Source organism: Phyllostomus discolor, chromosome 14 (assembly GCF_004126475.2).
Source record: "Phyllostomus discolor isolate MPI-MPIP mPhyDis1 chromosome 14, mPhyDis1.pri.v3, whole genome shotgun sequence".
Classification (NCBI taxonomy): Eukaryota; Metazoa; Chordata; class Mammalia; order Chiroptera; family Phyllostomidae; genus Phyllostomus; species Phyllostomus discolor.
The window spans coordinates 35,472,396-35,590,740 of record NC_040916.2 but is presented as its reverse complement, the minus strand read 5'-3'; the positions used below and the strand labels follow the sequence as shown (position 1 = coordinate 35,590,740).

Below are 118,345 nucleotides of genomic sequence, written 5' to 3'. Positions count from 1 at the left end.
ACTTTAAATTATTAAATAGGCTATTTTATTTATTTCAGATGCGGTTGACTTGGTTTTAATTATTGAACTGTCTGTGCACCGTATGTAGCGAGCATTTCTAAGCTGTCTTACACAAGTGGAAAGGGTGATGGAAGTGTAGCTGTGCTATTATCTCAATAAAGACCTCTTGGTACCTTGAACTGCTCCTGTTCTCAGCGTCTGTGGCTCTCATTCAGAGGGCTAGTTTTTCCAGTTTCCTTGGAGGTAGCGTGGCCTGATGGATGAGCAGCCCCTCTCTTGTGTTTCTGTCAAAAGTTCCCCCACTAACTTAATTTTTACCCCTTGGCATCTGCACAACTTTTGTGTGTCTTCTACCTCTTTTATTCAAGATCTAGAGAACTTCCTGTCTTGCCTATCTTGTGAAAGCTGATTAATAAAACCTGGCAATATTTATAAATTCTAACCCAGACTACAAATGCATTGAGCACTCTTAAAAAGAAATACAATCGAATTGACTTGTGGGTGGGTAGTCAGTGGGTACACAGTTTTCTACCTCTGAGGCATGCAGAAGGGAACTGTGCTAAAAATAGACTACAGACACCTCTTTGCTTTTCTTTTTTTCTGTTTAAGCCCTTTATTTTTTTCCTATTGATTGAATTTGCTGGTGTGACATTGGTTGACAAAATTATGCAGGTTTCAGGAGCACAGTTCTGCAACACATCATCTGCACACTGTATTGTGTTCACCACCTCATCTTTCATTTACCTGCACGCTTAATTTCACACATTTTAGCTATTATAGCAGGTCGCTAGTGTTAAGATTGAAACTAGGAAAAAGGGCAATTTGTCGATACAGACCAGCGCAACCTCCTGGCAAAAATGTTCAAAAATTTAGGGTTCCACCTTTTCCACTCTGAAGTAGTAAACGTTGAAGATCCTCTTGCATGTGGGCTCTGGAGTCCATTCTGCAGTGCATGAGGTCATAAGCCCTGGAAGTGATCTTCCTGCAGTAAGTGTCTGGTTCTGTGTGTCCTTCTTCTTGTGTCGCCACACTGTCTTCTGCGTGGAGGTGAGCAGGTTCGGGGAGGTTCACGTCAGAGAGAGAACACGAGCACCAGAGTGTGTACGTTCTCTGGACCTTTCTCATTTGGGGGTGCTGGGAAGGACAGTGGGCATGGGAGGGTGGTGCAGAAGTTCTGAAGTCCTTGCCAGAAGCTTCAGGGGTCTGCTTCAGATTTTATTTGTGAAGTGTTTTAACTATTTTTTAAATTGTAGTAAGCCAGGGATATAGTCAACAGAGTGGGGGAACCCATGAAATGGGAGAAAATATTTGCAAAGCGTATATCTGATGGAGTTAATATCCAGAACAAAGAACTCCTGCACCTCAATAGCAATCCCTTTCCCCAAACTATCATCCTGATTTTAAATCGGGCAAAGGACTTGAATACACGTTTCTCCAAAGAAGACAGACAAATGGCCCATAAGCACATGCAAATATGCTGGACACCACTAATCATTAGGGAAATGAAAATGAAAATCATGAGGCCAGCTCACATCCATTAGAATGGCCGCTCTAAAAAACAGTGTTGGGAAGGATGTGAAGAAACTGGAACTCTTGTGCACTGTTGGTGAGAATAAAATGGTAGAGCCACTGTGGGAAACAGTATAGTGGTTCCCCAAAACGTTAAGAATGAAACTACCATATGATCCAGTGTACCCACTTCCCGGTGCATGCCAAAAAGAATTGGAAGCAGGGACTCGAAGAGAGATTTGTACACTCATATTCATAGCAGCATTACTCAAAAGAGCCAAAGAGGTGTAGGCAACCCGGGAGTCCATCAAGGGGTTAGTAGGTAAAGAAACTTTGGTATACAATATACAATGGAGTATTATTGAGCCTTAGAAGAGGAAGGAAATGTTGACATCCTACAGCATGGATGCTCCTTGAGAGTATTATGCTGAGTGGAATAAACCAGCCACAAAGAGACAAATACTACTTTCACTTATGGGAGGTCCCGAGTTGTCAAATTCATAGTGACACGAAGGGGAATGGTGGTGGGCAGGGCAGAAGTGATGAGTTGTTTAATAGATCCAGAATTTCAGTTTGTCAGGATGAAAGAGTTAAGGAGATGGGATGGCGGTGACGGTTGCACAACAATGTGAATGCATTTAATGACGATGAGTTACACACTTAGAAAGTGGTTAAGATGATATTTATGTCAGGTGTATTTTATTTTTTAAAAATTGCAATAAACATGTTCACTCAAGTACTACCTTATATATCAAATTTTAAGCCACTTTAAAATTTGTTGCCAATACCTTGTGTACGTCTTCCATCTCCTCCTGGTGTGTAAAACTCGCCTCTCTCTCTGGAGAGTTTCCTGAGATTGCAGGGCCAGCAGATAACACAAAGCAATCCCTCTGCCCTGTCCCATAAGACGATTGTTTCCCTTCCTTACACTCCATTTATAGTAGTGTGCTCAAAATAGGTTTCCGGGTGTTATGGTAAATATTACACATCCACAGTTGTAAGTCAAGACCAAAAAATACGCTGCTTATCTATTTTACCTACTTGGCTTCGGCGTGAGTCGTCATTTGCAGAGTTCTTCCAATGAAAAGCAAAGCCCTGGGCGGAAATCCAGCCCACAGGGGCCGGCCCCGCCCCCTCGGCGAGCCAATCAGCGGCGCGCCCGGGAGGACGCACAGCTGCGGGCGGAGCGAGTCGCCGAGCGCGCGCCGGGGGCTCGGCGTCTGTAGAAGCGGTCAGCGGTTCGTGCAGGTGTCTCACTACGGTCTCCGCCTTGCCCGACGCTGTCTGTCTTCTTGAAGAGGTCGGGGGGCGACCGCGGACGTAAGTGTCGCTGCGGCTGTGTGGCTGGCTGGCGGGCTGTGTTGGGGGCTTTGAGGTGGCCCGGCCTCGTTCCGCGGGCGGCCTGGAGGCCGCGGCGCTGTCCGCACGGTGAAGTCCGCGCGCTCCCGGGCTTCCGGGCAGTTCGAAGGCCGCGTTTCCCGGGACGGGCGAGCCACCGCCCCCTCGTCCCCCGGCCACCGGGCCGCCTCCTCTCCCGGACCTTCGCGGTCGCTGTTGCGCTTCGCTGTTCAACGAGCGGCCCGGGGAAGCGGGGCGGGCGAGTGCGTAGCGGACCCGGACGAACGTTGGTTGACTTGGTAGAGTTTGGTTATCTCCGAAAACTGTGCGAAGCGTTTGAACAATCACCGTTGTCAGAGATGCCTGGATTTTAGTGGTGGTGAATTTTGAAAAACTCCAAATAAATATGAATATGGAAAGTTCGAGATACATGTTTCCTGAGTGGTGAACAGTCAGGTGTTTCCGACAGCGCTGAGGAATGTGGGGCCCCGGGGCGGCCTCATCATCATCTTCACCTGGGAGCTGGTTAGGCTCGCGCTCCGGCGTAGGGGCCACGGTCCCAGGAAACAGCACGTGCGCACGCGCACTCAACTCAGAACTCGGACTTCCAGGCCGTGCCAGGTGAATGTGGAATTTGACCCCACTATCCATCTCAGCTTTGTCGTTCTCATTAAACGTGTACATTCATTGAAAAGAGATACTTTTCTTTTCTGCCTATTTCCACCTAGTAGCTGGCAGTCTCCCGGGAGATCTCAGCCCCCTTTTTTTTTTTTTTTGGTAACTCTTCAGTTGTTGCTCAGGCCCCACCCACTCTCAGCGTTTCCAGGCTTGTGGATCCAGCCTATCTCCCGTTTGCCCCTCTCCGGCTACTAGGGTCACGTCCGGGAGAGGCAGTGTCAGGTAGAGCCGGTCCGGGTCCAGTTTACCAGACGAGGACTGGGCCCAGAGCGGGCCTGCCTTGGTCCCGCCGGTAGTGGGTGTGTTCTTGAGTTCGTGTAGAATGTTTTCACAGCGCGCGTCCAGGTGATTTTGAGAGTAGGTTTACTAAACCTGGGGACAGTGAGACGAAGGGCTGACAGTGGAACAAGCCACCAGAGAAAGTAGAGACAGGTTCAGCGGGTAAGCCCTGGATAAGCTGCCGCTGCCCACTGCTCCCTGCCTTGCAGCCTCGTGGGGTGCCTTAGAGTTTAGGAGGAAGGCGGCAGAGAGAGGAGGGGAGGCTGGGCGAGCTCTAGAGAGAGCGCGCTTGCAGGCTCCTTTGCCCGAGGCTTTTTATCTTTCTTTGCCCAACGGAATCCTAGGGAGTTTGCTGGGAAAAGTCTTAACAGAATATTTGTTAGCTTTCCAGGCGTGTCCGTCACTGTGGTGATTCATCAAAGTGTGTGTATAGTGAGGTCAGGTTATTTTCTGATTAGTTTCATTTTTAAAGAAAGTCATTGAAGCCGGACCCGGACTTGGGCAGTTCTGTTCCCAGAACAGCCTGGGATGTGCAAACCACTTATTTGCTCCTAAGCGCCCTTGGTTAAGGAAGATAAAACCTTGGGAATCATTAGCTGACTGTAAATTGCCGAAATCGTTTGGTCTTGTATAATTATCTTGTTTCAGTTTCCCTTAATCCACGTGTCAAGGAATTACCCTAGCTTCTCACTGTCCTGCCTCACTGACACTTGCTAGCTGAGTGACCTTGGGCACCTTGTTTTCCTCATGTGTAAAATGGAGACAACAGCAGTAGTACTTGTGGAGGTTTTGGGAGGATTAAATGAATGAATGAACGTAGCAATGTTTGGCACATAGTACCCGAAGACTAGCTACTATTATGTATTATAATTTTGATATTGGTGTAAAGCCTGACGTGGATGAAAAATGATAAAAAATCAGCCTTGTCTGGTGTGGCTCACTGGATTGAACTCAGGCCTGCAAACCAAAGGATCCGGGTTTGATACCCAGTCAGGACACCAGTAGGGGGTGCTTGAGCAGTAGGGGGCTCTTGAGAGGCAACCACACATTGGTGTTTCTCTCCTCTTTCTCTCTCCCTTCCCCTCTCTCTTCCCCTCTCTAAAAATAAGTAAATAAAATGTTTTTAAAATAAAGAAAAAATGATAAAAGGTAGGAACTGGGGGAGAGAGACCATTACTAGCAAGTATTGGAATCACGGGTGCCACCATCGAGCTGAACCGGCATGGGTGGTTGGGTTACTCGTCCTTTTCACTTCCCAGAGCGCCGTCTGCGGGCCAGCATCTCTGCCAGCACCAGGAACTTGGGGAAACGCAGACTCTTGGGCCCACCTCAGACTTACTCAATCAGAATTGGTTTTTAACAAGGTCCCCACCAGGGATAGATGCAGCTTTGTTTGGAGGAAGCATGAAATCAGTTTCGCAGGAAGTTCCAGCCTTAAGTCATTGACCCTGGGGGTTTGCCAGGAGGACTTGAATTTGCAGCTGACTCCACTAATAGGCCTCACCCCGTTCTCCCGTCATTTCTGCTTTGCTCACCCTTGCCTGGTAGAGAGCTCTCCATCCCCTGTTGATCGGTGAGGATGTGGCGTGGTTGCCAGCAGCATGAGTTTGTGGGCGTTGCAGTCAAAAATCACATGTTTGAAAGGCTTTGAGTCACCTCCCTGGGATAACGCCCCTTCAGTGCTGTGTTTCCAGATCTCGAGCCTCGTTCCCACAGTGCACTGCTGGCCTCTGGTGTCTATTTCGCCGACTGCTCGAAGCCCCGTAGTAGCACTGTGACCTTGTCCGCTGCTCCTCTTGGTGCTCTACAGCCCTCGTTTCCATCCCTCCTCGCCTGCCTCTGTCTATGAAGTAGTTAAAACCTCACTGCCTGTGAAAAGCCTTTCCTGCTGCCCTGGTCCCAGACCCTGCCGTCTTTTCGAGCCCCTGCCAGGCTCAGACACTCCCCTTAGGTTTTTACTGCTTGGAAGACCTGCTGGTCTCGTGTTTTGGTACCCCTGTCACTTAAGATGGTGCCCTGTCCAGTATGTACTTAGTAAATGTTGGACAAATGACTGCTGAATTTATTCCCAAAACTAAATTCTTATTCTGAGTTTCTTTTTCTCTTTTTTAAACCTCACTTGAGGACATTGATTTTTTTTTTTTTTAGAGAGGGGTGGAGGGGGCCTATAGAAACATCAATACGAGAGAGAAACATCAATCTGTTGCTTCTCGGACACACTCTGACTGGGGACTGAACCCACAACCTAGGCATGTGCCCTGACTGGGAATCGAACCTGTGACCTTTTGGTTTATCAGATGCTCCGGCCAGGGCTCTTTTTTCCCTAAGTTAATGATATCCTGTTATTGCTGGTGGTGGCCCTAGAAATCCTGGAGTCACGTTTGTCATCGTGCTTTTCCTTTCCCTTTCCCCGAGCTCAGTCGCTGAGGCCTGCAGAATTCGTCTTCAGAATGGGTCACGTGTGTTCTTCCTGTCCTCCCTGGCCCCCTCTTTCTGGCCCACATCCTTTTTCTGCTTCAGTCTCCTGTTGGACTCTGAATCCGGTTTTCTCCACAGTCTGTACCCTCAGTGCTGGTGTCGTCTTCCAGCACGTAGCTCCCACCACCCTTGAAAGCAGCAGTCAGTCAGGCTTTTCACTGGGGCAGTGCCGTCCCAGCCTGTGTCTTCATGCCCTGTCCATCCTGCCTCCCCGGCATTTACTGACCATCTTCCATGTGCCAGCCGCTGAGTAGGTGTGGGGCTTGGAGACGTGTGGGGGCAAGGTGGGGACGTCATCGGGAAGGGGAATTCAGATTTGAGTAAGATGTCACCTTTGTCCTAACAGTTCACATCTCAGACCAGTGTCTTAACAGTTCACATCTCGGGCCAGTGGTTTGCTGCCTTCACTGCATGTTGGAGTCACCTGGAGAGCTTCCAGAATCCCAGTGCCTGGGTCCCACCCCCGAGGATTCTGATTTAATTGCACTGGGATGCAGCCAGAAGGGCGGGCATTTTAGAAGCTCCACAGGTGATTCTGCTGCACAGCCCAGCTTGGGAACCGCTGTGCTAACTCACAGGTGGCAAACACAAGGCCTGAAGGCTGAATCTGGCCCTCCACCTTGTTTTATCTAGCTGGGTGCCTTGTTTCTACCCAGCAGCAGTGCCAAGCTCTCGCTCAACTGTTAAGGAGTGGCTACATTTACACAGTCCCAAAATGACATTTGACCCTTTGAAAGCAACTGCAAGGCTGATGTGGCCCCCGGTGAAAATGAGTTTGACACCCCTATAAGAGACCAGTAAAGAGCTAATTGCACTGTTGTCTCAGGAATAAACACACCAGAAGTGCAGAGAAGGAGTTAAGGTTAGCCTGGAGTTGCTTTTATCCTTTTTTTCTTTTTAAGATTTATTTTTAGAGAGGTAGGAAGGGAGGATGAAAGAGAGGGAGAGAAACATCAGTGTGGTTGCCTCTCGTATGCCCCGTACTGGGGATCTGGCCTGCAACCCAGGCATGTGCCCTGACTGGGAATTGAACCGGCGACCCTTTGGTTCACACTACACTCAGTCCTCTGAGCTACACCAGCCAGGGCTTGGAGTTAATTCTATTCTTACAATTCTACTGTATGCCGTTATGGGGAGGACCCAAAGCTTTCTCATCTTGGAACTCCCTTACTGGATCCTCCTCCGGGATAGGGCTGCAGCAGGCTGCCCAACAGAAGATGCTGAAAACCTTCTGTATCTGCACTGTCCAGTGTGGTAGCCACTAGCCACGCGTGTGAAGGAGGAACTGAATGTTTTAGTTTACTTAGTTGGTTTAAAGGTAAATAGCCGCCTGGTCCGATGGCTGCTGTGTCGGACGGTGTTGAGTAGAGGGGGTAGTCCAGCGCTGAAACAGTTGGACAGTGTGTACAGAGAGGCTTAGGTGGAGCAGGTTACTTTTTTCTCAGCGGTGTGCGAGTACACTCGCCTCATTTGAATCTTAATTTTAAAATTTAAAAAGATTTTCTAATTCCAGTTGACACATATTATGTGTCAGGTGTACAAGATAGTGATTGGACATTTATATGTAACTTTCGAAGTGATCGCCCAGTGAAGTCTCCTGCCCACCTGGCACTGTACGTGGCCGTGACCCTGTTCTGGACTGTGTTCTCTCTGCCGCGCTGTGCGCCCTGGGGCCGTGTCCGTGCCGGTCAGTTTGTGCGTCTCAGCCCCTTCCTCTTGTCTCCTCCTTTCCCGGGCAGCACCACCAGTTCTCGGTAGCGGTGAGTTTGTTTCTGTTTGTTTATTATTTTAGATTCCAGATTTAAGAGAAATCCTTTGTATTTCTGTGATGTTGATTTCACCTCTTTCATTTCTGATTTTATTTATTTGGGTCCTCTATTTTTCTTGATGACTCTGGCTAAAGCTTTATAACGTTCAGTTTTTCAAAGAAGCAGCTCTTGGTTTCATTCCTTTTATACTTTTTTTTTTGGAGACTCTATTTCATTTACTTCTTGTCTGATCTTTATTATTTCCTTCTAATCACTTTGGATGTTGATTGTTCTTCATATCTAGTTCCCTTAGGTGGAAGGTTAGCTTGTATATTTAAATTTTTCCTTCTTTAAAAAAAAGATTTTATATATGTTTTAGAGAGAGGGGAAAGGAAGAAGGAGGATGGGGAGAGAAACATCAATGATAGGTTGCCTCTCGCAGGCCCCCAAATGGGGACCTGGCCCGCAACCCTGGTCTGTGCCCTGACTGGGAATCGAATCAGTGACCTTTTGGTTCACAGGCTGGCACTCAATCCACTGAGCCACACCATGCAGGGCTGAATTTTTGTTCTTTCTTGAGGTAGGTCTGTATTGCTCTAAAATTCCCTATGTAGAACTCCTTTGGTTGTGTCCCAAGGTTTGGGGTTACTATGTTTTCATCTTTACTTGTCTCAAGGTATCTTTCGATTCCTTCCTTGATCTTGTTAACCCATTCTTGTGTGGTAGCATGTTTTTCAGCCTCCACGTGTTTCTGTATTTTTTAGTGTTCTTGTAATCGATGTTACCATTTTGGTCAGGGAAGATGCTCGAAAGGATCTCAGTGTTCTTAAATTTATTGAAACTTGGCTTTGTGGCCTGTCGAGGTCTGTACTGCGAAATGTTGAATGTGCATTTGGAAAGAATGTCTGTTTTTGCTGCTTTTGGGTGATAGGTACTGAAAGTGTCAATGAACTCTGTGTGGTCTAATGTGTCGTTGAAGGCCACTGTTCCCTGGCTGGCGTTTTTCTGGTTGACCTGTGCACCGATGGGCAGTGGGTTTGTGAAGGCCCCTTCTGCTACTGTTGCTCTCCCCCTTTATATCTGTCAGCGTATGCTTCATGTACGTAGGGCTCCTGTGTTGGGTGTGTAGGTGTTTGCAGGAATTATATCCACTTGTCAGATTGATTTTTTTAATCATCGTGAATTACCCTTCTTTGTGTCTTGTCACAGCCCTTGTTGTAACATCTGTGTTATCTGATATAAGTATTTCTACCCCAGGTCTAGTTTTTTTTCTGTTTGCATGAGGTATGATTTCTATCACTTTTCTTTCTTTTCTTTTCTTTTTGTAGTTCTCTTTATAGACTCTGGTTTTAGGAGCAAGTTGCCTGTGGGCCACCACGTGGCAGGCGCTGGGTTATTTACAGGCCCACGGAGAGGGCTGTACCGTGGCACGGCCTCTGCTCATGCTCAGCCAGGACTTCTGTTAGAGCTGGCTGGAGGGGCTGAGTGGACAGGGTGGGGCAGGCAGGAGCTGTGCAGCGAGTTTGGGGGCGGGACCGAGATACTGTGGCTCAGGAAACAAGTTAGAGAGGCGAAAGAAGGGCCTTTGGAGAAAGAAAGCAAAGGTTTGAGGGAAGAACAGGAAGGGAAGGTGGGGGAGTGTGGGAGAGAGTTGATTCTTAATGATGGCAGCGCTCTGATTCGGTTGTGATCTCGATGTGATCCTGGGAGGAGGCGAGCAACTGCATTTACTTAGTCCGCCATCTTTACTGGGGTCTGGGTCTTCATTGTGCACCTTTCATGGTTCCCATTTGTTAGAAAGCAATGGGGGCGATTTGGTTAAAACACCTCTTTTTAAACAGTTTTACTGAGAAATGACTCACATACTATGTAGTTCATCCATTTAAAGTTGACATTTTGGTGGTGGGTTTTTTAAAAAAAAGATTTTATTTATTTTCAGAGAGGGGAAGGGAGGGAGGAAGAGAGAGAGAAACATCATTGTGTGGTTGCCTCTCACACGCCCCCCATTGGGGACGTGGCCCACAACCCAGGCATGTGCCTGAATGGGAATCGAACAGGGGTGATCCTTTGGTTTGCAGGCTAGCATTCAATCTAATGAGCCACACTGGCCAGGGCCATTTCAGGTTTTTAATATATTCACAAATGTATGCATCCATTGCCATGATTTTTTTTTTATTTTTTAGGGCCTTTGAGTTTTTACTGGATTATAATTGGATTGTAAAAGGGCGGGGGTGTTGCTGCTGTGTGGCCTCTGGGCTGCTGGGGGTGCTGCAACAGGAGGTTTCGGGTGGTTTTGCATAAGCTGCAGTTTGCTCTAGTGTCCTCTTTGGCCAGCGGTTGTGTAGAGTGCGAGGGGGCTGTTAGTCACAGTTTGCTCTTGCTTTTCTAGTCGTTTTCCAGGCCTGGAAGGACTGCCATGAATCCATGACCAAGCAAGGTAGCAGGCCATTTCCCCAAGGGGCTCTTACTGGCTTTGAAAGTGAACCTTAATTCCTTAAAGCTTTCTGGTGACATCCAGAGTCCAGGCATGACTCAGCCGCTGCTGTTGTAGGGGGCGAGGAGGAGGCTGCCTGGAGAGATGGAGAAGCATGAGCATCCCCTCTCCCCACCTCACAAAGCAGGGCTGGGGGTTAGCCCGGGCCGACCTTCCGCTGCCCACTGCTCCCCTGGTTGCAAGTCTCAGGAGGTGGAGGAGAGGGAGAAATAGAGAATGTCGCCATGTGGGCCACCAAAATGTTAGAGTGGTTGGTGACATGGGCTGTGAAAGAATTCACCAAAAGAAAAGGCAGAGAGCAAAGTTTTATTTACTTTCCAAGAGGGGAGTGGGACATGGGGTGGAGAGATACACCAGCCCATTGCTACAGTTTAGATCACTTTTCATCACCTCAGAAAGAACCCCTGTGCCATTTAACACATTTTTGTCCCTTATTACAGCCCCAGCCCTAAGTACCTACGAATCCACTCTGTCTCCAGATTTGCCTGTTATGGACATTTTATTATAAATGGAGTGATATAATACGGTTTATGGTGACTGACTTTTTCCCAAGGTCCTCCACATTGTAGCATATATCAATACTTCATTCCTAAAAATACATTTTTAATTCCTTTTAATAGCCTAATATTTCATTCTATGGACATACCACATTTTATTTGTCTATTCATCAGTTGAGGGACGCTTTTTTCTTACTTTGTGGCTATTGTGAATAATGTAGCTATAAATATTTGTGCACAAGTTTTTATGCACAAAAGAAAGCATTATCTTAGCACTAGAAAGTCATAGACAGTTATTACAATTTCTTGTAAAAGTAATTACATTTCACCATATTTATTGTAGATTATTCTTGGTCTCCATGCAGGATGCTCTGTTCTCGGCTGCTTTGTGCGTGTCTGTGGCTGGCAACCGGCTACGCACACGATGACGACTGGATCGACCCCACCGACATGCTCAACTATGACGCAGCCTCGGGAACGATGAGGAAACCTCAGGTATCAGCAGCCATGCGTGGGCGCGTGCGGCCTTGTCGGTGCCGTGACAGTGCCGTGACGGAGACGGTCTGTGCACGTGCGTGTTTGCTCAGCGCTCTGAGAGGCGTGTGGATACAGTGGTTAGCAGCCACACAGAACCGTTCATGACGCTCCCAGTCTAAGATCATTTCAGTTTTGAATTTGAGTGTAAAACCCATCAGCTAGCAAACTAATTTGATTTTAGTTCTTAGCTAGTATATGAATTTGAGATTCTTACTTTTTTTGGCGCTTCAGTACAGTTGAAGAATATAACAAGCAAAGTCATAAAATGACGAGGCTAAAATTTTAGTCTTCATTAACAATAGACTCTTTACAACTCAATGATAAAAAAATAAAATCTTCTTCTACTCTGTTTTAGGTGAACTATGGTCTGTCAGAGAGAAAAGAGGTTAGTCCTGACTTGTCATACGCTCAAGAATTGTCGGAATGTTACAGCAGACTTGATTCTGTAACTCATAAGGTGAGATTCTTTTTCATTCATGAATTGTACATCATTTATAATATGTTAAGTCACTCTGTTTTTTTGTTTGCTAACGTTATTTTTGTTTCTATATACTGTACAATTTGTGTACATTTGACCATTGAACAGGGTGGGATTTAGGAGTACCAACCCCCTACCCAGTTGAAAATTTTTGTATAATTTTTGACTCCCTAAAACATAACTATTAATAGCCTACTGTTGACTAGAAGCCTTGTGGATAACAGTCAATTTATACATATTTTGTATGCTATATGTATTATATATACTATACCTTTACAATAAAGTAAACTAGAGAAAAGAAACTGTTAAGACAATCCTAATGAAGAGAAAAATATGTTTACAATATAGAATGTATTTATTGGAAAAATCTGCATATAAATGGGCCTGAGGTGTTCAAAACCATGTTATTCAAGAGTCAACTGTATATTATTTCTTCTTTAGTTACTCTAGGCTTGGTTGCTCTTGTTATTCCAATCTTTTTAAAAAATAGTACTTTTATTTTCTTGTAATAACATTTATCTCACTGTGTTGTAATTATTTCTTTACCAGACTGAAAATTTATTGGGACAGGGACTATGCTTTGTTCATTCCTGATTCTTTCTCACCTGTTCCAGTGCTGGACGGTGTGTAGTAGACTCATGGCAAATGTAGCAAGTGAAGAAGGGGGCCTGTTACCAGTTCAGAAGCGTAAGGGTTACTCTTACAGATACAGGGGATTATTGCAAGAGGGGTCCCCCCTCAAAAAAAACCAGAATTATCTTCTGGAGGGTGGGCCCCTTGTAGTACAGGCTTTCCCTGCTAAGTGAGTGTTCCAGGAACACATCTGTATATGTGTACCAGCTGGTGGTGTTGTGAGAGGCTGCGTTTTGGCTTCAGTGAACATTTTTTTGAAGACTCTTTCAGTGCGTTTGCCCATTTCACGATGGGTGGTTTACCAGCACACCTGCCCATGCCGCGCTGAGTGAGGGAGGGAGGTTCCAGCTGGAGGGGCGGGAATGCTCATTCACTGAGACCCAGCCATGTCTCAATTCGAGATAATAAGCACCTGCTTGTGGTTCCTATCGGACGTGAATGTTGTCTCAGCCGTGTGCTAGCAAAGAAACTCGGGGATAGAGTGTGCCTCCATTTCTCTGCGCTTCATGGCGTAGTCAGTGGATGGCACCACAGCAGGAAACGCAGAAATGCCCTTTTATAGAAGTTTTTTATCCCATTATGTGTGGCTTTGGTTCAAACATTGTAAAAAACACGATGGGTAAAATGAAGTCTTGGTCCTTGTTAAAAAAAAAAAAACCAACAACATTGATTCTTCTAAAGAGAAACTGTAAAAATATAAAAGTTTGTAAACCGTGCCTGAAAGCAGAGGAAACGGCCGTGTGACTTCTCTCTCCAGTGTCGTGGTCTGAGCTTGTGCCTGTCATCATCCTGTGCGTCATCCGAGGCCCGTGTCCGTGCTGGGCTCAATTCATGGCCCACACTCAGTGAAAAAAATAAGAGCTGCTCACCCCAGGTTCTGGTGTCTGTAGAATACGCCCTGCCCTCACGCGGTGACTGGGCCGTGTGGTGTTTGTAGGGCCAAGTTCAGAGGATGTTCTCAGGCAGATTTATGTGCCGAGGGGTTGCCATGTGTAGTAGGACACTACGGCGAAGCCATGGTTCCTTGCTGCCCAAAGCATCCCGTGTAGTGGGGGGTGGTCAGTCGTAGACAGGAGAAGTTAATAACTGGCCAAAAGTAATACATACATTCATGAAATTCTTTGCTGTGTCCTCCTCCTCCTTACTTCTTTCTGTCTGTTTCTCTGTCTCTTTATATGTCTGTCCTCCCTTCCTTCCTCCCCTTCCTCATTGCAAAGAGATTGGTCCAGAGATTCTGCTGACCCACTTCGCTGCCCCCTTGCTTTATGATCTCAGCTTTCAAATTGCTCAGTCAGCAGAGAAACTGCCAGTCAGAGCTGGGTGCTGGGCCTGTGTTCCTCAGTCACTGCCTGCTTGCCCTTTGCAAAGAGAGCCCACAGACAGCAGGCAAACTCTCCATTTTAATGCAGACTCGATAGAGGTAGCTGGTGTCTCACCTTGGTCTTGATGGAGCCATTCGGTTAGAAACCTGACCCTTGCCTTAAACTTGATGCTAACAGTGGATTTTCTGTGTGCGTACGATTACAGATTGAAGAATGTGAAAGCAAAAAGAAGAAAGACTATGAAAGTCAAAGAAATCCTGTTTTGGGGAGATACTTAAATAAGATTTTAATTGAAGCCAGGAAGCTCGGACTTGTGAGTATTGGTAGGGTGATGCTAAGCAGTGTAGACGGTATTTTCGCTTATTAACACCCAGTTATGCAGAGCAGTGATAGAGCATCGTTTCCATTGGCTCTCGTGGAGAATTCCTGACGGACCCTTTTCCCAGAACCTGTGCGTGCAGGGTCCAAGGTGGCCGCCTGTCTGCTGAGGTTTGCTGGGAGGCGGTGCCGACCACTCTTCTCTTCCTCATGTTCATGGGGATTTACGTTTTCAGCCCCGTGCCGAACCACTTAATTGGGTTGGGGGTGGGTGTTGTTTTAAATTTGCTATTTGAACTTTACTAAACAGTTGGGAGATTGGGTCAGCTCCTGACTGGGGAAGGAAGCTCCATTCTGGCCCTCACTTGTTTTCTGGCACGTCACGCACTCTCACACGGATGGTGGAGGATCCTCGCGTGGGGGGGGGGGGGACATGTGTTTTAAGTAGTTTGTCCCCCAAGCCTTTTACTGTGGCAAGTGCTGCTCTTATAGAATTGGGTATCGTGTGCATATTGTTCATAATTAATGTGAAGATTCCACTTTTATAGTCATCGTTTTCACTTACGCAGTTAGAATGTCAAGAAAACTTCAGGGAAAGGAGTACTAGAGGAGTAATTAAGTGGTCCCCCTTATCCTGGAAGTGCAAGAGCACATGTCCTCGTGTGTGCACCCTGTCTCGCAGGTCTGAGTGTGTGCGAGGTGGGACGGAGCCTGTTCACCGGTAGATGAGGGAACAGCCAGAAAGTAACTGAGCTGGGGGTGCTGGGGTGTGTTATTTACATGGTGCCTGGTTTTTAAAAATGTTGATTAATGACTGCTTTTTTATGCTTAGTGATGATTTGTGATCTGACGTGACACTTTGGTTTTCTCACTTTATATTTACTTTTTAATATAAATAACAGTATTTACTCGTATAAAAGAGGAAAGAATTTTTTCTGTATTAACTGGTTAACGGACGTAGATGTTCACCGTGACTTTGCTAACCTGGACTCACACCAATACAGATGGTTACATGCATATATAGCGCGTGTTTACGGGAACTCAGAGTTTCTGCTGTGTGAGGCCCCGTTCGTTTCCCAGTCTGAGTCGCTGCACACGGAAAGCCGTAGACTGGGTCATGAGATAGTCGACCCTCGTTGCTGTGGGCTCCGTGTGTGCCCATCTGCCTAGTCACTGAACCTCACGGGCAGCCCCAGAGTCGGTGCTCATGGTCCTTTGGGGCCACTCTCGGACGTGCACAGGCCAGCGGGACGCCGAGTTGCCCGGCGCACTCGCTCCCAGCTGAGATCCAGCAAGGCCACGGTCTGCCGTCTCGTTTCAGCTCTTGGACGACAAACGTGTGCTTTTCCGTGCTGCATTTTCACACCTGGCGTGTGGGGGGTCACTTCGCTTTTAAGCAGCTCCGCGGCTCAGTGCTGTCCATGCCCCCGAACTCGGGGGGCTGTGAGGCGCCGCAGAGACCGGGCACGTGTGCCGGAGGAGCTCCGTTCAGGCGGGAGTGACAGAACTCTTGGCCCGCAGCTCAGTGTTCATGATTCAGCAGTGCACGTTAAATAAGGTGTCCTTGAGCAGAAAGTAGTGTTTAAAAAGGTTATCATTGACCGGCAGCTGATGAAAACGTGCTTGCAGGCACTTCCCCCTGTATTTCCTGTTGCAGGAACCATGGTTGGTTCAGTATGTGCTAATTAGTGTTAGGGGTGACTGTAGAATATACCTACAGCAGAAACCACCTGTATTTTAGTAAAATGTACATTCTTTGCGGAGTTTTATAATTTTTGAAGTTTTTGACATGTATTATCTTTTGTTTTTGTGTCGGCCTATGAGATAGATGGATGTTTTTATTTTATACTGGGCTGGCCAAAAAGTCCAGGTGTTTTTTTCCATAAAATAAAAGACACAGTTTTAATTTTCACCAATAACTTCACTGACTGGATATTCTGAGTATATTGTCTGTCTCCCACGTGGTATAACATTGACTGTTCTCAATTAATGTCTCAATTTGATCGCTATCAACTTCAGCTGGTCTCCCTGACTGGAAAATTGTCCAGCGAGAAACCCAGCTGGAAACTTCACAAACCACTTTTGACACGTTCGACCAGTCACAGCACCTTCTCCATATGCTGCACAGATCTTTTTTTGCATTTCAGTTGTATTTTTTCCTTTTTTGAAATAATGAAGCATAATATGCTGAAAATGTTGCTTGTTTTCTTGCATCTTCAATATTAAAATGGCTGCACAAAATTTCACCAATTTTGACTTGTTTTAATGCATGCGGACATGACAGCTGTCACATACAGTCTAACAAAATTGTTTCAAATGAAGTTAAAGACAACTAAGCACTTCTAGAGCCATCGTACAGAAAAAACAAACCTTTTGGCCAACTCAATATGTGTGAAATATTGTGATGTAATTATATGTTTAGTTCCAAGTTGACTTTTGTCTTGAAACATTTCACTGAGTAATAATAAAATTCTCTTTCCTATTTGTTTTTTGGGGGGCAAATTGAATTCAGCCGGACGAAAACAAAGGCAATATGCATTACGATGCTGAGATTATCCTTAATCGACAAACCTTGATAGAAATACAGAAGTTTCTCGACGGAGAAAACTGGAATCCAGGTGCCCTGGATGAAGCACTAAGTGATATTTTAATTAATTTTAAGTTTCATGATTTTGAAAAGTGGAAGTGGAGGTTTGAAGACTCCTTTGGCGTGGATCCGTATGACGTGTTTATGGTAAGCTGCGAGGAGGGGGCGTGGCTAACAGGGTTTATTGAAATACTGTCAGCTCTCCACCGTAATTATGTTAAGAACCTGTACTAGGTCACTCATACTGTACCGATGAATTTGGAGCAAATAGTTTTGTGCGTTTGAGTCTAGTCCTTTTGTTTTTGTTGACGGGTACGGTTTTGGCGGGAAGAGAGTCTGACAGTGACCCGCTGTCTCTGCTTCTTTCCATCTTCAAGGTGCTTCTGTGTCTGCTCTGCGTCGTGCTGTTAGTGGCTACGGAGCTGTGGACGTACGTGCGTTGGTCCACCCAGTTGAGGCGTTTTTTATTTGTCAGTTTTCTCATCAGTACGGCATGGAATTGGATGTATTTATACAAGGTATTAATTAGGTGGAAGGTTTTAAAATGTAAAAATGTTCTTTTACAATAAGAGAGAATCCATTTAGAGCTAGTATCTAACCTTGCATCAGGTGAGGGGTGGAGGCCGGGGTTGGAGATGGGGGTGTGTAATTGGCAGGTGCTCTAGGTGCCTGGCTTTTGGGTCCTTGACTAGTTAGTGAGGAAAAAAGTTCAGTTCTAATTGTCATAATCCAACTCTTGATGGGAGGCATCTGAAGAGCTAAACCAGAAGAGAGCTAGGTAGATACTTTAAAAAAAAAAAGATCTATTTATTTATTTATAGAGGGGGGAGAGAGGGAAAGAAACATCATTGTGTGGTTGCCTCTCATGCGCCCCCTACTGGGGACCCAGGCATGTGTACTGACTGGGAATTGAACTGGTGACCCTTTGATTCACAGGCCAGCACTCAGTCCACTGAGCCACACCAGCCAGAGCTAGGTAGACACATTTTAAAATCTCTTACTTAAGTGATTTGAGATATATTCTTTTATTCTTTGCTAGAAATGATATCAAAATATCGTGTGTGTTTTTTTAAGTTATTTCCTGATATGAATAACTTTGATATGAAAGTTATTTCCTGGTATATTCAAGGTAGAGAATTTAGAAAAGATAAATATAGGGAAATTTAATTGTTTTTAAGGTTTTGTTTATTTATTTTTAGAGAGGGGAAGGGAGGGAGAAAGAGAGAGAAACATCAATGTGTGGTTGCCTCTCACGTGGCTCCCACTAGGGATGTGGCCCACAACCTAGGCATGTGCTCTGACTGGGAATCGAACCTGCGATGCTTTGGTTGGGAAATTTAATTTTTAAATATCACCTGTAAATATGTGACCTAGAGATAATCACTATCAGTATTTTGACTTTACAGTCTTTTTTCTAAATTTTAATTCTTTCAAAATTGGAATCATGCTGAACCCTAACTCTAAACCTAAAAAAAAAAAGAAAAAAATTGGGGTAATGTGTGAAAGAAGCACTGCAATTCCTGTCCAAATAGCAGAATCATTGCAGGAAAATTTTAGATTTTTTTAGCAGGGTGAGTCAAATAGCCAGATAGTTTTAATGAATTCATCTGATTAAATCTTTGAGATTTTTTTAAAGACTTTTCTAAGTTCCTAGGCTTCCAGAACTGGTAAGTCTTTACAGATCAAAGGAAGGACGGTTGTGTGGTTGAGTAGTGCGCCTCACTGATTGCCCCTGGGGCTTCAGTTCATAAAAGGCGCATTACCCTTATGTGGGCCATTTGTGCTGAAGGACCATCCAGAGCAAAACCCCATTTCATCACGCAGTGAGGAGTAGTCATTTAACACATACAGACATGTTTTGGGGCGTGGTATAGACTAAATTTGAACTAATGTTTTAAAACTAGTGACAAGGTTTTCCTTCCTCGTCGCAGTTACTGACACAGAAGGCAGTTGTAGTTAGTTCTTCGTCCTCGCTTCTTGCGCTGACTCCTTGGTCGTGAGCTGAAAAGACCTGCTCTTTAGAAATCGTGGATGTATTTTTTTCTGTGAAGAATTTTTGAACAGTCTGGCCTCTGCACTGAGGTGTTTGGGGTGTGGAGGCGTGACCAGGGTTAGCAGCGGTTCAAGGCTCTCTCCGGGCTGTGTTGGGCAGGTGGCTTTCGCACAGCACCAGGCCGAAGTCGCCAAGATGGAGCCGCTGGGCGACGCGTGTGCGGAGAAGATGGACTGGTCTGGAAGTCTCTGGGGTAAGTAAGGCGCTGCTGGTTCACTCAGCCTTATTTTGAATAGAATTTCTGAGACTGAGAAAATACATTAGAAATGACAAAGAAATGATAAAATGCCAGAAGGAGGCTTTCCATGGCGGAGTCTTTCATTTGTTTTTGTGTACTGATTTTAGAGAGGAAAGGAGAGAAAAAGGAAAGAAAAACATAGATTTTTTGTCCCACTTATTCATTCATTGGTTGGTTCTTGTATGTGTCCTGACTGCGGATCGAACCCACAACCTATGCTTATTGGGAGGATGCTCTGACTGAGCTGCTCAGTCAGGGTCTGTGAAGAGCCTTTAATGTCAGAAGACCATGCGAGACAACTCCTAGGTTTCAAAGCTAAAGCAAAGCAAAGTCCAGGAGAAGAGACAGTCTTCTTCAGCCTCACACAAATACCTACTCTCAGCAAGTTTCCTGAAGAGTATTTTCAGTGTCATTCCCGAATTATAGATATAGTTATATATCAATTGTATATTTTTCAACCCATTGTTGTGACTTTTTTAGAGAGGGAAGGGAGGGAGTTAGAAACATCAATGTGCGGTTGCTGGGGGTCATGGCCTGCAACCCAGGCATGTACCCTGACTGGGAATCGAACCTGCGACACTTTGGTTCGCAGCCCGTGCTCAGTCCACTGAGCTACACCAGCCAGGATGACTTTGTTTTTTAATTAAGTTTATTGGGATGACATTTGTTACTGAAATTACGTAGATTTAAATTGTACAGTTCTATGAGATGTCATCTGTATATTGTACTGGTGTGTGTTTGCCATATCAAAATGACATCTTCAATTATGCCTTTAGAATATCCTAAATTATCAAAAAACATCGACTGTATTTGTGGATAAGTTTATGTGGATATGTAAACTTAATTCTCTTGATTATACCTGTGGCTTCCGTTCTCTACTGGTCTTTGATATACAGAGTGGGTAAAACGGTTGTGATGTAAATAAATAATACAATAATAATGCAAGAATAAATTCTGTTCTGTGTATTCATACCTGTAAACCTACTTTTGCCTGCCCCTGTATACTAGGGGGAACCCAAAAAAACTCTGGAATTTATTAATTTAAAATTGTGTGTTTTTTTTTAAAGATTTTGTTTATTTTTAGAGGGAGGGGAAGAGAGGGAGAGAAAGAGAAACATCAATGTGTGGTTGCCTCTCACGCCCCCTACTGGGGACCTGGCCCGCAACCCATGCATGTGCCCTGACTGGGAATCAAACTGGTGACCCTTTGGTTCTCAGCCTGGGCTCAATCCACTGAGCTACACCAGCCAGGGTGAAAAACAAAATGTGTATTCTTACATGTTTAAACCACAGCCACCTTCAGAGTACTCTCCATTTGATGGAGTATACCTATTGAGACATTTTTCTACTGCTCAAAACAGTTTTTGAACTACTGATTTTGATGTCTTTTAGTGCTTTTGCCATTTTTTGTTTCACCACTTCCATGTAAGCAAAGTGTTTCTCCTTGAGGGCTTTTTTCACCCAGGAAAACCAAAAACCAAAACCAAAAACAAACCACTTGGGATGACATTGGGTGAATTGGGAGGGTGGGACATGGCGGTCATTTCATTTTGGTCAAAAACTGCTGAACACTCAGCGTGGGTTGGGCAGGTGTGCCCTTAAATCAGCCATCAGGAAGTGGGCAAACACATTGAAAGCGTCTTAAAAAAAAAATTCACTGAAACCAAACGCAGCCTCTCACAATAGTGCCAGCTGGTGGGCCTCCTAGAACACTTAACCTAGCGGGGAAGCCTGCACTTCATGGGACCCGCCCACCAGAAGATAAGATTGGGGCTTTGGGGGCTCACCCTTATATTATGTATTTTAATATTATATTAAAATATTATATGTCTTTACTATATTTCCCTTATTTCATTTTTTGGATTGGTTGGGAAGGAAAGCAGAGGAGGGAGTTAGATAAATGAAAAGGGACATTTAGAGTTTTTTAATAAACCTATATTTATATTTTTATTAAATAACATTAGGAAAATATTACAAATTTTTGCCAGGGATTTGATTTATAAAGTCAGGCTAATAAGTAGCAATTAAAGTTTTTCATGTATCTGTATCTGTATATCTGTGTGAATATACATCTCTCTCCATAGATAGGCACACACGTGTCTTTGGTTTCAGACCGGTGAGTTTTGCGTTTGTGTGACGGACGGGGAAGGAGCAGACACTGACTCGCCGACTCTGACAGCAGAGTTTCCTCCGTCAGCCTGTGAAGGGCCCAGTGCTCGCTGTTCACCAGCCCAGTGTCTGGCACGTGCTGGTCGTCAACGTAGTATATTAAGTGAATCCGCATATATGAAGTAATAACCAATTAGGCTTTATCTCATTACACTGACTTACGAACTCATAGCTTTGCTATTTTTCTTTCTTTTTTTTTTTTTTTTACTAAGGAAAAATGTCTTCTTTTCTTACAGATTTTTACAATGTAAACAGTCTCAGTAACGTTGACTGCCTTTAGTCACTTGTGTCTAGTAAGGGGAATGGTTTAATGATCAGACACTGGATGACTAAATGCAAGTCCATGATGACAATGCAGGCAGAATCTCAGCAGACTCTGTAACCAGGTGTCCAGAGTTAATGCTCCTCAAAAGGCTGTGGGAGCGAAAGGAGCCCAGCCTCGCTTCCTGGCCTCAGGGACAACCACGTGCCTCCGCTGGCTGCGACGGGTGCTTGTGCAAGCCTGACGTGGGCAGCCTGGGAGGACTGACTGTTCAACTGAAATGTCATTGAGATTATTGTGGATTCACAGGGAGTTGTAGGAAATAGTCCGGAGAGGTCCCGTGTGCCCTTTCCCCACGGTCCCCAGTGGTGGCATCGTGCCCAGTGGCACAAGTCCAGTGTCACAGCCAGGACAGTGACGGGGACACAGTCCAGCAGGCTGGTCAGAGTTCCTCAGTTTTCAAATAGCTACCTTTTAGAAGTCTTTATAACAAAATATTTTATCTGCATAAGACTTGTACAATTTTAATGGATTTTTAAAATGAACATTGTGGACACAAGATGAAAAATTTTTTTAATTTTCATTACAGGGAGTCTGTAAAACAATGTAAAATTGGTGGTGGTGGGTGGGTAAAACCAAAATATTGTCTTATTTGGGAATGAAATGTAGCTGTTTAAAGAATGACTCAGTGTTTTGTCTGTTTCTTTAAATAGAATGGTTTAGAAGTTCCTGGACCTATAAGGATGACCCATGCCAAAAATACTATGAGCTCTTACTAGTCAACCCCGTTTTATTGGTTCCCCCAACAAAGGTATGGAATACATTCTGTAAAAATTACTTATACAAAGTCAGTCAATAACCCTTGCATGTATTAAAAATTGTGTTTACTATTTTATTTTTATTTAAAAAATTGTTTTATTGATTTTAGAGAGAGGAGGGAGAGGAGGGGGGAAAGGGAAACATCATTTTGTTGTTCACCTTAGCTGTGCATTCACTGGTTGAGTCTACATAAGCACTGACCGGGGATCGAACCCACAACCCTGGCATATTGGGACGACTCTCGAACCAACTGAGGTAGGGCAGAAATTGTTAGTGTGTTTCAGAGTCATTTTGCTAATAAACCTTTGTTCCAGGGGGGAAAAACTCTATCCCAGTGAGCTCCATATTTTTAAAAGCATGGGACAGCATTTGAATGTATGTAACACAGCTTTGGCCTCAGTGCCCAGTGAGGTTTGACCAGGAGCGTGTGCCGCAGGCCTGTGAGAAAAATGAAGTTGCTTTCACGTTTTTTAGGCAGTGGCGGTCACGTTCACCACCTTCGTCACGGAGCCGTTGAAGCACGTTGGAAAAGGGATCGGGGAGTTTGTTGGAGCGCTCATGAAAGAGACCCCAGTGCTCTACCAGCTCCCGCTGCTTGTCATCGTGGCCCTGGGCGTCCTGGTCAGTACAGAGCGCCGCGGACACCGGGGGTTACGGAACAAGCACTTCTGAGTTGTGAGCTTCAGCAAAGCGCCCGGTGGCAGGAGAAGGTGGTTTTTGGTGGTACAGCTTTAGTCATACCCCACGTGTGTTCTTCCTAAGCATGGCCATGGTGCTCAGCTTGGCTTGTAGATGCCATGACGGTGATTTAAAATACGGCCTTCTTTTAAATTGGTTGTTTGCGCTTGGTGAATTAATACAAAGTAAATTGTTTACATCCTCTTTGAGAAGATGGGCCTCCTTGTCCCAGTCCGAGTTTTTGCAGCGCTGAGCCGGAGCAGCCTGGGGTTGCACAGCATCAGGAAAGGGTGTGAGTGGAAGAAGGCACATGCACCGGCGGTCTGGGGACCAGGAGCAGGCGTTCCTGAGGGGGGAGATGTGCCTGGTCCCCTCCCCACGGTGTCTGGCTTTCCGTGCCGTTGGTTTTCAGCCCTGGCCCACATAGAGTGGCTGTCACGTAACACAAAACGTAAGGACCTCAGGTGTGCCTCTGAGTGTCTTCCCTCAGGACACAAATTCACCGCCACTTTGAGATGGTTCCCGCTGTGGGTTTTGTTTCCGTTTCTGGTTACAGGACGCGGTGGGTTGGGGGCGTGGGTTTGCTGGGTGACGTTAGGTGTGTGACACTGTAATTTCAGTCTCTGACACTGAAATTACGTGCAAAGCTCGTCACCTCTTGTCATTTTGTCCGCCTGAGGAGAAAGGCCTCGGCTGCTTCTGTCTTCACAAAGGAGCATCTCTAGTTTACAGAACATTTTGTGTCTGGGACCCTTGCATTCCCAAGAATTGGAGGCCACAAAGGCTCTTATTTATGGAGATTTTATTTATCGATACTTGACATAGTAAGAATTAAAACAGGAAATTTTGAAACACCAGTCTGTGCGAGCACACGGCCCGTGAACCACCAGCGAGGAAGTCCGCGAGGCCCGGAGACCCCACTTACGCTCGGGAGGGGAGGGAGGCTCCTGTCTGTGTGTCATGGGCAGTGTGGACCACCCAGGTCCTCTCGGGGCTCGCCGGCCCCCCTTGGAGAAGTGCTGCCGGGCGTTTCCATGGACCGTGACTCAAAGCCTGTTGGGTTGCAGCTGTGACGGAGGCCAAGTTTGTATGGCAGTAAACAGAAAAGAAAAATTAACCTGCAGGAGAATGTTGACATGATGATGTACAACTTTGAACAGTTTTCAGCATTTACCTCCTGTGATGGGTGTGAATGGAGAAAACATATGCTCAATTACGAGACAGCACCTTCCAGTGGAAATTTCTAGGCTTCAGCCCAACCACCATTGTTATAATGCGGTCAGAATGCATCTAGCTGATTGAAGTGTCTGCTTAATCCCGAGTGGTTTCTCATTTTCATTGGCTTCCCTGTAGTAGAAACCTCTAATGAAAAAAGTTAAATTAGCATGTTTGTATCCACAAATGCCACAAGTTAAATTACATAAAATTTGTTAGCACCCTGAATAAAAAGCCCCTGACAATGTCGTTGAAAGTTGACCATTAAGTACTCAGGAGCACGTGTGTCTTTTCCTTCTAGGGTTTCTGCTACGGTGCTGGGAACTCAGTTCTTCTGCTGAGACCTTTAGGTGGTCGAGGAACAGAGCCGCCCCAGGCCCTTCAGCCAGGTGACTGGCGACGGCAGCAGAGAATCGATTATAGACCCAGTGGTGGAGCAGGTGATGCAGACTCGTACTGTGGGGGCCAGATCGGCCCCTCTGAGCAAGGCCCTTACGACAGAACGTCTGAGGGTAAAAGACGTGTTTTGAGAGAGAGAGACGCTGACTTGAGAATTCACACTGGCCACTTGAACCCCGAAGTGCTCCGGGCATGTGACTTGCCAGACACACAGACGCGAGAGCACCCCGAGGTGGTGTCCAGTGTAAGTCAGCGACGGTTTGTTTTTTGTGCCTTTGCTCGAGGCCTCGGTGCTCCCTGTAGACCTGTGGTTAACTGACCTGCCCTGCTCTGTCACTGCGGTCAGGTCATCCACGCGCTGTCCTCCTTGCTGTGGTCAGGAGTTAGTCTGGCCTCCTCAGGGAACCGAGAGTGGATTTTCATGGTAGTTTGTTAGCACAGGTGGGAATTCGCAGGAGACCACCCAGTGAGCATTCAAGAGAGAGAGAAGGGAGCCCCGGGGGAGGCCGAGCCCCAGGGGAGCCCAGAGCAGAGCTGAGTCTCAGCTGGAAGAGGAGGCGGGGGACCAAGAACCTCGGCTTCCCAAATCGGTATCATTGTCCAGCCACACTGTGCTGCTGACCTGCAGGATGGTGAGGACTTCCCCCCACCATTTTGACTGTTTAAAGGGACATTCCCATTTCTGTGTGAGACAGGGATTTGTATTGTCCTTTGCGAAGTTTAAGTTGCACGTGTAAAAGCCTGAAAAGTAGCTATGAGCACAATAGAGCCGAGGGAATTAGACCCCGTTTCGATGGAGCTAGTATACGGACAGGTATCTGCGTGGGTCTGGAGAACGTGGAGGCGTCCTTCCAGCTCCTGTAGTGAACGTGGATCTGACAGCCATCTCAGGAGTCCTCCGGTGACGTCCCACTCCACTCAGACTGAACGCCAAATTGCCGTTTGGCCTGGGGCCTCCGCTGTCTGCCCGCACCCCACCTGTTCCTGCATGGCCCCTCCTCGCTTGCTCCACTCCTGACCAGTCCTTGAACTCGGAGCCTTGGCGCTGGCTGTTCATGACCTGGAGCCGTTCCCCTGGCATAGCCCACGGGCCCCACCGCCCCAGCCCACTTCTAGTGTGATGCTTTGTTTGTTAGTTTGTTGCCCAGGGTTCTCTCCCCGACCTGCATGTACGTCCCAGCAGGGCCGGGGTTTGTCTGGTCTGTTCCCGCGGTGTCCCCAGCACCCAGAACTCAGCATGTGTAGACAGTGTTTGTCAGTGGACTGTTCTCACCAGGCAGGAGGAGTTGGCAGTTCGGGTCCCGGTCCTGACCAGGGGGCTTGTCGTGTCCCACTCTGCCCAGCACGGTTCCATGAGGCTGAGTGTTTACACCTTTACAGTCCGGCACTCCGGATGAATTCAGCGTTGCATAGAAGCCAGTTAGACGTGATTAGTAGCCTTCCCAGTGTGTCACTTAAACAACTGAAACAAAATGTACTCTGTACTTTCCAGCCCAGAGGGACTGGTGGAGGCCCCGGAGGACACTCACCCTCGGAGAGCAGCGCTGCAGGCAGCCGGCCCCCTGAGCTCGCCTCTGGCCCGGAGGCCTCAGGGAGCGTGGACGGTTCGGCTGCAGCGGGGAAGGCCCAGCTCCAGACTGATGCCAAAGGCAGCCCCGAGGAGGGCAGCACCGCCAGCCCGGCAGGCCCGGCTGCCGGAGCCGCAGGAGCCGCAGGAGCCACAGGAGCCGCAGGTGGAGGGGACCCGCCCGGTGGCCCGAGTGTCTAGAGGAACTCGGACTCGAACCACAGCTTGGGGGTGGTCTTTTTGTGTTGGGATTTTGACATAAATTTTTCACAGCTATTTACTACAGATACTTCATACTACAAAGTGGCCAACATAAACATCAATATTTTTACTGACAATCAGAATTAACAAACACACGTTTCTTTTTTTTCTTTTTCCTTCCCTCTGTTTTATCTTCTGCTGGAGGTGAAGACACACCCCACGAAGTTTGAAGTGTGAATTTTGGAATAGCATCTCGTCAGTGACCCTGTGGCAGGCATCACTAAGTCTGGATAATTCAAGCCTTATGGAACTAGGGTCATTGAAAAAGCAGTTGAATGTTTACAGACACACGGGGGACCCAGGTCACCCCGAGTGTGTGTTGCCTGGGAGACGTCCTGGGGCAGCTGCTTCAGTTGGGCTGGTCTGTTAATTGCATGTGGCGTTGCGGAAGCAGCAGGTTCTTGCACACCATTTAGCCACGGTGACTCTGCGTGTCCTGCAGCGTCCTCAGAGCCGTGGAGTCTGCGTTAGCAGCACCCATGCCCTGTGCGGCTGCTCACGGGGCGGTGGGTCCGTGGTGTCGTGTTCTGCCCGCGTCTCTCGGCTCCCGGCTGTTACGGCGCCGCTTCCTTGCCCCCGTGACGTTTTCCTGAGTGGAGACAGGCTGAAGGCTGCCCCCGGGACCCCAGACAACACAGCTCGGTCGAGGTGGCGATCCAGCTGCCTGTGGTGAATGGAGGCCGAGGGTGGCTCTGCCCTTCCCCACCAGGAGCAGTGCCCGGGGGCTCTGGGAGACCCGAAGCCGAGACCGTCAGGTACCTCGGTACCTCGTTCGTGTGACAGCGAACCGCGCTGCTGGGGCCACAGCGAGTCCTCGTGTCTGGAGGTCTGGACCTAGGGGAGGAGCCGCGATGGGGACTGCAGAGCAGGGTGCTCTCCTTAGCTGTGGGCAGGCGACACGCTCAGCACGCCACCTTACTCTGGTTTCTGAGACTATTGCTCATTTTAAACTGAAAATTTTGTATAAATTAGGCTGGTACCTAGCTAGAAGGCAAATTTCACATACGTTTAGGTGTCCTCTGTTTTTAACCTTTTAGCACTAAAAGTTATGTCCAGCTGCTTACTAAGAGTAACAGACAGGAATATTCTTACAATTTTCCCTCAGGTATTTGTTTCAGAAAAAGACTTACTCAAAGCCTTCGCTTTCTGGTATGTTTTTTTCCAATTTTATTTTTCAGTTAGAGTTTTCACTTGGTACTATTTTCTGGTAGGTTCAGGTGGACAGCACAGTGGTCAGCCAGTCGTACGCCTTGTGGAGCGGCCCCCGAGGCTGCCAGCGCCCACCCGGCCCCGTGCACAGTCAGTGCAGCGGTGGTACTGACCTGCGTCCCCCGTGCCGTGCTGCTGGCGCGCTCTTCACAGGGAATGCAGAAAACCGCCTTTCCTTGGCTCCTCAAAGCATCACTTGGATGCCTTCAGTATTTTGTGTGTTAATACTATCCACTTGAATGTTGCAGAAATCTTTAGCGTTTCATCAGAGAGGTGGTCCTTTTTTCCAAAAAGTGCAAAAATTGTGTGTAAAAATTTATGGCACTAGGCCCATAACAAATGAGCTAATGACAGGAAGCCCGTGGTTTGGAATGGGTGTGTGGACACCAGTGAGTGTGACCTGATCCGCTGGGGGCTAGACCTCTGTACCGACAGGTGGTGCGGTCCTCCGGGCCGGGCCCGGTTCTGAAGGGGCGGGGCCTCAGCTGGTGGACCGTGACTGAGAGAAGGGACTGGTGCGGCCTGCGCTCCAGACTGCTGTCCGTCAGTCCCAAGTGAACCTGTCACAGACACGTTTCAGTCAACTTTGTCTCTGGATTCTCCACTACGGATGACCACTTGGTGAGCTCTGCGTTGACAGGTAGCAAGGCAGCGCGCCTGCTGTTGGGTGGGGACAGGGATCAGGAAGACTGACTAGGGCAAGTCGGACACGTCCAGGCCAGGTTACAGCTGGGAGAGCCTTGTTGATTTCCTGGCCAATGTGTATCGCTGAAGTGAGGGATTACGGTGACAAGCTTTGAGGGGAATCAGAATGGCACAGACTCTAAAGCAATCTTAAAGTGGAATAATGCTGAATGTTTACAGGGTCCAAAACTACCGTATACACAAAATAAACACTTATTTTTATGGTGCTCTGGTGGGTTTGTCTTTGCTCACTGAATATTTTTATAAGAAAACCCCCCATGAAACATAGGTGCACTTTTTAAAAGGCAACTCTGGGACATTATACCACATATAGAATATATAAGTCATAACATAATCCAGAGGCTGAGTACTTTTAATGAAACTTCTGACAAGATTAAGGTTTTTTATCCTGAGTCCTTAATGTAATTCCAGACTGTGTGACTTTATTTTTTTTTTAAACATGGGCTACTTGGAGAAGTGGTTCTCACTGCTCGCCCGTCAGCACCACCTGAAGGACTTGTGGGGAGAGCCCCTCCCCCAGCCCCAGGTGTGCGGAGTCCGGAGCACTGGAGGTGATCAGGCCCCCACCTGGTGCCGGGACCTGGGGTCCAGGCTCCGTCCATCCTTGTCATTGTGTTTGCTCCGTCACGCCCTACTAGGTGTCCGCGAGAACTCCCTTTAGTTTCCGGGAAGACGCCGAATGACCACTGAGGTCCTAACCTCCATCTTTTGTACTGAAGTTTGATGTGTTTTTACCTGTTTTCTCTCTTCATGCTAGGTTCTTGACATAACGATCTAGTTCTGGGTTTTTTTAAACACTAGGACCTAAAAAAGTTTTGCAGCCATACTTTGCAACAAAGGATACGATTTGGAATCGTACATATGTATCTATGTCTGAACACACGTGGTCACGTGCCACACAGCGCCGTTTTGGTCAGCGGTGGACCACTCAGGCAGCAGTATGGAGCTGGAACGTTCCCTCTGCCCGTGATGTCGTGGGCACCCCAGCGCGGTTCTGCAGCGGCTGCTCCTGTGTCGGGGCCACGCCTGCAGCATGGCCCCGGAGTCGGCCCTGCAGCTGCTCGGCGTGTGCCACATCCTCCGTGTTCACGCTTGTCGGGCACTTCTCAGAGCCTGTCCCTGTCGGTGAGTGGCTCGTGGCTGTGTTTTTTCATTAAGCAAAGGGCCCACGTGTGGTAAAAGAAGTTTATTTCTGAAGTCTCTTTTATAATAGCTTTGGCCTAAAAATATATTGAAATTAGATTTTCTTGAGGGAGTAAACCTTTTTGGGTTTTTTTTTAATGAGACTATATGACTTTTTTACATATTCAAGTACATTATTACAAGACAGCATAATTTCTGTCTACATTGACAAGTATTTTTAAAATGCCATTGTCAATGAAGACTTTAAAAAACTTATCTGATCAAGGGGATTAAATTGTCCTCCAGGATTCCTTTAAGCTTCTACTTTCCAACACAGGTAATGAGAGCATCTGACCGGTCACTGAAGAACAGTCCCCAGCAGAAAGCACACGAGTGGACGCAGCACCTTGAGAGACACCACCACCCTGAAGCACGTGAGTGTCCCGAGTTCGCTCACACTGGACCACAGGGGTTAAATATTTACATCGTTCTAAAACATCATAAGCTGCATTACAGTGCTATCGTTTCTCCTTTAAGGAAAAAGAAATAGGTTGAATTTCCTTGCAGTGTTCTGAAAGGAAATAGGGTCGCTTTTTAAACATCTACCCATAGTAACTAGTGGTTTGCTTATTTTTTTCCTGAATTTTTAAAGTCTAATGGATCATTGCTTCGCAAATAGTCCTTTAGCCCAAGGTCAGTGTCTCTGTTTTGATCTCTTTGTAAAAGAACTCTCTGTTCATCCATTCTTTTCGCCTGCGACCGCAGAATAAGGCTGAAAAAGTCCTCATCGGGTACCGTCGGCCCCTTGGCGGCGGCAGGGGGTGGAGCGCATCTCTGGTCGTCGAGCCGGGACCCCTGAGGACACACGGGAAGAGGTTAGGACACGCACGCTGCGGGGGGAGCACCGAGCTGGGGGCGCGCCATTCCCAGCAGGAAGTGTAGCTTTAGACACTTCGTTTTTTTTTTTTTTTGCCTCTACCCAGAAATTTGCTTTATCTTTAGATCTGAAACCTAGGGAATTTTTTCCTTGAAATTGGCTTATATAACAAAGATTGTACAGAAGTAGAGCACAGCTTCGTGGCTTTGGAAAGACTGAGACAAAGGTCAGCTGTGTCCAGGCACGACAGTAGAGACTGGGACCTTGCAGGGACAGGTGCACCTCACCAGATCCTTGGCGATGCCTTCGCGTGGAACCCCTGCTCCCCGTGCCGCCCCTCCCCCCCCACCCGCCGGCTCACTCTTCACCCTGCCTGCCACCGTTCTTGCTAACGGCCTTGTCCTCCAGCGACCCAGCACGCAGCCCTGCAGTTCCTAGACCTGCCCTCCTCTGGGGTTTTCCTTCTCCTGCCACCTCGTTCTCAATGACGGCGGCGCCTTCAGAGTCAGGGTGTCACACGTCCCGTGCCGACCCCGGCCTCCTGTTTCTCAGGCCATGCTCTCTGGTAGTCCGTAAATCTCTAATTGTGACAAAAGAAACGTGACCCAAAAGGTACCGTCGTCACCATCTTTATGGGTACAGCTCCGTGGCGACGAGCACACTCACGTTGTGCGGTCCCCGCCCCCAGCCCAGCCCACTCCGTGTGCCTCCTCAAGGCCCGTCCACCTTGTAGCACGTGTCAGAATTTCCTGCATTTTTAGGGCAGAAAAATATTCCATTCTGTTCACATGGCGTTTTACCCATGAATCTGTTGATGGACTCTCGGGTTCACATCCCTGCTTTTCATTTGTTTTGCATGTATATTCTGAAATAGGATTGCTGGGTCACATGGTGGTTCTATTTTTACTTTTCTTCAGGAACCGCCATCCTCTCCCCACAGCAGCCACACGCCCTGTCGCAGGCCCACACGCAGTGGGCACGGGGTACAGCCTCTCCACATCCTCGCCGTCACGCCCCGTCTGATAGTCACCGCCCTGATGGTGTGAGGTGGTATATGGGGTAAAGATTTTATTTATTCACTTTTAGAGAAGGAGAAAAATATCGATGTGTGGTTGCCTCTCACGTGCCCCATACTGGGGACCTGGCCTGCAACCCAGGCGTGTGCCTTGACTGGGAATTAAACCTGCGACCCTTTGGTTCGCAGCCCGCACTCAATCCACTGAGCCACACCAGCCCGGGCCCATATGGTTTTGATCTTGTTTACCTCCCCAGGTCATTAGAGGAACAATCTTTTCCTATGTTTATTGGCCATTTACAGATCTTTGGAGAAATGTCTTTTTGGGTTCTTTGCCCATTCTGGAATCAGATTATTTTGTTGACTTTTTGCAAGTCTGTGTATTCTAGACTAGTCCTTTGCTAGTCACACTGTTTGCTGACATCCTCTGCAGCTGCCTTTTTCCTGTGTCGGCAGTGTCCTTCGATGTACAGAAGCTTTACATCTTCAAGAGTCCGGCTTGTCTTTTTTCCTTGTTACCTGTGCTTTGGTGACATAACCAAGAAGTCACTGCCAGTCCCACACCGTGCAGCTTCCCCTTATGTTTTCTTCAGAAGGTTTTATAGTTTAACTCTTACGTTTAGGTCTTGGATCCATTTTGAGCTAATTTTACATACGGTGTCAGGTAAGGGTCCGGCTCCTGCAGGTGCACAGCCGGTGTCTGCCTCTGTTCCTGAGACTCCTCACCCACGGGTGGCTTGGGCACTGCTGTGAGAGCGTTGGACCTTGTGTGTCCGGGCTCTGTCATCTGTCCTCTCGGTCTGGATGGCCGCCCCTGCACTGCTCTCGCGGCTGGAGCTTTGCAGTCTACTTGAAGTCGTGTGAGTCTTCCAACTGGGTGTTTCTTGCTCAAGACTGCTGTGCTTATTTGGGTTCCCTGTGAATTCTAGGGTGGAGTTTTCTGTTTCTGTAAAAATGTCACCGAAATTTTGACATGGATTTCATTGACTCTGTAGATGACACTCTGGTGGTACTGACATTTTTGACAATATTATTAAGTCCTCCAACCCAGGAACACCAATGTTAGTTTACATAATTATTTCAGAAATGTTTTGTAGTTTACATTGTACGAGATCTTTTTTTATTCTTTTTGCTGTTATTGTTAGTGGAACTCTTTTCATTTCCTCTTTGGACCAGTGTATATAGAAGCAACTGGTTTTTTGGATATTGACTTTGTATGTTTCTTAGTTCTAACAGGTTTTTGGGGGGTGTGAAATCTTTAGGATTTTCTAGTATAAGACTGTCATCTCTGAACGAAGATAGTTTCACTCTTTCCTTTCCAGTTTAGATGGCTTTTGTTTCCGGCCTGACTGCTCTGGGCAGAACTTGCAGGACCACATGGAGTAGAAGGGGCCATCCCACCTGTCACTGGTGTTTGAGAAAAAGCTTTCAGCCCTTTACCACTGATTATGACGACAGCTGTGGGTGTTTGTTAGGTGCCTTTTATTAGTTTCCTGATAGTGCTGGTTTGAGTGTCTTTATCGTGAATGTGCTGAATTTTGTCAAATACTTTTTATGCATCAGTTGAGGTGATCGGTGGTATTTTTTTCGCTCTATTAATGTGGTGAATTACACTGATTGACTTCCACGTGTTGAATCATCCCTGCTTTCCAGGAATTAATCTCACCTGGTCACCTTTTGCTATGCTGCTGGGCTGTTTGCTAGTAGATTGTTGATTTCTGCATGTAGGTTAAAAAGAGGTATTTGGTCATTCATTTTCTTACAGTGTCCTCTTAGTTTTGGGGTCAGGGCAATACACTGGCCTCACAGGAGGACTCCTAAGTCACAGGAAGGGTTCCCTTCTCTCCAGTTTTTTGTAGAGTTTGAGAAGCATTTGGTGTCAGTCCTTTAAATGTTTGATGGGACTCACCTGTGCAGGCTGCGGGTCCAGGGCTTTTTCATCGCTGACAGAATCACCTTACAGATCAGAGCCTGTCTCACGCTGCTGAGTGGTCTTCTGGGTTGGTTTTGTGTTTCTAGTTATCTGTCCGTTTTATTGAGGTCATCCAGCTTGTTCATATATAATCATTCATATTTTTCATTTCTGTGGAATCAGGAGTAATGTCCCCACTTTCTAATTTTAGTAATTTAAGCATTGTCTTTTCAAATAACCAGCATTTGTTTTCTCTTTTTCTGTTCCTCCTCCTCCTCAAATTGTGAACTTCGGTTATAGGTTTAGGACCTTTCTTTTCAATGTAAGCATTTATATGTGTAAATTTCTCCCCGAGCACTGCCTCCTGTAAGTTTTGGAGTATTACGTTTTTTTACTCTCTGGGTTTTCTCATTTCCAGAAATGTGAATTTTCTAGTTTTACTTGTTATTGCTTCTAAGTTCATCCTATTGTGGTTGCAGAAGATACTGGGTATGATATCTAAATACAGTCTATCCCATTGTATAGTGTTCTAATGTGTCTGTTAGAGGTCTGGGGGTGTTAGTCTCCAACTATTGTCGTGGAGACCCCAGCTCTGCTGCAGTTACGCCGATGGTCTCTGTCCCTCCGAGGTATTTGTCTCAGTGTTTCTTGTCTTCAGTGGAATCACAGCTGCTTTTTCCTTTGACACATTTTATTTCCTTCTCCTTAGATTCTACATCACTACCTGGCACAGGCTAGTCTGTTCTCCAGACAAAATACCAACCTTGAATAAATCTTTCTTTCCCTTTCCTTAAGCAGCTGGTTATGACTGGAGAAAATACAAAATCGCACTGACCACACTTAACGTCAGTGACCATGAACTTCAAGTGAGGCCTCAGCACAGGTCAGCAGTCCTGTTACTTTCAAGGGTCTGTATGCTGTCAGTTTCACAAAGCATCAACTATGTTGTGCTTCCCTTTTTTTTTTTTTTTCCCCAAAGCCCCAGTTACAGCTCCACTTCTTCCTGTGCTGAGGAAATGAGAGCAGCCAGAGGGATTCCTACTTGCTCCCAGCTCTCCTGTGCGCACACACTCTGCTCCTCCTCTGCAGGGGGTCCCTCCGCAGGCACGCCGCATGACCTCCCAAAGTAAGAAAACCCCTGTTCCCTGCCAGCTGATGATTCATTTCTCGCTTTCCTTCATAAGCACAATCCCTTGAAAACTACCTCCCCTCTTACACTGTCCCTTTCTGAACCCTCTGTCCCTGTCGTGTCACTACAACAGAATCTTTCAGTTAACCCCATCTGAGTGCTCAGGCATCATCTTACTGGGCTTCCTAGCAAGCGTCCGACACAGCTGAACTGTCCTCCGTCCACCTGCTGCACTTGGCTTTACCGCACTCAGGTCCTCCTCCAACTCGGCCCGAGGGCTGGTGTCTTCTGGTGCCTCATCTGTTCCTCGGCCCGCATCTCTGCCCAGGGCTTCAGTACTAGCGATCTGCTGGTGAGTTCTCTTGTGGGGTCAGGTTTTGATTGCCTTCTCAACTTGAATGTCTGCTCAGGTGTCCTTAATTCACATTTCTAAAGTAGAGCTCTAGCTTCTCTCCTCTGCTTCTCCATGTCATTTCATGACACCACTCACTCACTCAGTGTTCAGGCTGAACAGCTAGGAGTCCCCTTTGGTTCTCGCACCCACCGTCCAGCTGACGAGCAGGTCTAGCCTCTCCATCGTAACTTCAGAACGGACCCCTCGTCCGACCACTTGTCACTACTGCCACCACTGTCCTTCCCCTGAATCAGTGCAAAAACCAGCCAGGCAGTCAGCAGAGCCCTCGGGTGTCCTCCCCTCTCCTCCCCCTTGGTCACACCAGTCACGCTGACCACCTTACCACTCCTTGAACCTGCTGATAAAGCTTTGGGGACTTGCCGTCTCCTTGTGGAACGCTCTTCTCCATGGCTGCCTGCTTCCCCTCATTCAGGTCTCTGTCCGAAGGTCAGTCCAGAAACGTCTTCTGTAACCTACATCAGCCACTACCCCTGTGCCTCGCTTTAATTTTCTTACGGAAGTATTAGCCCCGGCGTACAAACACACTGAATAATGCCCCTGGAGCGCCAGTGTCTGGAGCAATACCTGGGAGAGGTGTTCAGTAATTTTTTCTCGAAAGTTGCTATCATGTCATCTTTTTTATGAATGAGACAAATAAGAAATGGGGTCAGGCAGAGGAAGTGTCTCCTTAGTGAAAATAATGCTTGTTTTTCTTTCTCCATGACCACACCGGTGAGCAGCCACTGAAACAGTTGAAATGTGAAGGCCGCCCACACGGGGCCCTCGTGACCTTGCTCACCAGCTGCTCCCATGCTGCATCTGAGCTTGGGGGGGGGGGGGGGGGTGCTTTCAGTCTTCGCCCCACACCAGCAACCCCCTCGCCTCACCAGCTCAGACCAGCAGCTGAGCCCTGCCGAGAATTCTAACACGGCCAAGGCTCCCCACGGCACCCAAGCCATACCCGGAGTGGTGAAAATATCCACATACCTGACATTTTACAAGGATGTCGAAGAAGTCTTCGTCGGGCTCTTTGCTGTCATCGGTCATCAGGTGGCCCAGGACCGACTGGTTGTTCTTCTGAGTGAGGCGCAGCCCCGGCAAGTTACTGACGCTGGCCCTCTGGTCGTCCAGGCGGCGGCTCTGGGAGCTGGCAAGGAGGTCCAGGAACTCATCCGTGTTGGGGGACACCACGGGGACAGACGGGGCTGGGAACAGGACATACCACCCCAACGTTACACCCTGCTGTGCTCAGTCCCGCTGAGCCGTGCCACTGATGGGGAGCAGTGCACCCCGAGAGCCCCCAGCGATCCGTCTGGCGGTGGTTCAGGGCTGACAGCATTCCCCGCTACCTGGTTCCCGGATGTGCCTCCGAGACTTGGGCTGCGTTTTAGAAGGTACATAGCAGTTGCTTCCCAGGACAAGTAGGTCAGCACTCCTCACTGTCTTAGGAGCTGAGACAGGGAAATTTGTCTCCTATTCTAGATCCTTCTAAGGCTCCGGCAGGCCTTAGCTGCAGCCTTAGGCAGAAGTTCCTCTTCAGGCGCTTTCTTCTTTAATCTAGACACGATGCATTTTACACGTAAGGTACGTAGAACTATAATTTTTTTTCTCATTATTTGTTAGATTGTTTCTCCCAGACCCGAAGAAATTAGGGAGGCAGTGTGATACAGGCTGTAGAGGGTGCACTGCACACGGAACACAGCTAAACTCAGGAAGTGACAGAAAACCTCGTTGGGACCTGTCCACAGACCAGCGCTTCAGACGCACCCGGAGGACTCGGGCTCAGTTTTACTGTGTCTCCTCGGACAGAACTGAATTCTCAGAGAACACAGGAACATCAGAGGGAACTCTTGGAATTGGGGTGAAGCACAGATAACTTACGTTTTAGCGCCCCTCTCGGGGGAGTGGGCCCCCGGCTCCGCTCTTGCAGGCAGCACCTCTGGTCGTCCATCCGGTTGCTCTGAAACCGGCTCAGCAGGTCAAAGAACCCCTCGTCTCCAACAGTCTCTGCGCTGAGTTTCTGAAACGTTGAGAAAAAATCTAAACATTCCAGCATCACCCTCAGATCATCAATGGAACAATACCTCAGTACACTCAAATGCAAAACAAAGATTAAAAACGGACTTTTACTTTCTAAGAAGAATACAAGATGGCAACATTATCAATAAAGAGATGTTTCAATCCAACAAGAAGCGTTTCTCCTATCTTGGCTTTTACTCTGTATATTTCTAAGGCTCAAGAAACGTCCCTCAGACTTGGGCACCGTCTCAAATCCCGAGTGTGGTACGCAGCCACCGCTGACTCAGCACACACCCGGGCTCCGAGTCGCCCCCTCGCTTTGGTGCCACTGTCGAGTGGAGTGGGGCCATCTGAACACCAGCACGGCCGACCCGTGACAGCTGCTGGTGACGGGCTCACAGGCAGGGCGTGCGGACAGCGTGGCGACACTGGACAAAGATGAGCCCCGGCCCGGCCGGAGCAGGACAGCGTGAGATTTCATCACACTGCTCAGAGAACGGTGTGTACTTAAAACGTGAGTTGTTTTTCTGAAGTTTTCCATTTAACACTTTTGGACTGCTGTTGACCACAGGTAACTGAAGTCTTGGAGAGCAAAACCTGGATAAGGGAGGGACTGCCGTACTCACAACACTTGAAAACTTTTTTTCAACATACCCTCTGGGAATTTGGAATTCGGTGCTCAATGGAGTTGCTGGCATCTTGGAGAACTTTAGCGGAGGAACTAGTTTTATATTTTTTCCCCTTCAATCTGTTGACAAAGAGGAGCTTTGCAGATGGTTTGGCAATGAGAGGTTTTTGTTTAGCAAGAAGTTCGCTGTTCCAGTTCTGTACCTACAAAATGATAAATGTAGATGTAAAGCAGGATGTGGAAAAAACACTGAAACTACCTCTGATTTCCTGTAACACCAACCTGCCATCCACTCGTTAGTCGTGGGGGGAGTGAGGCTTTGATCTTTTAATAAAATTCCTTTGTGCCAGGATATTTCACTGTTTTCAATAGCTTGTACCAGACATACTGTGGATTTCTCGTCATCAAAACAATACGGTGGCTTTTAAAAACATGATAAGAGCCCCACTGGCCTGTGTGGCTGTTCAGTGTCGTCCCGCAACCCAGAAGGCTGCCGGTTCGATTCCCAGTCAGGGCATGTACCTGGGTTGCGGGTTTGCTCCCTGCTCCAGGTGCATACAAGAGACAATGGATTGATGTTTCTCGCCTTCTCTTTCTCCCTCCCTTCCCCTCTCTAAAAATAAAACCTTAAGAAATCTAAGAATAAGAAAGTTTGGCAAATTCCATAATACTGAAATTTAAATGACCAGAGAAAGAGTCAAAGTTTTATTCTGGACGTGAATTACTTAAATATCTATTACAACTGGAAATTTTGACTGTATGTAAAAAATCAGTATGTACTCGGCCACAGAAAAGAACGGAATGCTGCCGTCTGTGATAGCGTGGATGGGCCTTCAGGGCAGTGTGACAACCGAAATAATTCAGACAGAAAGACACCACCACGTGATCTCATTTGTGTGTGGAATGTAAAAAGAAAAAAGGCAAACCGTCCCCATGCTCACAGATGCAGAGAATAGACTGGTAGTTGCCAAAGGAGGGGCAGGTGAACGGGTAAAGGGGGTCAGAAGGCGCACACCTGCAGTGATGAGGGAGCTCAGTGACGGAGGCGTGGCGTGCAGCACGGCAGCTGCGGTGTGCCGGGAGTAAACCAGTTCTCGCTACCAGCAAAATGTTCTGTAGTTACGGTGACAGTGCTAACTATACTTACTGTGGTCATTATGCAATGTGTACAATATCGAATCAGTGCTACACCTGAAACTAACACAACCTCAATTTTAAAAGATCTTACATGGGGGCAAGGGGCAAAAAAGCAGCACGAATATTATTTGAAAGCTACCAAATAAATATTAGCAAGCACCCAAGCCTGTAAATAGAGTATCCACAAATGAGAATCAACTGTACCTTTAAAATAAGATGAATTATTTTATAATTTTATAAACTACGTCATTAAAGGTTACTAAAAATACTGTGACAGTTCAAGAAATAAAAACGTAAAAACCGCCAACCTTTTCCGGCGTCAGCTTCATCAGCTCCATGTTCTCCATGCTGTGCCGGCGCCCAGACTTGGGGCGCGCGCCTGTGAGAGAGCAGGTAACTGAGTGAGGCAGGGAGACTTTGGAGACCACAGATTTAGTGTCACTGCGTAATCTGTTACTGAATTTTTAGCCCTCACCCACCGACATGCTCACTGATTTTAGAGAGGGAAGGGGAAGAGGGAAACATCGATTGGTTGCCTCCCATACACACCCCAACCAGGGGCCAAACCCACAACCCTGGTACGCGCCTTGACGGGGGATCGAACCCACAACATTTTGGTGCACGGATGACACTCCAACCAACCAAGCAACCCCACCAGGGCTATTAATGAATTTTAAAGTCTGTTCACAAACCCTTATGGAAGGAGGAAAAGTACAAACGTGATCTTTTAAGAGGAATAATTTTCCATACCAGCTAAATAAAAACAGAATACGCACTCAAATTCTTTGATTACAAGGTTACATTTTGGTTGGAAACTAGATTACTAACATTACCCCTTATTTAGAAAATCTTTTATAATAATTAGTTTTATACTACCTAGCGTCTTAAAGGAACCCAAACAAACTGGAGTGGTACAGGTAAGTAAAAACATAGGGAAAGGCTTTAGGCCTTCAATTTTGAGATAAGAAACAAAACAACACTCCCAGTAGTATACTACTACTTCAGAGTTACCCGTTCCCACTTTAAGATCTCTTACGTGAAAGATTTACTGCCAGTCAGGAAACATACTTAAAAAAGTTACTCCAGTCCCGGCTGGTGTGGCTCAGTGGATTGAGTGCCAGCCTGTGCACCAAAGGGTCGCCAGTAGGGGGTGCATGAGAGCAACTACACATTGATGTTTCCCTCTCTCCCTTCCCTTCTAAAAATAAAATGTTTACAAAAAATTTTAAGTCACTTCAGAAATTATTTTAATACAATTGCTATTAAATATTTAAAAGCTTTCATATCCCCTCAATCTTTTAAAGACAACCAATATTTTAGAAGACATATAAGGAATACACGATACACACCCAGCCTAAAAATAGACCATCACCAACACATTAACTCCCTCTTCCTTCCTCCAGTGCTTCATTACACGTGTCTGTGCCTGAGCAGTGAAGAGTGTAATGTTACATAAACGGTCCCAGACTGGATGCATCCTCTGACTCGTCTCCTCTGAGCAACCTCATGTTCGTGAGCATCGTCGGAGCTGGTGTGTGGTTTAGTCTGTTAACGTCCACTGCCTTTGTCGGACTAGGAGACTGCGTTCCTACCCATTCCGCTGGGGCGGACATTCCGGTGGCTTCCAGTTCTGCGCCGTCACAGGCACCGCCCCCGCCCCCGGACATTCCGGGGCTGGAGTGTGTGTGTGTGTGTGTGTGTGTGTGTGTGTGTGAGAGCCGGCGTTCTCCCAGCCAGGACTCAGGGCGTGTGACGAGCGGGGCTGCTGGGCCGGGAGGTTGCTCCGTCTGCAGCACGACCAGGATGTTGCCGGTGGCTCTGCAAGACACACCGATCTCTCCTGCTCACAGAGCGGCACGGGGTGCCATCGCGCACGCTGTGCCAGCCCCAGCATCGCCAGGGCTCTGACCCCCTCCTCCACACAGGCTTCCCTGGTTCAGAGCCGCTGAGGAGCTTCCCAGGAGCTTACGGGCTGTTTGTGTCTTCTGTTCCTCACTTCTGCCCGTTCTGAGGTTGGGTCACAGTCTTGGTTCTGAGTCAGGAGCTCTTCCATGTCGAGGACACAAGTCCTGTTCTGTCGCGCACGTGGCAAATGTCCTCTCAGTTTGTGTTCTCTCTACGGTTCTTTCCGTCAAATGGAGTTCTTAGTTTCACTGTCGACCTCTTCCTTGTGGTTCTGTTTTCTGTCCTGAGACGTCACTCCCCGCGCTGGGACCAGAGGGAGCACAGCGTCCTGACAGCGCGGCTTTCTGTTCGCTGAAGCTTCGTTGTTAGACTTCATGGTTGTTCGACTTCATGGACAATGCACCTTTGAGGCTCTTCCTTCCCGGTGAACTGAAGCGCTAACTAATCCTTGTGAAGTGAACATCTTCATTTTCCGCTCTCTTCATTTCCCTCTCTCTCTCGAAGAGAGAGAGAGAGAGAGAGAGAGAGAGAGAGAGAGAGAGGGGAGGGAGGGAGGAGAGGGAGAGAAACGTGTCTCATTTGCCTTCCTTACATGCTCTGACCTGCGACTGAGCCTGAGACACCCCACCAACCGGGGCAGACCGGCCAGGGACCCCTTCACGTCTGACAAGACCTTTTGCCTTAGAGTGCATTTTATCTGATGTTAATAAGCTGTATGAGCTTCCTTTTGATTAGTTTTTCCTAGTACGTGGTGTATCTTTTTCTATCCTTTTCAGGAGTACGATGTTCTTACATTTTAGAAACTCCTTGTGCAGTAGTTGGATTTTACTCCTTCTGGCCGGACTCCCCCGCCCTTCACACGGAGCACCTGCATTTACAGAATGAAGGACGCGTGTGGGCGTCTGGGCGGGTTCCCCCTCACTGTGTTGGCGGTGAGTTACGGCAACCCCCTGGTGTTCGGCCCGCTTGCACTGCTGTGTAGTGCGTGTGCACTGCTGGGGCTGGTTGGCTGGTCCCTTGTTTAGAGGCTCTGCCTCTGTGAGCACGAGTGAAGGCTCATAGTTCACCGCTCCTGCACTGCTCTTGTCTGGCTTGGATGTCGAGGTTGCACTGTCCTGGGGAGGACTGAGAAAGTGTCCCCACTTCTCCAGCTGCAGAGTCCCGTGGAGGGCTGGAGCCAGCGTCCCGTCTGCCTGGCCGGGTACCGTGCTGGTGGGAGGTTTCTCCACCATCCCATCTCGACCAGGAGGCTTTTTCAGTTTTGGTAACTTGTTTTTCTAGAAATTGTCCGTTTCTCCCGGGTTTTCAAGTATCCTTTTTAGAAAATTATTCAGGATGATCTCTTATCCTTTTTTTTTAAATCTCTGGCTGCATCTATATTATGTCCACTCCTCTCCCTTTTCTTGAATAATCTTGCTGTAGATCTGTCAGTGTTTCTAAAGAACCAAACTGGGGGTTCTAGGAGGTCTCCTGAATCTTGTTTTGGTTCCATCCCTTTGTGTTAGTAACCGGCTGGGATCCCCGTGTTGCACCCTCTCTCAGGCCGTGGTGCACATGAGGGGCTGATTCCATGTGAGACCTAAGGGTGGAGACGCTGAGTTCTGAGGACCTGCTACTCACTGTGCACGCCGTTGTCGATTTCGACGTTTTCGGACACGGCCGAATTGTCTGCGCTGTAGCTCAGGCCGAGCACCATCTGCAGGTCTGAGAGGTTCAGCCGCGCCGTCAGCTCCCCACTCCTGTCCCCGACCTGCAACCACAGACGGTCCTGCTTTAGCGTGCAGACAGAGAATGCTGTGAGCCTACCACTGAGTAAAAGTGGTTACACTGCAATTATGAGACTATGAATGAAATAGTTTTTTAAAAGGAGAATGAAAAGGGAAGTTTCTAAAATATGATAGGACAGCTAATTATATTTTATCAGTTCTTTAGTTCTCCAAATATTAGATGGCTCTTTCTGTGGTCTAATAATGTGGTTCTTTTGTGACACATTAACTTGGCATTATAGAAATTAAACCTCCTCAGACTATTTCTATACTATGTTAATAAACATTTATTCATCAAGCCAGCACATCATCCTAGGGACTTATACGTGTAATGATCTGAGAGGTAAATATTCCCATTTTACAGATGAGAGAAGTGAGGCTCAGAAGGGTTTCCAAGAGCAAACAGCGAGCAGGTGGCAGGACTTGCCTCCAAGCCGTGTTTTCCTGCCACACAGGCTGTGTGGCCATGGGGTTAGGGCAGGGGGCAGAGGCCAGGGGTCTTCCATTCCTGATGCCCGGAGAAAAACACCTAACAAACTTATTGCTCAGCCGTCTGGAAGCAGCCCAGAGGAGTCACAGGGCGGCCCCCCCTGCTGACTGTGTCACGGTAGCACAGACACCAGCTTCTCAGCTTCCTACCTCTCTTGAAATCTCCAAGTGCTTTTCAGCAAAGTGCATGGCTTGGTCGTGGTTTCCTAGAGCCGTGTACGCGTTCCCCAGACTCCAGCACGCTCTTCCTTCACCGATCCTACAGGACAATCCAAGGACATGCAGGTGTCTGAAGGAGGTCTCGTGGGGTGGGGGGGGGTCAAGACCACCCAGCATTACTCAGAGGTACAGACCATGCTTTGCATTTACTTGGTATTAGATATAAGGAACCTACTATGACAATACTAATAAGGAACCTACTATGACAATACTAGAGACGTGAGAACCCCCAGCTAACAGTAAACACTCAGAACAAGCATTAAAACTCCCCCTGTGCACAGGCATGCGCTGTAACCTAATGAAGTCTCAGGGACAGGTCTGCTAGCTCGGGCACCCCGTTGCCTCTCCCGGCAGCCCCAGGGTGACCTTCAGCCGTGCTTGACCGCCGTCGGGGGAGAGAACCCACTCCCGCAGGCCATGCACGCACAGCTGTGGAGGGAAGGTCTCCTTCGTGCTGAGCTAGAGTCCAGTGTCCTAAAGCAGGCGACGCGGGCGAGCGGCCTGCGTGTGTGTGTGCTGTCTCCGTACAGGGCAAAGGAGGAATTAGCCACCAACAGTGAACGTCAGAAGACTCGTAAGAAACTCAGGTCTTCTCGCTTCTCTTTCAAACGGGGAACTGGACCCAGCAGACACTTGTTCCTGCCGGCAGCCGGGGCGAGGAGCGGCTGTCCCTGTCATGTCAGGCCACATGTCACCCCCCCCCCCAGTGCCACGCTGAGTGAGTCCGGGGGACCTCTGGGGCGGTGGAGCCGGTGACCTATGTCCCGATCTGGGTCCGAGGCCACACAGAGGCAGGCTGGCCTCTAACATTCGCTGGCCCGCAGACGAACAGAGAGGCTGTCAGTGACACGGTGCCACAGAGGAAATTCCTCGAAAAAGAAAAAGAACTCATGCACACACACAGAGAAAGACAGAGCAAGAACTCCAGGACCCAAACGGTGCCCCCGTGTGGTGCCGGCACCGCGACGCCAGGGGGCGCCACTCACCTGTCCTTCAGCTCCTGCGCGATGGCCAGGTGCTTCAGGTGGTAGTCGATGGCCTTCTCGTAGTCCTGCAGCAAAGTGTGCGTGTTGCCGAGGCTGTAGCAGGACTGCGCCTCCACGGCTCTGTCCTTCAGCTGCCGGGCCAGCAGCAGCGTCTTTCTGAGGGAGAAATGCACTCACCTGAGAGTCCTTTCCTTTTTGGCTAGAATCGTAAAGGAACACTCCCACTCTCCCACTAGCCTGTGGAGTGAGTCTGTTTTGGGGCCGACCACCCCGCACTTGCTCCACTGCTTCCAGGGGAGGGGGGCCTTCGGAACACGGGAAGCAAACCCAGACTTTCATAATTAGTTTGCAAGGCCTGTGCGCTTTCCCGAGGAAAGGAGTGAGCACGCACGAGGCCGACTGCTTCTCGCGAACACGGTGGTGGTAACGCGCAAGAAAACGTTCCCTGCCGTGGTGGCAGCGACTCGGTGTCAGAGAGACGCTGTTCGCAGAGCTCTCCTTTCAGTCCTGCTGCCGCCTTTACGGGTCGTCAGACTCTAAATTACTGACTTAAAACTCGTATTTGCAGGCTGTTAGTCACCAGGTGAGGAAAAATACTAAGTACCAGATTTAAACATTGACCGAATTCTGCCGAAGGCACGTGGAACCGTCGGTGAGGAACCGGGCGGCAGCTGAGAGCTGGACGTGCTGGGTCCACCCCCACGGAGCTCCTGGTCCCCCATGTGGGAGACGGGCAGACACCTCCCAGGGCGCTGGGAGGGTCAGGTGACCCGGTTGGTACGCACAGTGCTAGGGGCGGCAATCTGCTCAAGCTTAGTGCTGTTTTGTTATGATCAGTGCTCACACCTACAAATGCTTTTTTTTTTTTTTTTAAGGACTTTTTGTTTACTTTTAGAGAGGGGAGAAGGGAGGGAGAGAGAAATCTTGAGAGGGAGCAGAACATCAATGGGAGAGAGAAGCATCGATGAACTGCCTCTCACACGCCCCCAGCCGTGGACTGAACCCACAACGCAGGCGTGTGCTCTGGCCAGAAATTGAACCAGCGACCTTGTGGTCTGCAGGCTGATGCCAACCCACTGAGCCACCCCGTGAGGCCTTATAAATGCTTATGGATCCAATCATTTGAACGACTCTTTCCTTTGGCTTCTGCATGGGCTGCAAACCCCACTAATCGGGCTGCTCTCCAAGCAGACCAGGGCTAAGCTTAGGTGGTCTGAGCTCCGTTGCCCGCTGTGGCAGAGTCCAAGGACGGACCAGAAGGACTGCCAGTGGGGCGGGGGGATTTTTAGACGGGCGGAGAGGTCAGGGCTCACTGGGGAGACGAGGGCATGTTTGGGTTACTAGGATTTTTCATGGACCCTCTGTGAGTTGGGTGGGAGAAAACAATGTAAATGTAAATATACATACTACACAGGCTAAACAAGTTAAGAATTTCACTTAGAAACAGTTTCAAAGGTAAAAAGTAGTAAAATATAAAGGGGTCGTACCGCGGCTACGCAACCTCCGGTACACTGATGTTCATGGAGCGCTGTGCCGGGCGCCACGCTGAGTGAGGGCGTATGTGTTCTTCCAGCCAGCCCTCCCCACGCCCCCACAGCAGGGCGCCGACACCTCCCTTCACAGGAGCGGACACCGGGGGCGGGGGCCCAGGGTCCGGCTGCTCACGTGCAGCCAAGGGCTGGTCTGAAACCTGCCTCGGACCTAACGGGACGGCGCAACCACTCATTCCACATTCATCTACAGAAACACGGGACTGACTTGTAGTACTCAGAGGCCATCTCAAATTCACCGAGAAATATATATGCATTCCCAAGATTGCTGTACGCTCTTCTTTCCGCTGCCTTATCCCCGAATTCCTTTGCAATGAGGAGGCGCTGCAAGAGGAAACACGGATCAGACACAGCTGTGACGCGTGAGGAGCCGCCCCCCGCCCCCGCCCCTGCTCGGGGCGCAGGGCACGCACCTGCTCGTGCGCGATGACCGCGTCCCTGAAGTTGCCGAGGAGGTAGTGCGTGTTCCCCAGGTTCCCAAAGGCGCGCCCCTGGGCGGCGCGGTCGCCCAGCGCCGTCACCAGCGAGAGGTTTTCCCTGCGCGGTGACACACGGGTGGAGGGAAGACGGGTCGGGGGTCGGGGGTTTGCGGACTAGATTCACAAACTAAGTCCTTTTATAAAGCCCGCGGCCACATTTTAAAGACGGGTCTGGGAGGGAGGGTGGCTATCGGAACGGGCTGAAGGTCCTGCCCAGGGTCAAGGGCGGATTGATCTCGGAACCCCATGGGGGGGGGGGGGGACTGGGGCAGCTGTAATTGAGCAACAAGAAAAAATGAAAGGAAAGAAACCGCTAAGCTAAGAAATTCTGTGCAATTCTCTTAATAAGGGACTAAACTTCCCCCTACTGAAACCAACCAGAGATACTTCTTGTTTCTGCCACCAGGTGGCACTGGTCTGCAGTTCCCATGAAACCTTCCCTGGGGGAGGACACTGGACCACAACTCTACGGCCTTTTAGCAACAATTGCATGGTTTGTTTTTACTTGCTAGTCCTTAATTTAAAAACCTTTGCCCAACGTTCAAGTTTCCTACAGGCTCAAGAGCACAGAGCAACCCCCGCACAGGGGCCCGCGGCCGCGCAGCACTACTCACTCGTAAAAGTCCACGGCGGCCTGCAGGGCGCTGCGCACTTCCTCTGGAAAGTCGCCGGCGTCCTGAGGGCCGGGGGCCCCGAAGCTCTTCCCTTTGGCGTGGTACACGTTGCCCAGGTTGTACAGCGCCCTCGCTTCTCCCACCTAGAGGAGAACCCGGCAGAGCTTTTACCGCCACACGTGGGCATCAGAGCTCAGGGGCCCTAGTGCCTGCCGCACACCTCTGTTCCTGGCGTCCTTCCCACCACGGTCAAGGGGGAGAAAGGCGTCCGCTGGCTGCCCAGACGGAGCCAGACTGATGATCGCCGACGAAAGAAGGGCCTCTCACTATTTACTTTTTTCCTCGCTTTAAAAATGTCTGTGTTTCTCTCTGGCTGGTGTAGCAAACCGCACTGAGCGCCGGCCTGCAAACCAAAGGGTCACACTGCTTCGATTCCCAGTCAGGGCACACGCCTGGGTTGCAGGCCAGGTCCCCAGTGGGGGGTGATGTTTCTCTCCCTCTCTCTCTCAAAATAAATAAAATCTTTTAAAAAAAAACGTATGTTTCTTTTTCTTCTACTTTTCTATGAATGTTTTTAGTATTAACGTTCAGAAAAACTACTGCATGATTAAAGAGAGAATTAAAACACAAAGCAACTTCAATGAAAAAAATGTTTCCTTATTACCTTGTCATTAAGTTTTCTGGAAATATCTAAGTGTCGTTGACAACAAACTACGGCTTCATCAAAATTCCCAAGAACTTTTAAGGTGTTGCCCAGGTTACCACTAGCTTTAGCTTCCCCCAACTGGTCTCCAATAGTCCTGGGGGAAAAAAAAAAAAAGAAGAAAGCAAACTGTATTGTATTAAAATATAAAGTGGTCAGAGTACGTTTTCTCTAGAGGACAGTTAACATGTGTAAAGTAAGAAAGACCCATTAGCTGAGAAACCTACTTTGAATAAAAATTTAAAACTTACATTTCTGTATTGAAATTTAATTAATTTACATTCATTTGATTAACCTCTAGGGTCATTTCAGTACTGTTCACTCATTTAATTAAACTCAGCCTGAAGACTCATTTTAAGATGCAGTGCTATTTAATTAGAACTCACTAAATGTATTTAGTTTGTTTTTAATTGAATACAAGTAGTTTGAAAGTGACAATACAGGGAGAAAGAACATTAAAAAGCTCAAATTAGCCCTGACTGGTGTGGCTCAGCGGATTGAGAGCCAGCCTGTGACCAAAGGGTCGCCGGTTTGATTCCCAGTCAGGGCACATGCCTGGGTTGCAGGCCAGGTCCCCAGTAGGGGGTGCTAGAGAGGCAACACAGATGTTTCTCTCCCTCTCGTCCCCTCTCAAAAAATAAATAAATAAATCTTTTTAAAAAGCTTAAATTAATCACCTTGCAAGAGTGAGATCGTGATGGTGGTATTCCAGGGCTTTGGCATAGTCGTGCAGGTGGAAGTAGGCATTGCCCAGCTGGCTGTAAATGGCGCTGAGCGTCTTCAGGTCCTCGGTCCCCACCTGGACCGCAGCCTCGAAGAACGACACGCCGGCGCGGCAGTCCCCCGACTTGCACAGCCGCTCCCCTTCCAAGGCCAGTTCCAGGCAAGAAGCTTCCATCCTGCAGAGGGACGCACGGCAGACATTTACAGGCCGCCCTGTAACTGCACAGCAGAGCCTTCCCCTGCGGGAACACGACCTGAACACGGGTCCTGCCGACCGCGTCCCGAACGGCGGCCTCTGTGACTGAAGTGCGCACACGGCTGACGAAGGGTGACCCGTTATCTACAGCAGGCGTCCATCCGCCTGTTCAGACACCTCTCGGCCCCCAGCCTTTACACAGGAAAGCTGGATCTCTCTGTATGGAGCCCATTTTAACGGCCCCTCCCCGCCAACAACCCACTGTACCAGTGAGAGAACCTGAAACAGTGTTTCCTGAACCCATGGGCCTCCTGAGAGCTTGCGGAGAAGGGGATGCCTGAGAAACTCGAAGTCCTGCAGTCCTCCTCTTCTCGCCCAGGTACCTGGGTAACCACCCCCTCACCTTGTGCGCCAGCCCCTCCTCCCACCTCGCTGGCACACGGCCACACACGACTCTCATTCTCTCCCCATCGTTACCACCACACCATCGCCTGCACCTTATTAATAGACAGGCAACGTATCTTCATGTATTTACAAAGCACGTGTCCATAAGGGAACCGTCATGAAATAGTGTGTTAGAAAGCAAGGACTTACAGATTTGCAGAAATTCTAATTCTCAGTCTGTCACTGAGAATTTTACAATCCGGAAGAACCGAGTTCCTGTCAATATATATATCCAGGGAGAAAAGCACCGACACTTCAGGCTCTAACCCCAAACACCAGCAGGCGCCCTTCGCCGAGGTTGCCGCTGTGTTTCTTCAGCGTTTTTGTGGCTTCCGCCATGTCCACATACTGCCTAGTCCAGGGGCATTGAACTCATTCTCACCGGGGCCACACCAGCCTGGCAGTCGCCTCCAAAGGGCCGAATGTGATTTCAGGACCGTGTACATGTAACTGCTCCTTAACCAGGGGCCAGGAGCCCGGCACTGCCGCCGGGGAGAAGCAAGGTGGAGGGCCGGATTCAGCACTTAAAAAAAATCTGGCTTCATATCTCTGCAACTGAGTTTGATGTGATGCTCACGTTCATTTTCTAATGAACATTAAAAACTGTGTAATTACGGAGACAGAAAAGCACATAAAATCCCTCACGCACCGCCAGCAGTGTACCTGTCACCCCTGGACGACTCGGGGCAGCACCACCTGCCGCCTCAGCCGTGAGCGGATCTGGCCAAGCCGCCGCCTGGGTGCCGGCCGAGGCCCTCGGTGCTGAGCCCCCCACCCCCTCCCTGTCCTATGTTTTCAAAGCCCCCAGGCAGTTCCCACACACAAGCCACGGGTGAGAATCGCTGCTTTAACAAGAAATGTTGAAATAAACATCCACTCATCCAAAAATCGTTCAAATATGATTATACTTTTGTATTTCCAGTAGCAGGTCAATTAGCATGGTTCTTCAGGGGCTCTTAGGTTCCGCAGAGCCATAAATTAAAACAGAATCATAAAAACGGAACATCAATCTGATGAAGGGACGGGAAATCTAAGAACAGCCAATCACAAAGGTTCAGGGCCGCCTTCTGGTTTGCAATAAATAGCAGCTTTATGTGGTCTCTGGCAGCTCATTTTAAACTTCTACATCCAGAAGTTTTTTCAAATACTCCAAGTGACTGAGGCAAAGGCCACCGTTCGTTGACAGTGGGACCAGCGGCCCCGCCCTCACCGAGGGCCCTGGGCAGCGCGGCCACGGGAGCCTCTGGCGGACGCCGTTCTGCTTGCCCGCTGACCGGTCAGGTTCAGGAGGGAAGGTCTAAGGCGCCTCGAAAAGCCAGTTAAGTCAGAAACCTTAAAATGTTGTATTGATGTCATTTCAGATGACAAAGTCTACTTTGGTCTTTCACAGTGAAAACTGTCCTTTAGAACTCTATTTTTGAAAATGAAAGGATTCACAAAAGAAAACGATTAGACTATTTTTGTTCAGGACTTTATGGTATTCTGTGTGTGAAGAGAAATGAGTCAGCAAAACAGTACTGTGTGAAAAGGTGGTTTTATTTAAGGGTTCTTTTGCTAGACAAGGTACTTTAACTAGTAATCTCTATTTGTCTAAAATCCGAAACCAATGAACTTCTAAGAATTATCATAGGAAAAAACTGGAAAAGATTTTTTTACATACAAAATACGTTACTTTTGCTATTAAAATTTTTAAATTTAAGCCTGCTACCAACTACATAAATACATATGCAGCGATTTCACTGCTAGGAAGTACGTACATGATAAACACACGTCCACACAGACGATACATGTAAAAGGATGCTCACAGCAGCAGAAACACAGACAACCGAAATGCCCCTCCACAGGGCACTGGTCCCTCCACAGAACTCCGTGCCATGGGTCCGCGGACCGCCCGCGCCAGCCCCGGTGCCGGTGGGCGGGGGGGGGCAGCCCCACAGAGTGGCCCCACCTGCTCCGGGACGGGGCTGCTGACCGGGAGTCGGGGAGAAGGCAGGAGCAGGACTGCACATGTTCGCTGCACCCGCGGAAACGGAAGTGTCCCCCTCAAATAAACGGCTTCGCCACAAAGATCTGGCCTCCTGGATTTACACAGCTACCCAGCACCGCCCTGACTGGTGTGGCTCCGTGAGTTGGAGCGTCGTCCCGAGAACTGAAAGGCCACCGGTTCGATTCCCACTCCAGGGCACACGCCTGGGTTGTGGGTTCGGTCCCTAGTCAGGGCGTGTACGAGGGGCAACCAATAGGTGTCTCTCTCCCACATCGATGTTTCCCTCTCTTTCTCCCTCCACTCTCCTTTCTCTGAAAATAAATTTTTAAAGTAAATAAATAAGCAAACTTAAAAAACATCGTACCGAGACACCAATCATCCAAACAATAGAGCAGTTAAAATCTGGGTATCGGCTGAACGGTGTCATGTGAACCACAAGTTTTTCAGGACGTATTTTACGTTAATTCCCACCAGAAACGGTGGCAGTGAGCTGGCCCTGCAGCTATCCTTGAAACCCAGGGCGTGGGGCTGCCGTGCGGAAGCGGCTGCCTTAGCAAAGGGGCTTCGGTGACCAGCGCCTGAACCAAGGCCCGGAGGCTCCGGCTCACGGAGAACTCGGAGACGCGTTATGGCTCTGGCACATTTTATCAAAAAGCGGTCAACATTCTGGCAAAATCTCCCAGCTCCACAACCAAACATATCGAATTGCAAAGCAGCCAAGGCAGGTTGGCTTATAAATAGTTTAGAAGATCATTAAATAGTAACAGAGAAAGTAATTTCATATCCTCCCTGTCTCCCTGCGAGTAGAATTACACCATTTGTTCGCCCGCTGGGCTGAAAACAAAGAACACACCCAGAGTGGAAGGCAGACAGGGACTAACCATCTCTGTCAAAGCGCATCCCCCGTTCGGATCCCCCTGTATTCCTCCTCCTAGCGGCCGGTCCCCTTGTGGAGTCCGAGATCAGGCCCAGGTCTCACCACTGCAAACCCTCACCACCGCGCTGCCGTCCGGGGCGGAAACGGGTCTGTCTCGCTAACTGAGCACACGGCTGCGCGTCCGCAGCTCCTGCACGAGCTCACGTGGTTTCAATTTCTTTCGACTTTCCTATTTTTTAACTTTCCTTCCACACTAGATTTTTTTACCTCCTTAATTTTGGTTTCTTCTGTTCATAGTATGTATAGCAGTGAAAACAGAGGAAGATTTCAACACTGATGTTTAACCATGTTTAAAAAATTTTTATTGATTTTTTAAAATTTATTCATTTGAGAGAGACACACACAGATTTGCTCTTCCACATATTTATGCACTCACTGGTTGCTTCTTGTACGTGCCCTGGCTGGGGGTTGAACCTGCAGCCTGGGCGTATCTGGACAACGCCCTACCCAACTGAGCTGCCCCGGCCAGGGTGATGCTACGTCGTTTTGAATGATTTAACACTGATTATGTCCAAATCTGACTCTCCCTTCACAGGCTGTCGTGGAAGTGGACCAACAAATCAATGTCTTTCTCTCTTTCTCTCCCCTGTCTCTCCCCTCCTCTCCCTCTAAAGTCGATAAAAAAAAAGAGAGAGAGAGAAATGATGGGATTCAAGACTTAACATCCAATACAAGACAAGACTGCTCCGCATCTCCTCCATCGGGCTCTGTCCTCCGAGGCCGCGGAGTCTGCAGGCCTCGGCTCCCCGAGCCCGAGCTCTCGCCAGGCACGGGCCTCCCCAACAAGCTCCCGCCCTCAACCCCTCCCCAGGGTTCAGCCGCTCCACATGCCACACAGATCTCGTTCTCATTTACTTTGCGGGGTGCACCATTCTCTGGATTTCAATTCTGATCGGTAACTCCATTTTCACAGCGACTTTACTACGTATTTTACCAAACTCGACTCTCAACGAAGCCCTCTGAGGCAGCGGGGGTCATTACGGAAGGGCCGTCTGCGCCCACACCCAGGGCACTCGGCCCCGCTCCTCACCTCGGACCCTGCTGCGGGAGGGTGTCGTTAACAACCAGAATCCAGCACCAAACTGTATTTCTTTCCAACTTTTATGCAACAGTCTAATTTTTTACAACATTGAAAAGTACTGAAGTGTTTATTATTCACAGTAACAACTATGAATAAAATTGCTCAAAGAAAAACAAAACCAGAGAAACTAGCATAACTACCTGATACATCCATGCTCAACGCCAACAGCTACCGGTGTGTATCATCAGTGTGTTTCCCTTCTGCTCCCCTCGGCGCTCTGCAGTCCCACATTCTGTTCAAGTGTTGTGCGTTCCCGAAAGCACGATTTCACGTTAGTATGTTAAATGCGTTAGTATGCATCTCTAACGGGTAAGGAGTTGTTTTTAAAAATATGTAACCACAATACTATTTATCATACCTAAAGAGATTAACAGTAATCACTTCAAAGTTTAGAAACAAATTCCATTTTACTATCATTCTCCATTTCTCCCTACCTCCACAATTACACTACAAAATGGTACAAAGCACTCTCATACCTCTTAGGGGTTCCTTAGTGCCCAAAGAATTATTCCATCTCAATGTCACAAATCCCAGGGAGGGATGAGAACCTCCACAATGAAAGAACCAGATGGACAAAACATTCCATGCTAAGCATTTACTAATAACTTACCCTAGGCCACGGCCCCTAATATAAGGGACACAAACCATCACCTGCAATTGTATAACAATCTGACTGACGTAGAGATTGCCGATTGTGGAGCACTGAGGAGGCCAGAGACCTGTGTGGTACATTCTTCCTAAAAATAGTTACAGAGTTTTAAGTTTCTCCTGGGGAAGTCCTGTCCGAATGCATACCCACGTCTGGCCTATGCTGTGTCCTGGACAAAGGGTAAATCTACAGCTTCCGGCAGGCAGGCAGAGTCCACCCCCTCTTCCCCACGGCTCCTGCAGAATCAAGACGCAAACCACTCTTGGAAAGTGTGCAAGACAGAGAACCGTCTTACTGGGTGGCTCTGATGGCTGTGCCCAGTGACGGCCAGCGGACATTCCATCGAATGTGGACTGGGCCAGAGGACGCACCGGGCATCATGGCTGCCCCCGGGGAGCTACTGGTCAAAGAAAGGTGGCGGGGGAGGAGAAAACGTGTGTCTCCGTGAACGGATAGATTAAATGTTGACGGAGCTGGTGCCGAGAGAGGCCCGGGAGCAGAGGGCTTAGAGACCAGCTGCGGAGTTGGAAACTTCCGGGAGGACAGAGTCTCCGGGCGGACTCCTGGCTAGCAGCAGAACCAACTACACAGAGGAAGTGGGAGGGCGCGGAGGTCACGGGGTGGTGGGGGGGGGGGCGGGGGGGGCAGCGGCAAGAACAGAGGCACCGTGACCCAGAACAGCAGGGTGGGCTCGGGATCCAGCGTGCCTTGAGGACTGGAGCTCTGCACGAAGGGGTAGGGGAGGCCCGGTGATGGAAGACTCTGCGCTGGATGTGAGCTCAGCTCCACCCTGCAGGTGCCCAGGAGCCACTAGAGGGATCCGGGGGTCCAACCTTAGGGCGTCTCTGGGCCACTCTGAAAGAAGCGTTGTCTTGGGCCTCACACTAAATACATTGTGACACATAATAAAAAAAAAAAAACTTGGAATGTTTCTGGTAAATTTGTGATTTGGTGTTGGGCCGCACTCAGACATCCTGGGCTGTGGGTGGCTGGCGGGTGGCCGCAGGTGGGACCCCTGGAGGCAGGGTCTGGTTAGCAGCTCTGTGTCCTCTGGTGGCGGACTAAAACGATGGACCCCGGGAGGGTGAGGATGGAGCGTCTGAGGGGCGCCCACGGGGCCTGAGCTACCACAGAGCTGGGGGCTTGGGTGCGGGGATGAGCCTGGGCAACACTGAGGAGGGAGCGGTGGCTGCACAGTGGGACAGAGAGTGACGAGGGACCCGTGCCAGTAACTCCTGGGTTTCTGGAGCTGTGCCTGAGGGCAATTCAGGTATTAAAGCTCATTCTAATTATGGTCCGTGTCGTCCACTCGCTTTTACCTGAATTGCTCCGTTTTTCATAAGAGTGCCCCCACCTCACCTGGAAACCTCCTTGGCACTCGCCCTAATGTGGACGCCCCGGCCTGCCCCGCCCCGCCCCCAGCCCCGCTCCGAGCACAGTTGGCCGCAGCCTCCCGCACGCGTGCGCGACACCCAGGGGGACAGGACCTGCGCTGGAGACACTGTGAGTGCCCACTGCTGCACGTCCTGACGTTTACTGACCGTGAACGCGTGACAGTTCCGATCAAGAATTCATCAGCCTCTGATCACCTCACTAAGGACTGTACCTTCCAGTCTAGGATTTATGTTTGTGCTGATTTCACAGTGTAGTGCAGTGACCAGAACTTCCAGAATAAACGTTAAATAATAACGAAGCAGATATTCTTGCTTTGTTTCCAAATGCATCAGAAATGTCATTAATATTTTACCATTAAATATTAAACTGGCTATTAGTTTATCATGTTTAGAAAAGTACTCGCACATTCCAATGGTAATACCCGTTTTTTAAAAAGCTCATTTAGAAAGATCACCATCTGAAAACTGTAACACAAAAAGTAGGTCATTCATTCAGCTGGCCACATCACAAAATCCATCTTTGACTGCCAAAGATTTAGAAATATTTTTCCACTTTACAATACAGCTGCATTATGTGAAGTTACAAAAATATAAAGTAGCCATAACCTGTTCCACAGAACAACGATGGACACACCACGGCACGTAACTAACTGGTCCCCGCTACCCTTCTCCTACAGGAAGGACAGAAACACCAGCCGCGGCCACGACTAAGGCAAACCGCTCGCAGGAGGCGCTCCCCGCGGCCGGCCGGCAGACGCGGGGCATTTTCGGAGTCAAAGGCGAGGGCGCAGGGCCGCGCGCACGGCCCACCGCGGCAGGGCAGGCCCGGGAAGCGCGCGCACAGCGCGGCCTTACCTGTAGCGGACGTGGAAGGAGCGCTCCTCCCGCGCGCTCAGCAACCCCTGGTCCATCGCGGCGCGGCGCGGGCGGGCGCGACATGAAACTGTCCCGGGGGCGCCCGGCCGCTCCCTGCCGGCGCCGGGCCGCCCCGCCGCGGAGCAGCGCCGTCCGCTCGGAGCAGCCGCGAGCCGGTGCTAATGCTGCGTCTAAGCTCCCGCTTCTTCCTTATTAACAGTGACAGGAGGTCATGCCAGACCGCTTAAAGGTTCAAAGTGCGTCCCAGATCCTCGCACTCCTGGCCCTTCCGGCGGCACCTCAGCAGCATTTCTGCAAAAGGAATACAAGACGCTTCGCTCGAAGTCCCGTTTCCAGAACCTGCCCGAACCCGGGACACCCGGGACCGGACGGAACCGCGCGCCCGCAGACCGCCGCGTGGGCGCCGAGGGCAGCACCCAAGGGCTCGGCTGTCCCCGGGCGCTTCCAGGTGAGGGTGGGAGCCGGATTTATTTGAGAGCGATACCTAAGTTTAACTTTTAAACTGGTTTGAAACACAATTTTATCAATATTTTCTATTATAAAAATATAGAATATGTACCACATCTAAAAACAAAATTATGTTACTTCAAGCTTTAAAAAAAACTGCTGTTAATAAGTAAAATTAAAATTCAATAATTTTTTGAACAAGCTGATTCTAGACTGTAAATTATTTCTTCAAAGAAGATATTTGTGCTGATATCTAGGTTATACTCGTATTCATTTGCTCTCAAAGTATAGTCTGTTTGGACTCTTTAAGGCCTTGACAGTGTTTTTATTATACTGAGTAGGTACAAAGAAACTTAGGAAACACGTGTGTGGTCGAAGGACTCAACAAGCATTCCCGTGACACCATCCAGCCTCACACAAAGAACACCACGCCTGCCTTTGAGGTCCGCTGGGCGCGCCCACCTCCCACCACGTTTCCTTCCCCTGGAGGGTGGCGCTGCCATGGACACAGACGCCAGATCCTGAGCAGAACGCAGCGCCGGGAAACCAAGCCCCGCCTGTGCGGCCGTGACACAGGAGGCAAGGGTGCACCGTGGAGAGCAGACAACCTCTCCAACGGATGGTGATGGGCGAGTGGGACACACAGAGGCCCGGGAATAAAACTGAGTCACTCTCTCAAGCCACAAATGCAAATAAACTCAAAATGGATTTCAGACTTAAACATTAAGACTCAAAAGCACATCCCAGCCAGGGCACATGCCTGGGTTGCAGGCCATGACCCCCAGCAACCGCACACTGATGTTTCTCTATCTCCCTCCCTTCCCTCTCTAAAAATAAATAAATAAAATCTTAAAAAAAAGACTCAAAAGCATAAAACTCCTTGAAGAAAACACAGGCAGTAAACCCCATGATGTCACTCTTGGTGATATTTTGGGGGAAATGTTTCCTCGGGCAAGGGAAACAAAAATAAATAAATGGGACTACATCAAAATAAAAAGTTCTGCACAGCAAAGGAAGTTATCAACCACACAAAAAGACAACCTGCTGAATGGGAGAAGATATTGGGCAATGACACACCCCATAAGGGGTTCATTTCCAAAAAGATAAGGACCCTCACACAACTTAACACCAAAATAACAGTCCGACTGGAAAATGGGCCGAGGACTAGAATAGACATTTCTCCAAAGAACATCCACAGTTGGCCAGCAGACAGGAAGAGATGCTCAGCATCACTAATCATCTGTGATGCAAATTAAAACCATGGTGACACAATGGAATACTATGCAGCCAAGAGAAAGGAGCTCCTACCCTTTGCGACAGCATGGATGGAGCTGGAGAGCATTCTGCTGAGTGAAACAAGCCAGGCGGTGAGGGACAAATACCATATGATCTCACCTTTAACTTGAACATAGTCAACAAAAGAAAAAAAGCAAACAAAATATAACCAGAGACATTAAAAAGAAGAACAATGTAACAATAACCAGAGGGGACAGGGGAGGGGACCATGGGGGAAAGGGTTTTCAGGAACTACTGTAAAGGACATATGGACAAACCCAAGGGGGAGGGTGGAAGCAAGGGGGGGAGGTGGGTTTGGCTAAAAAATAAAAACTAAAAAGCATGGTGAGATACCACCTCACACCGGTCAGCATGGCCACCATCAGTCAGTCAACAAACAATAAGTGCGGGCGGGGATGCGGAGAAAAGGGGCCCTGTGCACTGTGGGGGGACTGTACGTGGGAACAGGGAACAGCCACACGGAAAACAGTACAGAGAGTCCTCAAAAAATTAACAGTAGAACCGCCATATGACCCAGCAATTCTACTTCTGGGTATTTAGCTGAAGAAAACAGAAACATTAATTCAAATGTATTTATTTAAACATTACTAGTAATAACTGAGATATGAAACCTAGATATCCATCAATAGATGAATGAATAAAAAAGATGTGGTATGTACACACAAGGGAATATTGCTCGGCCATTAAAAATGAAATGTTGCCACTTGCGACAACACGGATGGATCTGGAGGGTATTATGCAAAGTGAAATTAGTCACACAGAGGAAGACAATTACCACCTGCTCTCACTCATGTGTGTAATCTAAAAAAATTAATAAAAAAACAAACAGACGGTTCTGTTTTCACATAAAGATGATGACAGTTACCAAAGAAGAGGGGGTAAAGGGATGGGAATTTTAAATAAAAATAATCATTAAAGGAAAAAAGACTGCATTGCATAGAGAACCATTAAAAATATTTGTTACCCTCACCCAAGGACATTTTTTCATTACTTTTTAGAGAGGGAGGAAAAGGGGAGGGGTGAGGGGAGAGAGAGAGAGGCATCAGTTGGCTGTCTTCTCGTACATGCCCCGATCTCGTATTGAACCTGCAGCATGGGTATGTGCCCTAACTTGGAATCGAACCCACGATCTTTGGTCTACTGGACAGTGTTCCAACCAACTGAGCCACATCAACCAGAGCAAGAACCATTTTTAAAATAATGAAAACAAGAAGACAGAGAATGCTATTCAACCATTTCACTGGGACAATTTATATGATTTTACTATTCTCAAAAGGAGAATATCCTAAAAAAACTCACTCTTACATTATAATCTCCGTAACAAGTAAATAATAGTTCATATCTCAAGAACTACTCACTGAACAAAGAATTCTGGACTCGATGATTCATGTTGCAAGAACTCTCAGGCCACACAGCGACAATGTGTCTGTTCATGCTCGGCATTATGCTCGTGGACAAACCCACTGCACACTGCACACGCACGGCACATCTTGGTGTTATGTCTATTACATCTACTGCTGTTACTAGTGATAAAGTTGGCAACAACTATTAAACGATAAATTGTTCATCAGGATAGGAAAATTTTATAATACGACCAGGAAATGGAATGGAAAGTATAGTTTTATTTTGCTTTTTTTTTTAAGGATTTACTTATTTTTAGAGAAAAGAGAAAGGGGGAAGAAAGAGAGTGAGAGAAACATTGATTGGTTTCCTCTTGTATGTGCCCTGACCAGGCAGCGAACCTGAAACCCAGGCCTGTGCCCTGACTGGGAATCGAACAGGTGAACTTTGCTTCGTGGGGCAATTTGCTTTGTGGCAACTGAGCCACAGTGGTCAGGGCATAAAGTATAGTTCTGAAAGAATATTAAGAAATCATCAAGTTTAGCCCTGGCTGGTGTAGCTCAGTGGATTGAGCGCGGGCTGGGAACCAGAGTGTCCCAGGTTCCGTTCCCAGCCAGCGTACATTCCTGGGTTGCAGGCCATAACCCCCAGCAACCGCACATTGATGTTTCCCTCTCCCTCTCTCTCCCCCCCTCTCCCCCCTCCCTCCCCTCCCTAAAAATAAATAAAATCTTAAAAAAAAAAAAAAGAAATCATCAAGTTTAACCTCCAACTTCCATTAAGACTTATAACTAGTAATTTGTCAGGAACACACATTAATTTAATAGCATCACCCAGGTTTTAAAAACAATGCTCCAAAATCTCACTGCCGATGAAACTGGTAGCTCACAACATCCTTTGGTCTGACCGTAAAGAAACAAAGAGAAAGCAATTATTTTTCCCACATCCTAGAATCAATCATGTGGGATGATCAACTAGTACACAGCCCTGATCACCTCGTGTTTAAGTACCTGAGTGGGAAGTCAAAAAGGCAGACACTGCCGTCACACAGCGGTCCCGCGGGCCGGGCTCCAGGCACCGGCCAAGGCCCGCAACCAGAGTACACAACCCTAGCGCCGCTTTACGTCATCAGCAGTCAAGTATCTGCAGGGCAGTTGCGTTTGTATCTTTTGTACATCTTTCAATTTATCCAAACTACTACTCACGGCAACCAAGTGCCGATAACTTTGGTCTGATTCTTTCATTTAAGTATCTCTTTACACTGGTAACCCCCATCAGACAAAAAAATATAGCCGGCTTTTCTTCCAAGTTAGATCATTTCAATTGTTTACATTTCTCTTATCCTAATAATTCCCTCCAAGGTACAATACTCAAATTCTCCAAATCCCTTTCAGTTGTAATGTTTCAAAAGTAGCCCTTTATCAATGTGAGTAGGGATAAATATTAAGGAAAAATCAAGAATATATTTGAAATGAAGTTCTTTTTTTTAAATTTTTTGTTTTTTTAAGATTTTATTTATTTATTTTTAGAGAGAGAAGGAAGGGAGGGAGAGAGAGAGAGAGAAACATCAATGTGCGGTTGCTGGGGGTTATGGCCTGCAACCCAGGAATGTACCCTGGCTGGGAATCAAACCTGGGACATTTTGGTTCCCAGCCCGTGCTCAATCCACTGAGCTACGCCAGCCAGGGCTGAAATGAAGTTCTTTTATACTAGAATTCAGGATATAGCTTACAGTAACAAGTACACATCATAGTAATAATGGAGGTGGTCAAGTAGGGTGCGAAAACACCGCTTCTGCATTAACTCGAGTAACTGTCCCAGGTAAACTACTTTTCTGTCAAATTATGTGTCTGTAAGCAGATACTTATTTTTAGATGGACTACAATAGGGCTTGTCACCAAATCTAAGCTACTTCTAACTACATTTCATCTGGGCGATACAGTGGAGAAACCTGGCAAGTACAAGGAACAACACGTGCAAAGTCAAGAGCAGGAAGGGAGGCCTGACGGGTGAGGCCCAGGGGGGTCGGTGCCGGTTCCGGTTCCATTCCCGGTCCGGGCACAGGCCTGGGGCTGCGGGCCGGGTCCCCCCGGCTGGGGGTGTGCAAGAGGTGACTGATTGAGATTTCTCTCCCACATCACTGTTTCTCTCCCTCTCTTTCCCCCTCCCTTCCCCTCTCTCTAAAAATAAAGAAATAAATAAAATGTTTTTGAAAAGAGCTGGAAGGTAAAAGCAGGAAGTTTACACAGAACAATAGGACAGGAGGACAGGAAAAAGCAAACGGTGTAGTAAACAAAGTCCAACCAAGAGAAAGTTCAGAGCTGGATTTCAGTATGGCAGGTGATGGCGAGCCAATTAAAGGCAAGACAAATTACTTTGGCATCAGCATATGTGACTGCTGTGGGAAATTAGTGCCCGAAAAAAAGGAATGTCAGGCCCAAGGATGACTGGGTATTTGGCTCAGTAACCTGGCTAAGAACACCTAGAGAAAAATGAAAACAATGGCCATTGAGATAAAGGAACTTTGTTAGGAAAAGATCAAAAATAAGAAGAAGAAAATAGAGGAAAGAAGAAAATTGTCACGGAAAAAGGCAAATGCTTAGCAAAAGCAGTGAGTGGATCAACTAACTATAAAGCTAGTACAAAGGTTAAAAGGCAAAAGTAAACATCATGTGCAATTACAACAATACATTTAGGGGTACACACACGCAACAGAGGAAAACAAGCCACGACAAAACACAGACATGGAGGAGGTGAGTAAAACTGCAGTGGTTTGCCCTGGCTGGCGTGGCTGAGTGACCAATTGAGTAGAACAGAGTGACTGATATTTCAGAATTTTTGCACATTTTTTCAAGATTTATTTATGTAATTTTTAGACAGAGGGGAATGGAGGGAGCAAGAGAGGGAGAGAAACATCAATGTGTGGTTGTCTCCTGTGCGCCCCCTACTGGGGACCTGGCCCACAACCCAGGCATATGCCCTGACTGGGAATCAAACAAGCCACCCTTCGGTTTGTAGGCTGTCACTCAATCCACTGAGCCACAGCAGCCAGGGCTGTACATCTTTAAAACTATTTTTTTTTTTAAAGTACTAATGAGCGGCCCTAGCCTGGTAGCTCAGTTGGCCAGAGTATCATCCCAATACGCTAAGGTTGCAGTCGGGGCACATATAAGAATCAACCAATGAATGTGTAAGTGCAACAAGTCCATATCTCTTCTCTCAAAAAAAAAATATTAAAGGAAATAAAAAGTACCAAAGAGATCTAAATGTTAACACTGCAATACACCTGTGGCAAAATTAAAGAGAAATTGCAATAGGAGAAAAAAAACTAAGGCAATGCATAACAGTTCTGATTCTTTATTCTACACAATCTGTAAACCAATAATGTAATCAAACTGTTGCATAATACCGTGAACTAAAGACAACTCAAGAGCATATGTGTACATCTACCTTTATCTGCAGTGTTGAACATGGTTTTAGTGTTACCTGACAACTGTCATATACTATCAAATTGTAAATTACACCATCCCAAAATAATAAAATAGACAAGTATGGTACTTAGGTACACAGATCATTCTAGTCTCTGTCATTTTGCAGAAATGCCAATTTACTAGAGGTTATGCATAAAAACTATCAATGAAGTTTTCCTTAAGCAAATATATAATCCTAAAGTATGTACTCCAATTAAGGTTAAGTCTTAACATGTTGCTACTCTTTAAGTCTGCAGCGAGCAGTCCATGTTAGTCCGGGAGCTGTGAGGTTAAGCCAGTTGAGAAAACAAGGGTTACTGAGTATAACTGCTAACTAACATGCACTTTATTATCATCTTTTTCTAATAAGCTTTTTAAAACTATCAGCCAACTAAATAAACAGAATAAATTTCTAAGTATAGATTAGAATGGTTCTAGACTCCAAATAAATCTCTATCGTAGAGGCACACCCCCAGTCAGAAGGCTTCCCAAGTGTATTTGAAATTAATTCTCATGGGTCATTATGAAAGGCATCAAATACATGCAAATTAAAGACATAATTAGTTTCAAACTCATTTTTATTCTTGGCAGATTTTCTTAAATGCAGGTACAGAGCTGTAGACACTTAAAGTGTAAAACAATGAATGCAATAATTTCAGCATAGAGAAATCCAAAAACAATTCCAGTAATATAAAATAAGAATCCCTTTCCCTTTAAAAAAACAAAAACAAAACAAAAAGCCCTGGCTGGTGTGGTTCAGTGGATTGAGTCTCAGCCTGCCAACCAAAAGGTCGCCAGTTCCATTCCCAGTCAGGGCACATGCCTGGGCTGCAGGCCAGGTCCGGTCCCCAGTCGGGGGCGTGCAAGAGGCAACCACACAGTGATGTTCCTCGCTCGCTTTCCCCTCTCTCTGAAAATTAATGAAATCTTTAAAAAAAGAGTTCCTTTTCATTTCCAAATGTTGACACCTAAACGCTAACTGTCTAAAGAACTGGCCTACCACTGTCCTCCCTTGCGCACGGCTTTGCTCTCCGCAGTTTCAGTTACCCGCAGTCCAAAAATGTTAAAGGGGAATTTTCAGAAATGAACAATTCACAAATTTTAGATGCATGCCGTTCTGAGGAGCATGGTGAAGTCTCTCACCTCCCCCCGAGCCAGCCAGGACCGAGCCATCCCCATGGTCCCATGGTCCACTGTGTGGTCCACTGTGAGTTCCCACCGCCCAGTCGCTTATATAGCCGCCTCCGTTATCAGATCGACTTATTGCAGGGCTTGTGTTCGAATCACCCTTATGTTGCTTAACAGTGGCCCCATCACAAGAGGGCGGAGATGCTGGCAATTCAGATATGCCAAAGAGAAGCAGCAACACGCTCTCTTTATGTGGAAAGGTGTGTATGTGTGTGTGTGTGTATAGGAGCGAACACGGCACTGACATACACAGGGTCGGTGCTCTCCTTGGTTTCGGGGACCCAGTCCCCTCAGGATAAGCGGGACTACTGTAATCGTAAACTTCCTTTGTTTGGTGAGGAACACATTTTTATCCATCACATAGAGCCAAAAGGATACCAACGAAGTACATGCCCTGAATAATCACAATATGAAAAAAGGCCATACATGAAATTTCAAACTGGATAAACCCTGAAACAAAACGTAATGTATAGGAAAGAGATCTGAGCACTGCGAGCCTCCATCTCCGAGGCGCTGTTGAGCCGGGAGCCATGACTAGTGCAGGTGTCCCCCTGCCAGAGAGGGGGGGTACCCCCGACCCAGCGGCCCTCTCCCGGGTGTCCGTACCAAGCACAGCGGATCGCAATCACTGCCCACACACCCTCCCGGTTCTTGGGGTCTGCCAGCCCTCGGGAACACAGGAAGAAGTTGCATATTGAATGCTTTCGGGGGGTGGGGGGTAAACTAGAAAGGGGCTCTATTTTTGAATCACACGTGAAGTCCATCTGGACTACGCCAGTGACCGCACTAATTCACAACACTGTTTGTAGTCCCTGTCCTCAGTAATCATAACCATTCACAGAGGAGGAAGCCGCTGCTCAAAAATTCCAAGGGCAAAAGGAGGATTGTTTTTATGCAAAACCCCTAATCTTGGCTACCTTTTCCCTGTGAAGCCACTATTAACTCAAAAGTCCTGCTCCCACAAGATCCCTTATTCAGATTTAAAAGTATGAGTATGTTCAGCTAAAGGAAAAAGGGCTTACATATATGTATTAGAATCAGCACTTTTATCCCTACTGGTTTTATTTCTCATCAAACTGAAGCCCCTAGTTTACAAACACATAATGCTAATTTCCCTCCTACAAAACAGTTTTAGAGATGGTCCTTTTAATCCATTAGTAAAATTAATAACCTTTTGAAAGTGTCTAACTTGCATGAGAAAAATGACTTCTAGTTAATTATTATAAACACAAACTTATGGATACACAGAAGCATTACCAAGGTTATAAAAGACACAATGATACCTTTCAAAATAGACATTCTAAATTTTTTAATCAATGCCAACTGTATTTTCAGGGCTTCCCAAGTGACCGCTCAGGTTACAAGACCGGGGGATCCCGAGAAAACGTCCACAGTCCTCAGGAGCACCGACCACTCACCCTGAGATCACCTTCTGGAAAGAGCAGAAGCCCTGCACGCAGTCCTGGCCCTGTCTTACCTGTGTGTAATCTCTCGCTAATAAATGCAAACTTACTTCTTTGTTTTTATCATTTCAGGGCCTATACGAATCATTGGACCAACGTGATGTAATTAATAGAAGCTCAAAGTAGTAAAATTCGAAAGAGCCATATGAAGATATTGCTATGCCAGAAAGACATACTTATTGGTAAACAATGGGGAAAACACAACTTAGAAAAACTGGTGATCAAGTCACCAGAGAACATGACCCACGGCCATTATGCTGGTGCTCCATCAGCCCAAACCAATTCAAACGCAACAGTGAAGCAGAAAACAAGCGGTCCTCTCACCTGAGCATTGTTCTAATGGCAATATGTCAGTTCTCTCAACAGCATGCTAACAAGGCAAAGCTGGGTTCAAACACATCTTTAAGCAGAAATAAGTCCAGCCCCTGGCTGGGTAGGTGAGTGGGTCACAGCGTGGTCCTGATACACCCAGGCCGTGGGTTCGATCCCTGGTCAGGGCACAGTGAGTGCACCAATAACTGAAACAACAAATTGTGTTTCTCTCTCCCTCCTCCTCCCCCCCCCACCATCGGTAAGTAAAAATTTAAAAAGAAATCCCAAATGCAAAAGGATTATAAATGCCTAAATGGGAACCACAGAGAGCTTGAAGTTGCAGTTTTTCATAGGAAAATATAACTGTCTCCTCCTTCCAAAAGCTACCCCATTCTTTGGAAACACGATTCTGTTCAATTCAGCCGTGTTATGAGATGACATGGGAAGACTACTTGTAGGTAAAAAGGACTAAGGAGCGTTTTCTGGCAGCAGTAACATCTGTACGGCCCCTTGCAGGACGGGCAGGCCCTGCTAGGCAAACGGAGGGAACGGCTGAGAAAGCGGGGGTTGGGGGGAGGAACGCGGGCTAGGAGGAGGGGAAGGGGCGCAAGGAGGGCTCTCAATCCTGAGGGACTCTGACTATGTATGGGGCTGATACATACATCTGGCCTTGTATTTGCAGAGTGGGGGAACTTACAACTTTTTCAACAAAGAAATAGCAAAGCTGGATCGGCGTGAGGAGGATAAACTGGCAGCGACATACAGGGCAGGGCAGGGAGACAGAAAAAAGACGCTGCGAAAACTCCAGGAGCAAACCGCTTCGTACATAACTGATGTCCAACAAACCTTTTTTGATTTCTTGCCTGGGAAGAACAGAACTCCAAAGCCACAAAGAATCCTATACTATTGAGGAAACCACACTTTAATGTAGTTCTGCTCCACAGCAAAGAGCACATTCATACTCACGTGAATAACTCAGGAAAGTCTTTTTTTGTTTGTTTTTACAATTTTTATAAAGATGATTAAAAAGGATACTGAAAATATTATGGGATGCATAAGGTATTGAAAAAGAGACAGTAGTCCTACAAGAAGGGCTGAAATATTTCTGTATACAGAAACAAAACACAGCACCTTCAGGCATCTTAAACATAGGATTATGTTCTTCAAAATGGCATCCAGAGACCTGGAGGAGGAGATTCAGACAAATGCACCCAAGCAACACAGCGTGTGCTCTGGGTTTAAACACCAGCACAGCGACCTGCTCGTTATATGATCTCAAGCCAAACTCTCCGAGCTCGTTTGGGCGTAATGGCACTTAGCCAGCATGTGCTGTGATGATTAGAGACGATTTACAAAGCGCCTGGCGCTGGTACTTAACAAAAGTACTCCAGGTAGAGCAGTGTAATGGTAACAGCTACTGCTATTATTATTTTTTTAAAGACGGCGTGGATTAGACTAGATTGAAAATAGTCTAAATCTACGGCAGATTTTTGATTTTGAAATTCCTGAGAACTCATTATAAAATTGTAACTTTTCAGTAAATATCAGCAATGTTTTATGTTTAAGAACATGGCCACTTTAAAAAGTCAGTATCCTGTCTTTGCTGTACTTAGCCTAGTACCACATCAAAGATTTGTACTCAAGTATAATATTTGTAACACCAACTGCTAATTTAGCAACAGCAGAAACCACAACTGCTTATCTGGCCAAAGAGGATTTACGGGGAACTGCCTCTACCACACTACCGCACGAGTGTCACTTTGTATCCGCTCCACTCCTGTAAATACGAGCAGGAGAGAGCGTGCCAGAGCGAACCCACTGTAAGGAGGACCGCGGCGTAGGTGTGAGACCGCCCCTCTCCCCCTGCGCCCCCTCTCTTCGAGCGCCCCCCAGTCACCGACAGCGGTCTCCCCCCCTGCTTGTGGCCGACTCGCTTCCAAACAATCAGCCGAAGCTGCCTCTCGAACAGCTGCGGCGCAAGCTGGGGCGGGTCTCACCGGAGGCGAACGCGCGGGCGGCTATCCGGCCGTGGGTCCTCCGCTCAGCCCTCTGAAGTGGCCGCTGGAAAACTCGGCTCGGTCGGCGAGTCCGCCCCGCGCACGCCCTCCCTCGACACTCGGCGAGGAGCTGGCACAAAGGCAAGCCAAGAACCTCCTGCGTTTAACTCGACGCGAGCGTTGAATTATGCATTAGGGCGAAATTTCCACCCTTCCTCGTGTTCTTCCATGGATTTCAAATGACACTAGTTAAAAGGATCTAACTGGTTACCATTAAAATAAAGAAATGACAGAGCGGCCCTTTACTCCTCGAAGATGTTTTATAGACTTTCAGGAAAGGGCTTTCTGAACATTCCATGCTTGTTAAAACCGGTCGCAGCGACGACCGATTCCTACGGTAAATCGACAGGTGGGGCCCACAAGGTCCCGGATTGAAGGCGGCAAACGCAGGTGTTCGGCAGAACTAGCCCCGCCAGGTGCAGCCGGCACGCGAGCCACCGCAGGTGGGCGCGCTCCGCCTGGGATGGCGCCCCCGGAGTCTCTGGTCCCTCGACCCGCTGGTCACTCGACACTCGGTACCCGAGCACTCACTGCATCCCATCCCACTTTTTACGTTAAAATACCAGCGAGAGCGTCTGTTCGGCCTGACCCGTGCTTTAAAATCTCCAACAAGAACTCGGCCGAGTCCGGCCCCGGAGCGGGCGCTCCCCGGCCCCCGGCCCCGCCGCGCGGGTCCCCGCAGACCGCCCGTCCTCCTCTCGCCGCGAACAAAGGCGGTCGCGCCCGGACCCCGGACCCAAAGCCCGCCTCCCACACGCACACACACTCCCCGTCACCCCCCTCCGCAGGGCGCCCTCAGACGCCCCTCAAACTCACCTCTCGCGGGTCGTCGAGTCGGGAGACCGCGGTGGACGCGGCACAGCAGCCGCAGCGGCCGCCTCTGGCGACGGGCGGGTGGCCGCGTCCCCTCCCCGCTGCCGCTCCGCGCGTCGCCTGCCCCCGGCCAGGCAGGCACACCGCCGGAGGACGGAGCGCGCCCCCCGCCCCCAGCAGGTCACGTGAGCCAGAGCTCCCTGGACTCTCCCTGCCAGCCCGGCTGGTCCCACCGCCACCCGGGGGTCCTGCTGCACCGCCCGCCCTACCGCGCCCCCTGCGCATGCGCCGCAATGCCAGTGGCTCCCATTCAAACCGACAACGCCCCGCGTCTTTTGGACCAGCCAATCGTCGGCGCGGGGGGCGGGGAGAGGCGGGGAGGGGCGGGGTCTGAGCCGGACTTGGGGGGATTGCTCGGAGATCTCTCCGCGAGCTTGAATTTGAAGTTGCTTTCCTGTCTTATTTTCGTCTTCAAACACTAATGGGTGGGAGGAGCGACAGATATTGTCCAGAAAGAGTTCTTCAGAGAGGGTCTAGCCCAGACCCCTTTAAAAGATGGGAGCCCCAAACAAGCGCCTCCTGCCCTTAGGGGCGCATCCAGGCCTGGAGAACGGGCACCCCGAGCGGGATTTGCGGCTGGCTGTCGAAGAAAAAGAGGGCTCTGTGAGCGGAACAGAGGGCCCGTGTGAAGGTCTGAACAAGGCAGCTTCAGTCCGAGGGCTGTCACAGTCCTGGCGTGTCCAGCTGTTAAAAAAGCAACCTTCTGTGGTTCCCAGGAAAACTGGGTGGCGGTGTTACTCGGTTACAGGCAGCTACGTTCCAAGTACACTGGGAAGAACTTTTATTTCCATTCACTTCCTCTCCATATGAAGTTAATTAAAAAAAAAATAGGTCTCAGTTTGTCCACAAAAGTACCAAAACTAGAATTCCTCTGGGCTAAAGAATCTTGATGGCTTTAATGAGATTATTTCTCAGATAGGTATTTCTCCACTGAAATGAAATTTAAATGTTTCTACAAACCCCTAATTGAACAATTAAAAAATTTTTTAAAGATTTTATTTATTTATTTTTAGAGAGGGAAGGGAGGGAGAAAGAGAGAAACATCAATGTGCGTTTGCTGGGGGTCATGGCCTGCAACCCAGGCATATACCCTGACTGGGAATCGAACCTGTGACACTTTGGTTCACAGCCCGCACTCAATCCACTGAGCTATGCCAGCCAGGGCTAAAAAAAAAAAAAAAAAAAAAAAAAATTTAAAGAAAGAAACCCCCAGCTTCATAATTCTCCAAATGGTGGTCATAACCAGTGATCCAAACACCATTTCTCTTATTAGTAACATCTTATGGCAAATTGGTTAAAATAACAGCTTTGGCATCAAACTAGACTTACATTTGAGTTCTGCCTCTGCCACTTACTGGCTGTCTGAGCAGGAACAAGTCACCTATCCTCACTAGCCACAGTTTCCTCAACTGTAAAACTCAGATAGTAACTCTCCTTCCCATAAGGGTGGTTGTTATGCGGCAGTGCGGCAGGTTTTAGTGGTTAACAGAATGCCTGATTGCTCAAATAAGTGGTACCTGTTATCGTGATTATCAACGACTACCTCAGTATCAGGTACTTAAAAACAACAACTGAATCAGCTGGCTGTGCTATCTCAGAGGTGGTAGGATTAAGTTTCCTTCTTACTCATATATTCTTTTCTGGGTGTTGACACGAGAGCCATGGAGGAAGTACAATATATCAAGCTCAACACGTCCAAATGAATCATGACTTCCCACCTGCAGATCTTCTGTCTGTCCGTCAAAGCTCATAGTAGCTATCTCCATCTTACTCCAGTTGAATTATCTTTTAAACGATCTCTTTAAAGGCATCTATCAGATTATGCCACTCTTCTACTTGAACAATGTTAGTGACGTTGCATTTGATTTAAAATAAAATCTAGACTCCCTCCCACGGCCCACAAAGCCCTAAGTTGTCTTGTCCTGCTCACCTCTTTGCCCTCGGGTGTTGCCCTCTGCTCCTGGCTCACCGCCCTCCAAGCACACAGGACATCACAGGCCCTGGACCAGACCAGGTCTCAGGGCCTCTCCGGGCCCTCCCCCTGGCCGATCCCTCTGCCTGGATATTCCCCTCCAGCCTCTTTCAGCAACTGGCTCACTTCCAGCCCTCAGCTTTCAGCTTAGTCATTACAATATCCAGCAAGTATTTCGTCTCTGCTACATGTCAGGAACTGTGCTAGGTGCTGGGAACATGGTAACGAGCAAGACAGGATACAGCCTCTGCTCTCCTGGAGTCAATAAAAGTAAGTGACGAGGAAAATGTCGGGCTGTGATGGCTGCCACGCAGAGCAGTCAAAGGAAGGCGACGTGAGCGCGAGTGACTGAATGCTGCTTTGCACTGAGGGTCGAGGCAAGACCAGTCACTGGGAGAAGATGGTATTCAAACTGAGAGCTGACTTACAAGACGGAGCCAACTTCCCAGCAGAGCTCAGGGAAGAGCACGTCAGGCCAAGGGCACGGCTAATGCAAAGTCCTGTGAGGGCAAGTTTTGTGGGTTTGAGAAGCCGGGAGAAGGCCGCTGTGCCTTAAGGAAAGTGAGGGAGAGAAGAACTTTCCAGACCAAGTCACACCAGGCCACACAGAGCCAGGGTCACGTGTTTGGGCTTTCTTTTCCAAATGTTACAGTAGCCAGTGGAAGGTTTTAGGCATGGGAATAACTTCATACGTATACATTTTACAAAGAGCACTCTGAAACAAATCCAGAATTTGAGACAGTCTACAGCTAGCTCAGACTCTTCATAAACGTCATGGTCATGGAAAGAAACAAATCAAAACGGATGAATCTCTATGGAGCCCTGAATCAGAGAGAGGGAGAGGGCAGGAGGCAGGCCGTGAAGTCATTTCAGACACAACTGGGGAAATTTGAATGTAGACTGTGTACCAGATGGTACTATGGACAGACTGTCAATTTTCTTAGATGGGACATGGAATTATGGGACTATAGGAAAATGTCTTTATGTTCAGGAAAGGTGAGCTGAAATCGTTAAAGGTGAAGCGCTATGACTTCTGCAACTTACAATCAAATGCTTCAGCACGAGAGAGAAATACAAAAGTCAAAGTTAGCAATTGAGTCTAGTTGAATGTGTGTGTGTATGTGTGTGTAGATATATATTATTCTTGTACTATTCATATATTATGCTTTTACCTTTTCTGGAAACCTGGACTTTTCAGAATCGAAAGTAGTGGAGGGAATTGCCTGTAGACGACCATTTCTGACCGCAATGAACTAGACAGGAACCCTCTCCAACTCTCCCACTGAAAACAGAGGGAGCTAGGGGAGCCGGACTTTTCTCCGAGTTATAAATGACCCCACTGAGTCAAGGCAGATCTGAATAACCAGACAAGTGACACTTGCTGGATTCCTTCCCATCAAAGTCTACGGAGAGTAATCGGGCTCCCCTGACCCAAAGAAAGTCCGAGTATTGGGCAGGAAGTTCCTCAGCGAGAATGAGAACTTGGTAGCTCCACCTTTTGGAGGAAGAGGGGGAAAAATAAGGGGGAAGGAGTTTTCTGAAGGAATACCTGAGAAAAGGGGCATAAGAACACCTCAAAGTGCAAGGAAACAGCCTACTGACAGGCTTACTCTTTCATCTGAAATGTAGAGTGAATCGGTACATACCGAGCACTAAGACTTACTGATGCCAAACTCGGACCAGGCACCGTTCTGAGCACTGCACGTGCTTGAGGAGCACGGCTGGCCCCGGCTGACGCGGGGGCGAGAGGAGCTGATGCACGGGAAGTGCTCAGGACCACGCCTAGTCCGTGCAGGTGCAGTGTGATCTCCGCTATTGCTATTGTTTCCGTGGGCATTCCATCCTCCCAACAACCCTACGACGTAGGTACTCACATCATCCCCACCTCACAGAATGTCACCCTGGTTTCCCCAGAAGCTCATCCTCAGACAGGGCTTTGATCCTCAAGATTTACTGAGGAAGGGCTCTAGTATCTAGAGCGTGAACCCGACCTCAGAATTAGCCCTCACTCCAGAGAAGGGAGCTGGCTTTTGTTTTTTGTTTTTTTTTTTAATGAGTGTATTGGGGCCAAACTGACAACACCTGCTGGAGAGGAAGGCCTTGAAGGCTCCCAGAGCTGGAGACAGCTGTTTGAACCCTTGCATGGGGCAGGGTGGGCCCTTAACGTCCCACAGGTGTGGCAGCTCTCTCCAGCGTAAACTCTGCAGAGAGGGAGGCGGCTGTAACCTTCAGGAGCCGAGCCCATGACAGCTGGAAGACGGGTGTACCGGGCAACAGGGGACGTCGGAACAGGACACCTCAACAGCAGCCCCCACACCCAGTGAATGGGGCTGTACTTTTAATCTCTCTCTTTATTATCTCAAATAAAGTCAAAAAGAAAATGAAAAATGGAGACACGTGTGGCTGACAACCGGTTAATGCTAAATCTTTAGTCTTGAAAGAGCTTTTACAATGAAACATCACAGGAGAAAAAGAGGCAACGACGCCCGGAAAGACAGAGGCCAAGGATCAGCAGGTCGCAGGGGAGCTCCGAGGGCCCATGGTGGCCGGCAGGTGAACTCCAGCCTCGCTGAGTGTTTAAATGCATGCAGATCAGAACCAGGGGACACCCTTTTGGCGTACCAGGGTGCTGATTTAGAGAGAATGACAATACTCACGGTGGGTGAGGATACAGTGAGATCAGCCCTCTCACCTGCTGTCGTTGGGGCTGGGAGCTGGTGCGGCCATTCTGAAGGGAGATTTTCCAACATCTATCAAAAGCTTCGGTACCTGTCGACCCCAGAATTCCATTATTTCAGGACTTCACCTACATAAACGGGCAGGTGAGTATGCAAAACAAATGGGCCAGATGCTCATCACAGTCGTCACTCAGTCACTTTTAGTCCGGAGACACCAGACTCCGCCCGCGTGGCCAGCAGACTGGGGAACGTAGGCCTTGCTCCTGCGCACAAGGCTACGCCACGCAGCCCCTGAGCACGGCGGCCCGGACGCCTGCCGGCCGACACAGACACAATGTATCGGACTGAGTTCTCCAAGGAGCAGGTTATAAAGCACAACAAGCATTACCGCTTTCCAATACATTTTACAGTAAATGTGTATCATTTTACGTGAGAAAGAAGTATTATCAAAGTATTCAGTTATCCAGTATTCAGTTATCAAAGTATTGCAAATAAAATAATATTGAAATGTTTTTTTTTTGTACTTGACAAAGGTCTTTAAAATGTCACTGTTTAGTGCTACAGACGGTATCAATATATCGCTCCCATGTTGCTTGTACAGACGTTTTGAAATCAATGTTATGTATTGGAGGGGGGAGAGGGCAAAAGTAGGTTGATAGTTGTGAGTACATGAGACAGTTTATTCTTGTATTATTATTTTTAATTACTGTGTCATTTTTTCCATACAAACAACGGTAAACCTACTTTTGTTCCACCCCATATTTTAAGAGCATTTAAATATGTATAATCTGTCCTAACACTTTCCCACCTAAGAATCTGAGGAAATAACTTAGAATACAGACAAGGATGTTTACTGTTATTTCAAAATATTGAAAAACTGGATATAACCTAAATGTCTGTCATTAGGAAAGTGATTAATTACAGCACAGCCACGTAGCAAATATAACTGTTAAAAAAGGTATTTATTTCAAAGTTTTTAATAACATGGGGAAGTGTTCTTGATATTAATTTCTTTTTTTTAATTGTCATGGTTTTTTAAATTGATTTCTTTTTTTTTAAGATTTTATTTATTTATTTTTAGAGAGGGAAGGGAGGGAGAAAGAGAGAGAGAGAGAGAGGGAGAGAAACATCAATGTGTGGTTGCTGGGGGCTGTGGCCTGCAACCCAGGCATGTGCCCTGACTGGGAATTGAACCTGCTATGCTTTGGTTTGCAGCCTGCGCTCAATCCACTGAGTTACGCCAGCCAGGGCAATATTAATTTCTTTAAAAAGCACGTTGCAGCCACTGGCGTGGCTCAGGGCAATGGGCCTTGTTCTGCAAACCAAACGGAAAGGTTGCTCGTCAATTCCCAGTCAGCCCACATGCCCGGGTTGTGGGCCAGGTCCTGGTTAGGTGTGTGCAAGACGCAACCCACCAATGTTTCTCTCTCTCTCTTTCTCCCTCCCTTCCCTTCTCTGTAAAAATAAGCAAACAAAATCTTCTAAAGAAAAGCATGTTGCAAAACTATACATCATGAGCCTGACTATGTAAAATGTTTAATAAACACTGGAAACAATTATACTGAAGCATTCTAACGCTTTATACTTTTCTCTATTTTTTTTCACATTTTCTACAACAAGCAAAACAACATAAAGCGATTAAAAAGGTTAAGCACTCAGGAAATATTACCATGGATTTGCATATTTCCCACAAGTGTGCCTCTCTGTCACTTCCTTGTGGTGGCTTTCTGTAAAAGTACTTAGGTGTGGAACAGGGTTAAGTGCTTAGCGGTGAGGGGATAGCAGAGAAGTTCGGGGTTTGGGGGGTGGGGAGGATGGGGGGGATGAGGGAATCTGTGCTACACGAGGGTGTGTGCCCCTCCCGGACTGAGCGGTCCCGGGACGCAGAACTTGCGGTTTTAAATCCAGCACAGGAGCTGGCAAAGGCAGGCGAGCCTGGCATCCCTTAGAACTTGTGGAACAAAGAAGGTTTAAGAAGTCTGATGAGGAAGAGAAGCAAACGAAGCAGTTCAGGACTTTAGCCGGGCAACGGCCCCGCGTTCTTTCGCAGGGTTTCACCCTTGGGGTCCTCTCCGGCGGAGGTGGACGCTATGACTGCTCACCAGCGGACGCGGACGCTGCGGGTCTGCGCAGCCGCCACGGACTTTGAGCTCCCAGGGGCCCATGCGCGAAAGAGTTGCACAAGGACACTTTGTAACAACCTGTCATTCCAAAGATCGCTGAGTGGGGCGGGTTGCCTGGAAAGGAAGTGAGGCTGTCGGGCTCCCCTAGCCCCCTTCCACGTGTCTGACTTCTAGGCGTCTGTCTGCCTTGAGGACAGTCCGCGCACTCAGATGCCCTCCTCTGAAGTCAATACACACCCACTGGTTTATGACGCTATTATCGGTCTTAATTGTGGGACTGCAGACGTGCCCAGAGGTTCCTTTTGGTGCGCAAAGCATACGAATCAGGACTGCAGCCATTTAGAATTCTCGGCACCTTAGTGGCTGGACCCCGCCTCAGCTGGAAGTCACTGACCCTTCCCAAACTATCTTTTTTTTTCCATCAGTAGGACCCTGACCTCGGACATAAAAAAACGGAGTACTTTGGAGGTGCCTCCCTTCCCAGTCAGCTCAAAGTCCTTCCCAGAAGGCAGGGGTAGCCCTCCCGCGGACAGGTGGACATGCCAGACCGTGCAGCGAACAATCGGTCTTTTAGGAATATCGATCAACACGAGCACCTCAGTGTCTGTGAATTCGCTTCAGCGCTTCCACTCGCAGCCCATCACCACCGCCCACCCCCGCCCGCAGGCTCTCCTTCGGGCACCTGTGAGCTCTCGGAGCCCCTAGCGCCCACTCAGAAGGCACAGGTGTTCTCCTTTCTATCCCGCTGGGTGCAAAGACTTTCTCAGTCCAGCTTTCTCAGTTCATTTCTGTACTCACACGCCTTTCCGTTTGGAGGAAGAGGAGGGAGGGGGAACGATCTGACATTTACTGAGCACCCGCCGAAGGTCAGACACTGGCCTTTCATCCCCTTTGTCCCCGTTTCTCGGCGGAGAAACCTGAGGCTCAAATCGCTTAGAGGATGCGTTCAAGGTCCTCGGTCAGTGAGGAGCAGAGCTAGGAAGAGCCTGCTTTTCTACAGTGTAGCCCCTTTCCACTGTCCGCAGGCAGCCAAATGGGTCTTCCCTCCTCTCTCCCCCTCCCTCCCCCATACTTTATCATTGAGGAGAGACGCGGAGTGCCGAGGGTGCTGTCAGAGGGACCAGGCCTGTGCCGACAGGTGACGAGGGGTGGTGCTGGGGGAAGCGAGGTGCCCAGGGGTGAGGAAGACAGAACCAGGTAGACAGGGGGAGGTGGGCAGACACTTTGGGCAGAGTGAACAGTGGGAGCCAGGGCATTTGAGGAACACAGCACGAAGTGCAGGGAGTGAGAGGGCACGGCGGGGGAGGGGGGGCGCTTGGCTGGCAGGGGCCAGGCAGAGTGAGTGTGGCGTGGGGGGGGGGGCTGGGGGCAGGACACAGGCCCTCCCTGGGTGCGCTGTGCATGTGGCTGAAGCGCTGCGGGGTGGGGGGGGGCGCTCCGGGCCCTCGCTGAGAACACACCTTTTCCCTCCAGCGTTTCTTCAGGAAGGTCCCACTGGCACTCTGGAGGAGCTGGCTGTTCCGTGTGCAGGCCGGCTCCCTGCCCCGCTTCCTCCCTGGCCTCCCGGCACTGAGGCCCGGCAGCAAGTTCCCGCTGTCGCCCAGTCCCAGAGCCATAATGACCCGAAACGGACCCCACGGGCCTGAGGTCCCTGCAGGGGTCCTGCCTCCTGCTGGGAACCACCCTCTCACTGGGGCTGCAGGAGGGTCACTGCCGCCCACCTCCCGGCCATGCTTCATCCCCAGCCTGCTGACCTCCAAACTGCTATTTGGGGGCCACCCACCCTCCGACAGACACGTCCAGCTCCGGTGCGTGTCTCCACGACACACTGGGAGCGTTTCCAGTTCTGTGCGGTAACTGTCGCATCTCTGCCCCGGCTGGGAGTACAGGGGAGCTGGTGGCAGAGACAGGTGTGGGGAGAGTGCAGCCGAGGCAGTGTGTGGCAGGGGGTGCAGGGGGTGCAGGAGGAAGTGACGGGCTCCCCTGGGCCCAGGAAGCCAGAGGCGGCCAGGGAGGAAGGGCGGCCCAGGTGGGGCAGCCACAGCACATTCGAGGACGACGAGGAGACATACGACAGCAGGTGGGCTTGGCAGCCGCAGCCACCCCGCGCTGGGGAAGGGTGAGCTTTGAGTCAAGGTGCGGTGGGAAGACAGGCCGGAGAGGCTGGCGGCGAGGGTTCCCAAAGGACCTTGCATGCCGTGCTAAGCAGCTTAGATAACATGCAGAATGAACTCCCGAATGGGTTACGCTGGCAAATCTGCCATCATCCTGGAGGGCAGCCTCTGAGTGAGGTGTTCAAGGCGCTTCTGAAGAGCCCCACCCACGGATGAGGTTGCCGCCGCGTGGCACGGCTTCTCTCTGGCTCTTTGACCTCGTGTACGCAGTTCCGTGTGCCTGGGAGGATTTTGAAGTTTTTTTCATGTACTGTTACGTTTAACAGCTTTACTGAGCTGTAGCTGACACGTGATAAATGGCACATAATTAAAGCGCACAATTCATCAAAGCGCTGGTGTTTGTAGGACACATCTACATGCCTGGGAAATCGTCACTACAGTCAGCATGTCCGTCACCCGCAGAAACGTCCCCGGGCTCCTTGGCGGCCCCCAGGCCCCACCCCAATGCCAGGCACCCAGGATCTGCTCTCTGTCACTGTGCACTAGCTTGCCTGTTGGAGTATTTTACCTAAACGGAATCTTTACAATGTGTACGTACTCTTGTGGGGGATCTGGCTTCTTTCGAATAACATGATTGTTTGGAGATGCATCCACGTAGGTTGCACGTATCAAAAGAGTTTCCAATTTTCATGTTTTCAAAAACCGGCTGCTTTGGAGGCATGCCCTCCAGGATTCCCTGAATCTCAACGCATCTGCTCTCCAGATGAGGCTCTAGGTGCAGGGAACCTGCCCCCGCCCCCGCCAGGTACGAGAGGTAGTGCTCCGGTTGAGAAAGGAGGACACACAGATCCTAGTTTTCTAAGAATTCTCCAAAAACAAACAGGTTACCATGGCAAGCAAAACAGCAGCTCCAAACAAACGTGTCCACGCCCTAATCCCTGGAACCTGCCAGTGCATTGCAGTACGTGCCAAAGGGGGCTTTGCAGACTAGGGATCTTCAGATGGGGACACCGTCCTGGATTATCGGGGTGCCCCCAGCTTTGTGATCACAGCGGTCCTTATAAGTAAAATTAGAGGGCGGCTGGAGGATCAAGGTCAAAGAGACGAGGGGTGAAAATGGAGGAAGGAGCCGTAGGCCACTGAATGCACCGTCTTCAGCAGCTGGAAAACGCCAGAGACTATTCCCTCCCCCAGGAGCCCCCCAGAGGGAGGAACGCAGCCCTGCTGACACCGTGGATTGACACCGTGGATTGAGCCCAGGGAGGCCTGTTTCAGACTTCTGACCCCCAGAACAGAGAGAGAATTTGTGTTGTTTTAAGCTACTGAGTTTCCTGACAATCTGTTACAGCAGCGATAGGAAGTGAATTACCTGGTTAAAAAAGAAAGGCCTCATGAGCCTGCCCGATTCTACTTTTCCTCCACTGAGCTCTATAGGAGGCGGAGCAAGGCGGGGCTGGAGCCAGACTGCCCTTGGCTGCCCGGCTGAGCTCCTCTTCTCCTCTTAATGGAGGGTGACAGGGTATTTATGGGGGTGCCTCAGAGGACTGGATGACAGACACACAGGGTCTAGCACGTAGTAGGCCCTCAGCAAGCGTTCATGTGCTTCACATCCCACCTCATGCTTGAATCCAAGAGACTGAACCCTCACTGCTTGGGACCTGCTGTGTGATTCCGGGTCAGCTGCTGCCTCTCCTCCCATCTCTCCCCCGGGGGGAAGGCAGCGTCTGAGAGTGTTTAGAGCTTCTGATGTGGCTGGACCCTCTGGGTTAAATAAAGGGCGTCATGGAGGTGCACAGTCCTGTCATCTCTGGAGCAGGGAAGTCTTTCCTGTCCCACACTGCCTAGCACTGTGCGGGGTGGAGGAGGAGAAGGAGGAGGAGGTGGGGGTCCCTCCCCGAGGTGCTGACCTTGCTCTGGGGGGGGTGAAGGAGGACCTCCCCTGGGTGCATATCTTGAGTTCCAGTTAACTCATGTTGGCTCAGCCTACACACAAGCCCACCACAAAAGGCTAGATGTTGAGTGTTATTGACCTTTCTGTGGTCGTCACTTCCCGTGTTTTTACGCAGCAGCCACTACTGCCTGACAGCAATGTTTACTTCATAACCGTGTGTGAGGGCGTCTGTTTGATTATTATTTAAAGAGTTTTGTGTTTTTTACAAAAATGGGGTTAGGGAATACTGAGAGCTATTATTTTTCTACAAGGGCATAACTTACATTTTAAGTCTGTCTCTCTTAAAAGAAAACAATGCAGATCGACTTAAAAAAGCTAAAATTTTGAGGATACTGAAAGCTATACTTTATGTCATAGTTCATAATTTTTTTTTCTTTTTTAAAAATTTTATTTTAATCATTGTTCAAATAGTTTTCTCCCTTTTACTCACAATCCAGCCCCCTCTCCCAACCCTCCCCACTTCCCTCCCATTACCACCCTCCCCCTAGTTTTTGTCCATGTGTCCTTTAAATTTGTTCCCGTGAACCCTTCCCACTGTCCCCTGAAATTCCCTCTTCTCTCCCCTGTGGTCACTGTCAGCCTAGTAATTTCTAAAGCTGGTATTTATCAGGTGTTATGCCCCACACACGGTTCTGAACCCTGCGCATGCGTTAAAGCTCGAACCCAGTTCCAGCACACGCCCTCGCTTGGAGAGCGTCCCCACCTACACGACTTTCTGCGTGTGCAGCTGGCTCATGGCGTCAGGCTGGGGGGGTGGGTTCTACACGGCCTGAGGACTTTGCTCTCATTTGCTGATGGCATGACGGACACCGGACTTAATGAATGCATCATCCCTTACTGTGCTCCCACATGGACCCTTTGAGGTGAAGCGATGGTCGTGATTTCACCAAACAGGAAAAGAAAGACTCAGGGAAGTCAGGTAAACTGCCCGAAGCTGGGGACCTGGAAAGCGGCAGGATCCGGATTCAAACTCACATCCTGTTTTCCCCAGAGCGAGAGGGGCCTCCCTGAGGTGCAGATGGCTATGAAGGTGGCTCATAAGGACTCAGTAAGTGTCAGTTGACTACAGGTATGACCAAGCCAGAGAGAGCGGATGAGAAGATACAAAGGGCCCAGCACATAGTAGGCCCTCAAGCATTTGTAAAACATTCAACACCTGACAGTTTAGTCAGGGGCACTGACCTCTCTTCCCTGAGATTGTTGAATAAAGAAAAAAAAAGACAACAGCCAACACAACAACATCTGTCTGGTGTGAACGAACCAAAATTGTAACTATCTGGTGTGTGGCAGAATTTCAATAATTGCTTTGTGTGTGCCGTGAGTTAAAAGAAGGTTGAAAATCGCCGCTGTAAACCACAGAACCACATGCTCTAAGGAAGGTGACCAGGTTTTCCTACCTTTAAATGCCATCTACATTGCCTTTTCCATCAGTTCATCTCCTTTGCTCTCGGGGGTCACTTTCTGAACGATTCACATGATCATTTACTATAAAATACTTGGAAAACACAAGAAAGCAGGACAAAGGAGTCATGGTTAATTCCTCCCTCGCCCTCACCACCTTCAAAGCACATTGACAGGTTCTGCTGCTCTTCTCTGCAAAATACATCTGGTACCTCGGAGACGCTCATCCCCTTGGCCTCCACGGCCACCACCCAACCAGCTCCTTCCAGCCCGCCAGGACGCAGCGTGCTGTTTCAGCCGCTGGCCTTTCTTTGTACGCTGTCCACTCAGCCCGGACCCTCGGCCCGAGTCTGCCCGGCTGGCTCTGCGTCCCTCAGGCCCGGCTTGAAAAGCACACACCCTCAAAAAGCCCTTCCCTTCTTGTCTTACGTTCACTTCCTGTCTTTCATGGCCCCTGGCACCATTTACAACGTACAATATTCTAAATCCTTTGCATACAACTAATGAATTAATTTTGCAAAGTGCTCCGAACAGTATAAGGCACATAGTAAGTGCAGTGGAGGTGCTGATTTAAAAAAACAATCAGTTCCCCAAATCCTCACAACCCTATGTAGCACTGTTATTAATATCCCCATTTTACAGATGGACACACTGATGAACAGAGAAGTGAAGCAACTTGCCCAAGGTTGCCCAACTAGTGGGCAGGAGAGCCGAGCTACAAAGTCTGGCACCGAAGTCCACACTCCTAACCATTTCCTACATTCCCTCTTCATTCCAGTACCTAGTGTCGTGACTTACAATGGATAGGTATGTTCTGTAAGTATTTTCTTGATAAATGAATGAGCAGCTCTAATAAGAAAATAAAATTTACCTGTAATCCTACCACACTGAGATTTTGGGAGTCTCTGTCCTCTAGATTTCTCTTTTCTTAATGCAAGGACAGACTTTTTATCAAATTCATAACTCTTAGAAATCATCTTGCCCTGGCTGGTGTGGCTCAGTGGATTGGGCCCCGGCCTGCGAACCAAAGGGTCGCCAGTTCGATTCCCAGTCAGGGCACATGCCTGGGTTGCGGGCCAGGTCCCCCATGGTGGGGCACGTGAAAAGCAATCACACACTGATGTTTCTCTCCCTCTCTTTCTCTCCCTTCCCCTCTGTTTAAAAATAAAATAAAATAAAATCTTTTTAAAATCATCTTGAGGAGCACAGATCAGGCATTGATATATAGTATGTTTGACATCCCATCCATTATATTTTTTTAACTTACAATTTTAAGTCAGTGGTCTTCCTTTAGGCTGGGAGTGGAAGGCGGGTGGTAGGGAAGGATAAGTCTTTAAATATTGAGAAAAGAGAAGGAATTTTGCTAAACTATTCTGGCTCTTCTTATCTCCAGGCAGAGGTTGCCAAACTGAAGCTAGGAAGTTTAGCAAAGGGACAAAGTCTTTTTTAAAAACTGTATCTCTTTACATCAGTGTTTTAAAATTTGCCCTTAGAGTTATTTTTGGACAATCAGTGGGCAGGAGTCTTCTAAATGCCCCCGAGGCACAGACAAGGCCACGGCTTACAGCGCCAACTTGACGATCCCCGATATCTGCATGGCTACGGCGCCGGGAAACTGGGTGAGACGACAGCGCTGAGCCCGGAAGGGCAAGGAAAGCAAGAAGGTTCTCCAAACACTGTTTGATCACAGCTTCAAAAGAGGGTATTTTTGGTCTGACTTTTAAAATAGTTTTGGATAAATACTTTGTAACAGCTGGTCATCAAACTCCAGCAAGCGCACCAGCAGGAGGCCCACGCCCCTAAGACCGACTATAAATAATAGATCCGTCTGCCTCTCCGGGGAGGGCTGGGCCGGGTGGCTGCGACCGTCAGCGTCTCCCTGCTGCCACGCAGCCGTAACAGGCTGCGGCCACGGCGGTGGTGTGCGGTTACAGGCACAGACCCTGCCTGCCGCACTCGAGCGCACCCCACATTTCTGAGACGGAGGGAGCCGATAGCATTACCAGAGCGTTGTCGAATGCCGTCCCCCGCACAAAAAGCCCGTATCTCATTACCGCCAAGCCTATTTTAATCCAGACACCCCACCCACCGGCCACAAAGCCCATGAGCACCTGACCTCTGGGGGTGGGCCCGCGCCCACTGTTCTGAGACATTTCCTATTTGCTTCCGTGGGCAAATAGGAATCTTGAGCTAAAAATACAGGGAGAGAATCTGAAAATTAAAAGAGCGAAACTAAGTATTTTTGAATGCTCTTAAAAGATAAGCCCCCTCTCCCCCCAAAAAAATGACGTTTGGAGCCCATCAGAAGTTCCCCACGCAATCTTCAAGCTGACTTCTTGCAGCTGAGGGAAGCCCGGAGAAGCAGGCCCATCGGGGTTTGGAAGCCTGGTCTGTGTTCTGTTGTTCAACCCTGCCAACGTTCCCATGCTGAACGAAGGAGGGATGGCTCTGAATGGCAGGACTGCCCATCTGTGCTATAAGGCTCGTGGACCGGCTCGTCCATGACGTCCAGAGACTCCAGGAGGCAGGTGAGTTGCTGCCACCGCCACCGCTGCCGGAGTGGCTTTAGCCGTCAGTGTTGACTGCGGGGTGTGCCGGGAGAGACTTCCGGCAGCACGCTGCCGTCTGCGGACAAGGTGTCATGGGACCCCGTGCTCCGTAGTCTGTTCACGTTCTTAAGGACACAGGTGAACGGCAGTAAGAAGAACGTGGACTGTGGAAGCATGGCCTCCCCAAGTCAACTCCGGTTTTCATTCGAGTCCGCCGAGCTGATGCCAGAAGGGGGTGGGGGTCGGCACCTGAGAGTGTGGGGCGGCTGGTGCTTTGGTGGAGGGCGGCCGGGGAGGGCAAGTAGACACGATGCCCTGCTCTCCCCGACCTGTGGGTCATTTACCACCTGGCTGGAGGCCGGCAGAGCACAGAACACGGGGGCTGGGGCACATGGTGGCCAGGGTCATCCGAAGTGTAATGTTTGTGCCACCATTAAGTGGGCTCAGCGAACAGAACAGACATCACCTACCAGCCTGAGACCACAATTCGCTGACCATCTTTGGCCTCTAAGCACGAAGGACTTTGGGATTTTCCGCCTACAGACGTTCTTAGTGGAGTCCATCAGGTACCCAGTCACCCCAGCCACGGAGGTCGTCTTCTCTCAAACTGGCAAATGAGCTTAAGTCAGCCCCTCGGCACCAGAGTCCGACTTGTACCAAAGCGAACCCCTCGGTGGGCAGCCTGCTGTGCGTTCCTGTCGGGGACCGGACTGCGGCCGTCCCCTGGAATGTGCTGGCCTCCTGTGCTCAGGGTTCACGCTCGGGGTCACCTGTGAGCTATTGCTGAGCACATAATGGCCAGTGGGGCCACCTAAGCAGCCGTGGCCCCAAGTGTGTCACCTGACTCAGTAAGTCAAGCTGAGCTTTGCTGGGCTCTGACCGGAATCTCCTTGGATGAACCAAGATGGAGCCTGGTGTCTCTGCGGGAAGCCGGCCCGGTTCCTTCCAGCTACCTGTAAGGGCTCCTTTGCGATGCTAAGAACATAGATGGTCCTTTACCGGGAAAAAACCTTTGGATGTTTTGCTCACAAACAAAAAGGCAACAGAAACAATAATGACAACAGAAGCTGTTTTCTTGTGTGGTAAGAGAAAGCTCCTCTGGCTTCTGGTTTATCTTGCCGGTCTCTCTTCTTTCTTCTTCTTAAGAATCCTGGCAGAAATGAAATGTTATCAGCCTGATTGGAATGCTATTTTGGGAGCTAGGACCTGGCTGGCGAAGAGCCTTCTCTTCCTGGTTAGAAGGGCTTGGGGCTCTGCCATTAGCACCTCGAGACACGAAGGAGGCGTGAGGATGAGTTTGGGGCTGTCGCTGGCGTCACCCCAAGTTCTGCAAAACTAGGATCTGTTCTCTTTTCTTTACAGGCATTTAAAGATACTCCTTTTTCCCCTTGAAACTTGGACAATTTTTAAAAAAAAAACATTGAAATGTATTTGACATGTAACGTTCTGTAATTTTGAAGTGTAGAACGTTAATTTGATACAGTCATATGTTGCAATGAGTGCCATTCCAGTGATAATGAGCATGTCTATCCAGGTACATAATTATCACTTCTTTTTAGTGGGTGGAATAATTAAGTTCTGGTCTCTTAGCCAGTTAGACTCTAACACTGCTGTCTACGTTCACTGACTGTGCATTAGATCTCCAGGGCTTAGGTGCTGCTTCTGGTAAGTTCTGGGCCCTTAACTTACATTGGCCCTGCCCCACTCCCCGACCCCAGGCCCCGGGCTTTTTTAGATCCCACGTGGAAGTGGTACCAGGCAGTGCTTATCCTTCTCTGGCTTGTTTCAGTGGCACGACGCCCTCGAGGTCCGTCCACGCGCTCACAAACGGCAGGATGTCCCCCATTCTCGTGACTGGTGCTGTTTCATTGCATAGATCCATGTCGCATCTTTGCTCTGCGGTCCTCCATCGGTGGACACTTAGGTTTTCTCCGTCTCTTGGCCACCGTGGACGACGTGAGCGAACGCGGGAGTGCGGACGGTGCTTCGCTGTCCTGTTTCCACTTCCTTCGGGTGCACACCCAGAGGCAGAATTGCTGGATTACATAGCAGATATGTTTTTAATTGTTTGAGGAGCCTCCGTTCCGTCTCCCACGGTGGCTGCGCCAGTCTGCATGCCCACCACAGCCCACGCGGGCGCCCTTCCCTGCACACCTTCACCGGCACTTGTTCTGTCCTCCAGACGGCAGCCGGCCTCGCCGGTGTGGGGCGGCATCTCACTGCGCTTTTGACCTGCATTTCCCTGATGACCAGTGAGGTCGAGCGTCTTTTTGTATGCCTGTTGGCCTTCTGGATGTCTTACTTAAAATTGTTGAGTGATAGTTTTCACCATTAAACAATACATTCATTTACAGGGAGATTTTAAAAACAGTTTCGAGGCTCTCACAGAGGCCAAGTCTCTCGTGGGCCACGTCTCCCCGTCCTTCCAACACCCCGGCAGAATGAGCGTGCCCAGCCCTCTGCAGGGGGCACTCTTCGGCCTGCCAACCCGGGGCCTGCCTTGCTTCTCACTTTGCTAAGCGGCCACTCATCCGAGGCTCGCCTCGGGCCTCTCGCTGCTCCAGGAGCTTTAGGTGACCGTCACCGCGTGTTCTCCCGGCAGTCCTGTGACCTGGGCACGATTAGTCCCGCTCTCGGGAGGAAGGAGTGAAGACTCGGAGAAGTTAAATAGCCTGCCTAGTGGCGTATGGCTCACGAGTGGAGACTCGGGAATCCAAACGCAGGTCTGGCCACTCCTGTTCCTCACTGTGCTGCCTGCTGCCGTGCGGAGCGCTGGCCCTGCTCCGCAGCCTGCAGCGGGGGTTGGGGTGCCCGTCCTGCTGTGCACGCAGGTGTCTCCCACTTTGCCGGAAATAATTTAAAGTGACCCTGCAGCCATTCCTCCTCCTCCTCCTCCTCCTCGTCTCTCTCGCTCTCTCCCTTTAAGCAAAATACTGTATTTTGCCGTGTATAATATGCACTTTTTGCCCAAATTTTTGAGGGAAAAGTAAGCATGTCCATTACACATGGGTACTAATTCCGTATCTATATAACTGTTTTTAATTCTTTTATTTATGCGTATGTGTTAAGAGTGTGACTCTAGAAAGCAATAATGATAGGCATATGCAAAATAATACCCTTTATAACACAAAAAAGTATCTAAATGTAAACAAATACAAAATCAAATTAAAAAATAAAATGAAAGATTTTTTCCCCTGGAAATTTGGGCCAAAAACCGGGGTGCACGTTCTCCACAGCAGAACACGGCGGCTTCTGATCCGAGTTCCCTGCCCGCAGGGAGGCCCGCACACGGGAGTCAGCGCTGCGGTGCGAGGCTGACCAGACGGCCTCACCGCGTTGTGTTCGCAGCCCTCGTTCCTCCTCGGAGAGTTTAACTCGATGTTGTTGGTCAAGTGTATCACGTTGTCAGCTCTTTGGGCTAGCAAACCATCACCGATCCACAGACTCACACAAATGCAGAAGGGGCGGGGCCTCAGAGACCCACGCCCCCACCTGTCCTCGGGCGGGCAGGGGCGGTCGGCGGGGCTGCGCGCGCCTGGCGAGTCGGAGCTCGGCTCCTCCGCCTGAAACTGGGGGAGATGTCGCCGCTTTGGAGGAGTTATGCCAACCGTGCACAAGTCACGGAGAGACGTGTGAATGGGTGTCTTCCTCTCTGTCTGAGAGGAAGCAGGACACACCCAGTGGCAGCCGCGTCTGCTCTGACCGTGGTCAGGAGCGTCCCTCAGGTGTGCTGCCCCCACCGGACGGGCCACCTGCCGGGGCTGCTCAGAACCAGGCGGCTGCCCTGCCCGAGGGCCAACCAGAAGAGCCGCACCTGGCGGCAGGCCGGCCTCAGGTGTGCCGAGGCCCTTGTGTCCTTGGCCCTACTTTGGTCAGCCCTCCTCCGCCTTCCTCTGCCTTCCCCCGAGTTCCAGGGAAGACCAGGGAGGGGCCAGACAACTGCAGGGGCAGACAGGGAACACGGGGCGGGGGGGAGGGGGGGAGGAGGTTTCAGGTCAGCCGAGCCAGCGTGCGGCCTCGCCCAGCGCAGGGGCCCATCAGGGATGTGTGGGAAAGTGACGCCACGGAGCTTTCAAGGTCAGTCCCTTACTTGCATCCCAAGCTCCCATTCTGGGAGAATAAATTCCAGATAAGTAGCCTTTCCTAAGAGAGACTGGTAAATATTTGGTCATTAACCAGAGACTTCCTCCACTTAATACAAATGTGACCCCTCCTCCCTTTCCCCTCGCCTGTAGACCCGGGTCACGCCCACGCAGCATGGACAGTGGGCGGGCGCCCAGCCCAGCTTCTGCCTCCAGGCCTGTAACCGAGTTCTCTAGACGCTCTGGCACGGACGCTGGGACGAGCCGGCCGCCGTGCGTTATTCTAACGTGTGTAACAACGGGGCTCTCCTCTCTCTGCGCAGACCAGGACACACGGTGAAGACGGTCCCTGAAAACCGGCTCTACTGTCACAGTCAAGAACACCAGGGGCGGGCACGGCGGACGAGGGTCAGGCCGCACGCCCATGGATGAAGCCCATCTCTCGGAAGACGCGACTTGCAAGCGACAGGAGGGTCTGCCTTCCGGTGGGCGTCCCCCCCAGACTAAGCCGTGCGAGGGTCACCGCCCTGCCTCGGAAAACCACACTCGGGGTGTCTCGGATCGAGCTAGTTCAGCGGCAGGGGACGCCCAAGGAGCGGCTGCACGTAAGGAGAGTTGCGGAAATGCAGGCCCGGCCCTGGCTGTGGATGGAGTGCATGAAAACACCGTTGAGCAAAAATGCGATAAAGAGCAACGATGCGCCACAGACCCTCCCCTTCCAGCTGGAGGAGACCCTCCAAAGTCCAGCATTTCCGACATTTTACAGCATCACCTTTCCAAAGAGGAATTTTTAAAAGGTGATGGCATCAACTGCGAAACTCTGCCAGAGGTCTCCAGTGCCGACAGTTCTGGCGAGGCTGTTGTTAAAAGCGTCCTTCTTCTGCCTTATGTCCAGAGTTCTTGGCCAGAAGAACAGGCCCCAGAGCCCACCGGCCAACTCGGCCCCGAGAGGGGTGACGAGAGGGGTGACGAGAGGGGTGACGAGAGCGGCGCTAAGCCGAGCCATTCTCCAGCTGCCGCAGGAGCAACCGCCTCTGAGCTGGGAGAGCCAGCGGCCGCTGGAGACGGCAGCCGTCCGGAAAGTTCCAACTTTCTAACCGAAGCCAAGAGTCCAAGCCACAAACAAGAAGGTGGCCGCGGGCAGACACCCCGGTATCAGGAGACTGAAAAGGCAGGGTCAGGCCTTGGGTTCCAGGGGGACGGAGTCCATCGCCAGTTCTCTGATTTCTACAGTGTCGCTCCCACCGGGAAAATCCCTGAAAACAACGTAACCGATGAACCGCTTCCAATGGATACACAAGACCCCTCTTCTCACGATCTGAGAGACAGGTTAGCTCTTGTGCGAGACATTTTAGAAAGCCTGTCTGGGTCGAATCGCGTTGAGGAAGAGGAGCATGGAAGGAAAGCGCCTGACCCTCCCCGAGAGACAGAGGTAAGTGACAGTCATCTCTAGGACGCCCGGACTCAGGGCCCTGTGCCTGTCCCCGTGTGAGTCTTTGGAAGGTGGTTGAAACTGAGTTCCAGTTCCGAGGTGCCCGGGTTCTGGTTCTGACCCAGCACTGTGACCTCCCAGAAGCCCCGTGGGCGCCCTCATGAGAGGAATGGGGGACTGGACTAATGGTGACACATCACAGAATAAAATCCAAATTCTTCAACCCGGGATTGGAGTTCCCCCATCTTCTTTTTTTTTTTTTTTTTTTTTACTTGGTTCTACCCTTCGAAACGGAGCCCTTCTCCCCCAGGAGTCGCCCGCAGTCTCCCGGCTGACCCTGACCCCCCCCTCCAAGGCCCTGAGCACCCTGAACTCCTGCCTTACGCAGGACACCCCATCTCTGCTTCCAACCCCCACGGGCCTCAGGACTTCTCAGAACCCTGCCCCTCACAGACTTTCCCCTCCTTTGTTCAGTGTTCTGTCAGGCAGTTATCTGACCCCGCTTTGACCCCCAATAACCTGGGGATTGCTTCTCCCACGGGCCTCCAAGTCTCCATCGCTCCATTGCCTAACTTCCGCCAGAGCCTGGGCCTTGTGGCTTCCCCCCATCCCACCCCAAGTTATCAATGCTAAGTGCACAATTTATTCTGAGTCCCCTTTACCCATCTTCCCACCCACCCCGACTTCCCAGCACGCTGAGGCTCAGGGTCGCAGGGATTACTTGAGATCCAGTAGTCGAGGAAACTGACATTAATGACGGAGGAAAATATTTCCGATCTTCCGGCACTTGGCCAGCACTGCGTGCTCTTTCTTTTCAGCCTCGTGTGAGCCACGCCCCAGCCTGAATGCTGCCTGTGTCTCCCTCTCCACCTTCTCACGCTCCCGCTCCTTTCTCTTCCAGCTGAGCGCTCTGCTGGGGAGTTTGAACAGACCCCGCACATGCACACGCCTGCCCCGCCCCCGAGCCCACAGTCCCCCTAAGTCATGGAGAAGTCAGTCTGCACCCCCATGACCCTGGGAAGTGTCAGGTTCCTCCTCCTGCCTGCAGGAGAACCCCAGGGGTGCCCAGTTCTCAACACCCGGGGTCAGCGGGAGCAGGATGCCCGTTGGGCTCCTCTCCCGCCGGCACCGGGCGTTGAAGTCAGGTGTCCGGCTCTTCTCCAGCCCTTCCAGTTCCGGCGGGAGAGCTGGACTCCGGGGGTTCCACAGCCACCATAACGGAGGTATTCATGACCCCCCGAGTCTGGTGTGACTGCGACCGCTCAGCTCCCTGGCACTGGCGTGTTTCTGAGCTTTATGGGTTGTGCACAACGGGACGCCCCTGGAGGTGAACTACTCTGGACGTTAAACTCCGGTCCGGCCAGCCTGTGGGGAGCGGCAAGGGCCCGTCCTGTGTAAAATCGCTGTCTTGGCACCGGTGTTGGAACTTAGTGCACCCCACTTTATAGGATTCTCTCGCGTGTGGCCCCCACGAGCCAGGTGTCAGCGAGGGACACAGGCCTGGTGGCGAGACCACCGTGGCACCGGCCTTCACAGAGCTCCTGGTGTAGTTCCAGGAGACATGACTGCATAGTTCACACAGTGGCACCACACCGGACAGCAGTGGCAGCCGGCACGCACTCAGTGCCTCCCACGTGCCTGAGACTGCGTCAGGAACTTCACGCTCAACCCTCATAACAACCCTGCCGGGCAGGTTCCCCGTTCGCTGACCCAATTCACTGCTGAGGAATTTGAGGGCTGTGGTGAAGGGGTAATTGCCCTGGGTTGCCCAGGGGGCGAGTGTCAGAGGGCAACCTGACCTTGGCATCGGGCCCAGCCCTTGATGTATCACCCGGCTGCCGGCACTGCGACCAGAACGCAGCCGGTCATCCCGGATGACCGCGTCACTGGTCACAGCGCCCACAGTAACGCTTTCTTATCCTCTGATCACGCAGATGGAGCCCACGAGGCACGTCCACCAGGAGCGTCTCGCAGGTACGAGCATTGTTAAACCTCTTTCATGTAGACACCCACTGTGAAAACTCTTTTCTTAAATAGCAAACGGTGGTGCGTGCCGCCGGGTCCTGTTCTCTGCACTTGACGACTTTGCAGTGAACTCGCGATGGCTGGCAGCCGAGACGTGTCCTTTCTCACACAGGAACAGGCTCCGAGACCGGTCTCTTTACACTGACACCGGCCTCTCGGAAAAACCCTCCCGCCAGCTCTTCTTACATCTTCCAAAAGATATCCCACGGGAAAAAGATGTGCCAGAAGCTGAGGGAGCAGGCCGACCGACTGAGGAGTAAAGTAAGGCCTTTAGCGCTCACTAGGGACCACAGGAGCGACCACGTTCCAACACACGACACCACGTCGCTGATGGAATATTGCCGTTTCTCGCTGCAGGTGCAGGAATTCTCCAAGAGCATGGCGCGGGACTCCCCCCGTCACGTGCGGGACGAGAGGCTGGTAATCCGTTACTCTGTTCTAAACCCCTTTCCTGCAGACCCTGACGGGGCAAACACAAATGACTTCACAGCACTGGGCCGGGTCTGCTCCGTCGGGCACAGTCCGCTGCAGACGAGGGGCGGCCAGCCCGTGTCCATCTATCCACAGCAGAGCGTCCCCCAGAGGCCAGCCCTTGCGTCGCACACGTATTACGCCCTTAGTAATTGATGGTGAATCGGATCGCATTAAGATCCTCAATAACTTATTTCAAGTTGGTCGTATGGTAACCGTTGAGTACAGAATTGTGTTAATGTCTAATTTATGCCATTCCCTCTTTTCTCCCCCGTAACCCCATCTTCCCCATCCCCCCTCACCTTGCCCCCATGCTGAGGCTCCGGTCTCATCGATGATTTGAGGTCAGGGCCTTCGTGTTACAGGGGCTGAATAAGCTTAGGATTCTATTTCTCTCCATGTTGAGCCCACCCTCTTTCTCAGGGCATCTATTACTCATGGCTGCTTTTCTTCACCGTCGCCCCATAATACGTCTGGGACCGGGGAGGCTCAGGGGAGGAGCACACCAGCCACCATCACAGAGGGAGAGGAAGCCCATCCACGAGCGGATGGGTCCTGCGGGACGTAGGTTGCAAGAGCTGCCAGTGCCTGGCAACTCAATACACAAAACTCTGAAAACTTAGAATTGATCTTAAAGCTGTGCGTTTCAGATCAGAATCTTTGGGCTTCACACCCTGGCTTGCTGTATTTAATCAGATCACTGATTTATGTTGTAGCACCTTGTCCATCAGTGCCCAGGTCGTGGGAAGGGGGCGGGGGGTGGAGCCTGGCAACGGCGCTAAAAGCAGAGGCTGCCAGAGTTGGAAATGGGCCGAGAGTCGAGGACGCAGTTTAGGCCGCTGGGCAACAACGAGGCAGGAGGTCAGCCGTCCTGACCTGACATAAACGACGCAAGCACGGCTCGGGGCAGGCTGCGCTTCAGGAGCCAGACAGCAGCACCCCAAAACCAGGAGGATCCAAATGTTAGTTAGAGACACGGCTCATTATCCATTCAGTCATCACGCTAATTTAACAACTCATTTGTTTGTTCAACAAACACTTATCCGGGACCTCCTGTGTCCTGGAGTCTATACCAGGCCCTAGCGATTTGGAGATGAGGAAACAATTCCTTTGTCAAGCGGCTGATAGTCGCCCAGGAGTGACAGGTGGGTAGGTACGGTGGCCCAGGGACAAGACAGTGCTGAGAGGCGAGGGACTAACTGCCAGTCACTGCAGTGGACCAGAGGACCTACGGAGCCTGGGTGCCCGTGGCGAGGAAGGAGGGCGGGGCTAGGAAGGCAGACAGGACCACACCAGGAAAGGCCTCTGACTCACGCCCCGGGAGTTCCGGTGTCGCCCTGAGGTCCAGTGGTGGGCGTCGCCGGAGGGTCTCAAGCTGAGCAATGGCGAGCACCCTGAGGGCAAGACTGTAGGGACAGAGACCCTCGAGGGAGCCGAGCCCGGGAACAAGCCCTAAGGCCCTGAACCTGGGCTGCCGCCAAGAGGATGAGAAGGGGTCACGCCCGAGGGTTGAAGGTCGGGCTGGCAGACTGGAAGGGCGGAGCAAAGGGAGGGAGGAGGCTTGGATGAACTTCACAGTGCTATCTGGGGCAAAGAAGGTCAGGAACAGAAGCGGAGGATCCGGTTCCGAGTGGGTGTGGGAAGCAGGCAGGAGGCGAGTTCGGTGTGGGGCATTCTGAGTCCCCTGGGGGACATCCAACTGGAGGGGCCCGGCAGGCAAGGAGAGCAGCAGATCCGGGCCTCGGGGGGGCTCGTCTGGGCCGGAAAGGCAGGCTTGGGTGCAGGTGTGGGTTGAAGCTATGGGGCACGTGAGACTGACTGCCCGGGCCAACACGCAGAGCAAGCGGTGACGTGCAAGGTTAGAGTCACGGGAAACAGCACCCAGGGGCAGGTGAAAGAGAGGGGTCCACCACGGAGACCTAGGAGGGGTGACTCAGAAGATCAGAGGGTCGAGGCAGATCTGGGAGGGGCAGCGCCCAGAAAAGAGGGCTTTGAGAAGTGGGGAGCGGCCCCACCACCAGATGGACGCAGCGGGAAGGAAGCAAGATGTGTGCTGAGTCTGGCAACCCTGAGGCCTCGAGGGGCCTTGGGCAGCCCCGTTTCAGTGATGCGGTGGGCCCAAGGGAGCCGGAGTGCGCAAGTGGGGGAGTGAGTGGTGCAGGGGGTCTCCGAAAACCCGAGCTTTCACAGGCGTTTAGAGGGCCGAGCAAAGCAGAGGGAACGGGTTCGAGGCACTAGCCTTCTGAGGCCTTGATTCAGGACGTTCCTTCCCAGAGTTAGAGGGCCACGGGGATTCCTGCTGGGACGGGGAGGAGAGGCACGGTGACTCCGGATGGACCGCGCCGGCCTGGGTCTGGGCGTTGAGGCCCTGTGCCCCGGCGTGGGGAGGCGGCCAGGCGGAGCTAAGGCCGACCTCCCGTGAGCAGCGCAGCACAGAGTGCAGTAGAGAGTGCTCCGACTTCGGGGCAGACACCCAGTTGCACATGCTGGTGGCACAGCCTTACACAGGCGGCGTGTCTTCCCACCTCAGAGTGTCACGAGAACTCGGCGAGGACCATTCATGGCTGGGAAGCTGTCTCCTGTCTTCTTCTGAGACGCAACATGATTCAAAATCCAAGGTCCTAGCTGAAAATGGGCTTCTCTTGTCTCTCTGCTTTGAACACCTAGTTCTTTCTCAAGGCCTTCATGCCACTTCTGTGCTACCCATCCCTCGATGGCCAGTCCTAACTTCATTCTCACCCACATCTCCGCACGTTCGCATCTTCACTTGGGTATGCCATTCTCACGGAAAAGTCTCCCTCGCCCAACACTGTGGAGCTTGTTGATGTTGCTACCTTCATTGAAAAGCATCGGCCTGCCCAAATTCCTCACTGAGTCAGGCCCTCCACATTCCAAGCATCACCCGGCTGGACCCCTGAGCCCTGCCTGGAGAGTCGCACACCCAGGCCTGAGGCCTGGCAGGCACCAGGTGGCCCGCTCCGGTGGCGTACTCTGGGAGACCTTGAGAAGGCATTGTTCAACAATAGTGTGGGCAAGGTTAAGGGAAACCAGAGAGCAGTGGAAAACAACAGTGGAGCACAAGGGATGGAGGAAGAACAGATCCTGGAGCCCAAGGAGAGTAGCTGCGGCTGTGGGAGTAGCTGGCAAGCTCTGCGGCTTTTGGCAGAGACACAGCCGGTCCATGGTTATACAAGCAGGAGGAAGCCAGGGAAACAAAGGCCCCTTACCCCATTCACCTCCAGCTCCTCCCTCCTGTTGATGCCATCCCTGGAAGGTCAGCTTCCTGGGTGGGGCACGGAGAACCACGGAGGACGCATCTGGAGGGGGAAATGGAAAACACCTGCCACACTCGCCATTTTTTATACCCAACAGCCAATATGTTTCCAAGCTTACTCATTTTTTATAACAACAAGAATTGGTAATGATGATGATGATGATAGCTACCCTCTATCAAGTATGTGCTATGCTCCTGGCACTGAGCATTACCTCACTGAATCTCCACCATATGAGAAAATTGAAATTTAGAGTTCAAGTTCACTAAAGTCATACAATTAATAGCTGACAGAGTCTGAACTTGAACTCTGGTGTGTCTGATCCTTTAACCCCGCTGTGGTATGTTCCAACCCTTGGGAGTCTCTCTGCAAACCTCCCTTTCCTTTCCATTTTTGGGGATACTGCTGCTTGGTCTGGGCCCTCCTGAGCACCCCTCAAGCCTGACTTAAGTGTCCCTTCTTCCACGGAGCCATGGCAAAGGACTCCGATCCTCGGTCTCCTTTCCCAACTGGAATGAAGCCCCGGAGACCAGGGACTGCACCCGATATAATTTTAGATCCATCACACTTTCAGCGCAAGGCCGGACACAGCAGTGCTCGGGGACTGCTCAGCGGCTGCGGCTGCAGCTGCGGAGCTAAAGCCCCTGCCCGTCCCACAAGCCCGTCGCCTGCGCGGCTTGCACGTTCCCCTGCGAGGCTGCGTGTGGTGACGCGGTGCCGTTCGGAAGACCCACTCGCAGCTCGTGGCTCAGCCTCCAGCTGTTCCTTCCCTGTCTCGCCCTCTAAGTGCCGCAAACTCGAACCCAGGCCCCCGAAGTGCAGTTTCCTTTTAAGATCTGGGTGGCATCGGACGTGCTTCCCGGAGCTCCCATTTCCTCCTCTATAAAACCGGTGATAACATCTACTTCACAACACCTGCAACACCGATGCGTCGGCTAAACAGGATAATGAATGGGACCGTGCTACATGAGCTAAAAGTCATTGGGCAAATAGGATTATTCACATCCTGTTGAGGAGGTCAAGGGGCCCCTGGGGGGGGGGTCTGGGAGAGAAATCAGGAGACACTGAACTTCCCAGCTTTGTGCTCCGAGGGCGGCGTGAATGTCGAGACAGCTCTGTCTGTATTTGAGGTGTCAGACTGTGACGCAACACAAGGGCCAGGAGAAGGACGGTGACTTCGTTTTGACACTACTGGAGGGTACACCCTGTGTGGTTTGGGGGGAAAACAACACGCATGGGGTTCCAGGTGAGTGATCCCAGCGACTTCTCCGCTACAGGCCCTGGAGAAACTGCAGGGACATCTCACATTGCTGGAGCAGGAGCTCGTGGCCAACAAGGAGAAGCACCTGACTTGGAAGCAGCAAGCCCGCAAGCATGACCCCCCAGCCGTCGGTGACTCTGACCCAGAAAGGTCAGGCTTCGACTGGGAGGGGTGCGGGGGTCAGAGAAGAGAGCCCCTTCAGCCGGGGTTCTGAAGTGGCTGCTGGGCTAGTGCCCAGAGAGCCACTGAGGGTCCAGAAAGGTCTCGGGTCAGAAAAACCGCACCACCTAGAACAGGTGTCGCCCGGAGCAAGAAACAGGAAGGAATGCCTGCTGTGTGTGAGGTCCCGTGCCAGGTGGTGACCCAGATGGAGTGTCCCAGATGAACAGTTGTCCCCTGGAGGCCCAGGTGTCGCATCCGGGGGACAACTGTGCCACCATCTTGCATTTCAGTGGATGTCCCTGTACCCGGTTCTGAGACCCGGAGGAGCACAGGAGAACCCTAGAGAGGCTCACAGTCGAACCCCGGGGGGGCCTCCCCATCCCCAGGCTCCCCCGTCCTCTCCTTCACGCCACTCCTGCCCCTGCTTCTCCTACCTGCTTCTCCTCTCCTGTCCCTCTCCCCCTTCCCTTCTCAGCCACAGCCAAGTCCAAAGGGGCCGCGGGCAGGGGAGGGCTGTCGTCAGCTGGATTTGTGAGGACCCCACAAATCCTGACAAAGGGGAAACATTAAAACGTAAAGTCACAGGATCCCTGTGTTAATCCACCTTAGAAACTCGGAGTCACGTTCCCGCTGAGGAGTCCAGCTGGCCATTTTTATGGCACACGACCCCTCTCCCTTTCCAACCCAAACAGCTTTGCGATGTATTCCAGGAACCGGGGCTCGGGCTCTGCCCGTGTAATTTCCTGCTACGGATGAAAAGATTCCATTTACTGGGCTCAGCATTTGTGAGTTCAGCTCTTTCTATTCATAGCATTCTAACACATTCTGGAGGCCAAAATATGTTAATGGTCTATATTTTAGCACTCGCATCCTGCGGTACTTACCCCAAAGTATAATTTTACTTTTTCAAATGAATGAAACCTCTGTCTACTGTTATTTCAATACTGAGTAATTAGACAGCAAGGATGGGGTTTTAATACTGCCTTTTTTCCCCTCAAAGCTTTTTTTTTTTTTTTTAGGGAAAAAAAAAGATCTCCACCTGCTTTCCCTGTTTGTTGAAAAACAAACAGAGTGAGGATATTTTCCAAGGAATCCCACTCATTGGCAGCAGTTCTAAAGACAGGGCTCTGTGCACACTCAGACCAAAGCGACGCAATCAATGCCTCCTTTATACCCCAGTCCCACCCACGCAGAGCCTGGCCCCAGGGTAAACCGGGCTTCCACCGCAATTACATCCCACACACAGGAAAAGTTTTCAGCGCGGGGGCGAGGGAAGGACCCAGCCTCCCTCGAAATGCAGCGAAGCCACCCCAGAGCAAGCAGAGCTGCTCGGTGCCAGGCTGGTCCTCCTGTTCTCACGTGGGTGTGCGTGTCAATGAGCAGAGCCCACGCTACCCTTGAGGTGCTGGAGTGTCAAGAACCTTCCAAGTGTTGAGTCCAAAGGCCTTTGCAGACGGCTTTCTGTAGGGGAAAGAATTCTGCAAAGTCACCGGCTAATCACTTGTTGAAGTCAACTGTTGTGCGCTTACTGAAACCTTCTTATCGTTGCCTTTAAAAGGTAAGATGCAAAAATTGCTGTTGGATTTCACGCATCCTCTTTGTCAGAATGTGGTCTGGAAGTGGCTCGGTTCTCTCACACACCAACACCCAAGCCAAGGGGTCAAGAAATGGGGTCCTTCTGCCTCCATCGAGCCCTCCTTCCTGGTATTACCATCTTGTGCTTTACCTAAAAGATCACAAATTCCCTCAAAAACGCCATTTCTCCATCCCCAAACCTGCCATTTTGACCGCAGGTCAGCCCCCTTCTTCCTTCACTCACCTTCCAGCCCCATCTCTTCCCACGGCCTGTGGCCTCTGGTCATCCTCTTTCTGCCTTTGCACTTCCGGTCTCTCTCCCTGACCTCTGCCTTCTGCCCTTCTGCCCGCTAGGGTAGGACACATTTCCCTCTGTTTGATTTGATTAGCAACGTGGCTTTTCATGCTTAGATCTTTGTCCCCCCAATCACTGAAGGGGCCAGCCTCTCCCCACTGGTTGAAAAAGGCACTTTTATCCCATACAAAACCTCCATGGGTATCTGGGCCTGCTCTGTCCCTCCCACTGAGCTAGGCGTCTGTTTCTACAGCAACCACACGGCGTTAAACTACCACAGTTCAGTCTATATTTTGAAATGTTTCCCTCTTTTCAAAACTTTCTTTAGCTACTCTTGCACTCTCTTATTAAGACTTTATAAATCAGCTCACCCAATTCACCACATTTCTTAATAAAAATCCCATTAGAATTTTGTTCAGGATTGTGCAGAATTTACAGACTCACTCATTCCAGAAGAGTTCAAACCTTTGCAATAAATATCCCTGTCCCGGACCATGTTTTAAAAATGTGGATGCCGCACACTTTTAGTTTGAGACATTGGAAGCACAGAAAGATTCAGTGATTTATTTGCCCAAGGATACACAGCTAACAAAAATAACAAAATAAGGATGAGAGCCCAGGCCCTGGGAGGGAAACTCTAACAGGTGTGTGTCAGGCGGGCCCACTATTGCTCTTTCTGCAGACAGACCACTTTGGTAATCCAGGTCACTGCTGGAGTCGGGGACTGTCGATGCTAACTGGACTGCTGACTGCACACCCTTTAAGATGCCTGTTTGTGTTTCCTTAGAAAGGCGGAGGATGCAATGTTCAGGTTGGAGATGCTGCTTGAGGAGGCGAAAGAGAAGAGGGACAAAGACGAAAGCACTCCGGCGAGCCCTCCTCCCGCGAGCTCCCCCGCCGCCCCGGCTCCCTTGCTGCCCCCGTCCTCTCCACGCTCAGACGAGGTAATGCGGAACCCACAGCCCAACTCCATGCCGGGAAAAATGGTCTGTGTGCGCTTATAGAGTCCTAAGTCATGGAATCACAAAATGCTATTTTAATCTTTCATGAAAATTTGACTTTCCAAAATCCCGTATGTCATATTATTTAAAGTGGGATCACATTGTAAAAATTAGAAGCTATTTCAAGTGTTGGCTTCTGAACTATCTTATTAGTTTGGGCTGTAATAAGGCAGTCTAAACTGATGAACCGCTGAAGAGCTGTTTCTTCTGGATGAATAGTGATATTTTTGTGGATGGAAATAATACGTCTTAATTTCCCCTCTTAATGGCTTAGTACTCGCTCTTCTAAATAAAGAATAACACACTCGGAGAAAGAACTGTTTCCATGAAGCCGCATCTGCATTTTTCTCTCTCAAGTTCAATTCTTTTGGGTTCTCCACAGATGCAAAATTAGGAATTCAAATCAACCCCCCACTGTCTTTCTCCACTTTTTGTTTTTGTAACCTCAACTATCAGAACATTTCAGGCTAAATTAAAATTCTGAGAAACTGAATCATCTGGATAATTGCCTTAAATTGATTCTTTTGTTTCGGACAGCATTTGAGGACACAGCCCGTGGCCGGGATTCAGAAGTTGAATAGGTTTTTGTCAGAGTTGAGGACCCGATATTGAGGATCACACAGGGTGGGGCAAAAGTAGGTTCACAGTTGTGAGAACATGAAACGGTTCCTTCTTGTATTGTTATTTATCAATTATTCATTACTTTCCATAAAGGCACTGTAAACCTACTTCTGCCCTATTTTGTATAAATGTTAGCCTTGCCAAAGAAGTGTGTTTGCCTCCTCAAAACACGTACCTTCCTAGGAAGATGGCATTCGTTCTGAGGCCCGGCTTCTGAGTGAGGCCATTTCCCCAACCTTCACTTCCAGCCCCCATCCCACACCAGGCAGGACTCTTCGCTTGGTCTGTGAGCCCAGAGCACCGTGGCTCCTTTGTCCTGGGGCCGCTGTGCCTGTCTCTGTGTCCCGAACATCTGACCGAGTGCCTGGTACAGAGAGAGCAGATGCTCAGCACGGTAACCGCTGAGCTCCTGCCTGCGCTCCGCAAGCAGCTCCCCAGGTCCCCGGCAGGTTACCCTGCAGTCGGGGGCCTGAATTGGCCTCAAGGTGGTGAGGGGCCCGGAGAGTCAGGCCCGCCTCCGCCCAGCAGCAACCTCAAGCCTGGGCCTGCTCTCGGTCCAAGATTACAGCCACGACTGTGAAATGACGAGAACGCTACTGTAACTTTAGGAAAACAGGGTCTACGGCTAGTGTTACTGATTCTTGCAGGAGATGTTTACGGCTAAGTGTTAGCACTCTTCTAAGTATGGGGGACAATAGACATGAACAATCATCTGCCCTCATGACGCTTGTATTTCTGTGAGGGTCACGTGCAAGGAACCAATAAAACTGACATGTCATCACAGGATGCTAAAAGGGCCATGCAGGAAGTCATGACACATTCCTTATGACCCTGGAGCCAGACTGCCTGGGTCCAAACTCTGGTCTGTCACTCAGTGGCTTTGTGGCCTTGGGAAAGTCACCTAAACGCTCCTTGCCTCAGTTTCCCCCCTCCTAAACGTCCAACTGCGTTTCCACAAAGTCTTTATAAACCGTAAAGCTCTGAATCAACAGAATGATTGTTCACGGCTTATAGCTTTGCCATCGTCACTTTTGACCCCGTGTTTCCCATTCTCAATGAAATCCCCTCCGAGTGCTGCCCCAGACCAGCGGCGCTGCAGGGCCCCACACACAGCAAGCCCCTTGCCTGGATGCCGGCTGCTCTGACCAGCACCCAGAGGGCAGAGTCACTACGGAGAAGGGGTCGGGGCAGGTTTTTCAGAGAAGGCAAGACTGGAACCGAGTTCTGGGGGGAAAGGAGGAGGCAGCTAGAGGAGGAGGCAGGAAACAGGACTCCAGGTGGGGTGTGGAGGTGCCTTGGGGCTCGCCAACCCCCACAGGACTGCAGCCCTAGCAAGTCCCTCTGGGCAGCTCTCCAGATTCCTGGGAGCAGTTCGCAGTGCCCGGCCCGGGGCCCATGTGCGCGCTGGGGGCTGGGGACAGGGGAGCCCCAGCAGGACGCAGGAGGCTCCTGGAAGGAGGACTTGAGTCACCCACCCTGCAGGCTCCAGCTGGGACAAGGACAGGCCCCTTTCTATGCAGCGGCGCCTCAGGGAGGCTCCACGGAGAAGGGCCCATCATGCACCTGGCTCCCCAACGGTGCCAGAGGACCAGACTGGCCTCTGGGAGAGGCCGTCTGGAGGGGGTGGGGGCAGAAGACCAGTGGCCACAGGATGTCCCCACCACACTCTGCCTCCAGCTGCTGCTTTCCACCTCCCAGGTCTGCTGAATTTAAATTCCCTACTCCGAAGAAAAACCAAATAATCCCCCAAAGCGGCGCTCCAGGTAACTCAGGAACGGATTCTAAGAGTCAAACTGCCTGCTTCACCTCTTTAAAAACCAGACCAACCAGAGCAAAGGGCCTCGAGGTCATCACTGATTGCAGTGTCCTGTTCAGTACCTGGTCCTGCTCCGCCCAGGCCACGCCGCTGACTCCACCAGGCAGGCACCCACGTCGCCGAGGGCGACTCTGAAATGGACAAAATCAGCTGGCTCTGCACCGAGGGGCACCCTGGGGGCTGGCGCTGCTGGGAGCGACCCATCGCTAACATTTCCCACTCTCGGAGCCGCTAGCTCAGAGCTTGCCCAGGTGGTTGGGCCAGGGCAGGGCGCTCCAGCTGCAGCCGGCCTCGAGTCACCTGCGCCTCTGACGGGAGCTGAAATGCAGGCTTCCAGTCCCTAGTTTCGGATGCTCTGCAACTCTGCGTTTCCAACAAGCTCCCAGGTGAGGCCCATGCTGCTGTCCAGGGCCACAGGTGAGAGGATCTCATTATGAACAGATTGGAAACATGGGTTAAAACCCCTGGGTCTCAAACGATAACGACACAATTGAAAGCAGCTCCCAGTCATAACTCTTGGTTCAGAGCTTTACGGTGTGCAAAGACTTTTTTTGCAGAAGAGCAGCTGGAAGCTCAGGAGGTCAGGACATACTGGATCTCAGCTGGGGCCCAGGTGAGCCCTCCCTAGGATCTGAAGTGTGAATCAGCCTTGAATGTGCCGTGCAGGGGAACCCCTGTTGACCCGGAAGTGTTTGAATGACAAAAGCAATATATGCTATGCCTCCCCCCCCAAAATCATAAAATAGAGAAAAGCATAAATATTTCACTGAATGTTACTAATATTTTTTCTAATTTTTAAAGTTTTTTGTTTTTGTTTTGTTGTTGTTGTTACTAATATTTTAACATATATCTGTCCAGTCTTTTTTCTCTGCACACCCATACACGTTTTTGCAAAAATGGGATCCTACCCTATGTATTGTTTTGTGATTTTTTTTTTCATTTAACATTATGTTGTGAGGAGTTCAACGTATCACTTAGATATGCCTGCAGTTTCATTCTTAAGGGCTGCACTGTTTCATCATAGGGATGTACCCTGACTCATTTCACCAATCCCTCATGAATGGACATCTAGGTTTTTTCCAGGTAACATCATTTTAAACACAAACTTTTTCATAGTTGACTAGTTCCTGAGAAGAAAAACCTAGAAGTGCAGTTAGTGGTCCAAAATGCACACACCGAAAACTCTGACCCGCGGGCCTTGGGAAGCCCACAGCAGCCAGTCCCCAGCCCACAGCAGAGTGTGGGGCAGTACGTGCCTCCAATGTGACCCCACCCCATATTTTTGGTTCTTTTCCTTTCTAGCCTTTGCCAAAGCGGTAGAGGGAAAACTGGCATCTCATGCATTTAATCTGTATTTCTTTGACTATTTGTGAAATTGAACCCATTTTCCTATGTTTCTTGGTCATTTCCACTTCCTCTTTGACAATGTCAATGTTTTGTTTTCAAAACGGAACCCGACATTTTTTTTAAAGCAGACAACTGGGGAAATACTATGAGCAAGTGAGGTTCCACAGTAAGATTTTCAGCACACCAGGTGCTCTACAGAGCAGAGTCCTGATTAAGAACACGGCACACAGGGAGAGGAGCAAATCCCAGCTCCGCGTGTCACTGGTCCCTCTCGGGGCGACCCTGTCAGGCTGCGTCAGTTCTCTGAGCCCCAGGCTGCTCATCATGAAACAGGGACAGCAGGCCAGGGTGGTGGGAAGGAGCAAGGGAGGCCGCGGGAGAGGCACCTGGCCCAGTGAGCCATCAGCACGTGCTTGTGTTTATTAACAAGTAACCACGGAGACCCTCCAAAAAATTAATGGAACAAAAGACACGAAGTAGAAAGTCACAGGTAGGAAATGCAGCGAACAAATCAGCATGTAGGAAAGCGCTGATCTCCTTTAATAACAGAGGAAATGCTCATCCACACAGGGCGCCCCCCCCCCCCCCCACTTATTAAAGGGACACAAACATTTTCGGCTGGTAACTGCCCGCGCAGAGGAAGGCGTGGCCATGCCGAGTGGCCCCCACTGTTGGTGGCCGTGTGGTTCGCCCTTGGTGGAAAGCAGTTCGGCAATTCCTATCACCACACAAACATGTTCTCAGCCTTTGACCCAGGCATTTCCTAAGGAAGCAATTCACGTTCGGAAAAAACGACCGCACGGCGAGCGCTGCTTGGGCCAGCGTTGCTCAGGACGAGAAAGGTGCATGTGTCTCCTGTTTGCCGGCAGGGTGAGAGGCATCCTCAGAAATGCGCGCCAGGCGCTGTCGGGGTGTTGTTCTCATGTGTGAAACAGTAACCCAGGTCTCTAGGCAGCCCCCAACCCTGTGCTAATTCTCAGTTGAACATGTTTCTTTGGAAAAGCTTTCAAGCCCCGGCTGGCATAGCTCAGTGGATTGAGCGCGGGCTGTGAACCAAAGCATCGCAGGTTGGATTCCCAGTCAGGGCACATGCCTGGGTTGCAGGCCATGGCCCCAGCAACCGCACATTGATGTTTCCCTCTCTCTCTTTCTCCCTCCCTTCCCTCTCTAAAAATAAATAAGTAAAAGCTTAAAAAAAAAGAAATGGGCTCTATTAAATTAAAAAAAGAAAAGCTTTCAGAGCTCTCCTAAACAATGGTCAGACTGACTAAACAATGGTCAGACTGATAGATTTAAAACTTATGCTCTAAAGTCTGTTCATCGTCTGGAGGAGCCTGGGGTAATTTGAAACTAAAGCATATAAAAAAGGGAAAAGTATCCTCTTGTTGTAAGCCAGGCTCTACAATCTGTTTGGAGGTGGAGAGAAGGCGAGGGGAGGCCGGGTGGGGGTCTTTCTCTGAGCCCCGGTCGGCAGGGCACAGACCCCCGAGGGCGGGATCAGACCGCGCAGGCAGCCCTGAGTGGTGAGTTGGGCCGAGCCGCGGCTGCCTGCTGGGCTGTGCTCGAGCAGCCGAGGGATGAGTCACTTCCGTGGTCACAGCCACATCTGTGTGTGTGTGTGTGTTCTGGTGCAGCGGGACCCCCGCAGCCCCTCCGGAAGGCAGACACGTGCGGAACGTGCAGAGATGGCCGGTCGGAGCTGTGTCTTCTGCCGCCGGGTCCTTGAATGGTGAGAGTGGCAGAACTCCCGGGGTGGGTGGAAGCTGGGCCCGGGATGAGGACTCCAGTGGGAGTGGGTGTCAACTCGCTGAGCGGGTGCCAGAAGCCGCTGGCGCAGTTACAGAGCCACAGGCCTCAGAGCTGGGCCCGTAGCGCAGCCCCCTCCCCCGTGGCTGTGGTTCTCCACTGGGGTCAGCATCAAAATCACCAGGGGGATTTCAGAATCATGTGCCTGCCATGGCCCCACCTCCTGTTTCAGTCTCGCCAGGGGTGGAGCCGAGAGGAATTCTTGTTTTCAGTCTCCCCAGCGGACTCCGACAAGCCCCCGGGCCGGGAACCTCTGAACGCTGCCCAGAGGAGTGTGGAGTACTGTCCCACACCATCGCACACCGGCTCCCGCCCTCACGCCTCTCCTTGGGACGGCTCCCACCTCTGCCCCCGGTCGCACCACAAATAAACCTTGTCCCACACCTCAGGGCTTCCTTCTCCCCGGTCACTACTCAGCAACAAATCTTCAAGGTAGTAAGTGGGAAGTTGTACACGGAGTTGCAGATATGAAATCCGAAGGAGACATGCGTGGTTTACAAACACGCGCTGGAGTGATGGCCAGCCCCTGTGGACTGAGAACCACTGCCTCGAAGCTTCTGTCAGTTGTGGAGAGGCGCCACCTCCGAGGTCACCAGGCCCCATGGACTGGGGCCAAGCTTGCCTAATTTACCTTTGGAAGGTCAAGGGTCAAGGTGGGAGGAGCTGTTTGGCAACCACGGCTACATGTTGTAATGGACTCTAATAGAAGCAGATGACAAGGTCTGAAAGACCAAAGTTTCCTGTTGGAAAACATTCCACCGCGGGAATGGGCACGCGTCAAAAGCGGTCCCTGAGCTCCCCACTCCCCCAAAGAAACAGTGTGAGTCTGTGCTAACATCCCCCCCGCCCCCCGCCCCATCACCCCACCGGCCCAGCACTTCACACCGACCTGCCAGTCATCAGCTCCGGCTGTCAACGTGGCGGGCGCTCTCCGAGCCACCACCCCAGGCCTACCACCTGTACTCGCTGAGCTGAGAATCCAGGTTCTGGATGTTTCAAGGCGTTATTAAGCATAATCAAAATACCTTACATTTAAAAAACATTCCCATCAAGCATTCTAGGTACTAAATGTTTCTCTTCCAAACTCCCAGTCTAGACGCCACAGGGACCAAGGCTCTAGACTGGGTTTACTCTCTCATGACTGACAAGGGGAAGAGAAAGTCAGACCTGAGAGGGAGCGCGCTTCTGGGCAGCGATGAGACACACGCGCATGGTGTATACACCGGGCTCCTGGTCAAGGACACAGTCTCGGAGGAATTCACCGAGCAGAGGGTTACGTACACACTTTACTTTTTTAGAAGACTCGCTCCCTTAGATGATTGTGTCCTTTATAAAACTTGCTGACGGACATAACGTGTGCAAGGTGGTGCATACATGCACATACATGACACAGATGCTACGTGTGAAGTGCTTATCCCTTTGTGGGATGTCTGCTGCAGAACTTCGGATTTAAGCTACTGAAACTGTCTCCTCAAGTGGAACTGCCCTTAGCCGTTAGGTTTGGCAGGAAGATTTCCATGCACAAAGAAGCTTGGAAGAAGCAGAAAAAGAAAGCCGTGTTGGACTGAACTCACTGGGGTGAGATCCAAGTTCTCTCCCCTTTGGAGAGCAGATGTTCAGATGCCCCAGGGGAGGAGGGTGGAGAGAGAAAATGAGGTGTGAGAAAGTGTGACTCAGGAGGACAGCATGTTTTTCCAAGAAGAGGGGCGGGGCCTGGCTTCTGGGCCCGCGGCCCAGAGACTCGGGCGCAGGGAGACCTGCAGGCATTCGCCAAGCAGCACCGGGACTCGCCCCCTTCCCTGGGAGTCTGTCCCCACTCCTCCTGCCTTTCGGCCTCCGTCCAGGGAATCTTGGGCATGGTGCCCTCCTCCCTGAGAATGATCAGCTTCCCCTGGGGTCTATTACTGCGCCGCAGGGGCTGAGCAAGAGCTTAGGAATTATTATTAGAATCCCTTTGGAGGCGTTAGAAGGTCTGGCAAGGAGGGAGGCTGAAGCAGGAAGGATCAGAGGGGGTTGCCGGGCAAATGACAACTGGAGGGCATCTTCTGGTGCCCCCTGGTGGCCTCGTACAGATAAGCCCAGATGCCCCCTACCTTCTAGCCCCACGGACACCAGACAAAACCTACTTTACGGACTTTTGAAATACATTCAGTTTGTACTTAGAGAGTCAGAGCCACGTGACATATAGCAGGGCTTCTTCTTCCCTTGATAAGAACCGATTTGGAGACAGGAATACAGACAAAAACTCCAGATTCTTATAATTACAAACGTCAAGTTTCCATATTGTGTATGTAGGTATAATGACTAGATATTATCCTCTGGGGAACAAAACGGACTTACTTTTAAGGTTTGGTAACTATGTTCTTACCAGGCCAGACTGCGCTGGGTGCCCCTGCTGACGCGGAAGCTCGCGGGCAGGCGGGCAGGGGGCAGCCCTGTGCTGAGGATGACCGGCCTCCTCCGCCGCGCCGGCCCAGACTCGGACACAGGGGATTAACACTTCAGCTCGACCCACACTCTCGCTATCCCCGGGAGACTTGTGCTCTAGGCTTATGGGATCTCATGCAACTTTTTCTAGGAAGCAAAACGTGGAGAGAAGAGGCCACAGGAGGAGCAGCGGCGGAAGGCTTCCTGCCGGCCTCCCGGGGCAGGCGCTGCGCCGGGACTCAAATCTCAGTAAGTTGGGGGCCTGGGGCCGCGGGCGCTCAGTCTTTGGGGTGCATCTCCACGGGGGCTGCTCGTGGCGGGTGCCAGCCCGCCACCTGCCGCTCCGCACAGCGCTGCCTGGACTGGGGTGCTGCACGTCGTATTCTTTTTTTAAATGTAAAGATTTAAAAACTAAGCAGAGTTAAGTAAGACGTGGCCAGGAGCGTGAGCGTGCCAACCCGCTTCTGGCTGGACCTGCGGCACTCCGTGGACTCGGTCACCAGGTGGCCTCGGTGTCATTGCCCGCCCAGCGAGACCCACCAGGCACACCCGTGAGCTTCGCTGCCACGCCAGAGTTGCTGCTGACTCTCCCGTGCACATTTCAGAGAGGCAAAGAAAGTCAGGGCTGGGAGGAGACCCAGAGAGCGCAGTGCTCGGAATTCAATGACTCTGAGTCACAGAAGCCTTTCTCAGAGGTAACTGAAGCACAAAACACTCCCTGGCAGAACTGCCCTGGGTGGGGGAGAGGCGGGGCTGAGCCCTGCCCGCCCACGCAGCCCCTGAGCACGAAAACCACCTCTGAGCCTCGTCTGCCCTGCTTACACATGAGGAACCCCGGGGCCAGAGGGCTGGCGAGGACGGCGTTCAGAGACCTCACGGTCACACAGCCTGTAGCCAAGAGCCTTCCTGCAACTCGCTGTCCTATGTCTCGTTTAGTTCTAGTTCTCTGTGGGTGACATGCTGTCAGTGACTGAACACTTACACAGCAGATGCTACAGCAGAGTAGAGCCTTTCCAAGTGCGGTCAGCAGGCCTCGGGGAGTAACCTCCCAAGGGGACGGTGAGGTCCTCTCTTTCCTAGCGATGCATCTGTGTGAGGCCAATGTCCCCCAGATGAAAGGGAGCTGCAGCCATGGAACCCGGCTGCCTTCGATTCAGGCAGACACTCGGGATACTCGCCAGCACACAAAACAGGCCCCTCTCCCAATGTTTTTTAATTTTCAAAAGTTTAGTTTCTGTTAAAAAATGTTTTGTTACTATGAAATAGATTATTTTTAAATGACATAACAACTGAGATATTTTTAAAATAAGCTCAGTTAAAAACAATGTTTGTGAAGCCTCAGGACTGCCCACTGAGTCTGGGAAAGGTCTGAGTCTGTACAAGCAGAAACGATGTGAAAGTCGCCCGTGGACATTCCCCTGCCGGCCGGTCTCAGCGGACCGAGCGTGGGAGACGGCCCGCTGCTACGCAGGGGGGACCTCGCCTCGGGCACACGGCACGGCACTGGTCGCTTCACACGGAGAACCGCAGTTCCCCAGGGTCCTCGGCTGTGAGTGTAAGAGGGCCCTGAAATGAGACGTTTGAGAACTGTGGGCGCAGTGCATGGAACTCAGCTGTCACAGCGCCCCCGACAGGCAGGAATGACCATTCTTACAGCTCAGGAAGTGGGGGCTCCGAGAAGTGGAGTGCCCTGCCCGGATCACACAGGGGGTGCATCAGTGACACACGGATGGGGAACAGCGGGTCCCGAAACCTGCGGGCTCAAAACAGCCAACCTTTGCCACCCAGGGTCTGTGGGTCGGGAGCCGGGGAGCAGCTTACCCGGGGGGCTCGGGCTCGGCGTCTCTTGGGTGGAGAAGCCGCAGTGCAGGTGGTGCCCAGCACTGATGACTGGGGCGGAGAGTCTGTCTCCCAGGGGGTCCCTTGCGTGGCCACTGGCTGCCTGAATGTCACTAAGACGCGGGGGCCAGCTTCCCCCAGAGCAAGTGATCCAAGAGAGAACAAGACGGGAAACTTCAACGTCCTTCATGACTGGGCTTTGGCAGTTACGCGCCATCACTGCCTCCCTACTCTGTTGGAAGTGAGCCACTAAGTCCAGCCCACTCCGTGAACAACGTGCCGAAGCCTATGTGGACGTATGTCCCGCCAGCACAGCCAAGTGGCGGAGCCACGCTTCGAATGCAGGCCCGCCCGAGTCTCTTGCTCTTCCCACCAACCACACAACCTTCCCAGGGTTTGTCCCTGGGGTCCACTTGGCTTCAGGAGTAAGAAGCCATTCAATGATGAGGGACTGAATGCGATTTGGGGGAGAAAAAGCCTTTCTAGAGCTCCTTGCGCGTGTGACTTACACTTTGAAGGATAACGTTGTGAATGAGTGCAGTCATGCAGGCAGCGAGGCTGGCAGCACGGGCAGGGGCTTTGTGCCCCAGCTTCATCTGCCCTGGAGCGGAGATGCTGCCTGGACACCAAACCTGACGTGCCCACCTGCCTGGCCCAGGCCCCCCACTCTGCCCTTACCTGCCCGCACAGCTGCACTGGCCACTCCTGCTGACCAAGTTCACACCTGCACGGGACACACGTGCGCGCCACCGCCCGCCTCTGAGGAGGGCAAAGCCACGATTCAGGATCCTACGTGGGCTCAGGGAGGAACGCCAGGGAAAACCATCTGTCCAGCCGCCCGGGTGACACAGCACAAGCTCGTGGCCATGGCAGGGGACAGGGGACGAGAAGAGAATGCGGCCTTGTCGGGGCGAATCTGGAAAAACGCCTCCAAGTGCAAGACTGCCTGACAAGTCAGAGGGCCAAGCTCTGACAGGCCCGCCTGTACCGCAGACCTGCACGAAGCACCCACTCGCGCCAGGCACAGCGAGACTTTCTTTTCAGAGCTGCCACTTATCAGAACGTCCCCCAGGTGCAGAAGGGGACCACAGACGGCACTCCTGGGCTGGCAACTCCCCTTGGTAACACGGCCGGAGGGGTTCAACTCTGTGGCGTCCTACGCACACCTTGCCCGGTGAGAGCTGCACTCGCCACACCGGAGAAACTCGGGAAACTCACACCTCTTCGTGTGACCCGGGTTTTTTTTTTCAGGCCCCGACACAGAACGGAGCTGCTGCTCGGCTCCTGGCACCGGACTGCGGGGCCATAGATGCGAGACCTGCGGCACTGAGGTCCCGAACTCCCCCAGGGGCTGCCAGAAAGAACCGCTCCGAGGTGAGGGCGAGTAAGGGGTCTGGAAGAAGGCAGCGGTGGGGATGGGGAGGGCGGCTGTTCCCAGACAATGACTCATATCTTTAACCTTTTCAGAATTTCATTACAGATACAACACGCCGGGACAGAATTACTCAAATCACGAAGGAGGCAGTGCCTTTGTCCAGCTCCGCTTTTTAAATGAAAATAAAAATTCATCACCTTGTAAGTACATCTCCTGCAGGACCCCATCCTTGTAAACAAGTGAGTCTCCCAGGCATGGGGACCCGCGTTACACCAGCCGGCCCTTCCGCTCAGGGGGCCGCTGCCCTGTCCAGTCTGCTGCCCAGGCCTCCAGCCCGATGTCTGGAGAGCAAGGGGCTGGCTTGGCAGATGTGAAATCCTAAGGACAAAGGACTTTGACGGGTATTAGGTGCTAAGTGCAATCGGGTAACAAATCGTAAATATTTGCTGCGCAAGCCACCAACAGGGTAATTGCCGCTAATACTGTCATTACTCAGGAGTGGCAGAAGCTTTAAATATACCCCCGCTAATGGTCAGCATGGAAAGAAATAGGCTGTTTTTACACTCCTTAAACACCATGGCCAACCTCAATGCAGAATTTTGCTTAGGAAAAATTTAAGATCTCACGAACATTGGTTTGCCAAGATGAACGAATAGGACGTGACTCCCCCGTCCCAGGGAGTCCACAGTCCACTAAGAGAAGGGAGCCCGAGCCCAGACAGGGAGAGCTACAGGCAGCCCTACAGGCAGCGGGCGTGCGCTGGGAACAGGGCGGGCAGGACACGCTCCCTTCTTTGTCTCTGGACAGCCCTGCCTGGTCCTCTGGCGCCCTTTCCTGGAGGACGAGCTCCCGCCTTCTCTCTCTCTCTCTCTCTCTGCGGACAGGGCAGGGAAGACATCTCTTACCTTTCATAACCGCCCACGTTTAGGACTCACGGCCCTTTGCCTGACTGACCTCACCTGCCAAACCCTCCAGGAGGGTGGGCTGTCCGGCTGGCAGTCAGTGGCTCTGCAGAAGTGACAGGGCAGGCTCCTTTCCTATGGCTTTGGTGTTCGGTCTGCGGCTCACGGAGCCTGTTATTCCAGTCGGTGGGTGAGGGAAGCGACCGGGTCATGTGAACCGTGGTCTCCGACTCCTGTAGTGAACGTGCCGTGGCCAGGAGGCAGACGTCACGGACACTGGAACAGAAAATGGGGTGGGCTGTCGTGGGGGCTGTGAGGCCCCTCTGTAGACTGGGACATGATGTGCGCTTTGCTGGGACATTGTAGCTGTGACGACTGGACTAGACGGAACTGGACCAGGTGACCCACCGCCCTTTCCAGCTCTGAGTTTCTAGGTTTCTAACAAAACCCACAATTTACACCTGGAGACTACCAAAGGACTGGGACTCAGCTCACGAGTGTCTCTGTGCACCAAGACACAGGTCTGGTGGCCGGTGTCACTGAACTTGGACTCTCTGGTACTGCCCGCCTTCCATGCCTGAGGGACAGGCAACCTGCCCCGGTCCCCTTGTCGAATGGGATCCTCCTGAGGGGGGAAGCCTGCCTACTAGAGGCCAGTGAATGAGACGGGGGCTGGGGAGGAGGAAGAGGGAAAGAGAGAGGAGAGAGGAAGGTAAGGGGGGTGACTTTGACCTCTGTCTTCACTGTTCAGTCTCTGTTTTCTAGAATTGCCTTAGTGACCTACTGGTTAGCTTCTGCTGGGATCCCTGCTCCTGGAGTCGAGAGGACTTCGGGAATGCAGCGGGCTCAGCCTCTGGAAGCTATCATCCCTCCACTCTCGCATGAGACCGCGGAGCCCAGAAAAGTTAGACAGCGCGCCCAGGTCACCAGGCCGGCACCCAGGGAACCTAGATACCTGGTCTCTTGTCTGCTAGTAACGCTCCTTTTAAAAACGGAGTTTCTTTTACTGAATTCAGAATACTTGATAGAAAAATTCTTTGTTTTCCACGCTCCCCAATTTTCTTTATGAAGTATTTCATTCACACGAAGAGTTCAGGAAATGACACCCTGACAGCCACCATTCAGGGGCCATTTTTGATGCTCTGAATTTAATCACAGCCAACACTTTTTCAGCTTGTTCAAAACCAAACTGGATCTATTCTGAGAGCGCAGATTCAAAACCTTCTCAAGATGAACATGAGCCCGTACCACAAAAGTGAGTATTATTTTACTATCAGTATTGATAACAAAAATGCCTGCCCACTGGTTGGCTGTGTGCTTAGCACATTAAATTGCCTGCCCAAGATCATCCAGATCCTAAGTAGTAGAGGCAGGATTCAAGCCCAGGTCTGCTAATGTTTCAGTCACTTATTTATCCAACAAACATTACAGTGCCGACAGCAGGGTGCTGTGCTAGCTGCTGAGGACACAGTGACAAGGTTGATGACTGTCCCTGCCCTCGTGGGGCTCACTTTTGTAGTAGAGGCGGCAGTGTTTGGGAATGCCAAGAAGGGCATTCAGCGTGCTAATGCTGGGTTCAGGATTCTAATTTGGGGTTCAGGGAAGCTCAGCTCCAAAGAAGACGTGTGAATGCACTAGCAAGGGGAAGGAGGGATAGGACAGAACTCTGGTCTGAGAGAGCTTCCTGATGTGGAGAGACCTGCAGCAGGTCCAGCGACGGTGGGGCCAGAGCCTAAAAAAAGGGAAGGGCAGTGGGACAAGGTGGAGCCGGCGAGGGAGGGCTGGTGGGAGGAGCGGGGCCCAGCCGTGCAGGGGCTTGGCGGCTACAGGAAGGACTTCGGACTCTTAGCTGTAATGAGAGATCAAAGATTTTTAACCGGGGAGGTTTAGAAGATTTCTAGTGTTTTAAGAGATCACTGTAACTACAAAGCGAGGGGGAATGGTAAGAGATGTCAAAGATCGAGCACAGAGGCCAAAGAAGAAGCTAGAGCAGTACTCCAGGTGAGGTGAGGTGACAGCAGCTTGCTCAAGGGTGGTCAACACGGAGGGAGGTGGTAGAAATGGGGACAGTCCGGCGTTCAGGAGCTGTGTGAGGAGCAGAACCAACAGTGGAGCAGCGTGGTTACGAGTTCGGGCTCTGATGTCCGACTCAGTCTGGGCCCACCGCCCTTTGCCGTAGGGTGGTACTGTTTAAGACTGTGGCCTCTGGAGACTTCCTGGGTTTGCACTTGAACTCGGCGTCCTTGGGCAGGTTGCTTGACCTCGCTGTGCCTCCCTATCCCCATTGTGTTCCTCCATCATTCCCCAAGTGGGAACAGCAGGAGTGCCGAACTCAGGGTTAGTGCCTAACCCTTTCTGCGGCAGCTCGCTCTCGGGTGCTACAGTGGATTCAACTCAGAGCGTCTGCATTTGGCAGACTGGTATGCATTTGTTTCATAAATAGGCAGGGTAGAAGGTTGCCCGCAAAACAATAAAAATGGCATAAAATCTCTTCGTGGAGTTTTGCCTCTTTCTGTGTTAACACAAGAGGAGACGGATGCCAGGCAGAGACGCCCTTCGCGGCCGTGGGAACCCCCTTCTGAAGCTCAGCTGCGGTCAGCCCCGAAGGGACCACGAGAGCCACAGCGGGCACAGCGTGCCCAGCTCCCCTCCACCCACGTGCACTCACAGGGCACACCGCGCCACAGGGCGGAGGGAGCTTCACACAGGGCTGCTTTTTTCCCTTCCAGAAACAATCTTACAGCTTCCATGGCCTACGGTTCAGCCCTGGCTTCATCCTCGCCCCATTTCCACTCCCTCGGGATTGCTGGAAGCAAATCTTCAGGCAACCTGAGCTGTATCGAAGAAACACAATCTGAGGTGAGCACTCAGAAAACACATTCTAGAATCCTTGCAGCTTGGTCTAGAATCCTTAAGCCTGGTCTTGATGACCACAACGCTGATGGCCTTTAAATTTTCATAGTATGGCGGCATCAAACAATGTTCTGCTGAAAAGTCTGTGCTTCCACTAACGTGGCCTGAGCAGCCTCATGCTGGGTCCTGGGTTCTTCCCGAACTGGCTCCTGGGGAACGAGTGTGGTGGGCGATGCCTCAGCCTCAGAAGTCCCCTGGCCCAGGCAGAAGGCACAGGAGACTGTCCCCAGCGGCTCACACGCCTGTCCCAGTGACACTGGGGTTACCGCTGCCAGCCACATCCAAGTCTCACACCCAATTCCCAGGCCGCTGTCAGATGCTTCCGCACGCATGTGCTGTATCCCTGCGCTCTGTGTTTACGCCCGGCGGCGGCCACAGGGGCTCTTCTTTCTCACGGGCCTCTTTCCCTGCAGCCCAGCAGGCTGCTGACCTCACCCTCTGACTCATGCTCATCAGTCATGTATCCGTCTTTTTTCTGTCCCCTGCCCTAAAAAATATCTTCCATCGCAAACCGGTTTCCTAGGAAACCAACTCTCAAAAACAGAAACAGACCAGTGGAGAACAGAGCACTCCAAACAGAAATTCCACCTTGCAGTGTTTAATGAGAGCCCTAATAGGCACAGGGGTACATTTATGTAACTACAACGTGTGGACTTTGCTCTGCAGGGTTTAAACTCCTCTTTGGATAACGCCCTCAGGACAGCGATCGTTTTGAAAGAAACTACTGACAGGATGATTAGAACTATTGCAGAAGATCTCGCCAAAGTGCAGAGATGGAGGAATCGACTGAAATACTAGCCTGACGCAAGGCGACCAAGGATTTCTTAAAGAATCCAAAGAAAACTTGATCTTCCCCCCAAAATATTTTACTTATTACACAATTTAGGAGGATGAATTTCTAGAGAAAATGCCAAAAGAAGAAGAAATGGGGCTGGGGAACAAAGTCCTTAAATGAGAAAAAAAGGGACCTCTAATGCTTAAAATCAAATCAGCAAGTATTTATTTTAAAATAAATGTTATGTCTAAAGAAGTCAGGACAATAAAATATACTTTTACCTATTAGAATGGCAAAAGTAAGTTTGGAAAACCCAGTGTTGGTGAGAAGATGGGGAGACAGCTCTTCTCGCACACTGCTGGTGGAAGTGTAAGTTGGTGCACACTCGTATCGATTTCTGCGAGCTCTACCCGCACACCCCTCGAGCTGCAGCCTCTCCCCGGCACTGTGCTTCACAGGGACTCACGCAGCAGGCCTCGGCGAGTGAGGGGGGACGGTCACGCAGCCTTGGGGGACCAGCCCCGGCTGGAGCTAATCTAAACCACCTCTTTGAATAAAACAGAGACGGCCACACAATCAGTACTCTGCAGCCACTGAAAAGAATGAGGCAGATTAATCTGGAAGACAGTGAAGAAAAGCAAGATGCCTAATATATTCCTGTAACCTCTCGTGTACTTTTCTCAAAGGGCGTATCTACTTTCTGGAAAGTACACAGAATACACAGTGGACCTTTAGGAAGCAGAACTGGGAGTTTTGTGGGGAAGTGGAGGTTCTTTTTTTAAAAAAATATTTTATTTTTAGAGAGGGCAAGAGAGAAAGAGAGAGAGAGAAACATCAATGTGTGGTTGCCTCTCACGCACCCCCTACTGAGGACCTGGCCTGCAACCCAGGCATGTGCCCCGACTGGGAATCGAACCGGCGACCCTCGCGTTTGCAGGCCAGTGCTCAAGCCAGGGCGGGAAGTGGAGAATCTTTACATTCACTTTCTGTACTATACGAAGTTCTTACAAAATGTTTATAAATTATTTGAGTAAAGATCTCTTGAATGCAAAAATGATAGTTCTAGCTCTAAGTTCATGACATTTGGGGCAAAAGTGAAGATGACTGATTGCAATTGTCTCATGGATTCAGTAACTTTGTAAATTTCATGTAGAACATCAGAATAAGGTGAGGGTTTGTGTCTTGAAGACAGATTTATACCTCCTTAATGACAGAGCAGCAAATTGTTGGCTCTTTCCCTCTTTCCCAAGGCCTCCATTCTCTCTAAACATTCAAGAAATGGTTTCCACCCCCAGAGCTTTGCTCAGAGGGAAGAAGAGCTGACTCCTCCCCACTTGGAGGATTTTTGTGGTGACCATGGCAGCTGCTATTTGTCTAGCTGGCTGGAGAATGGGTTATTTTTAACTTTGGGGCTCGGGAACTGGTTTCGGGTGCCTTGAACAGATGAAGCAGAGGCCAGATTGAAGACTCCTCCAACTTTGTGGCTCAATGTTCTTTAAGCTGTGGCACTACTGCGAAGGGAGTGAAGATCGACAGTGGTATTTTAAGAGGAAAAAGGAGCTTAAACTGTGCATGTGCCAAGAGGCTTCCAGATTCATCACACACCTAACTTTAATCACAACTCGGTAACCCATTCTGTGTGCCAAGCTTCACCACCCTGTCTCCAGGTTTCCAATCACACAGTTCTCTGGCTGGAAGTGTTCTTAGACCATTCATTGGTTCTTAACCTTTTTGGGGTTTGCTCCTCTTTGAGGATCTGGTGAAGCCTGTGGAGTCTCCCTCCCTCAGGCTCCACTCTCCCATGGAAAAGTGACATATGAACATGCACAATTTTGTGCCCAATTTTTATAAGTTCATGGACATCTGAAACAAACCTATGGAACCCAGGTTGAAAGGACTACCGTAAATTAATGCTCTTAACCCCTCTAATTAACCATTAGAGAAACTTACTACTGCAATCATTTATTTAAGTACAGCCCATCTCTGCTTTACTAAACCGTATTCTACACGTCACTGCATTTCCTTGATGACGGAGGGTCATGAGCAACCACCGCAGCATGACTCATACAAGGAGCAGAAGTAGGGCAGCATCCGTAAGGCAGGCTAGGCAGGCTCTGATTTGAAAAGATAATTTTATATTTACTGATTTTGTAGCTTGGCTGTCTCCTCCCTCGTGCACCTCCTTTGCGTCAACGCTGATGGGCCTCTCTTCTAATTCTGCTGCAGCGATAAACCAGAAAAACAAGCTTGTTAAGCCAAAGGGACTGCATCTCTCATGCCACGCTGAGTCACGGGGCTCAGGAGGGCTGAGGACAGGGGTGGTGTAAAGGCGCTCGGCAGCTCCCACAGCACACGGCCTCTGTGCGCACAGCAGGATGGGGGGACCGTCTGTAGGATGCTTTCCCCTCCTTAGGAGAGGGTTCTAGCCATCCACTCTCGTTAACTGCCAGAGCATACAAAGGAAAACCCTTTCATCCTTCACTTCTATTGTAATCTTATCGTTAATGAGTTATGTAAAGTAGACCTAATTCATACTAAATATGAATATATATTTGTGTATATTTAACACCCAAATGCTTGGTAGACATTTTATTGTGGAGGAAGACATTTCTTGCTCCTCTGACTTTTAAGAGAAACCTGCCTGCACCCTGATGGGATTCCAAGGGTGCCCGACACCCCCGCCAGGGCTGAGTGACACGCACCTCACATCTGACAACATTAACCGCCCAGATCTGGGCTCTCGGGGCCTGAATCCGACGTTTTTGTGTGTTGTGAGCGGCTGACATTTTTCGTCTCTGATTTCTGTGCATGTGGCTGAGCAATGTGAACACACCACACCTGACAGACCAAGCACACTCTGACAGGAAGCGACACTGTGCGTCACAGACAGCACACACGTGGCTCCGGTTAGCTGACACAACAGAGTTTTTCCCAGTGTCCTGATAGCAGCGTCTGTAAATGCTCTTCTGGGGGCACGAGATCAGCTTATACAAGGAATTTCTGTGAGATGATTTCTTATGTCTTCAGTAAGAGATTCAGAAAACAAAGGGTCTCCAATTCCAAGCCTGAAATACACGAGCAATACAGACATAGGCCTCAAAGGATCTCACGTCAGTGCGAAAGGGCGAAGTAATCACTGAGGTGTTAAGTGACTGGCTCAATGTCTGCTGTCATCACACTGGTAGTCCCACTAGTCACAGGGCATTCGATTGGTCTACATCTCTGTCCCACTGTATCCTAACCCTGGACGTAACTAAGGGATACAAGATAAAACGCAGACACCAAAAGCTAACCCTCTCGCACTGGCCATGTACTCAATGCTCTCACGCTCCATCTGCAGAGCGAGCTGTTAATGCCCAGCCTTCCGCCGCCCCACATACACATCCAGGTTACGTCCCACAACTTCTCTGTGCTTTAGTTTCCTCGGCTTTAAAGCAGAGATGATAACAGTGCCTTTCCTCATAGAATTAAGTGAAAAGATTAAATGAGGTAATACAAGCACTTAAAAATGCTGCCTGGCACACACAGAGCACAAAGAAAACGTTTGCATATTATTATTTCACTATCATTACTTAGTAAAACAGCAAGTTATGAAATTTATAGATAAAAACAAAAACTTTTCTATAAAGAAATGTTTGAAACTAATAGAAGGCCCAATTTACATGGAACCATGAGTGATAAGATATTATGGCAGTATGTAGTACCTGTATTGAAGAAATTATCCTGAAAGTCATAAAGATTTAAACGAAAAGACATTCCATATTCCTGAATATCAAGTTTCAATAGTTTCCCTGAGTTAACCTATAACTCTACTGCGAACCTAGTGAAAACACCAAGCTAACTGTTGGTATTAACAAAATGACACTCAAGTTCATTTAGAAACATGTAATAGCCAGAAAATTTCTGAAAAATAACTAATTTAACTGTGGGTGGAGTACAGATTATATCCATCATATATTAAAACATAAGATGAATTTAAGTGATAAGGAAAAAGAAACATAAACTAAAATC

At 50.0% G+C, this 118,345-nt stretch overlaps 3 protein-coding genes across 6 annotated transcripts; 2 read left to right on the top strand and 1 right to left on the bottom strand.

The window, feature by feature from the left end:
- Positions 1 to 2,683: 2,683 nt before the first annotated feature.
- CLCC1 (chloride channel CLIC like 1) lies at positions 2,684 to 28,671 on the top strand. Of its 3 annotated transcripts, none has more exons than XM_028502794.2 (11): positions 2,684 to 2,829; positions 11,387 to 11,516; positions 11,914 to 12,015; positions 14,197 to 14,304; positions 16,822 to 17,043; positions 17,274 to 17,414; positions 19,049 to 19,142; positions 22,332 to 22,429; positions 22,912 to 23,058; positions 24,632 to 24,973; positions 26,222 to 28,671. In XM_028502794.2, exons 2-11 carry the CDS (start codon positions 11,388 to 11,390, stop codon positions 26,495 to 26,497), a joined length of 1,659 nt encoding a protein of 552 aa, XP_028358595.1. In that variant the 5' UTR covers positions 2,684 to 2,829; position 11,387; the 3' UTR covers positions 26,498 to 28,671. The 3 variants fall into 3 exon arrangements, with proteins under 3 accessions (XP_028358595.1, XP_035871423.1, XP_035871424.1); XM_036015530.1 differs by having other exon boundaries at positions 2,717 to 2,829; positions 11,376 to 11,516; positions 26,222 to 27,083; XM_036015531.1 differs by lacking the exon at positions 11,914 to 12,015 and having other exon boundaries at positions 2,717 to 2,829; positions 11,376 to 11,516; positions 26,222 to 27,083.
- A 556-nt stretch (positions 28,672 to 29,227) lies between these two features.
- GPSM2 (G protein signaling modulator 2) lies at positions 29,228 to 68,346 on the bottom strand. 2 transcript variants are annotated; one of them, XM_036015529.1, is made up of 14 exons: positions 68,093 to 68,346; positions 48,093 to 48,314; positions 47,377 to 47,512; positions 46,713 to 46,855; positions 46,033 to 46,156; positions 45,828 to 45,943; positions 44,070 to 44,225; positions 43,015 to 43,123; positions 42,230 to 42,359; positions 39,013 to 39,083; positions 37,594 to 37,770; positions 36,802 to 36,940; positions 35,908 to 36,125; positions 29,228 to 30,448 (listed from the first exon to the last, which is right to left on the bottom strand). In XM_036015529.1, the coding sequence occupies exons 2-14, from the start codon at positions 48,311 to 48,313 to the stop codon at positions 30,221 to 30,223; spliced, it is 1,968 nt and encodes a 655-aa protein (XP_035871422.1). In that variant the 5' UTR covers position 48,314; positions 68,093 to 68,346; the 3' UTR covers positions 29,228 to 30,220. The 2 variants fall into 2 exon arrangements, with proteins under 2 accessions (XP_035871422.1, XP_028358566.1); XM_028502765.2 differs by lacking the exon at positions 68,093 to 68,346 and adding an exon at positions 55,682 to 55,804 and having other exon boundaries at positions 29,643 to 30,448.
- A 19,097-nt stretch (positions 68,347 to 87,443) lies between these two features.
- On the top strand, positions 87,444 to 114,372 carry AKNAD1 (AKNA domain containing 1). The gene is made up of 12 exons (XM_036015222.1): positions 87,444 to 88,466; positions 89,500 to 89,697; positions 90,564 to 90,737; positions 90,834 to 90,896; positions 95,497 to 95,630; positions 98,300 to 98,456; positions 99,400 to 99,622; positions 109,621 to 109,743; positions 109,837 to 109,944; positions 111,820 to 111,901; positions 113,085 to 113,505; positions 114,226 to 114,372. The coding sequence occupies exons 1-12, from the start codon at positions 87,444 to 87,446 to the stop codon at positions 114,355 to 114,357; spliced, it is 2,838 nt and encodes a 945-aa protein (XP_035871115.1). The 3' UTR covers positions 114,358 to 114,372.
- The last annotated feature ends 3,973 nt before the right edge of the window (positions 114,373 to 118,345 follow it).

Excerpts from the sequence above, each read along its gene's own strand:
- GPSM2 (XM_028502765.2), bottom strand. The coding sequence starts at position 55,737 with ATGGACCAGGGGTTGCTGAGCGCGCGGGAGGAGCGCTCCTTCCACGTC. Across the intron at positions 46,856-47,376 it reads CCAGAAAACTTAATGACAAG|GTGGGAGAAGCGAGGGCGCT; the intron begins GTAATAAGGAAA and ends GTTCTCCTCTAG. Across the intron at positions 44,226-45,827 it reads ATGGCCTCTGAGTACTACAA|AAAGACGCTGCTGCTGGCCC; the intron begins GTCAGTCCCGTG and ends TTTCTCCCTCAG.
- CLCC1 (XM_028502794.2), top strand. The coding sequence starts at position 11,388 with ATGCTCTGTTCTCGGCTGCTTTGTGCGTGTCTGTGGCTGGCAACCGGC. Across the intron at positions 12,016-14,196 it reads TTGATTCTGTAACTCATAAG|ATTGAAGAATGTGAAAGCAA; the intron begins GTGAGATTCTTT and ends GTACGATTACAG. Across the intron at positions 17,415-19,048 it reads ATTGGATGTATTTATACAAG|GTGGCTTTCGCACAGCACCA; the intron begins GTATTAATTAGG and ends TGTGTTGGGCAG.
- AKNAD1 (XM_036015222.1), top strand. The coding sequence starts at position 87,444 with ATGGATGAAGCCCATCTCTCGGAAGACGCGACTTGCAAGCGACAGGAG. Across the intron at positions 90,897-95,496 it reads ACGTGCGGGACGAGAGGCTG|GCCCTGGAGAAACTGCAGGG; the intron begins GTAATCCGTTAC and ends TCTCCGCTACAG. Across the intron at positions 98,457-99,399 it reads CCTCTCCACGCTCAGACGAG|GCAGGACTCTTCGCTTGGTC; the intron begins GTAATGCGGAAC and ends ATCCCACACCAG.